A 144179-nucleotide genomic window follows, 5' to 3' on the forward strand; every position below is an offset into this window, starting at 1 on the left:
TTAGACTATGGGCACTTTTATGTACTTTGGTCATATTTTTAAAAATACATACAATTTTGGACAAAATCCTCTTTCTTTTTCAAACTAACAATAAAACCTCCTTAAAAACTTTTTACTACCTTTCTATTATAATTTTTTCATACTTTTCAACCTCCTTATAGGTGTCAAAATCACTGTTTTCTCCTTGTCGCACACCCAGACTTTTTAACTTCAACAATGAAAATACAGTTTAAAAGTATGACTTATCTGGTAACTATTAATATACCTAAATTAAGCACTAAAATACATTATAGTATTTAATGTGAGACCACCATCAATATTACTTTTTATACAAAATATAGCTGTCGCACAGTATTGGTGTCATTTCCACCACAACACTGTAATGTCCCTTTAAAAAGTTTGTGTGAAAGATTGTTTAGGTGGTTTCTATGGAAATGTTCAGAGACATCAGAGCACATGTTGGACATGGAGGCAATTTTAAATTTTCATCAAGAACAAAATAAGAAAAATCAAGGTAAATATTGCTTGATCAGTTAATATATTTCTTCTACGTCATTTCCAAACATGCTGTACCTTCAAGGGTGTTTTTAAAAAGTAAAAATTTTTTTTTTAAGTTAAATAAGAGTATTTTACATACATGAAATGCTAAGTATAAATTCAAAGGTAATCAGTGAAGCTATCTTCCATTTTTTCACAAAAAAACACAGAAATGTCATTTCCACCACAGTCATTTCCACCACACTGCCCTCTGTGGTGGAAATGACAGCATGTGGTGGAAACATGCTGTACCTTCAAGGGTGTTTTTAAAAAGTAAATTTTTTTAAGTTAAATAAGAGTATTTTGCATGCATGAAATGCTGAGTATTAATTCAAAGCTGATCAGTAAAGCTATCTTCCCTTTTTTCACAAAAAACTACAGAAATGTCATTTCCACCACACTGCCCTCTGTGGTGGAAATGACAGCATGTGGTGGAAATGACATTTATGATTACAAAGTACAATTGATATGGATTGCAAGAGTAGATTGACGTTGTGAATTGAGTTTACTGAGTGTGATGAGTTTAAGAGTTTTTCAAATAAATATTTCTCTAAATATTACTGTTTCTCTACATTCACGTTAATTCATTGTCATTTCCACCACCACCGTCATTTCCATCACCACACACATTTTTTAAAAACATTTAAAAAGTTCTCATCATACATTAAAAATGTATCCACAATTTACGAGATCATGCTCTACTTAATATAAAAATTCAAGTTATTTATTTTCTAATAAGCTCTTGCCCTAACCAATATTAAATTTCAGAGTGTGACAGGTGTTCAGTTCACCATTTGGTCCTTAGGGCAGTTAATTTATCTCATTGACAAATGTATAATTTTTGTACATTGTGGAAAAAACTGATAAAACTAGTTACAAAAATGATCTTAGACAATTCTTGAGTGGCATAAGTTATTTTGTTTTTAAATAACAGCTGTATATAGAGATGTGGTGGAAATGACATTTGTTCATTGCAGGTCGGAAAAAATGTAAAATATTAACAATTTCTCTTGTAATCTAAGTTTGTCCTCTTACAAACCTTAAAACTAGACAAATTATTTAAACTTATGAGACTGTGTTACGTGACTTTTGAACAAGTTTTTTTTATTCAACTTCACAAGCCTAAAAGTGCCCCTAGTTGAAGAAATGCCCATATATTGCTTTTTAGGTAGCCTATATAGAGCAGATTTAAAGTGTGAAAATATAAAAGGCTGCACTCGTGTGTGTAGTCTAAGGCATATGCAAGTATGCCATATGCTCACCTTCTCTGTAATTTTGATGTGTAGGTGGACATACATAAAAATCCAACAGAAATCACCTCTTTATGAATCTCATACTAGAATTTGAATGGTTACAGCTTAAATTCTTATGCTATTACATTGTCACATATTTTGATACATTTAGAAGTCAAGGAAAGAATAGAGACGTTTTACACATTTTCTTTTTAATGAGAAAATAATTATATATGTGTGTAAGAGCGAGACTTACAATTACTATAAAACAATATAAGCAGAATATTAACATACAATAAGTGGTTAACATGTCAAAAGAGGGCTTTTGAAAGCATGATTGCATTATCACACCATATCAATATTCCCTTGGTTTCTCCCGAAGGGAACTAGAACACTCATTTAACCTTTTAAGAAAGCAATTGCAAATGGTTTGTAATAATAACTAACTATTTAAACAACAAGAGCAAACATATTTTTGGTGTTACTTCAAAGGTAAAAGTAAAAAACACTGTTTACTTGGTTCAAACTGTGGAAAAAAAGCAATACTTGTGATTTCATTGAAGGCAAGTTTTTTTTTTTTTTTTTTTTAAAGAACAGACTGTGTTTTGTGAAACTCACAATGAAACTAAAAATCTATTGCAACAGACGCAGTAATTATCATGCACATGGACACTGGCAAACGCTTGACTAGAAGTCTAAAGAAGGCATATATTTGTAGTTGAACACATTTGCGGTCACATTAGCGATAAAAAAAAAAAAAAAAAGGAAAAAAAGAAAATTAACTTTCACGAGCTAAACGGTCTATCGTCAATAGTGAGGCAATGCACAAAGCACCCGCTCAAACAGAAGTCAGTTTCTGTTGCATAACTGAATTTGCATAACGTAAAAGCGAATAAAATCTGCATGTGGAAATGTTTCGTCCTAATGCAAAGCTCCCTATAGGCTACTATGGAAGCTTATTTGCCACACAATAAAAATAAAATCGTAATTGCGGTAATACCATTTTATCTTACAATATATAGGCTATAAATAAAAATAATTACTCACAATTTCGCAATTCAGATTTTTTTTCTACTCAGAATTGCGAGTTTATAGGCTATCTGATATTTCGCACTTTATAACTCGCAAATGCGGGTTTATATCTCACAATTCGTAGAAACAAATCTGAACTGTGAGATATAAAGTTACAATTCTGAGAAATAAAGTCGCAATTCTGAGAAAAAGTCAATTCTGGAATTTTTCCCCTCACAATTGTTTTTCCCCTCACAAATTTATATCGAAAAAAGCTCACAATTCTGACATTTTTCTGGCAATAGCGAGTCATTTTCACAATTCTGAGAATAAAAAGTTGTGAGATATAAACATGCAACTTTATTAGCCTATTCCGTAACTGAAACAAGCTTCCATACAATCTATTCCTATTCGAAAGGCTGTAGGCTATATCAGACATGACACAATTTCACAAATTCATAACTATTTTACGTAATTGGTGGCTAATTCATACGAATTCATACGATATTTAGGCCTAAACGCCAATGGCGGTTAAGTTTCGGGGCGGGTTAGGGGTGGTCCTTCATAATGAGTTTCCTTTAAAAATGCAAAATTTTTGTTGATTCAAAACGTACGAATTCATACGAAATCACCACCCCGTGAAATAGTAATGTTTTCCTGTAAGATCCGGTAGGAAATTTCGCTGAACAACGGTAAAGGTGTGACTAAAATCTGTGGATTAAATCCAGTCATTTCAACAAGAATTTACACAATCGATAATTTGCAACGGGTTCAAACTGGTCACGAATTCACCGCATTTACCAACAGAAATCTGCTTGGTTTGAAAGTGACTTCTGTATCACTACACTATTGACAATAAACAATTTTGTCAAAATTTCGCTAGTATGATCGCAATGCTTTCCCCAGATGTCCTCAAAGGCTGATGCTTTACACATCAACAACTGCAACATTGCTCAATTCCTAATGGTTCCTTTTTCCTCTGGTATTGTACATTGAAAGCAATTTTGGCCACCATCCTATGCCGTAGGAATCCTGTTATATTACAGATTTGAACATTGGCTTGTTTCTTATAACTTAACTTCATGAGGTAAAACAACCATTTTTGTCCATTTCCCATACATTATAGTACAAAAGCATGCCGTCTTTAGTGAACTAAAGCTGGCTTTACATTTCATTTGAATGCTGCACATTTCGTGATGCAAAACCTGTCAGCATCACGGTCAATACTTTAACTACTCTGTGCTAGAAATGTCACCTATAGCACCTAAACAAACTAATGAAAACCTCTGAAAATGCATATAATATCATATGGCGTACTTGGCCCTCAAATACACACAACACAGTATATATGAATAAATGTGCAGTAATAGTACTAAACACCAGTCTTTTTTTTTTCAAAACTATTTTCCATTTATAGGAACACTGCATATATCTCACTGCTCAAATAAAAATATTTCCCCCTTATAAAATTCAAATTATTTGTTCACCAACAATAATCATCTCATATCAAAGAATCCAAGTAAAAATCCAACATCCTGCTCTGAGTAAAACTGATGGTCTTCACACAATCTCACATTAAGCATCAAAACAAATGGATACCTAAGAAAGTCAGTATCCAGAGAACCTTCTGCAGAAACATTTATAATTCTGAATAGGTGTAACTTTATATGACACCCACACATTATAATAATGCATAACTGTTATAGTTTCTAGTTTGTCTTTTTTTGCCTGCAATTTGAGAAACTATGCAATATATACCACTCTTAACCAGAGACTACAAATACTTCATGTACTCATTAAAGGACAGCAGTCCATTAAATACTTTTTTCTTTGTAATACTATATATATTATATGTGGAGTATACAAAACATCAAAGCCACGTTGTTGAATGATGCTTGTGGGATTGTCTTCATTTATGGCTTGATAAATGCATCAGGCCGAAGGAAAAAATGAGAAGTCAAAGATTAAATCTAGAAGAGTAAGTGTTCATGTTTTAGTCCTCTTTGTTTCCTTCACGCTGCATGTCCATCACTGATGTCAGTGACCTGTAGGCCTATAGATGCTTGTTCTTGCACCTAACATCCTTTATATTGCCAAAAAACAATTAATGAAAAAAGAAAAGAAAAAAGAATCCATTCCAACATTTCAGACATTAATTGTACATTTGTAGCAATATTTTTTTTAACCGTGTTAAATAATGGTATTGTGTTTACAATTCCTGCTGGTAATGGCTTTAAAAATGCCAAAAAGAGAAATTATGATTAATTTAAAAATCAACTAAGCAATTAAGCACAGTGAAGTCTTGCATATTTAAGCGATCTTTATCATTCATATCATTGTTCTTTTCTTCATTTTTGCATTAAAGTGCCCCTGCTATGCTTTTTTCAGATATTACCTTTCATGTAGTGTGTAATATCACTGTTTGTGAATGTAAAAGGTCTGCAAAGTTTCAAAGATCAAAGTGCCGATAAATCAAGTTATTGTCTCCCAAATGAAATGATTCTGAACTGCCTAAAACGAGTTGTCAGTAATTCCAGTCTTACTTACTCAAAACTATGTAGGGTTGTAACATATTTGCATAATGCCAGGCTATGCTCTTCATTGGCTGAACTTGAACAACATCTACTTTGACCCTCAAACACTATAGTTCAGATATGATAATGAATGTTTGGCTGTAAGCTGTCCACCAATCACAACAGACTGGGTCATCTGACCAATCAGAGCAGAGTAGACCAATCACAACAGACTGGCCCATTTGACCAATCAGAGCAGAGTAAACCAATCACAACAGACTGGGTCATCTGACCAATCAGAGAAGAGTAGAGTCTCAGAAAGAGGGGTTTAGAGAGTCTGAATCCTTTATCAAACCATTGCAGACATTGTGAGAAAAGAGCAGGTACTGAAATGTATATTATGACAAAATTAAAGATTAATGTTTTTTGACCTTTGATGCAAGTAAACCTGTTGTAGGAGACGTCCAAAACAAGATTAGGAACCTTTAAAATAACACAACAGGGGCACTTTAAAGGCACTGCTTTTGCTGTTCTGCCCTACACATAACACAACACAACATAAACATTCCCCAAAAAATCTACATCATCCATTAAATGTTCTGCACCACACTATGTCTGATGCTATTACTTCAAGCCAAACACAGGTGCCTTCAACTGCAAACAGCATTAACATCCCAAAGCTTCCTTCACATACATTTCCTGTGTTTTGTCAATGGAGAATTCACCCGCTGCCTATAAAAAGCCATGACCACCTCTACAAGTTATTACCACCTCTGCTTCGATGTATTGTTATGTTGGTCTGGGTGAAGAGTTTGCTCTTACAGATCTCAAGTCTTTCAAGGTTATATGTCTGTGCCCTACTTTCATTTGTCCACCTCATTAAAGTTTCTCTCTGAACAATATGGCAATATTAGGAGAATGATTTGAGTTCCTATCTCTATAGGCTGCAATCGAGATCATGTGAAAATGTAATTAACAGGAAACCAAAAAGCAGTATTTTGCCCTTTCGGACACTGCAAGACACAATGTGTAAAGTTGTCAATAATGTCAATAATCTAGCATGAAATCAGATTCATCCAATCTCCTTCAGCTAATAACAAAATATTATCCAATTTTCATTCTTTTCCCATGTCCTTAGCTGCACGGTAACATCTTTATGTTTGGGAAGTATAAATGCAATGTGGTCTTCACACTAATCTGATTTGCTAAGTTGCAACATTAATGCCAAAAATCCCAAAGTCTCAAAAAATGTGATACTTGTCTTTGCACATTCCACTTTCTTAAAACGTATCAGCACAAAAGAAAAAGCTATATCTTGGTAGTGGAAATGTAAAGTGTTATAGTATCTCTGGTCTTCACTGTCGAGAGAAAGTTATGTCCCGTTTGTTCTCCAGAAACAGAAAGAACAAATCTTCAGAGAGGGGTGAATTCCCAATAAATACTTGTGTTTGTCCTGTTGCACATTTTCCCTCTGTTTTCTCTCTTTCTCGTTTTTTCTTTTTTTTTCGGTATAGAAAGAAGGTTTAGTTTACTCTTCCTCCTCCTCCTCCTCCTCCTCCTCCTCATCTTCCTCAGCCTCATCCTGGTTGGCGTAGATTCCTGCTTCCCACCGGAGGGCCATGTTACTTTTTCTGCGAGTGACACGCGTTGCCTCCAGAACCTGAAGATAAACATAAAAATGGCTGTTATTCAAAGTTGTTTCAAATGTTATAATGATATATTCACCACAGTGATAATAGAAAACATGTTAAGAAGAAGTTTCCCGGTAACATGGTCCACTTTAGACACATTCTACTAACTATAAGTAGCTTTGCAACTACATGTCAACTAAGACCCTGTTTACTCCTGGTATTAAGATGCGTTTGGTCGATCGGATCACAAGTGGACGTGGGAGACACATTCCTGTTTACACCTGGTGTTTTAATCCATCTCTTTTGTCCACTTTCAACCGCTTCTGTCCTGATTTCTTCGAGGGGAGGGTCTATGGGCGGGTAAATGAATGGGCTTTTTCAGATCTTTTGATCTAATGGACAAAATAAGCTTGAGCAACTTACAAATTAACGCAACCGGAGATGAGAGAGAAACACATGGAGAGCATCAGCTTTAGTTTCTGCTCTGACAGCCGAAGACCAGCCGAACACAGTGAGTGTGTGTTAGAAATCAGGAATGCTGAGAGAACATTGTGCTTGGTTTGTTTTTCATCATCAAACCAAACTTGGGTCTTCAGCCGAAGTTTAAGTCCCATCTGGCTAGAGCGTTTCCCATATTGTTACATTAGGTCAGTAGACGGAGAGAAGACGGTCTTTAGTGGCTGTTTGAACACATTCGATCACATGAGCGTTTACACTACGAAAGCAATCTGGACGAATGTGTTTTCAACTACCTCTGGAAGTGGTCGTAAGTGGACAAGCTCAAAACGATTTAGACCCCATTTACACCCGTATTAGCGTCATCCACTTGTGATCCGATCGACCAGACGCATCTTAATACCAGCTGTAAACAGGGCCTGACTCTCATTAGAGTATTAGTAGACTGTCTGCTTAATATCTGCCAACTCTTTATTGTGATGCTCCTCAACAGACATTATACTGACTATAAGTAACTTTGCAACCTCATGTCAGCTTATTCTAACCCTAACCAAACAGTCTACTAATACTCTGAGAGCTAGTTGACATGTAGTTGCAAAGTTACTTATAGTTAGTAGAATGTCTAACATGGACCATCGAAATAGTGTAACCGAATTTCCCTTGTTTCATCAACATTAACTTGTGTTAACTTATAATGTTGTTTTATCAGTCCCACTTTATATTGAGTGTCTTTAACTACTATGTACCTACATTTAATTTAATAATTTGATACAATGCTCTGGTATACATACACGATTTCACACTGTACTTATATTTAAAAATACCTTCATGCACTTACATCTATAATTACACCGTTGACCTTCCCTTACACCTTAACCCACACCCCCAAACCTATCCTTAATCTTACACCTATCCCAACTCAATAGCAGCAAAAGTGGTTTGCAATACATGTTTTGCAACACAATAAGTACAATGCACCAAAAACATAGATTTTTTTTTTCCGATGTAAGTACATTGTAGTTAATGACACCTTATATAAAGTGTGACAGTTTTACATTATAACTTGAATCATGATTTTTCTTAGAAAATATGTGATCTGAGCTCTAAAATGTTTAGTATGTTGTAGAAGGGCAGGGAGATATGAGATTTTACTTTACCATACTATACCGTGTTAGATAAGCAGACTACATTATTTACACTGAGAACAAAAAAAAGGAGTAAAGCCAATATCAATGGTTTAGTTAAGATCTTTAACAAAATATATCAATACGCATGTGCAAACATACACATCAGATGGACCGTTTTAGACCCCACCTGTTCCAAACAGTTTCATGCTGGGTTTGGGTCTGACTGTCCAAAACAGCTTTAGATATAAACACCACAACACACAATACAAGTGCAAACACAGCATGAAAGCAGAAACAATAAAGCAGAAAAGAGAACAGTCATGCAGTTTCAAAAGTAAAAACTGGTGCCAAGTGTTACACCCCAGTTGTGTCTTATTCCAACGAACCTAAATGTCCAATCCAAAGTTCTCAAATAACTTGAATATTATGTAAAATATACAATACAAAGAGCTGAAATATTAGGACTCTGAATGGAGGTGGTAAAATGCTCAAATGAAGACTGGACATTGTAAATTCGTAGTTCTTTGACACGAGATTCATGTGAATTGATAGTGGCACTGCACTGATCATGTAGGTGCAAATACTTTGACTAGTTCAAAATGTGAATCCGTATGTAATGAATGATGCAATGATTCGACACAAAAGACAATTATTTCTTGGAAACACATCATATGTGTCAAAGTATTCGGCACTGCTACAACTCCCCCACATTAAAACATGCAACAACACAAATGAAGGCACAATGAACTTTGAAGCAAGCATTGTACAAGTACCTCAGTTGTAACTGAGCGGACATACTGACAAGAGGGAAAGAGGAAGAATTAGTCAATGTGCAAACACTTGCTATTGTGTAGAGAACAGCTTGTGAAAGTAGATCAACTTCCATATGAATACTGGTCATTTTCATATATTTTACTTTTTATATACTATATACAGATCATATTGGCTCAATACTGTGTGCTAATTGCTGATTGCACTTGAAATAACTGGTATTTTTCAAAGAGCATGAACTATATATATGTATTTCATTTATTGACCATTACAGGCATTTGTTTCCTGAGTTTAGAGTTTACTACAATTGACACATGTATTCCTATATTTAGATTTGTGGTTAACCAATTTTAACATTTTGATTTTGATTTTATTTTTGTCAATGGCGCATTCTGAAGCTTAATATATTTGGTCCACCCCTACCTCAAATATTTGGTTACACCCTTCCCTAAGCTAAAATAAGCATGAATTTGTATTGTGTTATATGTAATTTGTAAGGCCTTGAGGAAATATCCAATTTATAAATATTTGGCTATTTTACTTGGCAAACTTACAAGTGCACCATTGTCATAGATTTATTTCACAATGGTCAGAGACCAATATTGTTACCACTACTGTGGTTCCAAAGCCATTGTTTTTTACTTAGTCTGCATTATAATAATAGAATGTGATACTGTCAGTGCAGCCAAGCTGCAAAAGACCCGCAGACTAAGACCCGCGAGTTGTTTGTTCTCCAAATAATAGCTTTTAGAGGAAATGTGTTGTTGATATCTGAGAAAGCAAAAGGGGAAAGACTGTGGTTGATATGAAACAGCGAGTCCTCAATAGGCATTTGATGGCGGTTTGTCATGTGGCACACATCTTCATGAATTCAGTTTCTAACTGAGCTGGAAAGTCCCTTTTCTCACTTTCTTAGCATGAGATGAAAAAGACAAACTATGTTTCTGATGCAAGTCATAGCTATGGTATTTTAGCAGTTAGGAATCACTAATTCCAAACAGACCATTAAAGTGAAATTCAACGTTTTGATTGTAAATGGTATGCGGATGGATGTCTGAGAGATCTAGAGCAAGAAGAGTCCACAGACAATTCATTAGGCCATAAAATATCACATTCTAAGCTGACCATAAGAGACTTACACTGCTGTCCTCAGCTTTCTCTCTGCGCTTGACTTTGTGAGTCTCGAAGTCCTCCATCAGAGTCTGCATGAAGTTCTTGGTCCGCTGTCCTCCTCCAGAGTCGTCGCTGCCCAGATCAGACAGAGGCGAGGGCAGAGCTCCTTCTGAAGAGCAGGGCGATACTGGAGGAACCGGACGGACCTTCTCAATCTTACCTGCAGACAGACCAATACATAACACACTTATACACACCATAATAAATCATTGCTCTACCACAGTAAAAGACCTGGGTGTTATATTTGACAGCAACTTGTCTTTTGAAAATCATATTTCATGTCTTCCTCCTCAGAAACGTTGCTAAGCTCCGGAACATGTGATCTGTTTCTGATGCAGAAAAGTTAGTTCATGCATTCATGACCTCGAGACTAGATTACTGTAATGCATTACTAGCTGGTTGTCCGGCATCTTCAATAAACAATCTACAATTAGTCCAAACTGTTCTTACCAGGTCAAGAAAATATGATCATATAACACCAATTTTATCATCTCTACACTGGTTACCTATTAAGTTCTGTATCAATTATAAAGTATTGCCACTGACCTATAAGGCCCTAAACCAGGGATAGGCAACTCCGGTCCTGGAGGGCCACTGTCCTGCAGAGTTTAGCTTTAGCCCTGATAAAAACTCACCTGCCTGTATCTATCTAGTAATCCTGAAAAGACTGATTGCCTTGTTCAGGTGTGTTTAATTAGGGTTGGAGCTAAACTCTGCAGGACAGTGGCCCTCCAGGACCGGAGTTGCCTATCCCTGCCCTAAACGGTTCAGCTCCTGTGTATTTAACCGATCTTCTATCGCCCTACAATCCATCACGCTCTTTAAGATCACAAAACTAGGGGCTTCTGGTAGTACCTAGGATATCTAAATCCACTAAAGGAGCATTTTTCACATTTGGCTCCTAAACTCTGGAATAGCCTTCCTGATAATGTTCGGAGCTTGGACTCACTCTCCCAGTTTAAATCTAGATTAAAGATGCATCTCTTTAGCCAAGCATTCACATAATGGATCTCATAACCTTGTACTCCAGTTATATCAGGTCAAATGCACATGGTTATCTTTGCTTAATGTTATGAACAGCAGCTAGGCTAGTTACTTTCCATTTGCTTTTCTGTTTTATCTCGAGATGCCCATCCTAATGTAACTAGAGTACGTCAGCTCCAGTTTGGATCCAGCATCTTATGAAGACTTCAGATGCCCCAACACCAGTGAAGAGATGCTTTGAGTCTCCAACTCCTGTGAGGACTTCAGATGATGCACACTCTGAATCAACATGCACCAATGCTACATTTTCTATTTATTGTAATCATTATGTTCACAGCTTGTAATAATTACTTCAATGAGCTCATTGTTTCTGCCTTAAATTAATACATTGTTAGCTAACTGAGCGATGAATCCCACCTTAGAGATAATTGTTAATGTACACCCTGGTATGAGTGGTGTGTCAAACTTTTACAAATTTACTCCTAGAAAAGGTGGATAACAACACATGAAAAATAAAACAGGACTGGGAAGAGGAAATTGGTTTTAATATTCATGAAAACATGTGGGATGAGTGCTTGAGAGATGTACATACATGTTCTGTGAATGCTAGACACAATTTGATTCAGTTCAAGGTAATTCACAGGCTTCATTATTCTAAATCAAAACTTTCTCCAAAAAAACTTTCTCCACTCTGTGATAAGTGTAAAATTTCAGAATTTAAATTTCTTTCTGAAGCACATTCTATTGATCTGGAGCTTGAGCCTTGCATTGTAGTAAGTATCAAACACAGGCCATTTCACTCTGTATGATGCTTGTAAAAATACTTATTTTACAGATGTGGAAATTGTCCCTATTTTTAAGATGTGGGCTATAAGGAACTGGTAAATATGTTGTAGTTTGTCACGTATTTGATAAATAGTGTGTTGATTTTCTCAGAAACTGAAAGCACTCTTATTTTTTCTGCTGACGTTGGCAACTCGAGTCTTTTTGCAAAACTTTAAATGAAAATTTGCTGTAGAAAATCTGTGCCTCTTTTACAGGAAGTCTATATTTGTCCTCTCAGAACTACTGTCATTAATGAGAGGTCAATCACTGATAATGATCGCACAATATAAATTCCAATACTATGGGATTTAGCATAATAGCTAAAAGCAATCTAAAAGAAAGGACTCATGCATTCCCTATGACACCACTAGAGGGCAGACATAAACTTCTCAAGTACAGACATCATCATGAATAAGACATTGTTGTCAAAAGGAAAAGCACACACTGCCATTAAATACTGTGCCATTGTCACAGTATCTGGTGAGTGTTACAGTCACAGTATTTTGGTGAGTGTTACATCACCAAAACCAAACATATGTAAACAGAACATTTAAAGTACGTACAGCTACGTTATAATAATTTTTAACATCAAACCAACATAATTTGAAACTGTTGGTGGTCGCTAGAACTGAGAGCTAGAGCTTTTACATATATTATATTACCCATATAGCATTATCTAGTCAATTGTTCAGAGTAGTCATCAAGCTCATACAGTGAAAAACAAATCAGGCACTATGCTGCAGTTTTCTTAAAACCCTCTTCAAAAAGCACAGCTTGCAAAAGTGACTCAGGCTGAACAGTGGATGCAGACCCAAAGGACACAGCGTGCAAGGAATGTAAACTAAAGTAGCTCAATGAAGAGAACCTCCAGGATCCCAGTGATATGACTGACAATCACCAGGTAATTAACATCAAATCTCAAGTTACAGAGACAGATATATATCAGCCTTCAGTTTTAGCTGATGGTTTGCATTAGTAGACAGACATTTCTTGAAATGTTTCATTAACAAAGTTTGGGAGGACCAGGTTCAAATGATCTATCCAATCAACATGTCATCAGCAATTATCACGTCTAATCCTATCAGCATGAGAGGAAGCCTATACACACACAATCGTCTCACTTACGTTCCTCGACAGTTTTCAGCATCCCAGCTCCACCCTGACTCCTCACTCTTGGCTTGTTCCTACAACAGCCATTTATTCTATCTGACTTATTTGTAAGTGTGAACTTGTGAAACAGGCGTCAACACATTGACCATCAAACTGAGTAATTGAAGTACGAAAATAATTAAGTTCTAGTGTAATCCATGAAAAACTGCACAAAGAGCAGCTTAAATATGATTATGAGTACTAATAAGCATCTTGTATGGTTTATACTACAGGGCTATTAATTGTGGGATAAGTTACCCGTCAAATAAAAGTCCTCCTCAAATAAAGTTCTGGACCTATTCCCTACAGTAAGTGTTCAATTACTGCTGCCATGATTGCACACATTGGCTGGATATACTCATACCTGGTGCTGTCTTCCCAGTAAGGACCAGCTTGTTTGGCTGGTTGCTGGCCTTCTGCGTACGGGGCGGGTGCAATGTTTGTCTCGCTTGTCGTTGTCTCTTCAACTCTTCCTCGCGCTCCTGGGCTGCCCGGATCTCCTCTTCGATCATGGACAGGGTTCTCTGTTTGCGTGAGCGCAGCTTGAACGGCCCTGAGGTGACTTCTGTGTCCTGAGGACGAGTGACAGCCGCTGTGCTCCTGAGCTCTGCTGCCTCAGAGTACTTACTGAAATAGCTGAATTCTGGTTTCTCCGCTGGTGGTGGAGAGGGACTGGGGGGTTTGTAAGTGTTGACTGGGATAACTGGGGCGGCTTGAACTACAGTTATTTGAGGAGCAATTGTTCTCCTCTCCTCCGGTGGGGATGGCACTTTGGGAAGTGGTGTGACAGTAGATCTCTCCACTAGGGGTTGGGGTTGAATGCTTTCCACATGTCTCTCGGGGATAGGGGACGAATGTTGTGTGGCCTGAAGAGGCTCCCATTTGTCATTCTGCTGAGCAATGGCTTGCTGGATAGCATTTTGGACAAGAATACCAGCATGGTATTCCAGCTCTTCTTCCGTCAAGCCTTCTCCGTGATAAGACCCACTCTGTTCACCTGGAGATTTGATACCACTTTCATGTTTCCCATTGATTGGTGTAGTGGCCATTGGAGTTGAGGGAAAAGAGTACTCCCCAAGAGAGTTTTCCAAATAGACACTCATGGTCTCATTTGATGCACCACTGTCACTTATGTTGTCCATACTGAAGTCATTGGAGAGCGTCTCGAGTACAGTGGTGTCCTGAGACCGCAGGGATAGGTCATCTAACCCGGAGTCAATTTCTTCTGTATGGTAGGAGCTGTTCAAAGATTGTTGACACAAATCAGAATCCTCTTCCTTCACAATGGTCATCACTGCCCGGGCACAAGTAAAATCATCATCTTTAAACTCGTTCTGAGCTAAACCATCTTTGGGTGCTATGACAGATTCTCCGGAGCTGCAGTAAATCTTTTCAGCTTTGACTGTAGTAACTTCACTTCCGTCATAGAATGTGACCCCTTCTTGATTGGCAACTGTGACAGAACCGCATGGCCTCTCTACATGCGTGACCTCGGGAGTCCTGAAGAAAGGTTTGGCAGAGTAAAGCTGCGGTGCCACGTTCCTCTTAGGGGCTGTGGGCTGCTTGCTATGATCCATCTGCAGAAATTGCTTGCGTGCTGCAGAAAAGTCAATCTCTTCCATGACAACGTCCTCCTTGTTTCCTGTTTCAGGTTGGATGAAGGAGATTGTCTGTCTGGGTGCAGCTTGTGGCATACGGTTGGTTTCTGGCCTCCTCTGCTTCCTCTCCTCATATCTTCGAAGAGACTCCAGCTGCTCTGGCTCCAGCTCCTCTTCCAGTGCCTTTTCCTGAGGTGGATTCCACCATTTCGCTGCAATTCCAGGATTTTTCTTGACTGCCTGACCCCGAATGAGTTCCAGCCTTTCCCTCTCCAGCTCTGCAATCTCCTCCGTGGGTCTGACTTTCTTCACCCGGACTTCTTTCTCAGTTGGGTTGTCAAATAGTTTTGATGGTTTCTTCTCTTCATGAAATGGTCGGAGCTCAAAACGTGCCTCTTTCTTGATTGCTGTCCTAGGGGACTCAGGTGACCTTGTACAGTCATTTCCTATCATCGCTGCATGACCATTGGGTTTAGTGTTAAAGTTATCATCAACAAAAGTGGTCTGTTTTTTCCCTTCTAAAACAACTTCATGGTTGTGCAAGGGTGATGTGTCACTGGTATGCACAGATGGTCCAGTTCCATGAACTCTAATTGAGTTAATCTCTGGGGAACTTGTCCCATTTGAAGTCATTTCGGCCCTGGGGTCACAACAGTTGTCCTCAAGGACCTGATCCAGGTACAGGATTTCCTTGGCAACTTCGCTGTCCAGTCCTTCTCCCCCGTGTCTCACGCTGTTTTGCCCACTGCTCACATAACTTTGCTGGGTCTTAGTCTGAACTTCAAGCTCCATACTGCTCTCACCAGTGGATATCACACTCACTGAATCGAAAAAACTTACAGTCTTCAGGCTTCTCTCTCTTTTCAGCTCACTGTCATCCTCTGAGAGTACAGGGGACTTCTAGGGAAATAAAGACAGAGATCGGATTAGTTCAAACATGCATTCATGCAATTCTTCTTCTTCACAATATACACTGCATTAGGGATGAGCATTAAGGTCGCTCATGAAAATACATAATTGCATGACATGACTTTTTTCTAACTTTCAGACCTTTCACACCTTTGAAATTCAGCAACTATACAGTAACACATTTAGTGCACAACTGGGTTTGTTTGATGACCTGAACACAATTTCTGAACTTGGGTGCACACATGTAAATCGCACTTGAGTCTACTCAAGAAGGTGTTCTGTGGTGCAGTTTCTGTGAACTCTTGCTGCTGATATAAGATAAATTGCAGAAGTGAACCGCTCTTGATTATGTAGAATTTGTGTCTTTGCATGCAAAAATGCAACGTTGAAAATGAAAACAAATGAAAACAAAACTAAGGGAACCCCAATTATATTGGTTGCTATACCACCAACTGTGTGAACATCAGAGACCAAAGCAACATCCCAAAGGAAATATTGCATGTGACCATCATGCATAATATAGGTGGACTGTGATAAGATGTGGAAGATAATGGGTTTGTTGAACTCTGACCTCTGCTATCTGATCCTGAGTTTTAATAATTTAAGGTCTCTTCTCTAGGTCTACTCAGTGGTATAATGGAGTTGCACAAGTCTCAAGTGAGAGGAAAACATGGAACTTTCACCTTAGTATCCCCATTAACACACCCACATCAAATGATAGGAATTCATGCTTTTTGGAAAATACCACTGACCTGCAATGGAACATAAAGTAAATATATTTTCTGTTTCAATTTCTTCTGTTTGCTTGAAGGATTTTCATTTATGCATTTGGCAGAGCATTCATCCAAAGCAACTTGCATCTGTTTCCCTGCATATCAAACCCTTGACCTTTCATAAGCTACAGGAACATCATAAGATAAGCGAGGTTGTAATGATTTATGCTCAGCTCAACTCATGAGAAACAAACCAAACACAGGCTAATTTGAAGAAAACACTAAAGAAAAACATAAAAGGAAAGGTTTTGCATGCCCTAGTTTTCTATATGCCAATCCATCTCTATGTCTAATGGGTGTGAGTGGGTAATAGATCCTAGTTATTTACCAAAAGAAAACACCGATGTCTAGACTATGTAGACACTCTTTATTTTCAGAGGAATAATTGCAGGGGGTTTTCTATTGCATGGATCTGGTACTGATACCTATCAGTGGTCTAGTAACCCTGTGGGAGATTGTTGAGATGCATTTGGAGAATGAAGCACAGTAAAGTCTCCTCAGGGGAAAATACCACTTATTACACTGAGCTTTGCTTTCATTGCTACTCATTCACCAGATGGGACAGCCCTTTTTAAATGAAAAATCTGACGGAGATTTTTTTTTTTTTTTTTTTTTTTTGTCTTAGGGCATTTTCAAATATTTTTTTAGGAATGACAAGCTTGCTAAAATATGTTCTACAGTTTTCTTTAATGTTATTAGTATGCAAATTTCTATTTAATGCTTTCTTGTTTAACATTGGCTACAAATTTGGTATGCTGTTCCAACTGAAATTCTTCTGCTGATATTGGTTCCAAGTTTGGAAACCACAGGATGCCACAAACCATAGCAAGTAAACAGTACCCAAGCAAACTTTAGCAAACCTTAAACAACATACAAAACCACTGCATCCATACAAGATACTAAAACATGAAAGTGTTATTGCTAGTAAGTCCTGTCTAGAGTGCAGTTTTACTGAGCCAAACCGTTATAGTGCTGTATTCTCTGGTAAACAGAGGCCATTGCAGGAATTCTGTTTCTTTGCTCAGCATTTATGTTTTAGAGGCGAGTGTGCATGCCTGAGCAATTTCAGTTGTTTGCTGTTGTTTGAAAGTTGGTGTTCCTGAAAAGGCTAGTCAGAGACCTGTAAAGAAAATAACGGTAATATAACCTGCCATAAATGGAAAAGCATAATAAACTAGTGGGAGAGCAGCATAGAGGTGTTATTTTTACAGCCTAGAAAAGAGGAATTTGTTTTGAAATAACTTTATTTTCAGCTCAAAGTCATGTGCTATTTCAGGTGATGGTGTGTCCATGGCCACACAAAGTAAACCTATTCCTGTTTTAACACTGGGTGGAACAAAATCTATATTACATCATTAGAACTGGGATTCTAATACACTTTTAACCAAAATTTCTTTATGAGCAAATAAATATCCCTGAGCAAATCCTTTAATGGGAACAATATTATAAAACAATTTAAATTTACACTCCATTTTAGAAGAACCATTTTTTGGCTACCCAAAGAAGCTTTCAATGTATAGTTATTAAAAGAACCATTTTTTTTTCTTAGTGTGAATTAACTTCTAATAAACCACTTTAAAGAACCTTTTGTTCAATGGAAAAATTCCATGGATGTTAAAGGTTCTTCATGTAACCACTGATTGAAGTGTATCATTATTACATTTATTGAACATTCATATTTTAATAATAACAACAATATGATAAAATATATGAATCTAAAAATATGATCCAGCATTTTATAAAAGCAATAATCCAATCAAAGGCAGTGTTTGTATTAATTTGTAAATGTGCCAAATTAACATACATAACTAATATTACCAGATTTTTCCAAAGTATGTAAGAGGGCTTGATCTAAAAAAGCTGTTTAAGTCAATCTGCAGATTTAATTCAGATCAAACAGTGTTAATAACTTCCTTCTTATCTCAAGCTGTTCTGGGTCTGAGTAGCAGGCAGTGTCACATGTGTCTTTAATGTGGCATGAGCTCAATAAGACCCCTTTCTTCAGTCACACAGACCACCCTTCCCTTCAGGGTGTTCACTCTCCAGCCCAGCCCACACTCCAGCCCAAACTCTCACCAAATAATGACACAAGGAAGTCATGTGAATTTCCCTCAAGCCAACAGCCTAGGACAGATTTACATACAGAGTGTTGAGTTGAGCACTACAAAACACTTAATCAACTCATCGGTTCTGAAACAAAGCCATGATAAAATATTAATCTAGTCTGCATGAGGCCACTCCTTCCCTCATGCCAAAACGAGTGATGATCTAGTGGTTGGAAATTGTTTGACATCACCGTGTGAGAATTGTCAAATCTGACTGGGATGTGTTGATAAAAGGTTTCATGAGAAGCGCCATGTGTTTTTACCACAGTCTCATGTGTCCTGTTCAGCACTTCCCACAGCGGGCGAACATCCAATCAAGCATTAAAAGCACAACACATGCGTTTCCCTCTCTTCCTTCCAAACAACTCTCACACATAAGAAGAAATCACAAATGCAATCTCTTTAATATTTCAATTAGTCCTCAGCAATGAGTTCTAATAAGAGATCAAACACTCCTGCTTGTCTTAAGTCTTCTCAAAAGAGATCTCAACAGTATCTCAAATTGTGCTCAGATTTCTCAAGTAATATGACTGTAATTTTTATATGAACTTAATAATTTCTCATCAAATTCTTCCAAGATCAAGTAAAAAACAACAGTGACCATGCAAGTATCTTCAGTAAAGAGTTTGACATGAATCACAACCTGTGATTCTCAACTAAAGTATTCGAAAGTTGTAGAAAAAGACAAAGACTTAGGGCCAGATTTACTAACGGGAAAAATGCAAATATGTGAATACAGTGACGTCATGCACATATGTGTATTACCTATTCAGTCTATAGTGTTTCTTTACAAAGTAATATCGCCAACTACTGGCCTGGCATGAATAATACAGTGTTTTTTTGTCGTTTTCGTGGATCCATGTAAACGGGGATCGTTTTGACAAAGTTGTCGCCAGTATGCGGAAAACGCAAAGGAAAAACTTGTCTGTTTTTAGTACATCATTGTCGTGTAAACGTGCCCTGATATTATTATTTTTTTAGCAAGGCCAAGCTGATTCGTTAAAGAAACATAACTAAGAAATCCATGAAGTCACTTGAACAGTGAAAGAGCAACCTCTAGCAATCCTCATTTTTTCTTTTCAATAACCATAAGCCATCCTCAGCTGTCTTTGCATTAAATCTGTATTCCCCGGAGTCAGTGGCCATGAGCAGTCAGAAGTGAAGGGACATCAGTGTGTCCTCTGAGGAACAGACGCTCTCCACGGATGTTCCTCTAAACCCCCTCTGACATTCCCGGCATAGTTCAGCTGTCTTCCAGGCTCCGGCGGTCTAATAGAAGTGATGAAGGATACACAGCCCTGCCTCACGTCATTAAACTGTGTGTGTGTGTGTGTAGGGGTATCTGCATGGTCTTGAATGTGTATATAAACCTACAAAAGGCCAAGATGGATGGTGATAAACTCCTTGTATATTTATACAACTTGTAAGTTAATGTGTTCATGGGCACAGTGCCTCACATTAGTCTTCTTACTCTGAAACGGGTTTATTGGTGCCTCTGTTTACGTTGCGCTCTGCATGTTGTTGCCCTCACAGCATCTGGAAGTGTTTAGTCAGACAGACACCATTTGGGCCCTACTTTCTCTTTCAATAGAGTGGCCCCAAAAAGTATTTGGGCACTTAAGCCATGTTTAGGAATGTATGAATGTTTCTGAGCCATTTTTACATTGACTTGTAAGTGTTCTCCAGGCAATATTTAATGGAGGTACAGACAGGTGTAGATCATTATATCAAATATGTTCTACCAATGTTTGACAATCAGAAATAGTTCATTTAGTCATTTAAAACCTAAAAAAAAATCCTTCTATTAAACAAAAGCCACTTGGTTTGATATTTTGATTACTCTTAAAAATGCTGGGTTGTTTCAACCCATGTTTGGGCCAAATATAGACAAACCCAACCATTGGGTTAAATTTTAATGTAAAATTGGGTTGGGTTTGTCCATATTTGACCCAAACATGGGTTGAAACAACCCAGCATTTTTTTAGATTATAATGAAAGGAAATTTCCAGTGTGGTTTAAGTGTTCAAAATATGTTTTCGGGCCTCCGATTAAGTCAAAGAACAGAAAAATTCTTCAGTTTTAACGGTTACGCAAGATGCCTGTGTCTAGCATGACTTTCACCGCTGATGAAAGACTCCTGAAATAGGATTATCAACTTTACCAGCGCAGACAGAGAACGCAGGACTTCAAAACATGAAACAATCCCAATAATTTCTCAACTGGATCCAGTGGATAGCAAACGGAGACTTTTGCTTAAGGCAAGTGCTTCTTGGAGTTTAAGAAGAGATACCAAAGTCTGCTGTCAAATATCAGAGATCTCATTATGGACAAAAAAAAAAGTGTCAGGTCATACTTTATATTAGGTGGCCTTAACTACTATTAACATTAAATACCCACAAAAATATATATTTACTTTATGTTGTTCTGAATAATGCATTTATTGCTGATGAGTTTGAGGTGTGGTTGGGTTTAGGAGTAAAGGTAGGGTCAGGGGTTTTGTGGTTACTGTTATGGGTGAGTTAATAGTATAAGTACAGTTTGTTAAGTAATAATGTAAGTTAATAATGTTAATTAAAAGCAAGTACTTTAAATGTACTTACAATGCACCGACATGTACATTAATAAGTAAACTGTATTGAATGATTAAGTACATACAGTAGTAGATAAGATCAACTATAATATGAAGTCTGACCAAATCCCAAAATCAAATTACTCAACAATCATCATTTTTACTTTGCCTTATGGATTTTATGAGAAACATCTCACACAAAGCTGATATGTCAATGAAACGAAACTAAAGACCTCAAATAAATCTCCTGAGCTATGAACGTGTAACTTCTTAACCATTACTTCTCTCAGACTCAAAATGAAAATATGAAACTATAGGCCTCCTATATTTAGCCCAAAACCGAATTCCAAAGAGTGATTTGCTTCCTACCTTTTTCATACTTTTCCAATTTTCTTAACAGACTTCTGCCATGAAATTAGCTCCTTTAAATGAAAAACGAAAACCCAGCATATACTAGAAGTCCTGAATGTCCTGTTGTCAAATCTGTAATGTAAGAAAGAGTCTTCCTCACACTATAAGGCTTTGAGCAGCCCCAGTGAAACCCGTCCCGGGACGACTTCTTCCAACTTCTTCCCACTTCTTCCCACCCCCGCCCCTCTTCCTCATGTGTGCTTCACTCACCCCGCAACACTCGTTTCCGTCCGCTCTCCTACAATGCCTCTCTCTCTTCTGTCTGTCCTGCAGTCAGGACTCTTGTGATGTCATGCAGAGGGGGTCTGGTTTAAAAGTGAGGGGTGTGGTCTCCTCCTGTCCTCACACAAAGAAGCACTCTGTCAGAGCCGACCCGGGCCGAGGGAGTAACTCCTCTAGAGACACCTTACAAGGAAAGGCGCAGGGCGTCTGGGTGAGCAACACTATTCACCACTGACTCAAAACATGCGGTCTGGATTCTCTTACTCACACTGAATACGTTCACACAATCACACAAGTTTCAGAAGCTGATACAAGTGAAATTTCACCACAGCACAATACAATTATGGGAAACACTTTATAATAATTATATTATAGTAGTAACAAACAAATTTATAATTATATAGGCTAGTAACAAATAACTGTGGACATGGGCTATGTAAGCAATAAGGTACGAGAGGCTGTGCTGTATCGTGAATAAGTCACAGCTGAAGGGCGTGGTTAATATTAGATACAGCACTAGCCTCGAGCACCTTATTGCTTTTATAAAACGGTTACCACAGAATACTAATATTAAAGCCAAAAAAAAAAAAAAGTAAAATAAGTAAAATCACTAAAAGCCTTCCTTCCGCTGGAAAAAATAGTCCCTGACCGTAAACAGCAACAAGTTATATTATTTCGCCGTTAGATGGTGGCAAAGACTGTCTTTATGAGTGAGTGAGTCAGTAAAGAAGACTTCTATATTGAAAGGACTGAAAGTTGTGAACACGGAGAAGACACAACCTGGACGCAACTGACAAATGACTAGCGTGTCAGGGCACGGGAAAACCCATTAACTGTTAAAAGGACAAGATATTGCAGCGGACATTCAAATGGATATTTTAAGTAAGGGATAATGTAGAGCGAGGCGGTTGTTATAGCGAATACAACCCCGACAGGCTGATCAGGACCCCGACGCGAAGTGGAGCTTGAATCAGCCTGAAGGGGTTGTATTCGCTATAACAACGCCTCGCTCTACATTATCCCGCTTATTACATGGCTACCTACCAAATAAATCAATAATTTGACTCAAAATATTGATTTAAAAAGGAGTTTCTTGATTTAAAAACGATTGTATTGCTTCCGCTAAAGAAAATAGTCCGTTCCGTCTCTACGGTTAGAATCCTGCGTCCATAGCAACACTCTGTTTTTCATGGCAACGGTGTGTTATACTTAGCAGCGTCTGTTATCAAGAAATAACAGACTGCATTCTACATTAGAATTCAACCAAGCCATGTAATAATATGAATATAGGACAGACCTGAAGGAAAATGCTATATCTACTGTAAATGCAGGTACACTCGCTTACTCACTCTCTCACAATAATCTACTCTATGAGCTTCAATGAACAATATCAATGAGAACATTATGTTTGCGTTGCTAAGAGTGGTTGCTAAGGGTGTTGTGTAGTGACACATAGAACCGTTTGGTGAAGTGGTCATAGTCGTGTTTTATTGTGAATAAAACACAGCTATTGACCAATCAGAATCAAGGACTGGAACTAACTGTTTTATAAATAGTGGTTACAGCATTGCTCTATACTACCAATTATGATAATACTGATACTATCAGCTAACCCATTCACAGTAACCAACCCGTCCCATAAACAGTTTGAATTACTACAATGTGATTTGTGTTCATCTAATCAGGCTCTAATCAGTACTCTTTTCAGGAATTTCCTCACAAAAGCTATGGTGTAATATTTGTATCCCATCCCATATTTGAACCCCATCTTATCAGGTCATGAAGTACACATTGTGAAATTGGTTAGATGATTAAATAGATGTCTAGATATTGTTTTCATTGAAACCTCAAAATAGAAGTTGGTACAGTACGTCCCTGATGAGATTTCGCTGTGGTAAGACCATAATGTCCTTGCGACAACAAGTATCTTTTTTAAATGGGACCACAATAGAATTACAGATAAGAGCAGAAGAGATCCAGGCAAGATCGCTGTGAGAACTGAAAGCCACTCAGTCATACAAGGCTGTTAAAGAGTCTTTGTGCTAATAATAACACCACACTCGCGTCTTTACTGAGATACACAAAGACCGCAGTATAACCTTCATGTCAACCAACACTTCACATGATAGACTGACTGAGACTGCTTATTAAAAGAGTGTTTCTACTGCTGTTTCAATAGTGTGTCCTCAATATCCTTCACATATCCTCCAAACACTATGAAAAAGGTTTAAAAATGTTGTTGGTGCCCAAATGAGTGAAGTTGTGGGTTGTTGGAAACTTCTCCTTCTCTGGAGTTTGAAGGCAGTGTGTTTTAATGGAGGATGTTGACAGCAGTGGGATGGGGTGTGTCATCCTCTGCTAGAGAGATCCTTCCGCCCACAATCTGTGTGTCACTGTGCATCAGGAATAATAATAAAGCAGTGCTGGGGAGGCTACTGTCAGACTGTGCTTTATTATCTTACAGGCGTCTGATAATGTTTCTTGGTGTATTTTAGCTGTTGTCAAGTTCTCTTTTCGAGAAAGTGCTTTACATGTGGAATCCCATAAAAAGTCATAATGATTACATAAAAAGATGAAATGTGAATATGTCATAAAAGGTTGAAATTATGAAATTAAGTCATAATGATGTCATATTTGTCATTTACATAAAAATCAAATATGAGATACTAAAATCATATTTATCAGATTAAAATGTGAAATTATGACACAAAAGGTCAAAATTGACAAAAGTCAAAAAGTCTAAATTATGCAATAATAAATTATGTGATAAAACAGATCATTATGACAGTTGAAATTAGGATATACTGTCAAATTTATGAAATGGACGATGAAATTTATATAAAAAAGTTGAAATTGTGACTAAATTGAACTAAATTGAAATTATGATATAAAAAATAGTCAGAATTCAAAATCTTTATATACTATATCATATTTATTAGATGAAAAGTTTAAATTATGACATAAAACCTCGGAATTATGATTTACTAAGTATACAAAGTCGACATTGACAAACGTTGAAATAATGAGATACTAAATTATGAGATAAAACAGATATTATGACATAAAAGTTGAAATTATGATATACTAAGTCACTTTTATTAGATGCAAACTTGAATTTTCGAAATTATGAGATAAAACATAATTATCACAAAATTTTAAATTATTATATACTAAGTCAGAATTTTTCTTTTAATTTATGAAATTGAAATTGACATAAAAAGTTGAAATTGTGAAATACTAAATTGAAATTATGATATAAAACATAATTCTGATATAGAAAGTTGAAATTTCTGATGTTATAATTATGTATATTTATGTTTTATTTATGTTGTATTTATGTTTATATTTATGCATTTATGTTCATTTTGATTGACCAAATCATATTTTTTCTCATGTGGTGGAAATGGGCTTCCTTATTATTTAGGAAGAACTAAAACTCAAAAACCCCAATTTAAATATCAGAATAAAAGTATCAGATATATAATTAAAACAGGATGCTGTCATTTCATTTAACACTGTGACAAAATTAAGCAATGTAGTCTTTTGTCACACTATAAAAGCTAATTGTTAAATACAGCTTGTTACTGGAAAAACTAGAAGATATTGAAAAATCTGTTGTCACTCTACTATTAAATGAAATGCTTTTTATTACTTGCCAATACTGGCCATGCTTGAAAAATACCACGCATAACATAGTGCCAACTAGCAAAGATGGCCAAATGGAGGTCATGTGTTCCAGGTGTGCCAAGCAGCTGTCAGATGAAAGGCAGCTCTTCAGATATAACACACCTCCTTGAGTAAGCCTAATAAAGTACTATTAAATAAATATAATCATCCCAAACTCAAACCGAAGCAATTCAAACCACACACTAGGAATTATTACCTATTTATAGCTTGAAGACCAAGCAAGAAGATGTCATTTTAAATCATTCTTAAAAGGCAGTTTACACAGTGAGAGAGAAATACATTGTGGCTTTTAAAGGAAGAATAGGGGACTGTAGAAAAGAAGACAAATCAATCAATAAGTCCACTAAACACCTCACGGCGACTGAGACTGACAATAGAACCATAATAGAACTAGAAAGCTTCAGGGCCCTATTATACACCTGGTGCAATGCAGCGCCAGGCGCGACACAAGTGTGTTTTGCTTGTTTCAGCCCGACGAAGTTATCATTTTCACGTCCTGCGCCACGTTGTTTAAATAGCAAATGCATTTGCGCCCATTTGTGCGCCCATGGGCTGCTGGTCTGAAAATTAGGTGTGTTCAGGCGCATTGTTGGTGCGTTGCTATTTTGAGGCAACTGAAATAGACTGCTCGTGTGCAAGGTTAAAGCGCAAGCAGACCATCTACGGGACAAAGTGTGGACCCGCCTATAGGCGCACATTACTAACACGCTCTATAAATAAAAAAATAAATAATTGACTTTAGACCAGGTTTCAGTTGGTCAATGGCGCATATTTTTTTGTTATTTAAAGAGCGTTAGTAATGTGCGCCTATAGGTGGGTCCACACTTTGTCCCGTAGATGGTCTGCTTGCGCTTTAACCTTGCACACGAGCTGATCCATTTCCGCGCTAGAGAAGCGTTCAGTTTTTCCGCTTGCAAATTTTGCCATGTAAATAGTGAATCCACCATGGCGCGAGCGGGGAATGGGATATAAGACTCTGATTGTTTTTTTTGCACGCAACACACCCATTACTCATTAAGAGAATAGGGACGACCCTTTTAGACCATGCACCGGGAGCGCCGACCTTTTTTCCCGTTGTTAAACTAGCAAAAGTGGACACGCCCTAAGTGCACTTGCGCTGTGCGCTTTAGACCATGTGCTTAGATCCTTACAATAGGGCCCTGAGTGCCCAGATGCTTGAAAAAGAGCAACAAGCACAATCTTTAGAATTTCTCCTTTTGTGTTCCACGCACATATTTTCATGTTTGAAGAGAGACATACTTGCAGAACTCACAGAGAGAGAGAGAGAGAGAGAGAGAGGGAGAGAGAGAGAGAGAGAGAGAGAGAGAGAGAGAGAGAGAGAGAGAGAGAGAGAGAGAGAGAGAGAGAGAGAGAGAGAGAGAGGGAGGAAGCAGCTGAGGTTTATGAACACTTTATGCTTCGGCAAATACTGCCGACTGTCTTCAATTCTAAAATAATTAAAGTCGTGTTTGTGGAAGAACATGCTAATACAACAAAAACCTCTTTGAGAAAGAAAGAAATTAAGTCAGCTTTTAGAAGAGATGGTTTGAAAAACAAAGACAGCACATTTAGAGACAAGGAGGTGAAGAGGAGAATAAACGCAGGACATTGTGCTTAACACCCTGTCACCGCCCTGCCTAAAATATGACCTCTAATCTACGGGAAGACATGTAGAAGAGGCTCATCTGGATGTTGTCAACCGGGGAAAAATGGGAAACATCAACACCCTAAACACACGAAAACAAGGATGGCCTTGTCCCAGAAGCCCAATCAAAATATTGTTTTGTGAATGCGTTGCCTACTATAAAAGACTAAAAGTCATTCTAGAACTATTTCAATTAGCCTTAGTACTTACAACTTCTAGAGCTGTTTGGAACACAACCTGTTTCAACTTAACCTGGCTTAAGAGCCATTAAAAATGGCACCAACCCCAGTTAGTGAAAACTGAATTACAGTGGCTTAAAGGCTTATGTGCATTACTGAGGGGCTGTGAGTACACTGACACTTACACACCTCGAGACATCATGGTATAAAGGTCAAAGGAGCATAATTGACTTACAACCAGCCTAATAGTGACTGGGCAGAAATACTAACTGCTTTCTAAAATCTTCTAGACTTTAACAAACTTTGTTAATCCATTCAATGGCCATGATAACAACCCCGAGCAGCTCCTTTCTAAACATTTCAAGTATGAAATCTCTGACTGAATAACTGAAATCTCAAAAAAAACATTTAGTAAACGTTTGTTTCAAATCATGCTTAAATCATTTTCAGGATGGTTTGGCTAATGCACATTGGCTAATGGGTTTGAAGAATAAGGACCGTCAAAAAAAGACCAGCCAATGCCTTTATTTTTTCATAAAGCAGCCCTAATAGTGTAACACTTTATTTCGATGGTCCACTTTAGACATTCTACTAACTATAAGTAACTTTGCACCTACATGTCAACTAACTCTCATTAGAGTATAACAATGACTTGTTAAATGTTTACTTGAGTCATGATCATCATACTGCAATTGAGTCCTTACTCTGATTATTGGAAACAATCGCATTACTGTTGCACATGCAAACATAGTCAAAGTTGCTAAGTTCATCAATTAAGAAAATTTCTATTCAGCTGTAAAGCAGCTCTACAGAAGACAATAGTATCATTATCCAGCTCAATTCGGTTCAGTGTTGATTCAATTCAGTTCAATAACAGTGTCAATGATGTTATCAAATATTACTTTTCATACACAACTCAATAAAGCTCGTCTTAGAGAGAACCTCTAACATGGCTTTTCCAGCGTGGCCATCAAACTCTTGGTTAACCTGCTTTCCAAGTCCAGCGGGAGAAGAGAAATAGAGCACATCTTCTACTCTAAAATTAGCATCCAGGTTGCAGGCAGCGCTGTACTGTACTGTGGTAAACCCTGCTTTGTGTTAGGGAGAGGTTCTCCAGAAAAAGAAACAGCTAGGCTACACTTTCAACTTAATTATATGTCTAAATGTTTTTATGATGCCAACTAAAATAGACAAGAGTGACACTCAATGAACACCATGTCATGCTTGCTTTGTTGACCAAGCTTAGTTAACCAGCAAGAATACATCAAAAAACTGTGGTAACACTTTATTTCGATGGTCCACTTAGACATTCTACTAACTATTAGTAACTTTGCAACTACATGTCAACTAACTGTAATTCATTTAAAACTACAGCTCAATAAAAGTATATGTCAATAATAAGTTGACACTTGCAAAGTTACTTAAAGTCAGAAGTTCGTCTGTTGGGGGACCATTAAAATAAAGTATTAGCAGATTTTAAGTTAAGTTTAAATAACTATTAGCAGACAGTCTACTAATGGTTTAATTAGAGTTAGTTGACATGGGTTAGGGTCAGTTAGTAGAATGTCTAAAGTGGGAAAGGGAAATAAAGTGCTACCAAAAATTGTTATTGGCATTGCTGTACAGTTGACAAAAAGATACTAGACAGAAATGTCATTATAAGTTTATTATAATTTTTTCTTCTGCTGTAAAAGTATATAAACAGTGTTTCTTGCTCCTTATCATTATTTTTGTCCTTACATCTTACTTATTTGATGGAAAATAATTTGACTATCACTATACAGTTGCAATCCTTCTCAACAACAACCCTCAGCTGATTCTTGCACCTCAAAATAATCTTCAAAGAGCACAAAATCCTGGAAGGACAGCTCAAAATCCATGTTAAGCTCTGAAATAATAATGTCTTACCTTTTGGCTCTTTTCCAAAGTGAGGCAGAGAACCTGCCAAGGTGCCGTGTATTTCAGCATGGTCAACGATGTCTCGATTCACTAGACTACACAGTAAAACAGAAACCACTGGTCCAACATTCCTTCATTAGATGCTTACTCCCCCTTAATTATGGCCTGAGACCTCCTCAAAGTTCATTTGGGAAAAGAAAAAAAAAGAACGGAAGCCACCGCACAGGGAGTAACATTCCTCACTACTGCCGACTTCAGCAGCACATCCCAGCAAACTCATCTCATCCCGGAGGGCTTTTGATCTGAAAATGAGCTTAGCATCAGAACCAATTATATGGGTCTCCTGTCTGATAGGTGAGAGCAGTCAGCTTCTTCTATCCATTTGTTCATGAAGCTGTTGTGTAAGTGCACTCGATAACTCTGTCAAGAAATTGTGATGACACAGAATGAAAGTACATTATGCAAGTCAAAGTTCAGCAATGTTTGATCAGAACTGCAAAAAAACCACCAGAATCATTAACCTCATTCTTGACGCAGTTGAGCCCTATAGCACTGCCTACCTGAACAAAGCAAAACAAGGTTAAATTAAAGGGTTAGTTCACCCAAAAATGAAAATTCTGTCAGTAATTACTCACCTTCATGATGTTCCAACCGCGTAAGACCTTCGTTCATCTTCGGAACACAAATTAAGATATTTTTGATTAAATCTGAGCGTTGTCTCACTCCTCCATAGGCTGCTATGTGACCGAAACTTGCTGGCCCAGAAAAGTTATTAAAGAGATCGTTAATATAGTCCAAGTGACTCCAGTGGCTCAATCTTAAGTATATCAAGCGACGAGAATACTTTTTGTGCGCAAAAACAAACAAAAATAACGACTTTATTCCACTTTTCATTTCCCTCTCTCTGGGCCTCGTAGTGTTTTTGCGCTGCGCGTCTGTGTTGCACGTCATCACGCATCACACACATGACCGGCGTCGGCCAATAGTGAGCCTACGTGGTGACATGTAACACAGACGCGCTGCGCAAAAACACTACGCGAACCAACTAGAGGTCCAGAGAGAAGGAAATGAATAGTGGAATAAAGTTGTTATTTTTGTTTGTTTTTGCGCACAAAAAGTATTCTCGTCGCTTGATATACTTAAGATTGAGCCACTGTAGTCACTTGGACTATATTAACGATCTCTTTAATAACTTTTCTAGGCCAGCAAGTTTCGGTCACATAGCAGCCTACGGAGGAGTGAGACAGGGCTCAGTTTTCATCAAAAATATCTTAATTTGTGTTCCGAAGATGAACGAAGGTCTTACGCGGTTGGAACAACATGAGGGTGAGTAATTACTGACAGAATTTTCATTTTTGGGTGAACTAACCCTTTAAGTCAACATTAAATCTGTATTTATCACATTTACTTTATAATGCATGTTCCTGGCCGTACTGTTTAAAATTAATCAGTGCTCATTATTCATCATAATCACATAATGTAACAATGTATCAATATGTAATGTCCACTTTTAACAATGGAATCAACAGAATGCGACAGTCGGGTTCTGGAAGTAAAAATCCCATTCATTTTGACCAATCAGAGAATCATGACAAGCTAAATCACACCAAAACGCTTTAGCTCCGCCCACTTCCATGAAGCCAATGACGTAAATAACACCGTTTGCCTACATTCTCAAACTACTTAAAATCCTTTTACACACCATTACAGAAAAACTACAAATGTCCATGTGGTGTTTTTAATATGCTTTAAGACAAACCATGTGTAAATTCATAAGTCGACACCATTGCTGAGTTTGTATTTTCTCCTTAAAACTGCAGTGAACCAAAGACAGTCTCAAAAACACGCTTTGAAATCGCTGGTGTTTCTGACGTCACAAACTACCTTGTAACCAATCAGATCAACGTGTGATCGTCAACGAGTGGATCTCTGAGCTGAGTGAGTGAGTGGAGGCGGGGCTCATTTGCATATTCATAGAACCGCACATACTAAATGAGGCAAGGGTGTTAAGTTACATTCAAGTTATTTTAAGGCATGAAGAAATGTATTTTCATGGAAAAAACAGGGGGACTTTAAATATGTGTGTATATTTCATATTTTGCAATACATGTAACATATTTTGTTTCTAAATGTATAATCACCATCTTTAAATCAGTACTTTTATATTTCTCTATTGTTTTTAAGTTTATGATGTTATTTACAATGCTTTAAAGGATTATAGTTCTTTCCCAGATCGAAGCTGTTAAGTACACAGTCTTGGACCATTGTCTGATTTTAAAATACTTGCCTTTAATGATAAAAAAATAAAATAAATCTTTATGGGAACAAAGAATGGTAAAAAAAAAAGGACTCTCGTACTCGACTGGTTCTGTATGTAGTGCACCAGTCTGCTCGTCCTTGCCAAATGCGACCCAGATTCACACAGCGAAGCTGACACAGTTTCTGTCTTTTTCCAGGAATCTAAATGCAAAGAATCCTTTTAATTTCATCTAATTTTGGGCATCTCTCTCTGAAGCTATAGCTAGCTATCAACAGGGATAATTTCCCTTCAACAATCTACATTTTATATACAGTAAACACAGATTGGAAGACCTTGTGACAGTGTGATTCGATCAGAAGAAATTCCCTGCCATTCACACTCTTGGCAGGTGAAAGAAATATTGTGCAGTGCACAGTTATACCTCAAGCAATACTGAAACCAGCTGTCCTTTAACTGCTTTAAACGGATGACAAACTTCAACGGGAGGAAGCAGCTGATTTGTTTGTGCCTTCAGCACAATGTGAGAGGTCAAGCCAGACAGGAAAAACCCAAAACCATTCCAAGGACAAACCCCGAACAACTCAATCAAAGGCCAAAGGAAAAAGCGCCATATTCCCGCCATTACATTTACACTTCCAAATGCTTTGGCTTAGAGATAGCCTTGGAGTTAATGAGAGCGCTTTGGCTGCTTTTAAAGAAGAGGATTTGGATAATGTTCTTCTATACCCAGATGTTTGCTGCCGGGTCATTTTTGCTTTCCTTTATTAATATTTCTCTAAATGTTGCTGAGTGAGCACAACGTCACAACATGAGCTCATAGCAAAAACTCATATACCACAATAGAATAAAGATTTAAAAGCACCGTTTTTCAAAGGACACTGGAGTAACCATTATTAACAGGGGACGTTTGCCATTTAATTTACAGATTCGAAAAGGTCATATGTAGTTATTGCTAAAGTGATGTCTATGGATGTTGGGATTACCACAGGTCATGTGCTCAGGATGAGGGCATCACTAAACTCACCAAGACATACGCTCGGGAACTTCCCCTCTTGGATTTTGAAGTGCGTTCAACTTTGTCAAGTGGGCGAGGGAAGTTTATTTCGACAGACCCTCAACCCCTCGATTTTGACAGAGGGAGCGAGTCTACTCAACATGTACACTAGCAGATCGCGCTCAATTTACCCCCACCCAACACAACTCTAGTGTATGATATTACCGTTATTTTGACATTTATCCGCATTTCATACTTGGAAGGACATTAAAAACTTAAAAACACACCCCTAGTCTTCTTTCATAGAGATTTTCCCAGAAGACTTAAGTAAGAGCGTTAATTTGCTCCATAAGTTCATCTGTGAAACATTTACCTAATTTACCTGAACAAGTTACCCTACCTACATAGGGAAAACTTTTTAATTTAATTTAATTTAATTTAATTTAATTTAATTTAATTTAATTTAATTTAATTAATTTAATTTAATTTAATTTAATTTAATTTAATTTAATTTAATTTAATTAATTCTTTTTTTTTTTTTTTTTATTATATATATTTTTTTTAATTTAATTTTTATTTTACTGTCCAAAATAAGTTATTAAAATGAATAAGTTATTGATTTTTAATGCTTAACGTGTAATAAAAAAATTATACTGACTGAATATACTGACTATACATAGAAGTTGGAGTTCATGTTCTTCACAAACACCCATTTTGGGAAACCCTGCTGAAACTAATGCATACATTTATTCTGCAGTATCTGTAATTGTTCAGAAATAAAAAAAGAAAAGCAGACAAAAGATTATACTAGTCTCATTTCACTGTAAAAAAAAAAGTTTCTTTTAAATTTTTAAGTACAATCAACTTGAATGTTTAAGTCACTTCAACTTAAATTGCATTAAACTAACTTAAAAAAATGAGTTAACCTAACCCTAACCTTAAAAAAAGTTGAAAATTGCAAAAATTCTGATGAGTTAAAGCAATGTAAGAACATATGTTGTACAAAAACCTAAATTTCCTTAAATAGTAGACTTTCTAAATAAAACAAATAATCTAAAACTAACTAATTAAATCAAGAGCATAAAACAAGCATCTTAAAAGAACCAAAGTTTAATTGTAGATGTGTATAAAAAGTGTAAATGAGCATTTAAAAAAATAATTCACCTACCAAAAAGGCAGAAAATATCATCCAAAATGAAACCATGCCGGCAGTATTTCTTGTTGATCTGTTGATTTAACTGGGAAACACACTAAGATGGACTCTACGTTGGCAACAGTCATGGCAACATGGGTCTCGCTCGCTCGCTCTCTCTCTTTATAAACAGGCAGCTCAACAAAAGGCTGAATGCTGGGGAGACATGAAAAGAAAGACTCTGTGCATGAGATTCTAGACGCATTCCGGCTCAGAATCATTTGCATCCGCTTATGGACATCACTCACAATGCAATGAATCGTGATCCTGCAAGTTAAGTCTATATAAAGCAAATCTTTCCACAAATGTGCAATACAATACAAACAGAAATCACACATATGTTCCACTATGCACACAGGGACACTGAACACTACTTCACTGAGAAAACTGAGCAAAATGAGCACACGAGGAGGAAGGTTTCTTGTTAGTGCGCATTCAGGGCTTTTGGTCTGTCTTATGTGCTGTGGTCAGCATGGCACACTCCCAGCAAAACAAACAACCTTAGAATCAAGGTGAAATGCTGTTTGCAACCTGTTTTACTTCAGAAATCAGATTTATAGCCAAGTAAAAGCATATTCTAAAAAAAAGTAGGACGAAACTTGATTGGATCATGAAAAGTGTGAATAAAAAATTTATTCGCTCAATTGAGGCGGATACATTATTCTGCCTCAAGCTACGATGGAAACACATTTACTGAATGAATCCCTCGATGCACAACAAAAAACTTGCAGGATGTTGCCTCAACAGAGGATGTGATTGGATAACTGGATTAACCAGCGGACCAATCGCATCACAGCATCTCAAATGTTGGTTTGGATGTTCTGAAACACCTGAGTCGAAGTCTGTCATCAGAATGATTTGGTTTAATTCCCTCCCAGAAGCGTCTCACACGATTGCGTTCCCAAACACCAGCGTCCGAACGCAAGAGAACGTGACAGCAGTTATTGTGTTTCGTCTGAGACGCAACTCATTTACGATGGAGGGAAAAAGAGCCACAGTTTCTTCCTCGTTTGCAGAAACCTCCAATTTCCCAGGAAGTGATGATGGAAATGGCGCTTTATTCCCAAATGTTTTATGCAATGAATTTTGTGCATAAGTTAAATTCGCAACTTTGATTTGAAACATAGCTAATGTTACGCTGGGACTCAAATCGTGAAGTACAAACAAACTGATTCACTAAAAAGAACGGACATTTCAAATCTGTTCTCATGATGCTTGCCATGTAACATTGACACTGAGAACAGAAGGCTTAATTCTGATGCTGATGAATGGAGATGCCTGGTTTCCCACAGTGCACTGCACCTCTCCCCTCTTCCTCATCATATGGCACACGTCTGTCGCCATGGTTTTGATCGGAGCCCTGATAACAGCTGATAATGAGTTTCACTCTGATCTGGACAACAGATGTGAATGAAAGCTTCCCGATGAGAGACACTGTGAATGTCCACCACAATTTCAATCAGAGGTTCTTTCCCTCATTCAGAGAGCACAGGTGTATTCATGTAACACATGCAACCCACAATCTGGTGTGACACTCACCCTTTTCCAGAAACTAGTGAGCTGTCATGCTGTCGATGGATTACATCAAGAGCTGCTGTCTAATTCTACGTTCCAAACTTGTAAATAACCACTGGAAGTTGGACATCTTCAACTTTCAACTCCTGTAATTCTATATCAGTTGGAACATGGGATAAGCCAGCAAATAAGTGACTGATTTGTATCCATGAAATACTGACTTTATGGAATCATCAGCAAATAATCCTAAACGAATGAGACCATTACCTGTAGTGCCACTGAAATCCCTGTGAGACGACCTTAGACATGACCTGGTCAAAACAGTCGCACATATAGATTAATCCCATTTGCGTGATCGTCACTCTTGCCTATTGACTCCTGAGCGCAACTCCTAGCCGTGACCCGGCTTTCATCGGCATCAGCAGCCAATGACAGCATTGCAAACTCGATTAGCGTCTGTCTGTCTGTCTGTCTGTCTGCAGGGCTGCCTTCAGCAACACCCTGTAGATGCATACACTGCAAAGCTGTGTGGAAATAAATAGTGCCACTGGTTCTTGTGAGAGCGTACCATGCGACAGACAGATAATCACCACATCCCACAATCCTATTTCCAGCTCCTGATTACCCTGCTTTATTTAGACGGTGTGAATAAGCCCTGGGCCTTCATTGCCTCCACTGCCAATCCATTCTCTCAGTCTCTCCATTTGGAATCGATATTCAACATGGTCAGACACTGTAGATAGTTTGGCTTTTTACTTATTAATGTTTTATTTTGTGTGTCATAAAACAGCTATGTACCCAAATTAAAAGTTGAGCTAACATGACCTGAGCTAACATGAACTAACAATGACTAACATCAACTACTGGGACCTTATTGTAAAGTGTCACCAAATTTTCTAGCAGCTCTTTTCCATAGAACTAATGTAAAGTCTTTTAAAATGTGTCTATGCTGTTTTTGCGCTATTTATTCCCACTTTTCTCGAGCCACAAAAGACAGAATTTGAATTATTATTCACCGAAAATCTTCCCCTGCTGTAGCTCTCATATACAATATGGCGCTAGAAGGACATTTGCTCATGAGACACATGACAACCAATGAAGTTTGATGTCACTGACGTTAAACTTGACATATTGTGATCAATGAGTAAAATAAATATAGCTATTTGATTTGGGAGCTGCAGTTGAGTGCAATACTTGAGTGAGTGAATAACATTATAAAAACCCCTTATGAAAACCCTAGTTATAACAGAAAGTGTATTTTAGTAACCGGCGGTTGGAATATGGTGCATATATTGCATTGACTACTTTGTATGAGACTTTATATCGCTTGGTATTACAGCTGGCTAGTTGGGAGGGGAAGTTTCAACACAAAAAGTGAAGTCAAAAGCTATTTTCAGGCACTCTGCATCACCATTTGGTTCTACTTTAAGCTCTCCGACCACACCTACAACAATCCAGTATTTAGTTTCTCATCTTCATGGAATTTTGTCACATGGTAGAATTTGATAGACAATGCTAAATTCCTTAATAATTGATAACAATTCCACGGATAAATCAACAGGGCTACAGGGAATGTTCCGGGAGCAAAACAGGTTAACCTCGTGAATTCTTGGTTTTGTGTTTCATGTGTGGGTGGATTTATCTATATGTACAATACTTGTGTGGATAGTTTCATCATGTCCCTTATAAATATCACACAAACGTTATTGGGTTTACCATCTTTGACAGGTGTTAGAAGATTGAATGTAACTTTACACAGGCAAGGTTAACAATCAAGTCTCATGTTAGCACATATAATGTTGTTATACAGTGTGGACTTCCATTACAAAGTTCAAAGTCTTCCATTGTAAGGGTATTACTGTAAAGTTTCTAAACTAAATGACATTGTGTCACAAATGCCATTGACAGAGTTGAACTTGTATTGAACATTCCCTCACAGATTCAGTCCCATAAGGCATGGCTAGAAAGATCAATGATTTTCCACCATTTCTGTTGGCTAAATTTAACAAATGATGACAAAGGCCTTTAGTATTGTTGATTATTTTGTATGTGTCCTTGTGTGTATTCTCACTTCTCAGCAGAATAGCTTTCTAACAAATTATTTTAAACAATAAAAACATGTTAAAGTACCCCTATTATGCTGTTTAAAGGTTCCTGAAACCCATGTTGTGATTGGTCAACTCTGCTCTGATTGGTCAGATGATCCAGTCTGTTGTGATTGGTCTACTCTGCTCTGAATGGCCAGATGACCCAGTCTGTTGTGATTGGTCTACTCTGCTCTGATTGGTCTACTCTGCTCTGATTGGTCAGACGACCTGGTCTGTTGTGATTGGTCTATTCTGCTCTGATTGGTCAGTTGACCCAGTCTGTTGTGATTGGTCTATTCTGCTCTGATTGGTCAGTTGACCTAGTCTGTTGTGATTGGTCTACTCTGCTCTGATTGGTCCGACGACCTGGTCTGTTGTGATTGGTCTACTCTGCTCTGATTGGTCAGATGACCTGGTCTGTTGTGATTGGTCTATTCTGCTCTGATTGGTCAGTTGACCCAGTCTGTTGTGATTGGTCTACTCTGCTCTGATTGGTCAGACGACCTGGTCTGTTGTGATTGGTCTACTCTGCTCTGATTGGTCAGACGACCTGGTCTGTTGTGATTGGTCTATTCTGCTCTGATTGGTCAGTTGACCCAGTCTGTTGTGATTGGTCTACTCTGCTCTGATTGGTCAGATGACCTGGTCTGTTGTGATTGGTCTATTCTGCTCTGATTGGTCAGTTGACCCAGTCTGTTGTGATTGGTCTACTCTGCTCTGATTGGTCAGACGACCTGGTCTGTTGTGATTGGTCTAACGTTTACAGCGCGCGTTGGAAACCAAATGCCCTTTATCATATCTGAATTTTAGTAAGACTGGTCAGTAAGACTTTCCAGTAAGACTGGTATTACTGTCGATTCGTTTCAGGCAGTTCAGAATCACTCTTCCATTTAGAAGACAATAACTTTATTTATCGGCACTTTGATCTTTGAAACTTTGCAGACCTTTTACACACAGAAACAGCTATATTACACACTACATGAAAGATAATATCCGAAAAAACATAATAGTGGCACTTTAAAATAGAATTATCCTGGAATGATTGAATGATGGGCTGAAAGTGTGCTGTGATTAGACGACAAGTGGAATTGACTTTGTTTGGGGAAACAATCGCAGAGATAAAGAATAGAATTCTTATCACTGAGAGAGTATTTACTCTGAAAATAAGAGGGTGGATACTTTTCTAGGACAGATATTGTGTTGTTGCTTAACTGCAAAAGACAATGAGCAACAAGAAGACAAGAAATATTAGTGTTGTGCAACCTTTTTTCCTGGAAATTGAGTTGCAGGTGAGAGGAAAATAAAGCAGCAAACACAGCTGACCATCAGCTGGCACCTCTAGGGCTCTGGGTAAAAGCTACATAAACAATGTAATTCAGTTCCATAGACTTCAGTGGACAACAGGACAACTAAGTGGAATATACCCCATGGGTTCAACTGTCCTGGTTTCTAACCACAGCGTAAATGATACCCCTCGGCTCACATCTATCCGACAATGCTTCCATTACACAGCAGGGAAATCGCCAAGCCGCTAACATGCTTTCTACAGTACTTACCATTAAGATATAATGTCAGAACACAACACCACTTCACCTGTTGATGATTATGTGCAGATAGCTGAATTCTTGTTTCATTTACAAGCAACAGGATATGGATGGATAATTTATAGCAAATACAGTTGTGAATGGTAGTTAATGTAAGTGTAAAAATCTAAGGCCAAAACCATGAGGGAGATGATGCAGTGTCTCGGGAATTAAATAGTTCTCTTTTGAAAACTTAGTCTAAGACAGGTGTATGATAGATACTCTTTATTTGTTCACAAATGCAATATGATTTCCTGGAATCACAGTTTGAAGAGATCCAAGGATAGATACTGTTTAACTGGTGCTAACAGAATTTCACAATTTCAAAGAACTAGTTTTTCTTGGAATCTTTGCTCGTTTTCCTGGATGCAATTCACGCCACCCACAACTTTCATATTTTCATAAATGTTTAGATGGAATTTAACAAGCATTGGGTCAGTGTCCAATGTTGGCTTTCCTTTTAACATTTGGATCCACATTTCAGGATATGGTTTTTCAGAAGTCATATTTGTCTAACCCTAATTTCGAAGAAGAGGTTAAGGGAGTGTAAGGGAGCGTTGTTTCCTCTATTCTCATTCAGTAATTAGCAAGTGAGTTGACCTGTTGTAAGTGTTGAAACTAAAGGCCACTTTCAATCAGTACGATTCTGCATTGAGAGGAAAATAGCTGTCATGAAGTGATAGTAGTTCTCTGGTAGAGAGAATATACTCTTTTCACACTACTCATGAACATTCATCCCCAGTTTCAGCAGTTTCTAATGTTAGTTACGTGGCAGAATCGTTCATAATTCTGTCTAATGAAAATTACACACAAAAATTGTAAGTCTTGGTGTAACTATATTATTACATAGTTACTACACAATTTCCAGAAGTTAAGGTGCAGCATCTTGATTTCATGAGGAAACGTATTTTACAACGTTGTAATTTTGTATGATGTGATTAATAGAAAAGCTCATGATTTGTAATTCAAAAAGTAAGCATAAAGTGCCAGCTGTGACCCTTAGTGGGTTATGCGCACGCCATACGAAAACGTATGAATTTGTCACCAGTTTGCCAAATTTGTCCTGAAACTGTTGGATGTGCATTTTTAGAGGAAGAATTAAGTGCTAATAAATTTTGTGCCATCAAATCTCAGAGAGATATTGTGTGTGTTATGCTGTGTTTGTTGTTTCCCTGGTGTTTCTGGTTTTGACCACATTCCGAGTTCTGGATGTGAGCTTTGGATGATTGAACTGTTTCTACATTTGGATTCTTGCCTGCACTCTTAACTTTTGTTCTCTAAATGAATCTGCATCTTAAATATCTGTCAGCATTGTTACAAATAGTATGTTCTTGATTACATTTGGACTCAAGGCTTTAAATGTTTTCTACTAAATGTGTGCCTACAGATAAACCAGAGTCTACAGTTTACAAACCATCCAAAGCAAATTGCATGCAGAAATGCCATGATTATGAAGTCTGCTATTGTAATCTGTGTATTCTGCACAGCCTGTTGTAGATGGACCAGCTGCATCATTATCTGAATACCATATGTATTACTAAGTTCTTGGCCAGGAAAAGCTGAGTTTTCAGCTGAGTGAGCTTCATATGATTTAACTCTCTGATTAACTACCATAGTATGATGCATAGCTGGAGAAACTAACCATCGAGTCACAACTGTTTCCCAAAACTACTGTAACATGGTCACACCTCTGTCGTTTGAACCACATTGGTCCAACAATATGGGACTGTCATTAATGGCTTCACGTGCATGTAGTTGAGTAATAACTATTCAAGATCTCCGAGATGCTGCTGTAGTGAACATGGCACCTAATGACTACTTCACTGTTTTTGATTCATGTCATTTCGCTCTATTTGATGTTTGGGTTACACTTTGTTTTGATGGTCCCCTTTAGAGATTCCGTTGACTATAATTAACGTTGCTCCTACATGTCAACTAACTCTCATTAGAGAATTAGTTACAATATATAGATAAAAATGTATATATAAATAGAATGAAAGACTAAGAACATACTGAATGTTAGCTTGCTTATTGTGCCCAAAAACATGATTAGTTTAAATCCACATGCCATTTAACTCTTTCCCCGCCATTGACGGATTTTTACGGTTTTCTGTGTTTTCACTGTTATACGGTAGGGGGCGCTATAACACATCTTCTGATAGAAGGATGAATCAAAACACAGACTAAGAAGAAGCAGAAACAAACGTATGTAAGCAGGTGCATATGTTAAATTATGCGATCATCAATATTTAAATCAAAACTGCCTAAAGTCACTGAATGAAATGTCGACCCAGGACGAGCTACGGGACTGTGAAGCTTTGGGGGTGTTGATGGACTCGATCTACTCCAACTGTGTTTTCATCATCGTTCTGAATCTGATCTGGATGTAGTCTTTGACAAATCACGATTCTCTCAGCTAAATATTGCTTTTTTCATTAAAACTTAACCACATTCAAGTGTTGATAAAAAGGAATGCATTAAGCTAAAATAAAACAGTTTTTCTGTTTGAAAGTCTGTTCTTTCTTTTGATGTAGCCTATTGAATGTTCGGATATTCACACAACAAAATATTCTGGGGGCCATGAAACTTTTGTGAAAATGATTAAAAATACCGGCGGGGAAAGAGTTATGTTTCTAAGCACAGCTGGAGAGCTGTAGCTCACACCATGTAAGTTTGCGATGCTGTTTGCGAATGTTCCTTGGAACTATGGTTTCGGGAAATCATTGAACTATGTTGATTGCAACAGAATTTGTGGCCATAGTTGGCACAGTACGATGCTTTCGGGGAACTAATCCCTGCTTGGTAATGTCTGTCATTCGTTGATCTTTCTATCAGTTTCTTCACCCAGTGAGTCTGAATCACATCTGTGCTAGACTGTGGTGCACTGTAAGCTTCGCTCATGGATCACAGTGTCTCAGGAATGCTGACCATATGAGAATTTGCAAACAACCTGCTTCTCCTTTATAGGCTATTCCATGTACAAACTGAGCAGATTAATATATTATATTAAAATACAGCTATTTAGAGGCCCTTCCAGAAAACAAACAAACAAACAAACAAAAAGAACTATTACTGATTAGATAACAGACATGCCTTTCTGAGAATCCTTCAAATGACATCTCAGTGCCACTATAATCAATAAACTCCCATCAGAGTGCATCGGATCTCAAACGCATGCGTCCATCAGGCAGTGTATCTAATGCTAACTGAACTGCTAAAGTAAACAGCCAATATGAATTAGGCCAGTTGCTATAGAATTACAGCATGCATCATAGTTCACATGCAGGCACAAATCTGTGTGTTCTTTGAACAGATATGCATGTTTAATTATCTCGCGAATAATATGCAAATGTGTCTGTTTCACATGCACTTTATTGCACAAGACACAGTGACCGATATTCACCTCTATAACAGGTGCAATCTTGTGTGCGATAAAAAAAGAGGTCACCTGGACTGGGACAAGGGATATCAGGACCACTGCAGCTGCCAAAGATTTTGATTTAAGCTACACTCTTATTAATATTTATTGACAAAAGACACATACAGTACATGAACAACCAGGTCTGTAACGTGTAGCAATTGATGCCAGGTCTCTTGCCAGTATCATATGTTGTTATTGACATGTTTGTAATGATATAGAAAGCAAGGTTACCTCTCACCAGTGGACAGCATGAAGTGTGTATCAGTTCCTCAGCTGTAGGTTGTAAGATGAAACCGTCACTGTGCGAATATTGTGATACGGAGGAGTCAGTGCGTCAGTGCATCACCTCTCTCAGATGCACGCGCTGCTGCAGCAACTTTGACATTGAGCGCTTGCTGCTTTAACGCACTCGCGCGGAGCGTTATGACATCTCTCTCTCTCTCTCTCTCTCTCTCTCTCTCTCGCGCGCGCGCGCACACACACACACACACACACACACTCTCGCGCTAGTCTCTCTCTCTCTCTCTCTCTCTCTCTCTCTCTCGCACGCGCGCGCGCGCTGAGCACGCGCCCGCTGAATAATGAATGATTAAAGCAGCACTGGAGCCGCGTGGACGTTTCTCTCTCGTTCTAGTGCAATCAGGAACTGATCACAATGAGTCGAGCGCTTTGCTCGGGTTACAGCTCTCCTATTCAGTCTGGCCCTCATCCTGCCTTTGTTTCCACTCCAGCAAACAAAAAACGCAGGGGGTCAACAGTGAAATAATGAAAGCCGAGGGCATTTTTGTGTGTGTGTGTGGACATTCTCTAGAACAATTAAGTTGCGCAACTATGTCCCGCTGCGGACTCGTTAGGGGAAAAGTTACAAGCCTTCAAAGAATCTGAAGAATGTCTTCATCACGCATGTCTGGAACTTGTAATCAGAACATTCCTCCTCAGCGATTTATCACAGACGGTTTGAAATGACTTTAATTAATGCGTTATTTGCAAAAAAAAATAAAAAAATAAAGTTAAATAAATAATATTAATGAATGCATTACAGTAGTGAGAATATATAAGTAGAATAAACTTTTAGAATAAAATAATGAGGAAATTGTCATGAAAATAATGTCACAATGCAAACAATATGTATGTCTTACTCATATGCTTGAATTCACGCAAAATAGCCTATAATTTATTATTTTCTTATGTTTGATTATGAGGTGAAATATGAACTAGACATGTTTTCGTGAGATCCAGCCATGATGCATGACAAAAATACAGTACCGGTAATATAACTTCAAATACAAATGATCATGCATTCATATTTGAACTATACTTATATGTAATTTTATATATTTAATATAATGTAGGATATATATAGCCTATATATATATATAGGTGAAGTGCACTAATTTCCTGTAGAGGCGCACAATGCTGCTATTCCAGGAGGAAACAGATTGTCCAGTTTACCAGTTTACCAGTATACCCAGCGTCAGGAATACAGTCCAGATGCAAACAAACCCATTCGCATCCTACTACGTAAGGTTCAATGCATGTGAAAGATGCATCAAAATAACATCCTGAATGTATATTACAGGTGGCCCTGTGAATGTGATCAGCATAGACTCACCAGAGGGTCTGGAGATCTTGCAGTGGCTGCAGGATACAGTCCATTCTCTGCCGTCAGCAACACTGATCGCGCCTTTTCACCGCCTGCAACAAAACATCACACAATCACTCATTTATGAAGCGCATTATCATAACTCAAAACAACCATCCATCCATCTTTCTCCTGTCCTGTGCAGGTTTGCGGGGATTCCGGATTAAAACATCTTAATCCATTTACTGTAGGCTACTCCTACTGGAATCATGCCGAGATATAAAACAAGTTATTGAGTTTTTACTTTTTTTGAGTTATTATCAGTGTTGGGGAAAGTTACTTTTAAAAGTAATGCTTTACAATATTGCGTTACTCTCTAAAAAAGTAACTGGTTACTTAGTTAATTTTGTAACACTTTATTTTACATTGTTTCATTGTTAGAAATGTTACATGTAGTTACTATAATAATAACTATATACAGTATGCATAATTACATGCAAACTAACCCTAAACCAAACCAAACCCTAATCCTAACCCTATGGTATGATGAACTAAGTAAGTTAATTAATATTACCCAGTACTTACATGTATAATTACAGTGTAACAAAGACACCTTAACATAAAAGGTAACCGTTACTTTTTATGGAAAGTAATGAGTCATGTTACTTTTGCATTACTTTTTCTTACCTGGGCTGGGCTTGCTTGCTTGTTTTATAATAATAATAATAATAATAATAAAATAAAAAAAAGTTATATTTTTGGCAAATGTATTGAATATGAATGAGCCTCGGGCTGAAAGAAGTGCAGATTTACACCGGTACAGTAGATCACACCCGTACAGTAGTCATTCTGTGTTGCAGAAGAGTAGGATGCAGGAGAATAAAGTTCAACACTGTCCAGCAATAAAAACAAATAAATGAAACACAAATGTGATGTTTATCTACAGTCATTTTGTGTATTTGTAAGGTTGAATTGGATCATTGAAGGTCAGCAGCAAAAATATTGGTTAGTAAAGTGAGATTAAATGCATAAAGTATATTTTATACTTGCATAAAGTATAGAGTTATTTGCGTTTCCCCTGATTATTTGTGTGCAATAGAAGTAAATTGATGCTATGGTAACACTTCATTTTAATGTCCGTTATTACATGTAATTACTATAGTGATAACATAAAATTTTGCATAATTACATTCAACTAACCCTAAACCAAACTCTAACACTAATTATATGGTAAGTACATGTTGTTAATTAATATTACTCAGTACTAATTTGTATAATTACACTGTAACAACAGCACTAAAGTGTAACCAAAGTATTTAGAGAGGAGGATGTAAGGTCACAGCACATGTGTTTATTATAGCAGCCCACACACAGGCTTAGGGTCAAAGGTCAAGATAATGTGGTGGGTTTGAAATGCTAAATATGCACACACACACACACACACACACACACACACACACACACACACACACACACACACACACACACACACACACACACACACACACACACATCATACCAATCCCACATCATCCCATTCTTCAAAACCAAACCCAAATTAAGATATCAAGGTCTAAAAGGGTTTTGGAGGTGTTGAATCCATAGGATATGATTGCTTTATACAATGAAGAGATTTAATTCAGGCTTTTATGAACAGAAGACTTATGGGTTTGGAATGAATAAATGATGACTGAGTTAACTAACCCTTTATTCCTACATGAGCATGTTTGTTCAACACACACTCTCTATAATGGAGGAGCTTTGATAAGTTAGATAGATTTAATCAGCATCTTCTCTAAATGTGTGTTCTAGTATATTCTCTCAAAGCCTGTTTGCAATCAAGTCAGAGAGTTTAGTTCAGACATAACTGATAATAAATACTAATTATTATTATTTTTAGTACTGGCCATGATGACGATATTGACCCCAATATTCTGTTTTCCTCTCGTATCTTTAACTGGTCACGAGTGCCTGTTTGTCTTGAGCAGTGAAGCTGTTTTAGAAAAGTCCTCCAGGTCCTGCAAACTCTTCCACTCATGTTTCCGCTCCACACATGGGAATATTTCCTACAGTTCTTGATATCAAGATCCAGCTTCGCCACTCAGGACAGCGGAGGGACTCTTGATAATGTTTAAAAATGCTAAACATAATACAGATTTCACAGGGGGTGTTAGGTTATATCTCATATTTTATACACTTGTCAGAAAAAATAAAATGGTAGGTCAGTGGCCTTAAAAGGACAACTTTGTGTCTTATTAACCCCTATAAGGTGCATTTTAGTACTTTAAAGTAGTAATATGTACCCTTAATGTATACCAGGGTTCACCAATCTCGGTCCTGGAGGGCCGCTGTCCTGCAGAGTTTAGCTCCAACCCCAATTAAACACACCTGAACCAGCTAATCAAGGTCTCACTAGGCATACTAGAAACTTTCAAACAGGTGTGTTGGAGCTGGTTGGAGCTAAACTCTGCAGGCCCCTCCAGGACCGAGATTGGTGAACCCTGATGTATACTACCATTACGTTTTTTTGGGTAAATAAGCTACATCTGTCCCAGTGACAAGCAGTTGTACCCCTAGATGTATCATTTTTGAGATATCTTTATTGCTCTGTCCATAAGTGTTTCAACTACTGCAAGTCCTTTTTTGAAAAAAAAGAAAAAGGAAAGAAGAAGAAGAATCGTGTAAATAAACCGTTTGTCACTGGAATGGTTTATGTAAATGAGGGAGGATTGCAGCTGTGCTGTTGTTATTCTTGGAAGCCAATCTGACTAATGACATTATATTGAACGTCTTGAATGATGCTCTCAAATTGTAATTACAAGTTGTGACTCAAGTGATTTTGAATAAAAATGGATGTGGATGTGTTAGGCGATTTGATATTTTTTTTGCAATATATATTAATATTTATCTGAGATTCACTACCTGACAAACACAGGAAGATTTGCACTAATGCAACATAATATAAAGAAAATCTATAGTTTTTACACTGTATACAAAGTGGTAACCTGCAATCTAATGCATAAAAAAAAATTGTTGGCATAAATTAATGTATGTTGATTCAGTGATATATATTTATTTATTTATTTTTTATGTGAATGAAGTGAGTTACTTTTGATTTTACATTTTATAAATGTGCTAATTGTTAAAGTATCTGGAGGGAAGGCAGCTGAAGACGTCTGCTCAACTGATGAATTACTCAAGTAGACACAAACTATCATCTTTTGGTGGAAGGGCTTTTTTGATTTCTATGTTTATATACCACTATCTATTATGTTATCCATCTCAATGTATTTGCATTGTTTCATGTCATGTTTCTATGTCATGTTTATTTGTACTTTATTGTAAAGCGACCTTGAGTTTCCTGAAAGGCGCTATATAAAATATATGTATTATTATTATTATTCATTATTATAAGTAACTTACAGTACGTAACTTGGAGTTATCGGTGAGCACAAATAGTGGATCATCCCAAAGTTTGAACCTACAACCTTTCAGTTACCAGCCCAGCTCTTTAACAACTCAGTTACAACACCCATAGTATTCAATATGTTATAGCAAACATGAAGCGGAGGGTATTAATGCACATTAGTAAGTTTTTTAGTAATCATAAATTTTGTGTATTCGTTAAACAACTAGTAATATCTGCTAACAGATAGGGTGTTTAGGCGTTATGAGGGAAGACTGTCAGTACTTTGTATATTATGAAATACAGTTCTTCAAAGTATCAATCATCCGTTCAGGCAAACCATGTTGATCATCTAATATAAAGATTATTAGCACTGGTCAATTAACCATGTATAGTTTTGTCCCAGTGTTTTGTACCAGTTGTGTCAGCTCCAAAATCTAGTTACAGTAAATATTGTGCAAAATGCTTATTTTAGATTCAATTGAATTATATATTGACATTACATTGGCCACCCTGCTCTCTACAATGCAATATGCTAAGCGAATAATTGAAACTGAAGATGGAGAATCAGGCTATAATGAAGTGAAATGCTGATTATAAACACATAATATGTACATAGTTAAAGGCTAGAGTGTGTGTGATGCCCTTTGGTGCTTATTACAGTATTAAGTCATTAGATTAGCTAAATGAGAATGTCAGTTTTCCACTAAAAACATCCTTGAAACAAGAAAGATTTACTGGTTAAGCAAGACTGTATCAGCTTATTTTTAGATTATATTATATACACTACCGTGCAAACGTTTTGTTTTCAACACTGATAATAATCATAAATGTTTCTTGAGCATCAAATCATCATATTAGAATGATTTCTGAAGGATCATGTGACACTGAAGACTGGAGTAATGATGCTGAAAATTCAGCTTTGATCACAGGAATAAATTACATTTTAACACATATTCACATAAAAAAACAGCTATTTTGAATTATAATAATTCACAATATTTCCATTTTTACTGTATTTTTGATCAAATAAATGCAGCCTTGGTGAGCAGAAGAGACGATCTTGTTGTAAGGATGTTTTTACTGAAAAACAAACACAAATATACTTAATATTTACATATTTCAAATATGACGCTCCTTCTGTTGTCAGAGTCCAGGGTTTTCTAATCCTACTGATATGATGACTCTTACAAACCTGCAGTGAATTCACAACTCCTCAGCTTTAACTGTGAGCGAGGGAACAGATCTGGTGAGGGTTAAACTTGCTGTTCATGCAATCTGTGAAGCGGGACAGACACATCAGCATCTCATTCACATCTGGAGAGAGTAGCTCAAGACTGTAGTTAGTGCTGCCCAGAAACATGTGTGAGGAGGGATGATGAGGTTATGGATAGAGGGAAGTGGTAGTAATGTCCCGATGATGGGAAATTAGTTAGAGAAAGAACCATAGCACAGACACAGGAGGGTAGGCACATTGGAAAAAATGCTGTTTATTGGACTAAGTATACCATACAAAGGAAAAAATAAATAAATTAAAGCCAATGTTACAGCATCGGTGCTGGCAGTCCGTACTGGAGAGAGTGTGTGTGAGAGAGAGAGAGGAAAAGGATGATATGATACAGAAAGAGAATGTTATAATCATTAAAAAAGATAAGCAAAGTGGAACAATTAAAAATTACACTTCAAGATTACAAAAATACAGCAGAATCTCAATTAAGAAGCACAGCAGTAATTTCATGGCAGATCGGAGTCCAAAACTGAATTGACTGTTCGGCAGTTTGAGGCTGAAAGATCCTGATAGACAACATGGACACTTCTGGGATCATAAATGTTTTAAGTAGCTTGTTCATAACTACATTGTGTAAACAGACTCAAACGTGAAATGCTCAGCCAGTCTTAAAGACCCCATGAATTAAAAAAAGTCCAAGTTAGTTCGCTTCGAGACCATCTGTGTGTGCTCATAAAGTTTGAAAACATTAACATTTAACAGATACATGCATTTAAAAATGTGCTGAACAAGAATATTGATGACTTATCTTGTTCACAGGGGCCTGGACAACAAAAAAATAAAATCCAGTGTTAAATAGTATGTATTTAATATACTTGGAGAGAGCTAAATGCTACCATTCACCTCGGTTGACGCATGTTCGGAAGTACAGTATGCAACCCGGGAAGTCAGTTTCGTACAGTTTCGTTTTTTTTAGCCAGTCACATCTGCTATACATTTTCAATAACTAATTACTCTACAGCTGCAGGAAAATTCAACACACTCTTATGGCAGTTCATAAATATTTTGGTGCTGAATAGCAAATCTGTTTACGCCTCACTGACGGTTCGTTTGAGCTGAATGCTTATTCTAAAAAAAATCATGTTTTCATAAGAATCAATTCATACAAAATCACCAAGTCATAACATTCAAGTATTCTCATGAGATCGGGTTGGAGGTGCAGTTATAGCATCGACCAGCAGGGGATAATTGCCAAAACTATCCAGTCAGACCCTGAATCCTTGGTTTTGGTGGGCTGTGACTAGCTAGTTAGCTGTTAGCTAACTTCTGGCCCAACTTCCTGTTTCAACAGGAAATGTCAACTCATGAAAGCAATTTCATGGGGTCTTTAAGCCTAAAAAGGTGAACTGTGATTTTGTTTTGGCACTGATTACAGAATCATTTCAGCTACGGCCTCAATACACGGCACTTTAAACAAGTTATCTATAGCATGTCATTGTATAATGAATTTCATCGGCCATTGTACATGAATTGATTCTGCATATTTAACTTATTTAGGCAATTATTGATTAATCTTGTTTCTGGGAAATCAATGAATCAAAGATTAACATCAGATCTTAAAGACAAAAAAAAAAAAAAAGCCTAATTCAGCACTCAAAAATTAATTTACCCACACTAATGTAGATTTATCTTCATTTTAGACTGGGTGAAACATATTTCAGGTACTGTGAGTTATGGAAGACGGGCAAAAAGGGCAGCGTTTTACCAATATCTTGACCATATTTCATACATTTGTTCACTGTGAATATGAGCAGTGACAGTAAGCTGGCTTTTCATTTCCCCATCTGAGTATCATTTGTACAAAAACATGATGTTTTATGGCACTAAAACAAGTTCTTCAGTAATGTGGCAAGACTTAGAAAAATGAATACAGAAAACAGCAAGGCAGCTGGTATTAGTGAAAGAAGAAGAATTTACTTAGAAATAAATAAAATATGTCCTTTATGACCATACTGAGAAGTCTTGGCATCTAAGTGTGAATATGCAAACAATGTGCATAATTAAATAAACTTTCAGGTTTCAATATAAATAAGTGTGGATTAAACACTCATTTTGAGTGGGATATATATATATACAATCTTTATCTACAGGCATATTAGATATATGCAGCCGTAATTATTCGAAACTATTCATGTACAATAGTTCAGACCATAGTAATGTTTCTTATATATTTCTCTCACTGCTTAACCTGTCACTTTACATCAAAAAGGATTAATGCCTCGGTTGATGCATGCTTTGAATTTGAGTGTCGAAGTTGAGAGCAAATGGACCTAAATATATTTAGCACCTTGTTTACTTCCATAGTGCATGTAATCGAGAGTCTGTCTGTGTCACAGCAGAGCTTTTATTCTCTGAGAGGTTTTATCAATGCACACATTGGCAGTGCTGAGCTTGATATTGTTCTGTGTTCTGTCTGAACGCTGTTTGAACGATTCAGCTGATCTGAGAGCAGTCGAATCTGAAACCTTTTTTAGAGTAAGTCTGTTTAATATTCAGTGCCTTTTTTGGAGCTGAAAACATTAAAATCCCATCAAATACGAGGATACGGAGGCACAGAAAGGCAAACGTCTTTCAGTGAGATCAGTTGAATGCGAGCATATGTACATTGTCTCTATTTGTTGGGAAAAATAAATCTGGATCTGTAAACAAAAATATCTTTGATAAACAATGCTTCTGATAATTGTTAAGTAATTTGAAGGCTTCGTAAGGCTACTGGACAACATAATAATAGTCAAACATGCTTATGTATGGATCTACCTTTGTGTTTCCATAATGTGAATGATCAAATGGGATGGACATTTATGGACAATATTTTTGTAAAATCAGTGCTACACCATTGTATGAAGTTCTATGAAATTATCCAACCTTATATATTGGACTTCTAGGTTGAAGTCTTCTACATTGACATACTATTTTTTGGCTTTTTCATCTATATCTCAAACGATAATTACAAGAAAGAATAATAAAACGTTTTTTTTTTTTTTAATGGGGCAAAAGCTTCACGTACACTCCTAAAAATTAAGGTTCCAAACAGGGTTTTTCCCCCCGATGTGATGCCATAGAAGAATTTTTGTTTCCCCAAAGAACCTTTTAATTAACAATTCTTAAAATAACCGTTTTTTTTTTTCTAAGTGTGAAGAACATTAAAAAATCTAAATAACCTTTTTCCACTATAAAGAATGTTTTGTGTATTAGAAAGATTCCATGGATGTTTAAGGTTCTTCATGGAAGTATCAATGCCAATAAAGAACTTTATTTTTAAGAGTGTGTGATACGCTATCGGCCAATGCCTTGTCTTCAAAATGTTGTGCAACCTTACACCAAGAGAACCAGACGATCTGTGGAAAAGAAAGAGTGAGAAGCGTACTTCCCTCACGTCACAGAGGTGGAGGTGCTGTTAGTAACAGGGTGAGATTTGTTTTTTAAAGGAAGGCAGAGCCTTGGTGAATGTGCTCCAGGAAAAGAGAAGTTGCGGGAGAAAGGTCACATGACAGCACAGCACTGGCAGCGTTTTTTCTTTTCAGTACCTGTGGGTGGCAGTTCCTTGGTCGAGCTTTCGTCTTTGCCTTCTGAGGACAGTTCAGAGGTGTCGGACAGAGGCCGACCCGACACGAGGTCTGCGGCGTTGCCGTCGACGGTGGACATATCGGTGACGGTCTTCTCCCGAAGAGATTTCTCGTCGTCCTCGTCGATGAGGACGATCTCGGCCTTGATGGTGCCGTCGAAGCCGAGCAGCTTCTTGGATTCCTCCTCGTCCTCAATGCTGTGGTAGCCCATGAAGATCATGGTCACCGGTTTGTCGGCCGAGGCCTTTGGCGTCTCCATGACCTCGCCTTCGTAGCCTTTGCTAGGGGTTTGTTTTGTGTCTTGCTTGGCCTCTCTGGTGCTCAACTGTCCTCCCTTTGGCTGTGGCTCAGCAGGAGTGACAGTGACTCGGCCGACGTCGTCTCGTTGTTGGGTTTGGCCGACTTGCTGCATCAGTTGGTCCACCTGTCCGGGACTCCAGGGGTGCGTGCCGTTCTCCAGTGTGGTAGATCCCCCAGAACGCACCTCATAGATCACCTTGCGGCCGTCGTCGTAGACTTTGATGCCCCTCTGGTGAGCGTCCCGTGGACTGACTGCTGAGGTCGAGAGGATCTTGGTGGCACCCGTTTTCCGGTCCTTTTCGACATTGATCTCCATGGCGTATAATGCTTGGGGAAGAGTGCAGACGGTTGTGGGTTAATGTCTACTCAGGGTGGTCTATCATGCATTACTGAAATGTGGCATGCTTATTATTAATGGGTTCTTCAGTGATGGTACTATGCCCATGCAATACTCATACAGTCTCATAAATTTGCATTAAAAACAGAGGCAGAAAACAAATTCAACCTACCCTTTGCACTGTTATTACGCTGTTGCCAGTAACCGCTGTATGCTGACGTAAGCTTAGTTGATGACACAATCTTTGGAGTTATTGGTAACACTTTATTTTGATGGTCCCTTTTGAAAACTCTGTTGACTATAAGTAACTTTGTCAACTAACTCTCATTAGAGTATTAGTAGATTGTCTGCTTAATATCTGTTAACACTTTATTGTGACACTCCTCAACAGACATTATACTGACTATAAGTAACTTTGAAACTACATGTCAACTTAATCTAACCCTAACCCTACCAGTCTACTAATACTCTACTAACACTCTAATGAGAGTTAGTAGACTTGTAGGTGCAATGTTACTTATAGACAACAGAATGTGTTCCCCCCCTTAAAACCAGTGGTTCTAAACTGGAGGCTTGCAACTAAAAATAAGCCGCAGGAAAGAAAAAAGAAATTGCTAAATGCAAATTATAAAATGCAACTAGCCATGTAATTGTGCATAGTTAGGGCAGCTAAAAAATATCCTTGTGAAAAAGAAGTGAGCATTACTGTACTGTAGTGCACTTGCAGTGTCCTTCAAATCTTAAAAGTATATATATTTTTAAAAATTCACTTGCAGGTAATATAATTTTAACTAAATAAAAAAACATTCATATATTTTAAATGTACTAAAGTGCAACTTCATCATTGCAAATGTGTAATTGCAAATATATCTAAATACATGACATACAAGTTTAATAGAAATTACATTAAAGTATATTTTAGTTTTCCATAAATGTTTGTCAGTTCATTCTGCAGCAACTTTAAAACTTTAACTTTTTTTTAGCAACTTTGCATTTAATATAAATTTAAACTACAATACATTTTCATGCATTGCAATTAACATGCATTTAAATGTCCAATAACTTTTCCTGCACATTCATCTGCCGATTGGTTGTACTGTATGGCAAGTACTAATTTGGTCCAGTGTTTGTTGATAAATCACACTTCTGCTGTTGTTTATGCATTATGCATTTTCCTATTTAGCCAATGTCATGCTAATAACATTTGCATATTGATGGACCTATGCAGTTCAGTGAACTGCGTTCACAGCAATACTTATGAAGTTCTTCATATTTTCTTTGACATTTTAAACGATGATTAATTGTGGTACTTTCACAACTTGGTGTCCAATGTAAAGTCTACAACCATTTGAGAACCACTGATCTAAACCTTATATGTAAAGAAATGAAGTACTTGAATGAATGAAGAAGTATACCTGAAGAATTTCAGCTGATGCCTTGATTTTATTCAAAGCTGTTCTGGAACAGATTTCCCCCCTGTACATTCATACCATTTCTCTGCAACTGATGGAGTGAGACATGAACTAGACATGCAATAAATGGTTACGGCAATGGACTTTTCCACTCATCTCCATCACAGGCCTATTGTAAGCTGAGCTTCTCTGAACTGGTCATTAGCACATGCCCAACAAAAGCAGTTTAAGCCCTTGATATGTGTTTGAAACTGGTGACCGGTTACCCTACTGTACATAGATTATGGAATATGCCATCCTCGCATGGCGAGTAACTGCGCCATCTGTAATCTACATTACCATACCCACTTTTGGCCTTGGCCCAAACCCGTGACCAACCCCAGCCCCTCCCACAAGCCCAACAAGCACCTACCAGATTTTCTTGGCGGTTGTTGATCGCCTGAAGCTGAGACGGGAGTTTGGGAGTTCAGTTCTGGGAGGTCCGGGATCTGGGAGCAGTTGTAATTCACCGCATCTGTCCGGTGGAGAGCAGAAGAGACACTAAAACTAGATTCCTGTGTTCAAAAGCCCACAGAGTTTGCTCCCTCCCCTTCCAATACCCCATACTAAACTGAGTGCCCCTCTCTCTCTCTCTATCGCCCCTTTTTTTCCCGTAAAACAGCCCATTGCTTAGACAGCAAAAGCAGCGCAAGTGAATTACAGCAAAACAATGGTGGCTCTGGGATACAGGGATTCCCTGTGAATAGGTGGATCAAGGTAAACAAAGTGCAGAGTCATTGCCATATGTGTGGAGTTCAATAGTCCAGCTGAGGCAAGAGGGAAATGGTCCAATGTTGGAAACCTCTGTCCCACAAAAGGATGCAAGAGAAGAGCACGTTTTGAGTGACTGTCTACCATCACACTGGTACCTTGGAAGTAACATCCATGACCGAGATGCCCATGAACTAGGCCTGAAATGTCTATGTTGTATTGAAACCGATTTTGGCACTACAGGACCAAAAAACCCACACATCTAGTACAAAACAGATGCAAATGACTTCCATACCTCCATCTTGATTCTGAAGACTCTGTAGAAAAAAAGAAGAAAAGATGATGCTTAACATACTTGTGCTTTGTTACATTTTTACCCAGTGTTTCTTAAATAGCTGCATTCCTCTAAATTACTGCATTACTGTTACATTATTTAGACTTTTAGAGACAAAGTGTGTAATTTCTGCACGACTATTGTGACCAAAGCATATGGTTACACTTTATTTTGATGGCCCACTTTAGACATTCTACTAACTATAAGTACATTTCCAGCTACATGTCAACTAACTCTCATTAGAGGATTAGTAGATTGTCTGCTTAATATCTGATAACACTTTATTGTGATGCTCCTCAACAGACATTATACTGACTATAAGTAACTTTGTAACTACATGTCAACTTATTCTACTAACCCTAAAACCTAACCATAATGTAACAGTCTACTGATACCCTTATGGTTGATAGTTGACATATAGTTGCAAAGTTACTTATAGTCAGTAAAATGGAAAAAAATGGAAAAATGATGACTGTTTCAAACAGGTTTCCAGAATTATTCCTCATCTGCTATTGGAAGGGGTAAAAACAAAAACAAAAAACAGATAGTCCAAAAAAAATTACATACTTCTACATACCACATTTAAAAAATGTCTGCATGCCATAATGTTAGATAACAAAATATCAATCTGTAGAAGTGGTTAGCATGAACAAATGAGAACTACTTTGGACTGAGCTATTTTTGTAATTACTGGATTCAAGGTGATTTTTAGTGGATGTATGAATATGTGTTCAAGTCATGTGATTTCTGAGTTTCCGTGTCCGTGAGAAATCATTGTGGATATTAATAGAGCTGACGTATTTATTTATAGGCCAACCCCGAAGACTCTGGTTCACCCTGGTTCCCTCGACAGAAACCCAGTAGCATTTTTCATTGGCTTTTGGATTATTGCAGAAAATAAGCTCTGTGACCAGCAACAGTTTATGGTTCTCGCACAAGTTTGAATAGTTAGAAAAGAGCGCGAGTATAAATGCAATGAGGCTGTAAAAGCAGACAAGTAGAACATGTAACGATTTAGTTTCATAAATTGATTAAAAACATAAAAAAGCAAGAACACACTTGATGTGTTGTTGATTCTGGGATTCTTTGTTCGTTATTTTGTAGAAGTAGAGTTTAAAAATTCTTGCTGTATTTTTTGTAGTTAATTAAGAGAAGATTCATCAGCACTGTGATCTGAATCCAATCTGATGCTGTAATTATGACTCATAAATGTGAACTTTCCCTGAGGACTCGAACACACCATTAGTAACCCTCAAGTTCAAGAGTAACCACAGTTGTAGTCCATCAGTTTAAACTGGTATTTGTCCTGTCTTCTAGTAAAATAAATGATACTTGCTTTGATATTTTGCAAGGATATTCAGACATTTTATCTGTGTCTGAGGTCAGTTTTCGAGGCCTCTCTCTCTGTGTTCGAGGATCACTTGCCTTCTGTAGATCTTCAATAGATCTCTCCGTTTCACGCAGTCGCTCTCTGAGAACCTGCTCTTTAGCCGAGATCTGGGATTCTTCGTTCTCCAGAAGACAGATTTCTGATTCCAATCTACGAAAACACAAGAAACCATAACAATTCTCTTGTTTTTGAATTCAATACATAAACTTACTGTAATTAATTATTCATAACATGCTATATAAATTCTTCAGAAAAGCAGAGACCGTTTTCCAGACAGCAATATAGTGTCGGCCCAGATCCGGGCCACATCTGGTACATGTGGACTCAACGTGTGCTGGATGTGGGCCGGAACTGGGCCGACACTATGTTGCTGTCTGGGTTCACATGGAGATCAAGTGCATCAATGATGCAACTAGAGATGTGAAGAGGTTGCATTTTAACCTCTGAAGTACACTATCATATAACAATTTGGGGTTGGTAAGATTTTTTAAAGTCAGCAGTATAGTGAAATATTATTACAATTTAAAATAACCCCTAATAACCCCATTCACTTGCAAAACGTTTGTGTTCTTTGCAAGGGAGTTTTTTTGGAACCATGTTGTATGGAAAAAGGCGGTCTAGACATTCTAAAAGTAGTTTTGCACCCCATGAAAGAAACAAAATCAGGCATGACAGTGCTCTTTATTTCCTGAAGAAAAATCAGAAACATAAAAATTGTTGACTGTATCAGCGCTTTGAACTTTTTCAAAGCATGCACACGTGTTGCCCGCTGAATGAAATCATGCATTGGAATGCACAGATGTGTGCACACATTCTGGAAATGAATGAGACACATATCCCTTTAGTGTCAATTAAGCCACGCATATTCCACTTTTCCCAGCGGACTCCATTCTCACTCATTGTGAATGCTGGCAGCCAATGAGGAAGCCGCGCTGCCTCCGCCCAGGAGAATTTCCTGCTATTGTTTGGATCACTGAGGTTACTGGTCTGCAATAACAAAAAAGAAGGAGCCTTCCCACGATTCCTTACAAAAATCCCTTCTACATAAAGACATGTGCTATCTATGTGTACAAACATAATGGATGGCCATGAATGCATCAACATGAGGCACTGTCTGAACTTTTCATTTGATTTGTACACAACAAGTCAAGATCAAATCCAATTAAAGGAAGCCGTTTGGTTGTATATAGTCTGTGGAAGTCGGAAAAGAGATGTTAGACGGCATGACCCTGCTCCCCCGGACCCTAAAACACCACAAAAAAGCATCACAAGAGTAACCCATACAATTTGTGTGGTATATATATATTTTTTTCTTCTTCATTTTATGGAAAAGTACGGAGCAGAAAAATAGAAAGAGGGAAATACATGTATGATATATATATATATATGTATGTATGTATATGTGTGTGTAAAATATTTATATTTTATAAATGTATATATATATATATATATATATATATATATATAAAAAAGTAATTCATTTTAAGGAGCATTCCCAGACACCAACATAAGGCTGGATCTGGGCCGGATTATGTTGCTGTCTGGGTTTTGAAAGAACTATTGCTTTAACCTTTAAATAAATAAATAAATAAATAAATAAAAGGGAAACATAATATAAAAATAATTATAAAGTAGATAGGAAACGTAGATATGAATAGAAAAGTAAAAAGAACTGGATCATCAAATTAATCTAAAGAGTCTTACTTTAATTTATGGGAATGTCAAAAGTTGCTAAAATTTGTACGTTGACAATTTTAACTGCAATGTCTATAGAAGATTATTTTGTAAATAGTGTCAATAAAAAAAAATGAAACTAAAATATTAGAACGACTAAATATGCAACTTGCTTTCTTGCAAAACTGGAGACTCAGGAAGAGCAGGAGTGGACCTGTCATGGCAAGATATGAGATAAAGTCAAAGAGCCAGCGCTTCAAGGCCATCTAGTGGTGGAATCATGCCAAAGCATCTTTCAAGACTGTATACTGGATATTCTTAACTCATATATAGCATTATCAGTAATCATACATTAGCTTTTTGTGATTCATATAGGGCGACTGGATTAGTTCAGTTTTTTTTATTTGACTGAATATTTCATAGGGTAAGTTCATTTTTGAAATGTGATTTCTGTTATGGCACATTGAAGTCCTTTATTTAAGCTATTAAAACTTTACATGATTATTGACCAGGAAAAAAAGAGATTTATGACATAAGTTCATAGGGTAAACTTATACATTCATTGACACAATGCAATCTCTAGCCACTTACCCTAACCTTACCCATTACAACTAAGTGCCTAACCCGAACCCTGACCCTAAACCGACCCTTAACCTCATTATAACCTTATCCCTAAAACCAAGTCTTGACCCTCAAACAGGCCTTTAAAGGCTCTCAGAAAGTGAGGACTGGCCAAAATATCCTCACTTTACTCTCTTTGTCCTCACTCCAATGGTCTAAAACTCAAACTGGTCCTCACAGAGATAGTTGTACAAGTACACACACACACACACACACACACACACACACACACACACACACACACACACACACACACACACACACACACACACACACACACACACACACACACACACACACACACACACACACACACACACACACACACAGAAAAAAGCCACAAAGACTTGGAAAATGAGGAACAGGAAATCTGCATCAACATCCGTAACTATGACTGGAGCGTGTCTGTGAGGTGTGATTGTATATACACTAGGCCCTTTCACTTGCTATGTTTTCATTAATAACTGCTAATGCAGCACCTCCATGTGTAAATAACTAAAATAAGCATGAAAACCTTGACTTGAACCACATTATTATCTAGTGGATTTATCGGTTACTCAATATATCAATGTTATTTTTTCAGTCATAGAGAACTGGATCATAACGATCCTTGAGTCACCCTGCCTGTAAGCTCCAGCACGATGGGTGTCGACCACATGACTCATTCAGAAAGCAGAATTTTTGTGTCTCCCTTTTTTCCCTTGTTCCGAAGCGTAGTCAGAGGTCAAGAGTGCATCTTCTGGTGTCTGATGAGCTCATCCAGGCCTCACACTCACACACACATCACTTCCTGCAGGATTCCTCACGCCGCATCACTCTCTCCGGTGGGATCTGAGTGTAAGAAGCGATTCCCACTATTCTATAGTCATTCTTATTAGATTACTTTACTGCATTACAGTAAAAATGATGTAATATAAATTATTTAATGATTTTATTAATAAATTAAATTACAGTACATAAAACCATTAAGCTTCAGTCACATTTACTGTTGTTTGGTGAATTTTTGTGAAAAACCCAGTCATTTCAGTTCAAGTTCATTTCAGATCCAGCCATAAGTTCAAGTTGGTCATGTGAATTTGCCATGCTGACCAACAGAAAGCTGATTGGTTAGAAAGTGACTTCTTCATACATCTTTACCAATTTTGGGGAAAGTTACTTTTAAAAGTAATTCATATTGCGTTACTCCCTAAAAAAAAAAAAAAAAAAAAAAAATTCTGGAAGAATGAACTACTTTTTATGGAAAGTAATGTTACGTTACTTTAGCGTTACATTTTACAACCCGGGCTTGTTTTTTTGTTTTTTAATCATAAGGGCCTTTTACACCAAAAGTGAAATAAAAAAGCATCAGGCTGAAGGAAATGCAAATTCACGCCTGTAAAGTAGAGGGTGTTCAACACTCTTAAATAAAAATAATTTTATTGAACTGAATTATTTTCATTTGAACTGACCTGAATCAACACTGAACTGACCTCAGCTGAATAATGACAATATTGTCTTTTTAGAGCTGCTTTACAGCAGAATTTGATCTCTGTTTGGAAGAGTTTGCATATGACAACTTCGAAGTAAATTACATTCAACCAACAAACTACATTGAGTTAAAGGGACTTAACAATTTGTAGCAAGTCGCTACAACTACTTGAGTTGTAGACCAGGAACTAATTAATCTTATCTATTTCAGTTCAAATCCACAGCTATCATAGCACATGCTTAAAATAACTTATTTAACATGTATATTTAATGAACAAGTGAGATCCGGCATTAACACAGTCATTGCTAGATGACTTCATTACTCTTCAGCACAGTGCAAAAAAACTTCAACATTACAGAAACTCTTTTAATGTCAAACATAACTGCAATAAACACTAACAGGCCTTTCCCATCACTAAAAAAAAATAAAAATAAAATAACAACATTTATTCAACATTTATTCTCCTTATCCAGTCCTATGCAAAGCATGCTGGGAACTAGAAATCCACAAGTTCCTACAACTTAAATTCTTGAAACAGTCAATTAACTCAGAAATTTGAGTTTAAATTACACACAATATGAAGTTAATGTCATGATCAGCATTATTATGTCAAAAGAACTAAACAAAATAATGTATGCAACTTAAAATGTTTAATTAAAACAATAAATCAGCATTTCTGACTTGCAACCATGCATTTATTTCAGTTACAAGTACCCTATATTACTTTTGAAAGTGTTGATCATTATTTTCCTGTTTATCACTGAAGCTGCTTTGAAACATTATGTATTTTATAAATTGCTATTGTATATAAATAAAAGTTACTTAATTTGAATTGACATCGTTATAATAATAATAATAATGAAACAAATTTTGCATTACCGTTACAACAATTCAAAATAATGTCCTAAAATAGGCTGAGTTTTGATTAATTCTGATTTTGGGTTGAAATGTGATCAGGGCCTGTTGTTTGTGAGATTCACCCATTTGCAATCATTACAAAATCTCTGCTGAGCATCTTCACTGTAACCTCTGGCGTGAGCTCATCATCATTGTCCAGCGATGTCCCTGCACTCAGACAGAGTTCATCAGCCCCCCGCTCCTGTTCCCACGATAACACATGACGGAGCGCTTCCTGTCCAGTTTACCAGATGCCAAATCTAAAGGACCCTGAGGCAGATCTCTGGGACTTCTGCAGTGTTCACATTGTGTGTTTGTCCTTACCATAATCATGAAACAACAACATTTGATTCTTCTCTGAGGTGTTTGCAGACGCAGAAACCTCTCGTTTCTAGGGCAACGCTCATTACGGCACAATGAGTCCATGTGTGACTTTGTGGAACAAAATACTGCATAAATTTAACTCAATATTCTCCTGCTAATTATTGAAGAAAATGAAAGTGCTCCAGGTAACTGGCTAAAATAGCACTGATCTAAAACATCCAAAACATTTTAATTGTTAATATTATTTTTTCTGAAGCAGGGCTATTATAGTTAACTAAAATGTTTTTTATTAAAATATAAACTATAATGGTATCTCAATGGTACAATAACACTGTTCTTGAGCTGGCACAAAAACTTCCATGCTGATTGACTCAGAAGAAATTCAGTAGCTCCTGATACTGTACATTAAGAGGTCTTACTATAGTAATAACAGGCAGTCTTATCTGAAAGCCTGATGTAATGTTTATTTTTCTGTCTGTCTTTACTCCAGTGCAGGACGAGAGACCTTACACTTTCTTTTCACCATATTAGGAGCTCATTTTGCTCAGTTGTATAAACAGTTTGTGTGCAGATGTGTCGGGGAGGGAGCTTTATGACTGAGTTAGTATCATGTCAACGCCACATTTTTCCTGGAAAGCCTGGTAGTTAGAGCTTCACTTTAGACTCAGTGGCTGGGCTGTCTTCTGTAGTGATACGTTTTTAGGAGAAGTCTGCCCTCGCAAGAGACACATTGCTGTTCAGCCGAGGCTATAGTTAAAACCACCAGAACCACAGCCAAAACAAGTTACACTAATGTTCTCGTTGCATGCTTTGACGTTATTTTTCTAATTTTCTTTATTTTTCTAACTTTCATTCTTTCTCTTTTTGTTTTAAACAGGCAGGCATAACCTCATGCTTTGCATTTTAGTGTGATAGAGTGATGTATTGGTTAGGCTGATAAATATTTGCCTATTTCAAAACTATAGCCATCTGTTGATAATGCGTGTTATCTGCTGACAGTCATTCTTTTACAAGTGTCTCAAACAGTCCCACTCATAATCCATCTTGTTTAGACTGCAAAACAACAGTCAACTGCATCTGTTACATGCTGTCAATTACCATAGTAGATCGTTTAAACTATAATACATTGATAATAGAAGTTCAAATTGTAGTCTTCCTGCTCTAACCGTTTGTAACAAATTTGCACAATGCCAACCTATGGTCTTTATTGCCTGCGGACTATGTCTACTTTGACCATAGTTGTAGCTGAGGCTAGAAGAGGTAAAGCCAAAGCCATCATTACTGTTCATACTGCTGTGTATACACGTGCTGAGAAAGACCTGGAGCTGAAATTCAGATATGATAATGAGTGTTTGGTTCCCAACACACACTGTAAGACTGGGTCATTTGAACAATCAGAGCAGAGTAGACCAATCACAACAGACTGGGTCATCTGACCAATCAGAGCAGAGTAGACCAATCACAACAGACTGAGTCATCTGACCAATTAGAGCAGAGTAGACCAATCACAGCAGACTGGGTCATCTGACCAATCAGAGCAGAGTAGACCAATCACAACAGACTGGACCATCTGACCAATCCGAGCAGAGTAGACCAATCACAACAGACTGAGTCATCTGACCAATTAGAGCAGAGTAGACCAATCACAACGGACTGAGTTATCTGACCAATCAGAGCAGAGCAGACCAATCACAACAGACTAGGTCATCTGACCAATCACAGCAGAGTAGACCAATCACAAAAGACTGGGTCATCTGGCCAATCAGAGCAGAGTAGACCAATCACAACAGACTGGGTCATCTGACCAATCAGAGCAGAGTAGACCAATCACAACAGACTAGGTCATCTGACCAATCACAGCAGAGTAGACCAATCACAAGAGACTGGGTCATCTGACCAATCAGAGCAGAGTAGACCAATCACAACAGACTGAGTTATCTGACCAATCAGAGCAGAGCAGACCAATCACAACAGACTAGGTCATCTGACCAATCAGAGCAGAGTAGACCAATCACAAGAGACTGGGTCATCTGACCAATCAGAGCAGAGTAGACCAATCACAACAGACTGGGCCATCTGACCAATCAGAGCAGAGTTTAGGCTCTCAGAAAGGAGATGTTTAGAGAAACCAAATCCTTTATCAATCCATTTCAGACACTGTGAGAAAAGAGCTGATGCTGCAATGTATATTATGAGAAAATGTAAGAGTTTTTTTAATCTTATCTTCTGCTTGTAAACCTTTTCTAGGGTCCTCCGGAACAAAATAAGGAACCTTTAAAATAGCATAATAGGGGCTCTTTAACATGTAACGTTTCTTTAACTATACAGCAAGTTTATTCTTCTTTATCAACTCTGGGAAAACAAGTCTTGAGTACCCATTTATTTAGGAGAATCTCCTCTGCAGGGCACAGAAATAGCCACCAGCCACTCCCTCAATCTCATACTTTCGCCACAGAGGCGGTTCTATTCCTTCTTTCCTGCCGCTGTCCTGACAGAGAGGTTTCTGTGCGAGTGCACCCTGCCCCGGCACCCACACCCACCAGACCAGGATATATCACCTTCCACCCACAACCAGTACAGCCACACAATCTTCTGAACATTCGCCCTTTCCATTTGACTAAATCGCCCTTTCAATGACAGATGGGAGCTTACAGCCCAAGGAAGTTGTATGCTTTTTTAAATGACCGTAAGTGAGAGTAAATGCAAATTGTGATGCTGTTTAATGATGTAAAATGTCAGTGACTAGGAGAGCAAAGGCCAACAGCATCAACTGTTAAGATCCCACCTTCCTACTTTGCGTGTGTCATAACTGATGCAAATTCATTTTAGACACTGTATGACACCACTGTGTTTACTTTACTTGAAAATTCAACATCCCAAACAGGCATTCTAAGGTGACATCCTGTGCAGAGAGGACGCCCGCCCCAGAGATTTAATCAAATCAAAACAATGGACTGGACGTTAACTTTCCATGCATGACATCACGGAAGGGCAAATCCGCAGTCAACTCGATGATGTACTTCATTACTGTCAAATAGAGCGTGAGAGCATCATCCACTTCAATCACAAACTAACTGATTACATAATCACCTCTGAGGACCAAAAGGTAGCACATAACTTATGTAATATGAGTTTTTCAAAATCCAAACATCTTCCAAACACTCCCACACAACTCACTTGAAATATCTGAATAACAATTGATTCCATCAAAACTAGAAAACCAGCAAGCCCTCAAATACCATTTCAAACTCTTGATATAATCTTTGGGTTAGACTTGCTCCTGCTGGTTTCATCAAACATTCAGAGGCCTTAGTTGAGACATTCAACTTCAGCCTTTTAACATATTATGAGAGAAATCAAAAGACCCTCCAGGCTGTCTTTAATGATAAAAAAAACACATGCTAATACAGTAAACCTCAATTAAGCCAACATAGTTTCCAAGAGCACCAATTTTCACAGCAGTTATGTTGGAATATTCAAATGTTCTAACATTTATTGTTCAATTATTTACTGTTCCAGAGCCTTAGCCATGGGAACTCCCGCACCAAGTGAATGGAAAAGAATGTGCATTTTATGAACAGTCATGGAAAGCTATTTTATTAGTATATGGTTATATGTGCATCTGTTTCTTGTTTTTGCATATCTTCTTATTAGATTGTAAATCAAATTCCAAATGCGTTCCAGTTTTGTTTGTGATTAGATTCAAGCATGTCATAATGATCAACCTATACACCACAGCCATGTAGTTTCACGTGCAACAGTCCTACCACAATTTAGGTGGTTTTCTAGTACGTCATGCAGTCATAACATCTTGTTTTCGAAGCAACAGCAATGAGTGATTTTTAAAAATAATACTGCTACAGAGCAATCAACTGAAATGCACATTGGTTTGGCAATGCGTCCCATATGAGGAACCTTAAATTGGCATCTGCAGAGCTTCAAATACATCTACCAGATGAGCTTAAAGAGAGCAGCTTTGAAGTTCTTATAATTAAAAGCAAAGCTGAGCAGAAATACACATCCCACTGAAGTCTGGAGGAAATGACTCCAGTGTTTGGGACAGTGGTTGCAGTCACAGGAAGTAAACATAAAACCCAAAGAAACATCACTTATTTATTAAGATTTGATTAGTGAAAAGTGTCCCGTAAATACTGAATAATCAGGAAAGCGTTATTGTACCTGTGAATGGTATGTTCTAGTGTTTTGACGTGAAGTTCATCTTGCTCAACCTGTTTCCTACGAACTTCCTCTTCATCTTGTGGCACCGCTGGTGAACCCTGCAGAAGCCATCTCTCCCTCATGGCTTTAGACTGAAAGGAAAAAACAGGTTCTGATCAGGTCATTGATCTAGATCAGTTGGGATCGCGCTTGGCCAGCTACAGAGAAACTGGTAACCAGGCAACAGGGAAGTGACCAATCCTGAACGGTGACAATACCAGCAAACCAAAACCAAGCTCAAGTGGATACTGTATATAACAGGAACCGTTCCTTACCGTTCTTAGAACCGTTCGGCCCGATGGTGGAAAAGCGGCTATAGTGACAATAGAGTTCTGCAGAAATGAGTCCAAACACCTGGAAACGAACATTTTTGGACTTCTGTTTCCATTGTCCCAAAGTCAGAAGTTTTTTTGGTTAAATGACTAAAACACAAGCTCAAGATATTTTCACATTTTATTTTGTTTGACATAATTCATCAGTACTACCCCACTCCTGATGTTTTAAAAGCTTTTACGTGTCTCTAAGTTAATAAGTAATTATTTTTTACAATAGAAATGAATCATTCAAAACTTACTACTTAACTACTTAAGCGAGACAATGGCATTCGTCTAGAGCTGCTGTACTGCCAAAACAATCTTTGTTGCATTAATTTCCTATTATCACTGTAAAGCTGCTTTGAAACAATCTGTATTGTACAGAGCGCTATATAAATGAAGTTGACTTGAATTGTCTTGACTGTACTAAAATGTGCATCAAAGATGGCAACATACCCAACACTAGAAGAGTAACATAATATAATTAATGAGTCCAAGTGAGGTGCAAGTTTATCCATCAATTCATAATTAACCAGTATTTTTGAACTGCCCTGCTGAAAAAGAAACAGCTTTGACAAAAAGCTGACAAAGGGGTTTGGATGGGCTTGGGAGACCTTCTGACCAAATGTTTGGTTGAAGCCTTTGGAGTAGACAGCAACACTCATTTATAGAATGTCAATCCGTACCACACCGTAAACCGTATTTAGCACTACAAACAGCACTGCTGCTGGGTGAAAGTAGCCTAAATATACCAGCTGAATCTAAAACAGGATTTTAGTTCATGCTTTAGTCAGCTCATTATTGTGTGGACTGTGGTTTACCAAAAGAAAACTCTTTTTATGTGCATTGTTTGACGTTTAAGTTCAGAATATAAATGTCCTGTGTTGCCTCATTCTTATGTAAACTTGAATACATTTAAAATCTGTCCAACATGCGCAGCTGTTAAGGAAGTAACCAGCTGTGGTTGAACTGACTCTGTGTGAGCGATGAGGTCTCTCAGGACCTCTTTCGCCTCGTCATCACCTCCAGGAAGGTCAACCGCAGGAACTCAGGAACGCTCAGGACTGTTTCACAAGCTGCTGAAGGCATGCGGTCTTAGATTTCAAGTCTACCCACATGTTCTGATTCAAAGACTCAAGGCAGCGCTTCTAAAGCAGTGTTCAAATCATTGTGCTTAAACACTAATTTTTTGATTTAAGATTTTCATAACTTGACAATCGCATTATATTCTTAAAGGTTTGCTTGTGGAAAGCTGTATTATGTTTTATTACATGGCTCTCTGGGATAATTGATTGTGATTGGCCAATTGTGGCATTCTGCCATCAAATATATAAAGAATATATAAACTGTATAATATGCATGTATGTAGGCTATATATAATAACTGTATAATAATTTATTTGGTAAGTTGTTTAATAAGCGTGATAATGTATGGTCAGCCGGTCATTACAAACCTTTTCTGGAAGAAACAAAGCCTGATCCTTCCTGACCAACCAAGTGGGAATTTTTTGGCTGGTAGAATGTGTACTATATTGTTGCTGTAGGGTGGAAAATCTAAATTTTAATTTATAGATAAGTTATAAATAATCTTAAAGTTCTTTATAGTGGCGTTGAGAGTATTAAGGTGAACGGTGGTTTATTTGATCCATTTAAAGCTCATAGAGATGTTAGGCAGTGGTCCTCTTTGGCAACAGAACCACTTTTACAACAAATAAGGGTGAAACTTCATGGTATACGCTTGCCAAACTGTAAAAATATAATCTTATATTGTCAGCTTATGCCGATAATGTTATAATCATGATTGGCAGGCAAAGTGATTGGCAGGCAAAGTGACATACAGGTTTTTGTTAAGTTTACTTAAAACTTTTAAAGGTTTATCTTCTGCGAGTGTAAACTGGAGTATATATTAGTATATATAGTAAATAGTCAGTTGTGATTTGCTTCCGCAGCACAAAAAACAGCATCTTCTCTACATGTCGAACAACAAGAACCAAACTCAGTCTCAGCTACAATTACAGTGTTTTTTGAAGGTCAAAGTAGCCGTCGTTTGCAGAACGCCAATGAAGACCACAGGCTGGCATTATGCAAATTTCCTACAAACCTAAATAGGTTAGAGCAGGAAGACTGGGATAACTGATGACTAGTTTCAGGCAGTTCAAAATCCATTCTTTTTTTGGGAGACAATAACTTTATTTGTTATGCACTTTAGCATAGTATGGGCATTTAAAAAAGTCTTCTGTAAAGAGCTATAAGCCAGGAACCAACCAGCTATGAGGTAAATCACATCAGCAAAAAAGTATTTGGACAAAAATGGTACAATGTCCTTAACAGAAAAGAACTACAATCCCATGAAAATTTGTGAACTAACCAAAAAAAAAAAGAAAAAAGAAATATAAAGCTATTTTAAAGACATTAAATTAAGATTTTATTTATACAGTATGAGGCCTGTTTTTAATCCATTACTCTATAATTAAAGGGATCTTTACTTCTGGAACCCGACTGCACACTATATTTAAAAAAAAAGAAGAAGTAAATACTTATATATATATTTAATGAATGTTTTGTTTAGTATCTGCACAGCATACATTCTTTTGTCTTTATGTTTAGAATTTCACATAGTATTTTAACCTTCTATGAGAAAATAAACTGAGAAACAAATCTTTTGGATGGCTCTCACAAAATCTCGACATTCATCACAGTCGTTGCAGCTGTACTTTCCGATGAGAACTTGCTTACACCCACTACTAAACAAACATCTCCCTTCCTGGATGTGCTTCTCTTTCTCAGTCAATTCTTCGCTTTGAATTCAGCTCTTTGAAAAAACATTCTCTTCCTTTTCATTTCATTTTCAAGATCACCCAGAATTTGCGCATATGATTAGCTAGCTAATTGTCAGGGCTTGTTAGCTGTTGTGTTCTTCATGTTCTTCATGAAACGTATTCACAATAAGCTATTACTGTTATCTTGTAGTCTCTCTGCGGTCTTTATAAAAGTCTCACAGTAGAGCATTATCAGATCTTTGTTTCTTTTCCCTCAGGCCCTTCTCTCCTGAGTCCTAGACAAAATCTCTTTCATGAGTGACTTTAAATTGAGGTTGATTTGTATAAACTAACCGCCATGAAATTCGGGTGATAACACTACAGAGCAATTCTCTGTAAATGAGGCAAACCTCTGGCTATCTGATAACACACTCAAATGTTATAGAGTCAGACATGTTGGCCTGACTCAGACTCCAGTAGAGAGAAAAAAAGAGAGAAATTACTTCTCTAAGATTTCAAACCCAAATTGAATTCCATATCCTGCCGTTATATCCTTTAAGGATCATCTCAACTCGCAGTTCTTGGAAAATCTGTGCATTTTGTTGATGTTTTACAAAACTATGTTTAAGAATGTTCTGACTTCATCGTCCATCCAAACATGCAGTACCCTTTGCTCTTGGACATTTTCTGATCACATGATCTGTTGAGGCAAGGTCACATGACTTTGTTTGCGCATCCAGGGATTTATTCAGTAAAAGTGTTTCCATCATCGTTTATGTGCTTGTCTTCTTGTCGGATAAAAAGCTGATTACTGATTGACATTTGCAATTGTCTGCTGCAAGAGACACAATTGTATTGTCTTATACTCTTATTCTGAGTCAAGCAGTTATGAGAAATGTGTTGTACTACCCAGAGATACAAAGATGCAAATGTTATGGCATCAGCAGAAGCTTCATTTATGCAAGATTCAAGCACACTCAAATTCAGAAAACCACTTCAAACAAGCACATGAACCAAAGCCTTGATGTCAAATGGACTCGAGTGGACAAATGGTCCACACTGAAATTAACGTATAAGACAACTTTTTGAGATAGCAATGCATTGATATGTAAACATGTAGGAAAAGATATTGAACGCTGACATTTCATTTATTAATTTGCTGTACTTAAACTTTTAGAGATGATAAAAAGAGTTTTTTTTACCTTGAAATGTTGAAGTTGTAGAACAAGTTCATCGAGTTGTCTTCTTTTGTCCTCTATCTCGGCTTGTCTTTTCCGTTTTTCCTGAAAATATAATAGAAATATTGTGTTAAACTACGGAGAGTAATGTAATTTAAAAGATTTTAAATCAGAAATAATTAATTTTGTGTGACTATAAGACTGATTTAGCAAGAGTTTCAATCCATTTTAATGCATTAAAGTCCCCCTGTAGCCTTAAATCTCATCTTTGATCACCAAAATGACATATTTTAAAAAAAATTCCATGAAAAAAAATTGTTCATGCCTTAAAATAGCTTGAATGTAACTCGACACCCTTGTCTCATTTAGTATACACGGTTCTATGAATATGCAAATGAGCCCTGCCTCCACTCACTCACTCAGCTCAGAGATCCACTCGTTGACGTTTATGACATCAGAAACACCAGAGATTTCAAACCGCATTTTTGAGACATTTTAAAGCATAGGCATATTAAAAACACCATAGACATATAAACAACATTAAAAGTTTGATTTTCACAACAGGGGGACTTTAATAGAAGTATTTATGCATCACATCAAGGTAATCCCATCTAAAAGCATCTTCAGGGTTTCTTTTAGAAATAAAGATGTTTGAGCTTTGTTTGTGATATTTGCTAAGGCAAGCATAGTTTTCAGCTATTCATAGCTAAATACTTCAGCAGCTGTTTCACTGTGAATGGCAAACGATTAAAACAGGAAGTCATTTTCCAATAGTGAGTTGCAAAGGGACCAAAATATTTGTTAAGGTTGTTTAACATGGCAAGCACCGTGAAAGTTTGGTTGAAAACATGACTTAACACATCATAACCTGAACTCCACAAGTTTTTTACATTCCTCTCTGCAGGTTATCTACTTCATATTCACTTTACATGAGGAAAGCCGAGCCACATATGTAGGTTATTCAGGTTCTTGAGCGAGTTCAAATATCTTGGCTGGCTTCGACACCATTTCATGAGCACATTCCAGCGCAGAGCACTGCTGCAGGAAGTATGCGCTCTCCACAGAGGGAAAACTGATATGTTATCCAGATGTGAACAAATGTGCCTCTAAAAACGGACCCTTACATATCCGTCAGTGAATGATGCCACTGGATTTTACACGAAAGCTACTGGAAATGGCTTACAAGGATTTTCATGTCCTCTTTTAAAAGCTGAGTCTGCTAACTGAAACATAATCCCTGATTTTGACATGTTGAGAAGGAAAAAAATAAGGGGAAAGACCTGATTACCTTCTACTGCAGAGTAATTGAATGGATTATGTGAAAGATTGCTAAAGTTTGCACTTATGTGACTTGCATTTACCTTTCTGCAAAATAACCCATCAAATGGGTGATTTCATTTGTAGTGGTTAGTATTCATGTACATATTGTGCACACACTATGACTTTTATGACTAAACTTCAAATCTTATATGAAAACAATTTTTTTAGAACAACATATGTAATGTTAATATATTTTTATAATGTCTGTGTATATATGCTTTGTAGGCAGTGTTGGGTGTAATGCATTACCACGTAATTAATTAATATAATTTAATTACGTTTCTCATTAAAAAGTAAACTAAGGGATTACTCTTAATTTTTCTGTAATTGAATTACTTCTAATGCAATTGCATTTAATACTGTAGACTACAGAACAATTTTATATAAAACAATAGTGGATATAACATCAAAATGTAATGTTAACATTTCTGTTTTTAATGTAACTTTCTCCCTATAAATACTTTGGTCAGTTAAAGAATCATTTATACAGTTTTGTTCAACTGGTCAAGGTTAATATGGGATTAACAACTAATGCAATACTTTTTAGTATAGTAATCTAATCACACTGTTGAAGATGTAATTAGTAGCTAGTAATGGTTGCACTTTATTTTACAGTCCAGTTCCCCATGTACATACTATGTACTTATTACAGTAATTATAACTCTGTAATAACTAGGTATTAACTCTGACCTTAACCTTAACCCATGTGGTTACCTTATTACCCAGTACTTTCTCAGGTAAATACATTGTAAGTACATGTAAGTAGAGTACCCTGCCCAACCCTGTTTGTAGGTTAGAGGGTTTGATTTCCAGGTAACACACAACTTAAAAAAATTATCAAATCAACACTCTTCAAAGTGTTGGCTAAATGAATACATTTAATGTGTAAATTATGTAGATACAAAACAGTGACAATAAACCACAAAACAGTTGGAAAATGCCAAGCTAATTTCTTGTTGATATTTCTATAACTTTTTAAATATTGTGGTTGCGTCCTTTATAAATGCAGATGATTATTTAATGTGCATCACAACAACTTAAACTCGGAATCTATGCAAGCAATTTCTCATGTGAGCGCAGGGCTGTAATTACACCGGCAGTGGGTTCGTCACCGGTTACATGCCCTACAGACTGGCACGACACCTTACGCCCCTCTCATCTGGAGAGAATACTGAAGCCAGATCTATTTCACACCAAGAATGCTGACACATACCAGAGCTCAGAGTAACATACAGAAATAGGCCAGCAGCAAGAGACGCTCCTCGGACACGTAATCTGTGACCCAATCATCCTGAAATATCACTCATGTGGAGGCTAATTTCCAGACAGACCGTAGCATCTGTAAAGAATTCGGTATGTGAGTTGAGTATGAAAACAGGTAATAAAAATGCTCAGTTGTGACGTTGAGCCTGTTGGGCTGGTGAGACCCAAACAATGAAGATTTGTTTCCCAGCTCAAATGGAAAACATCTGCATGGCATTACTGAAGCCACCCCCTCCATCCTGACGGATGGCATCAAGCCTCAAAGACCAAACACTCCAGGGCCTTTCTTGAGTTGATTAGCTTTTCTTTTGCTACAGACAAAATATAAGAGATTTCCAGAGACCCAAAGCTTAACAAAAACAACTGGAAATCACTATAGCTGAGTCCAAGTTCAGAGGGTGAAAATCTTGGCCATGTTCTCAAACACAGGCCACATTCCCATTTGATATATATAGCCCCCCCCTTGATTGTGTGCAACAAACTAGAGTTCAGTGACTGCGCCAGTGACTGGCATGAATAATACAGTGTTTTTAATCATTTTTGCTGATCCCTGTAAACAGGGATGATTTTGACAACGTGCTAGTGAGTTTGAGTTATGGTTTATTCAAAAGTTATCAGAATTTTTGGAAATTTCATTATAACTTTGACCTTAAGGTGGTGCTGCCCCGAAATGTTTTGAGTACTGTCAGGGCATGGTGCTGAAGACACATTCCAAGTTTTGTAACGATATGCCAGTGCGTTTGTAAAATATAGCATTTTTCAACAAAATTCAAGATGACCAATGCCTAAAATGGCCGATATGGGAAAATTGGGTATCGTATGACTCAGCATGTTGCACCAAATCTGGGCAAAGTGTTCAGAAGTTATAAGCAAAAATAGCCATTTTTCATATCTCCTGACCACTAGGTGGCACTTCGCCGAAACTGTGCAGACAGACTCAGGTCATGGTTGTCATAACACACACCAATTTGGTCAGAATATGCTAAAGCGTTGCAGAGATAAAGTTGCAGTTCTCTTATTCGAGAACTGTATGACAAATCGACTTGAATTCCATGACTTTTTATCAGCAAGGTCTTAAGATGATCTGGTTCAAATTTTGTTTCTAGCCCTTACTGTTCAAAAGTTATTAGCATAAACGGGAGTACAAATTTGGACAGTTGGTGGCGCTAGAGGGATTGAGTTGGAGACTCCAAATTTGCTCTGTTGACAGCTCAGACTGTCCTCTATCTGTGTGCCAAATTTCATAACATTCTCGCAAGCGATTCTATGGGCTGCCATAGACTTACAGAGGGGAAGAAGAAGAAGAAGAAATGAAAGAATAATAAGAACGCCAAATGATACAATTGGTGCCTACTCACCTTCGGCGCTTGGCCCCTAATTAAATGCAAGTACTTTAAATGTAATTACAATACACCAACATGTGCACTTTTAATGAGTAAAATGTATCAAATGGCTAAGTTATGATCACCTATAATATAAAGTGTGATCATGAAACATTTATTTGGAATCATTGGAATTAATATTAGGAATTTCACTGTTTTAGCTCTTTGAGAGAAACTTTACCATTGACTCGATGTAGAAAGTGTGTTATTTTTTAAGATGAATATAATAAATCACACTAAAATAAAGCATGTCTATGAGGTAAGATTCTCTTAATTTGTGAAACATGAAAGTGCAATAATTCTGAAGAAATGTAAAAATTTTCCATATGACAACGACAACAGTTCTGATCAGTGATTGCAAATATAATTTGGAACAAATTAATCATGATTAAAAGTTTAACCAGTATCTGTGCAGCATTACTAAAATATGTGACTAAAATATGATTAATGTTTTCATTGACAAAGTAAATTTGCCAAACTTTAAGTCAACTAAAACGAAAAATAGTATTCAAAAAAAAAGCAACAAAGAAAAAAAGAAAGAAAAAAAGATAAGGTTGATGAAAGCTTAAACTATTTGATTACCCAACGTGGTTAAACGACCAATTTGCGACAGTATGGTTTTCGGGAAACAGTCGTGACTAGCTAGTTGATTTCTTCAATGATGCATCGCACTACAGTAGTTAAGCAGCGAGTTACGTCGTTGTTCGGGAAACCCCAGAATAGCAAAAATTGTGACTTCTTTCAAAAACATTCCCAGAACACTTTGTATTTGGTTGGGCAAACAGACAGTACTGCACTAAACTTGCAAGTAAACTAATTACTGCTTTACTTGTAGTTGTTTCTGCATATTAAGCTGGGAAATATGATTTGAATGCATTTTAAAGATAATTTATTTTAGGGTAATGATTTTTACTAGATGCTTCCACTTGAAAATAAATTGTTATTTGCTAACATGTACTGTCATACAATTACGCCTACTTGCTCACTACCAGAGAAGTACACACTGGAGAAGTATGCCAGATGGGATGCTGTGAACTAGAAGCCGATGGACACGACTTGAAAACTTTCCCTGAGGTCAAGAAACGGTCCATTTCCTCTATTGTGTGTGACCAATGACCCGAGCCGCCACAGTGTGTGTCTCTGTTGACTCCTACAACTGACGCCTCCAATGCAGGCAATGCTGACATTTCTGATCGACATGCTCTATAACAAAGACAAACCAATTGTGTAAGCTATATCACATGTATTCTTTGTGTCGCTTTTCTACCAAAAATGTCTTTACTGATGATGGCTCTTTATCAAGAGTCAAGCGCTTGTCCCAGAGGACAGACAAAAATAGATTGGACATCATTTTCCCAGAAAGCACTTTGGGAAAGGAAGTCTTCAAGAAGTTCTTTGTGCTATTGGTTTCGGCAGTTATTATGAAACTCCTTTGAAGTGATGGAGTGATGACACTTTATAAGGAATACCACAATAATATTTGTAAGTTATGTTACCTTTTTTCCCTCAGTAATAGTAGGATTATGAAGATCTCAGGATTATGAAGATATTTTAGTATTCACCTTCAAACAGTGCATGTATCTTTCAACGCATTTCATGACAATTCTAAATTATTTTACAATTTGGAGAATTGGTTGCCAATTCATATGAATTATACAATCTCATCTCTTTATTTTTGAATGATCTGCTTCAATTCCATTAGGTTTAGAGGTGGACCTTTATGCTTATACTTTATTTATGAAAATCTCATGTTCTCTATGTTGTTATTTCCAGGGATGCACCTGAGCCAAGTTTTTGTACTTTTTATCAGCATCCAGATCAGTCAAAAGGCACTTCATACTAGTGTAGACATAATGTATATGCAACATCTTGAAATTATGATCTTAAAGAGTAAAGTTACGATTCATCTGTGACTCAAATTCATCATTAACTTTTAAGGCATTAGATAGATCATACAGTCTTAAAAAGTATAATACTGCAAATAACATTCTTTAACTGACCTTATTAACATGCTTTGCATCTCTTGCATGTCAATTAAACCACAAGTCACTGCATTTAATCAACATGTATTCCAAAACGAAATAATTTCAGCCAAACGCATGTGATGGATGCTTAAGGCAGTGGTGATTTCTTGAAAAATTCCCTGACATCAATATGAAGGTCTGCAGTCCATTATTTAAATTAGACAGAAATGTGTTTTTAATCGGGACAAACCTGATCTGCATTAATAAAGCATTCTGAGCACAAAATCTTACACAACACACTGGATGCCTCATATTAAGGATAACATTTGTGGTAAACATTAACTGATAGTGAAATATACAATAATGAAGTTCAAAGTGTTACAAAAAACAATATTGATCTATAACCAATACTAAAATGAGAAAAGTAAAATCACTCAACAACATCAATTATACAGTTTAAAGATGTGGTCACATTAGCAAAATATCAGTGAAATTTTGCAGGCAAAAAGGTCCATTTATTGTCTATTGTGTAGTGATGTATTGTCAGGTTTCGTACAAACGAAGCAGGCAAGATGGTAAGTTTGATATTTTAATAGCAGAATGGATCGGACACAGCGTGAAAGGTGAGTAAACAGGAAGTAGATAATTGGATGAAGCTTAACTGAATGATAACAAAGTCTCTTTCTCTTGCAGATGCAGATGATGAAAATTCCCTGAAGATGGGCTGAAGAGGATCGGGAACGGTAGGTATGCAGGTAGGTAATGAAGAGAGTCTGTGTGTCATGGAATGACGTGTATAGACGAGACCAGACAAAGAGTGAGTGACTGAGTGCTGAATATAAAGGTACTCTGGTGATGGGATCCAGGTGACGGTGATTACTACTTAGAAGAGAGTGCAGGTGTGCGCCAAGGAGGATTCTGGGGAGTGTAGTGCAGAGACAGATGAGGAAGACAGACGGTGGATGTGACAGTACTCCCCCCTCCCGGAAGGCGCGACCGCGCCGAAGGCAGCAGAACACGGGAGGGGGGGGGGGGTGGGCATCCTGGAGTCCGTGGGCATCCTGGAGTCCGTGATGGGGAGGTGGACCGGGTGTAGATGGACGGACTCCAGGATGGTCCAGACGGCCATGGCAGAGCAGACTGGTCAGGGGGCCATGGCGGAGTAGGCTGAGGGCCATGGCGGAGTAGGCTGAGGAGGTGGCCATGGCGGAGAGGACCCTTCGGGCGGCCGGTGTCGGTGAGGCCTCCACGGTCCCCCCCAGAGGACTTATAGCCCCCCCCCAAATTTTCTTGGGGAAATTATCAGGCTCTGGTTCAAGGCTGGATGAGACGGGGGGCGAAGGCGGCTCTGGGCTGGGCGGGACCAGCGGCGAAGAGGGCTCTGAGCTGGACGGGACCAGCGATGAAGAGGGCTTTGAGCTGGGCGGGACCAGCGGCGAAGAGGGCTCTGAGCTGGACGGGACCAGCAATGAAGAGGGCTTTGAGCTGGGCGGGACCAGCGGCGAAGAGGGCTCTGAGCTGGACAGGACCAGCAATGAAGAGGGCTTTGAAAACTCTGGCTCGGGGAGAACGACGCTCACAGACTCTGGTGGGCAGGCGACTGGCGGGCAGGCGGGCAGGCGACTGGCTCTGGCGGGCAGGCGGGCAGGCGACTGGCTCTGGCGGGCAGGCGGGCAGGCGACTGGCTCTGGCGGGCAGGCGGGCAGGCGGGCAGGCGACTGGCTCTGGCGGGCAGGCGGGCAGGCGACTGGCTCTGGCGGGCAGGCGGGCAGGCGACTGGCTCTGGCGGGCAGGCGGGCAGGCGACTGGCTCTGGCGGGCAGGCGGGCAGGCGACTGGCTCTGGCGGGCAGGCGGGCAGGCGACTGGCTCTGGCGGGCAGGCGGGCAGGCGACTGGCTCTGGCGGGCAGGCGGGCAGGCGACTGGCTCTGGCGGGCAGGCGACTGGCTCTGGCGGGCAGGCGACTGGCTCTGGCGGGCAGGCGACTGGCTCTGGCGGGCAGGCGACTGGCTCTGGCGGGCAGGCGACTGGCTCTGGCGGGCAGGCGACTGGCTCTGGCGGGCAGGCGACTGGCTCTGGCGGGCAGGCGACTGGCTCTGGCGGGCAGGCGACTGGCTCTGGCGGGCAGGCGACTGGCTCTGGCGGGCAGGCGACTGGCTCTGGCGGGCAGGCGACTGGCTCTGGCGGGCAGGCGACTGGCTCTGGCTCTGGCGGGCAGGCGACTGGCTCTGGCTCTGGCGGGCAGGCGACTGGCTCTGGCTCTGGCGGGCAGGCGACTGGCTCTGGCTCTGGCGGGCAGCTGACTGGCTCTGGCTGGCTCTGGCGGGCAGGCGACTGGCTCTGGCTCGTCAGGGCCGATGAGAGGAGGAAGATCGCTGAAGTCATCAACCTCGGACATAGGCTTGGCGGGCACGACGCTGTCAGTCACTCTGTGTCGCTCACAGTCTCAGGGGCGGCAGGCACGAAGCATACTGCCTTGGTCTCGGCAGCTCTGGCGTGAAGTGCAGGCTCGGCTGACTTCCGGATGATGATGGGTGGCGTGGTGAAGATGGCTGGAGATGGTGGCGTTCCAGACCCGAACTGGAATGCCGGCTCGGCAGGAACCAACCGGATGATGAATGGGGCTGCGTAGAATAATGAAAGCTGACTCATCCTCGAATCCGAAGGATTCTGCATCTTGGTCTGGTCTTCTGTCAGGTTTCGTACAAACGAAGCAGGCAAGATGGTAAGTTTGATATTTTAATAGCAGAATGGATCGGACACAGCGTGAAAGGTGAGTAAACAGGAAGTAGATAATTGGATGAAGCTTAACTGAATGATAACAAAGTCTCTCTTTCTCTTGCAGATACTGAAGATGGACTGAAGATGGACTGAAGATGGACTGAAGATGGACTGAAGATGGACTGAAGATGGACTGAAGATGGACTGAAGATGGACTGAAGATGGACTGAAGATGGACTGAAGATGGACTGAAGATGGACTGAAGATGGACTGAAGAGGATCGGGAACGGTAGGTATGCCGGTAGGTAATGAAGAGAGTCTGCGTGTCATGGAATGATGTGTATAGACGAGACCAGACAAAGAGTGAGTGACTGAGTGCTGAATATAAAGGTGAGCTGGTGATGGGATCCAGGTGACGGTGATTACTACTTAGAAGAGAGTGAGTGCAGGTGTGCGCCAAGGAGGATTCTGGGGAGTGTAGTGCAGAGACAGATGAGGAAGACAGACGGTGGATGTGACATGTATGAAGCACAGCTTCTGTTAGACAACACAGTGAATTTGCATGTCTACTAACTCTCATTATAGTGATAGTAGAGTATTAGTAGACTGGTAGGGTTTGGGTTAGTAGAATAAGTTAACATAGTTGCAAAAAATGTATGTTGAGGAGTTAGCAGATATTACAGTTTTTCTCAGTCGCTTTGGTGCATTTCTCACATCACTATTTACATTTGCACAACAGTTAGTTCAACCTCCACAACATTTAGTCATTTGTGCACATCACAGTAGCAGTTTCTCATTCCTTCCAACAAATTGCAAATGCTTTTGGACATGCATCAATTGCTTTCATACAACTCTCTGCTGTTTTATAACATTATCATTTGCTTATGTCATGTCAGTCAAAATTAACTATACTTGTGAATGCTGAATAGTCATTCCATATAAAACTACTAGTCCTCATTTCATTGCTTGAGTCATTACATACAAAAATGTTGAACTAGTTGTCAAAATCTGTCAAGCAAATTTTACACATTTTTTTAAATCCTTTTTTTTTCTGAAAATGTCTCCTAAATTGAACAGTTTCTCTCAGGTGAATCTCAGCTTTCACTGATGAGGAATGTCTGGATGTGCATGAATGATTACAGTACTATGTATGTTGTATGTTCAGTTCCAATATGTACTGCAATATTGTGTACAGTTGTGCACAGCTCTACCCAAAGGGAGTTTATGTTTGTTGTAAATAAGGGTGTATTTTTTCTTTTGCACAATGCTGTGAACAAATTAGAATTGCAAAGAGCATATGCAGTAAAAATGTGAAACATACAGTACATATTCGGTGTCTTGTACTCAGTTACCTCACTAAATACAGTAATGTGTAACTTTACTGTATTTTTCAAATGGCTGTGCAAATAGTATATAGTGCTGTCTTGAGCATTTTCAGGTAGTGTCACCAAGATCTGACTTTTTTGCATTGGAAAACATTTACAGAGTAAACTGTCATAATGAAAAAATGACAAAGCCATTTGATTATCTTGTTCATAAACAATGGTGTCAGGACTTTTCATCTTGATGACACTGACACTTTCATTGACATGAATACTTGCTTTTGAGGAATGAGCTATCCATTTTGAGCAAGTGACACGCTTTTGCAGGTTATCAACTAGGTTTTGCAGTTTGTACTAATTGTTTTGAGAACTGCATTAACTGTTGTGCAAATGTAAATAGTGATGTGAGAAATGCACCAAAGCGACTGAGAAAAACTGTAAGCAGACTGTCTACTAATACTCTAATAAGAGTTAGTTCACATGTAGTTGCAAAGTTACTTTAGTAGTTAGTAGAGTGTTCAAAAGGGTCCATCAAAATAAAGTGTTACTACTAATCTTAAAAATAAATAAATAAATAAATGCAATTGTAAAGATATAAGCAGTTCCACAATTCTGTCTAGTCTGAATCGATACTTTTGTTTTTATGACTTTGTGTATCTTTTTCAACAGGGCGTCGTGATTGGCTCAGATCAGTGAGTATTGGTGGCACTCAAACTTATGTCTGCCTCTTGTATCATAGTGAAATTTACATGTGTAACAGAAAATGACAGTTTCAAATTCAACTGTGTGGAAGAACTTCCAGCTTGTCGACAAAATAGCACAATTTAGTTGTGAATTACGTAAAAATGCAACAAGTGTGTGACTTTGTCACTCACGCCCCCATGCTGCAGATGAATAGCCTGTGGCTTCAGTTCAGGGGCACAACTTTCACAGCTCTCTCTCTCTTTCTCTCTTTCTCTCTCTCACTTTCTCCCACCCTCTCTTCATTTCTAGATTTTGTTTGGCAATGATGTAAATTGGAATAAACAGCAATTTTGAAGGTAGTTTTGAAGGTAATTTTTCTAAGAAAGAACAATTAAAATTCAGACAGAAATAGTGGTGCATAAATCTAAAAAAAGAATTTATGATTTTGAAGTCGAGAGTCTGACTTAAATTTAGAAACCTCAGAATCGCACACACCTAGGTTAAAGCTCCAACAATGTTTTTGACTAGGTCAAGAGAACATATAAAAAAATAAAAATAAGAGAAATTGATAGAGAAGAGATTTCTGGGACACCAAATATGAAGACAGTAATGTGAACAGAACAGAACAGATGGTTCGGAACAGTTAAAGTTCAGTGGCGATTTCTGCTCTTGCAAAAGGTCACACATAGCAGTAAACATGACTGCATAAATTACAGTAAACTTTGCAACATAACTCCCTTCTTTCTACGTTCCCCTCCTGTTTATCCCTGAAAACATCCTGTGAAAGTGAAAAAAATCATAAAACCATAATATAATTACATCATGTGTAGAAAGCTACACTCAAGTACTAGATGAGGAACATATGCCAAGGTGGCAAAGAACCAGATGAAACCAGGTTTCATTTCATTAGTGCAAACCACATACTGCAAATTGTCTAAAGTGAATTACGAATACAGTGTCCACATTATAAACATATTTAAAGAGAAACATACACTCTGATATGAGTGCATAGCTGTTCTCATGTGCTCACGAGCTATTTTAGATCTCTGTGTTTTCTCCAGTGTCTGCAGAGCTACGCCCTGCTGTTAGAACATCCAGTACGGACTACGTTATGATGGACTCTTTCACTTCTAAGTGAACTTTGTCATTTCTTGTCACAATAATTTGAACACTCTTCAAATATTATATGTGTGTGATTGTTTTTTGACATAGCAACATTGGCCCAAACAACAGCACAAGTTTGGTCTTTTTCTTCGCCCAATTGAAATAGGGGGTTTGTTTCAGAAAATTATTAGTTTTGCAATTACTTTTGATGATGCTTATGGCACAGAAATTTACAAACATCACCTTTAAACTTCATATCACAAACTCTGACTATTAATATTTAATGCATGTACTTGTCAATGGAGGGAAACTGAAGGGTGGTTACTTCAGCCTTGCTAATTGGATCATGTAACAGCAGCAGGTGATGACCGGTCACATTATTTTCATATTCTGGTCAAGCAAAAATGTTCAACATTTGTGATTCAATGTAAGTGGCATGACTTGCATTCCAAGGTTTGACCCCTACAGCTGCTAGCTGTTTTGAGAACAGTATAGGGTACTGGTTAAAAGATCTGTGGGGGCCACCAACAGTTTGGAGCTTCAGATCCCACATGGGGAGATCTGGTCACCACTGTGCCCTTGATCGACACACTTAACCTCAGGTTGTTACTTTTAACTAGTGTTACTGTAAGTTGCTTTGCTTCCGCTAAGTATTTATCAAGCTTGCTGTCATTAACAAAAACTATTACAGAGATGAAAATGCAGTGAGGAAGCTGATGACAAAACTTAATAATTTTACAGAGATTATTACTTCAGTGTTCGTATTTTTCAATCATTGTCGTATGGTCTGATTTAATAAAAAAGTAGCAATGAATCAGATAGAGCGACAGATCTTTTCTTTTGTATCGTGATGTACATCTGAGTATAACGAAAGCAAAAATGTAGGGTGGGCCTTTCTTTCTATGCTGTTGTTTGGATGCTGAGATGTGGACGTGGCGCACAAAAGTGGAGGCGGATGAACATGAGCTTGCAGGGGTGGAGTTTAAGCGGACTGAAGGATTGGAGAAGTCCTGCATACGTCACCAGGGAGAAGTCTGTCGTTTCACCGGAAGATCCAGTTATGACATTTCGATTAAACATTACAAAAAAGGTATTTTTTCCAAATGAACATGATGAATGGTTTACAGTAAGATCTATAACATGCATTTAGGGTATATTTTCATCTCATGCTATGCCAAAGTGTAGACTATATCGACTAACTAAAACTGAACAGAATTCCCAATGTAAACTAAAATAAAAGTGAAAACGGTGTTTTGGTGTAAGTGAACACTTTTTAAACATTTTAAAATAGTTGAGTGCTATTCATACTAAAAATCACAGAAATACAGAGATATGAAACATCTGAATTATCTGGCACTGATATCTGTACTAGTTAGCGAAAGGCTTTAGTTACAGCACAGTTAATTCCCAAAACTTGTTTCGGAAATGCAGCTGAGCCGCCACACCCGGGAGCTCTGGGGATCCAAACCCACCTGAGGATCACCCCACCTCCCTGAAATATGTGAACCCTGAGCCAAATCATCACAGACAGCTGCTGCTAAATTTAACCCACTAGTAATGGACGCCTGCACTATGCTAATGTCATGTAGCCAGACCTTTGACTAACAACATAAGGTCTGGGCTCTATAGCCACTGGAATTGGCCAAGGAGGAAGATGCCTTCTGACTGACATGTAAAGTGACCGATCACAGGTTTCTTTGTTCAGTGTCATGTTCAGGGGCGTGTAAATGTTGATGCAATTACAAACTATCTATACTTACAGATATTCCCTTCTCAGTAAAGTTCTTCACCTGATTTTCCATTATAGATGTGAGAGGACACACAATTAATAAAATGGGATCACTTGGGAATCCCAAGGGTTTGCCTAGCTCACAAAATAATACTTTTTCCCATTTCCCATTGGTAAACATGCGAAAACATCTCTTTAAAATTCATCTGAGTGCCTCAAACAAAATGCTTCATGTCTTGAAGTTTCTATGCCATGAACTTCACAAACCATTATTTTTAATCAAGCTTTTAATTACTCATCTGAAGCGTTCATTTGTGCAGTATCAGAACTTGTAAACACGGCTTAAGTTTCCTGGCGGACCATTAAAAATGTCCTGGAAAACCTGTAGGAGTCAGCCAATCAGATTAAAAGCCCATTCACACCAAGAACCATAACTATAAAGATACTGTAACGATAACTATATTAGCATCCACGCCAACACACAATATCGCTCTGTTTATTATAACCACGCGCTCCAGTTTTGTCGCCTGCCGCTTTAAATGCTCTAGTTCTTTAAAGCAGGATGGATTCTGATTGGCTGTCAATGTTTTCATTGTTCATCAGCTGCCATTATTGTTAAAGTTGTTGTCTGGACTCTGCTATTCGTTTATATTTAGAATGATTTTTAGAACTATATCTTTAGCATTATCTTTATAGTTATCGTCCATGGTGTGAACGGGCATTAAGACTTTTACCTAACTGAAAGAGTTTTAGGTCTAGATCTAAGGTCTAGACCTGAGCTTGACCAAATGAATCTGTGTAAACAAGTCACAACTGCTCAGGGAGGGTCATTTAAGTCAAGAGGGAAGTCTGTCCGCGTGCAATCTCCTCCGCCCAGTGTACCGCAATTAGCAAACCGCTAACCCATTTCTCATTTGAGCTAGCGACATTCCCTCACTTGTTGGACTGAAAAGAAAAGCCACAGATTTGGACCCAAAGACTGTCCTGTGCAGCAGCAGCAGCCTGTGGTTTGAGGCAATAGACCAGCAACATAGCAAGCTAGCAAACAGTCAGTATGGGAGTGATTCACTTACTGTACAAGGAATTGTCAGGCAAAATTACCCCAAAATCAGTTCTTCTACTGTATATCTTAATGGTAGCCTATGTTTATTGAAAAGTAAAGTGGTATTCAAGCGGTTTGTCAGTCATGCAGTCAGTTTGTGGTTAGCATTGTTGATGCAGGGAGTCTATATACACAACTCACAGAAACCGATATTTATAATGCACTCCCAGCAAAACAGCATGATAGAAAATTGTGATGAAGCTATAAATGTTCCGTGCAACAAGTTAGCATATGATTTGAATAAAACAACCATTAAACTCCACTACATTTCAGTAATCTACTTGAGGTATAGCATTTAGTTGAGCTCATTTCAAAAACACAACTGCTTGGCCAACATTGAGCAGCCCACAGACTTAAAATATGTGGTTGGGGTAACACAGATGTTGGATGAATATGGAGTGAAACTAGAAACCCTAAATTGAAAATTCCCGGGCATAGTCCTGTGGTGCTTTCCTTCTTGAGGGCAAGTCCAAATTAAAAGCTTTCTAACGAGAGCAGCCTACATAGAGTACTGACCATTAAAAGATCTTTGAACACCAAACTAGTTTCAGTCACAATACCAGACGTCTGTTTTGATAATAAAATTGCACGTACAATTCACATTTTCATTGCTTTTAAGGAAACTATCTAATAAAAAATATAATGGTTGAGGCAAACATTTTAAATGGATGTTAAATTTATATAACGCTTTTCTCCACACTCAAAGCGCTTCACATTTGGAAGAGGGAAATCTCCTCAACCACCACCAATGTGCAGCACCACCTGATGATGATGCGACGGCAGCCATACTGCGCCAGAACGCCCACCACACACCAGCTTATTGGTGGAGAGGAGACAGAGTGAAGCCAATCAATATATGGGGATGATTAGGAGGCCATGATGGACAGAGGCCAATGGGCAAATTTGGCCAGGATGCTGGGGTTACACCCCTACACTTTTTTTTTTTTTTTGAAGGACATCCTGGGATTTTTAATGACCACAGAGAGTCAGGACCTCAGTTTAATGTCTCATCCAAAGGACGGTGCTCTTTGACAGTATAGTGTCCCCATCACCATACTGGGGAGTTAGGACCCACACAGACCACAGGGTGAGCGCCCCCTGCTGGCCTCACTAACACCTCTTCCAGCAGCAACCTGGTTTTCTCAGGAGGTCTCCCATCCAGGTATTGACCAGGCTCAGCCCTGCTTAGCTTCAGTGGGCAACCAGTCTTGGGCTACAGGGTGATAGCTGCTCTTTGATAAATAACTTTGTTTGTAAACATTAAAAACTATGATCTATATACAGCATGTGTGTGCACTATGAATGTAATCCTGACATACTACATCAGCCATGTTGTCATTGTCATGTGACCTACTCCTGCCCTATGGCCTCATGGGGTAGTAAAGTGTCCACTGGATGCATATTTCATAATCTCTGTTATTCAAATACTATGCATTCTGGCACAATACTCTTTTGACATACTGCTTTTCACATACTATATAGTTGGAAAGTATGCATATTCAGACCAAATTCCAGAATGGTGTTGGAGAAACTGTTAAGATGGCTCTCCAGGAGCAGGATTTGACACTCCTGCCCTAATCCTGACTATTAGACTTAAGTGCATAATCAGTGCATAATTATAGAGGTTTTCTATTATTTTTTAAGTAATTGGATGATTGTCTTCATGGTGAAGACAATCTTATTGGCTCAAGCCAAATGTCATCGACAGAGCAATCGTGGCCTAACGGTTAAAGAATCAGACTGTTAACCCGAAGGTTGTGGATTTGATTCTCAATACCAGCAGGATATTACTGAAGTGCCCTTGAGCAAGGCTCCTAACCCCCAATCGCTCCCCGGGCGACACAGTGAATGGCTGCCCACTGCTCAGGGTGTGTGTGTCCACGGTTTGCAGTGTGTGTGTGTTCACTACTCACTACTCCTGATGTGTGTGCACTAACTTGGATGGACAAATTATGGGTTACCATGGTTTGGCCTTCACATGTAACTACTTTCAACATGAGCCAGTACACAACAACAGAAAACACCCTGAAAACTATCTAGTAACACTGTCAACCACCCTGAAGTCCCCATAGCAACATGAGAAACCCCTGAGAACACCTTAGCAATCTCATCACAATGTCTTGGCAATCACCCACTACATTCTAGCACTATGGCGTGACTTCCGCACTGGCAACCACCACTCGTTACATCTATTACAAATCTCACCAAATGAGAATAAACTGCTTAAAACACAGTGGTTCAAAGATGGCTGATTTGAACCATTTGACTTAAGTTGTTAATCTACCAGACAACAGTAATAGTACTGCGTGGGACTTTGAGGGCTTTCCATAGAGCTACCGTCAAAACAGACAGCGCAATAAAGTTTCACCACCTCATTAATGTCAGTCTTTTTCCCTAGTATTAAAAAAGGGGAAACCCACATGCTGTTTCAGCCTGTGCTGGTCAGATATCTGTCAAAGAGCTTCTGTAATTTTTTTTATGTATGAAATGCTTTGTCTGACTGACTGTTTGGGAATAGATTACTAGAAGGGAATTACTTGGTGTAACTTGATGCACTACCTGAATCAACTTAACTGTGAAATGTTACAACTGCAGACACAAAGCACACCAGATACCAGGTTTGTGAGAAGCAAAAGGTATTTGCCATGTGTGCTCAAGAGTTTGAATACATTTGCAGTTGCAGGCATGTGGCTGACATCGTAATAATGCTGCAAGACTGATTCACAACGCCATTACTACTATGTACATTAACACCAAAAACAGATGTCAAGAAATTGATGTGTATATTATGTTCACAACTATCAGATGCGATAAAAGCACTGAATTCTTGCTAAAATGCAGGAAAATTGTCACGTAATTACTTTAATTTGAGCTATTCAAGGGTAACAGCCATTCTGCCAAACAAACTCTCAATGCAAAAGCAATTAAGTAGACACTATTTAGATTATCTCCATTTGTATCGAGAACCAGTCATCCGTCAATGCTTGAGATGCAGCCAGACACTGTATAACTTTAATTATTTATATTTCTGAGCGAGGCAGCATTACCACAGGCCCTCTATCTCAACACTTCACCTTTCATTTAGCAAACCTCATCCAAAAGGCATTAGCCTGCTGCAGTTCTTGCTGCCAAGAATCAACTTTCATTGTTAGACTTGACAGACTTTTAATTAGTGGTGTTTCTTAAGGCAAGCATCATTATATTGCTAATAAAGGATAGTGATTTGAAAGAGGAGAGGTGTACTATTACTTTTACAAACCATCGGATTAACTCGGATTATAAAAACAGGCAAAATCTCCATAGACTTTTATTGAAGGAAGGCCATATCTAGAGACCATATCTAATCAACCACATTGAACACCTCAGCAACCACTCTGAATGGCCTAGCATTGTTGCAGTGAGTTTTGGATAAACTCAAAGAAAAACTTCTTCAGAAAAAAACTGTGTTTCTCATGAACTGAGTCCAATAACAGTTTATTAGGACAGTTCCAAGTGTATACTAACACATGCTGGTCCTACAGACTATTTTTGCAGTGTGTATTCTATGGAATCACAAAGATGTAAGCAATGTAGCCAAAATAGTTTTCCATCTGTTGCTCACTTCTAGTCTACGCAGAGGGGTTGACCCTGGTGCCAAATTTAGTCTCTATTTTAGCCACATTTCAAATTCTTGCCCTCTGGGTCATATGGGTGATTCGTCAATAGTAAATCTTCTCTTAATGAGAACAACTTGTGACAAACACACATTAACAATGGAAAAGTAACAGCACCAAAACCATCAGGTCTATGAGCTTCTGTAATGCGTTCGTTTGGGACTGATTTCAAAGAAACTAGTTCTCTAGTACTGAAATGCTTTTATGGCGAAGAGGAACACAGTTATGCGCATCAACAATGTATGTTAGTGTCAAAAAAGAAAAAAAAAGAAAAAAAAGAAGATTTTGGTGAGACTGTAAGAACAAAGCAACACAGAACTTACCGCCAGGGCTTGGAGCCTTTCCTTATGAAGTTCAGCTTCAGCCATCCTGGAAAAACAAAGGCAGAATTCTCAGTAACCGTGAGATTGGTAATCCCAAGTGTGTTTGTGTGTGTGGGGCGTGGGTGAGCAGGTTAACAGACACAGACACACACACACACACACACACACTCTCTGCCCTGGTCCTCTGAGCCAGTGAAAGACACAGTGTACTGAGGGAAAGATCTTCTCATTCACTGGCCATGTGTCTGCCAGACTGCCTCTCTCTCTCTCTCTCTCTCTCTCTCTCTCTCTCTCTCTCCTCCTACATCCCTCCCTCTCTGTCACTGGCCGGGTTATAGACAGATGACAGGGTCTTGAACCCGCCCTCTGCGTTTAGAAGAGAGCTACAGGCGAGCATGCAGAGAGATGTCACTGAGGGTTGGACAATACTGTCACACCTAACTGTGACTGCTGTGTGTGTGTGTGCGTGCGTGTGCGTGTGTGTGTGTGTGTGTGTGTGTGTGTGTGTGCCTGCCTGCTGGGATGGAAAATAAAGGTGTGCCTTACACTGGGGACATGAGAGGCTGCAAGCTTAGAGGAAATCTGCTCCATGTTTGAAATTCAAAAACATACATCTGCCAATTCTTTGCTATTGTTTAATAACATCTGATGAGTTAAAGGAATAGCTCACCCATAAAAGAAAATCTATCTATCTATCTATCTATCTATCTATCTATCTATCTATCTATCTATCTATCTATCTATCTATCTATCTATCTATCTATCTATCTATCTATCTATCTATCTATCTATCTATCTATCTATCTATCTATCTATCTATCTATCTATCTATCTATCTGTCTGTCTATCTGTCTGTCTATCTGTCTGTCTGTCTGTCTGTCTGTCCGTCTGTAAAATGATTCACCTTGCTCTTCAGACCATGACAAAATCTGAGCATAAAAACATCTGCAGAAGTTGCTGACTCTAATCATGTCTACTATCTCTGCAAAAGTCTGTACTAAACATCTTTAGTTCTAATTTATTTCTCCAGTGAAGCCAAAGTGTGCAGTAGGGAATGGGAACATGGGGGTCCAACTGCTTTCCCTCATCCAACCTCACATTGAGGATACAAAAACTCCTTATATGGAGAACAGGCCGAGCTAACAGAGTCTGGAGTGTTCTGCAAGAAGAAAACTCAAGGGAATTGTAAAAAATCTCAGTGAATGAAATTGTAACTAAATGCAATGACCCTTTAGTGTTTGTACAGTACAAGTACTGCTGCTATACAGTATATAAGACAAATCAGCTGTTATAAACAACTGTTTCCTGAGCTGAAGGAAATAAATGCAAATATGCAAGTACAAGCTGTACTGCAACAGTCACTGATGCAGACTGACCATAGAAATAAAACACATGTCTTATAATCCATTTAATGTTGTTTATCTCAGATGCCTTGTGAATTTTGTGCTAGTGGAATTAATAGCACTTCGCTCCAAATGTTATCAGTGCAATGCACAGAAAGACTTTGCAAACCGGTATCTGTATGTAAAGTATAATGTTGAGTTTTCTTATCTGTCAGGCAGTAAATAATAGTTATCTTCATAGGTGAATTTCAACATGATGTCTCAGTCATTCATACAGAATCAAAACCTACAGCAGCAGTGAACATCAGTAGATGGAGGAAATTCCTGGAAGTTCACGTAACTGCTGGAAATAGGCTTAAAGCCACAAAACACACGGCGCTCACAGACGGAAGACTTCAGAAGCGGTGCGACTCATCCAGCTCTAGAGGTTCAGGATAAATCGTTCAACAGAGGTCTGTGAAACATTCAGGCCAGTCTGTTTACTGTTGCACTCTGTGTTACAAGTCTACACTTCATTCTTTTAAACTAAGCATCTGACTGTCAGTTTAATTTAGACTTCAGTTCCAAACCACTTAATGTTGGCCTCTCTTTAACCTAAGAAGTTACTTTCCTGCACCTGGACTTTTCATTGTCGACGATGATACACTAGACAACATTTGAGAGAGAATTAATAGCAATCTCAAAAGTACTATACATTCTTCAGAGCACTAGTTCACAGACTTTCTCACCCCCGCCGCACGCTTTACTTTTCCATTTCCAACCAGCGGCTGCAACGTCATCATTCGGCATAACAGACAAAAGCAACATTGTTTCTCTGGCACAGTGACCTCATCCCATGAGCCAGCGAGGCACAGTAATGCCTTCCAGATGTGCGGCGGTCCAAACACTGGGAATCCAAGATTAGTAAACGCGCAGCAAAATTACTTTCAAATTACTTTTAAAGTGAAACACACTATTAGTGGGCTGCCTTGCTTTATTCAAGCACTTATTGATAACAAAAGCAATATTTAGACAGACAGACAAACAGACAGACAGACAGACAGACAGACAGACAGACAGACAGACAGACAGATAGATAGATAGATAGATAGATAGATAGATAGATAGATAGATAGATAGATAGATAGATAGATAGATAGATAGATAGATAGATAGATAGATAGATAGATAGATAGGACAGACAGAGACAGACAGACAGGCAGATAGATAGATAGATAGATAGGTAGATAGGTAGATGATAGATGATAGATGATAGATGATAGATAGATAGATAGATGATAGATGATAGATAGATAGATAGATAGATGATAGATGATAGATAGATAGATAGATAGATAGATAGATAGATAGATAGATAGATAGATAGATAGATAGATAGATAGATAGATAGATAGATAGATAGATAGATAGATAGATAGATAGATAGATAGATAGATAGGACAGACATACTGACAGACAGGCATACAGACAGATAGATAGATACAGTGCTATGCATAAGTTTAGACACCCATGCTAAAGTTGACTAAAAAGAGGAATAAAAAATCATCTTTTGGAAACTGAACTTAATGCCTTAATTAAAAAAAAAAAAGGAAAAATCCAACCTTTAAGGACACCAATTCATTTCTTTGTGAACGAATAATGTATCGTAAATAAATAAATGTTCTTCCTTAAAATACAGGGTGCATAAGTCTGGACACCCCTATGTTAAATTCCCATAGAGGCAGGCAGATTTTTATTTTTAAAGGCCAGTTACTTCATGGATCCAGGATACTATGCATCCTGATAAAGTTCCCTTGGCCTTTGGAATTAAAATAGCCCCACATCATCACATAGCCTTCACCATACCTAGAGATTGGCATGGTTTTATTTCAGTTAGCCTATAGCTGGTTTGATTTGCATTGAGAGATGATCTTATGGAAAGTTCTCCAAGCCAGTCTCTAGGTATGGTGAAGGCAGAATATTTGAATAAATTTTTGATGAGTAATGGCCCCACACTGACAGGGCATGAAGAAATGTATGAGACCTTTCTATTGTTCAAAAAGTAATTATAGGCATCTGAGCTGTAGAACTAGTAGTTTCTCCATATGCCTTCTAGTGGCACTCAAACATACTCAAACGAGCCTCTCAGAGAGCTCACTAACAGCACTTCATTAGTGCTGAGCTTGCATTGGCATTTGGCGCAAATTACCTTCTTGAGCCACAAGTAAGTGACAAATTGGTAACTGTCTCTCAAGGGCACTGATGTAAGTGTTGCCCAAATGCCAGTGTCCGATCCGGCTTTAGCAAAAGGGCCTTTGTTCTACATTAGGTTGAGCTAAAATTTAGACCGCAAATTTCCAAAGAAACTTGTGCATACAACCTTTGTTTCCTTAAAATGTTAAATTAGTTGATTGTACAGTGTGGCTGACAATGGTGTTTAACTAATTTTTAATTTCCCCGCCATTAACGAAAATTTCTGTCTTTCTTGTGTTTTCACTGTTATATGGTAGGGGGCGCTATTACGCATCTTCTGAAAAAGCACTGAATTTCCTGATCAAAACACATGCGAAGAAGATGCAGAAACAAGCCATGTTATATGTAAGCAGATGCACATCAAAACTGCCTAATGTTACTGAATGAAATGTCGACCCAGGACGAGCTATAGGACTGTGACGTTTTGGAGGTGTTGATGGACTCGATCTACTCCATCTGTGTTTTGATCATCGTTCTGAATCCGATCTGGATGTAGTCTTTGACAAAAACATGAAGGCAGAATAAAACTGTTCCTCATACAAAATTATAAGTAGACTAGCTAGCAATTATATAACTAGCTGACTCTACAGAGCATGTTTTACACTGAATATGAGAACCAGTTCACTTTTGTTGTATGGAAAAGAGCAGCCTGGACATTCTGCTTATGGGTTTGGAGTGACACGAATGTGAGTCTATTTGTTCATTTAAGAAATGTATTTACATTCATGTATTATTGCAATGGATCCACTGGAGTCAAGCTTATTGAGAACCCAAGTGCAGTTTATTACAAACAAGATCAAACATGAAACAAAAACATGGCATGAAAACTCAAAATGAGAACAGGAACAGGAACAGGAACATAGACTTACAACCAGAGATCTCCATGAAACAATACTTGACAAAGACACATGACAAACATGAGGGCTTAAATACACAGAATAATTACAAGACAAGGGACACCTGTGAACAATGATCAGACAATTAACCAATGACAAGACACATGGCAGGATCACATGACAAACAGGGAATCACATGACAAGACACAGAAACATGACAATGACATGAAACGTGACCAAGACGAGACCAAATCGTGACAATTATGTAAACTTAATTAACTCTGACAATATTTATTCATTTTTATTAATAGTTATATTACTTTTTAAACCTACAATCGTTTACTGTACTTGTAAAATGTATGTAATTTATTTGCAGTATATTGGTTTGGAAGTTGCATAGGACTGCAGTTGTCACTGATTTAGGGGTGATTATGATTACCATTCGTTAACAGTGATTGAAAACACAGTCATCATCCACAGTGATCACATATGATTCATGATTTGTTTAGTTTGTGGTTCAGTATGTAATTGTTTTTCTGTCATGAATCATAAATCAAGCCACTGCTTTTCCATGCGTATTCCAGAAAAATAAAACAAGTAAAAAAAAATTGGAATACAAGTGTGTGAGGCCCAAATATGTGTTTCAGATCTTTTAAGGAAATAGCTTTTCATTCTTTCTTTGTGTGTGTGTGTGTAAAGGTGTTTAATATAAGCAACAATCACAAGTGGCTGTTTTCCAAGAGGATGGTAAGCAAACAGTTTAGCTTTGTTGGAATGGTGTTAATGGGAGAGAGTAGTTTCTCCAAAACTTTAGCAAGCAACTCATACAACTCTGGTCTGTCTCCTGTAATGATAACGGTGGCCTGCTGTTTTCTGTGTTTATGGCTGCAGTTGTTCTGGAGATTGTCACATCTCTTGGTCTGGCTTCTTTTGAACAGTTTAAATAGTGTGCTGTCAGTTGGGATTATAATACTTAACTCTCAGTGAATTAACATTTTAACTTTATAATTTCATTGTATAGCAGATATTTTACCATTCCTTGATTTTTTTGGAGGTCTCAATTTATATTTTTCTAGTCTGCTGCTTTAGACTTGTGGTGCCATCAACCAGTCAGTGTTGTCATACTGTCATTTTCCAAAGTACCTCCCAAAGAGATCTATAATCAGACTGGTCTATATCTACAACTCATCTCAATGGAACACTGTGTACGATGGAAGTCAATGGAGAGAGATGCGTGTTGCGTGCAGTTACGTCATGATAATGTCATTTACGAGCCGGCTCAGGTGACTGGTTACAAAAGGTTGTATAATTGTATTATTTTCATTTCAAACAATACATGTGTTGTTTAATCATTTAAAACCTAATACATTTCTTGTAGACTACTGTGAACCACTTGAAAAGTGCGCTTTGCTGTTTTTCTTTAAAATAAATGCCACTTAAAGGTGCAGTAAGCGATTCATGAGAAACCCTGTTGACATCTGAAACAGACTCCTCCCTTCATTGCTCCGCCCAATGCACAATGCAAGAGTGGATGTCTCCTCATCACAGCTGAAGTGGAGAAAAATAATGCTTCATGAAAAATGAAGCGTAGATGATGAACGAATGACAAAGAAGAACAAAAAATGAACATTCAGTACAAAAGAGTTTATGCAAGCAAGTGTTCGGTATTAGTGGCTAGCAGCTCCATACAAACAATGACACTCAAAACCAATATTACTCGCGCATGGAGCAGAAACAACGCAACCTCCACATCCGTTTTCAGGCCTTCACGCTCAGGTCTCTCCAGCGCTGGAAAGTTTTTTAATTTTATCTCGGGTTCTAAAGCTCTTGCCTGATCATGACCATATTCCCCTGACCTTTTCTCTTTTGTAACGTCTCTCGGCCATCTCTCTTTCTACAGTCTCTCTTCACTCTCTCCTCCCCCATCATGAGTGGACACGCCCCCTACTGCTGATTGGCTCACTCTCTCTGCTCCCTCAGCATGAGTGAACACATCCCCTACTGCTGATTGGCTCACTCTCTCTGCTCCCTTCATATTTAGACACACCCCCTACTGCTGATTGGCTCACTCTCTCTCTGCCCCAATCATGTTTAGACACACCCCCTACTGCTGATTGGCTCACTCTCTCTCTGCCCCCCATCATGTTTAGACACACCTCCTACTGCTGATTGGCTCACTCTCTCTGCTCCCCCGGCATGAGTGAACACACCCCCTACTGCTGATTGGCTCACTCTCTCTGATCCCTCAGCATGAGTGAACACACCCCCTACTGCTGATTGGCTCAGTCACTCTCTGCCCCCATCATGTTTAGACACACCCCCTACTGCTGATTGGCTCACTCTCTCTCCGCCGCCATCATGTTTGGACACGCCCCCTACTGCTGATTGGCTACAAGTGTGTTGTGCTGCTCGGTCTGATCCACTTTCTCAGAAATTGCTTACTGCACCTTCAAGTTTAATCTAATAATGACATTCATTGAGCTGCTATATCAGGTAATATAACTTGAACACCAACTTGGAAACACAACTGCTATATATCACATATATCATTATAAATAAGATTAATGTGGTGTTTAGCTCTGAGGATTTGTCCGTGGTGTTTATCCTACAGGCCGCCAGTTGCTGTGCTGTGACCACTGCTAATTTTGCATGTGTCTGGAATGTGACAGCTGCAGTCACACAAGTGCTCAGTTCAAACTCAAAGGCATTCTTTGGTGAGATGGCTCCAGGCCTTCTTTATTATCAAGACAGCACTCTCGAATGAGACTGCAACACCGTCACACAGCCACGGAGAGATAAATTGCTAATTTTAGTGGTTTGTGCAAATTCCTGAATGGAAATTCAGACAGTTTAACGTGAATGACAGTTGTAAACTCGCCCATAGCCTAGTTTTAGCTTTTCTGTGACATTGCAGTTGTGACATTTTCAAGGGAACACATTGGCACTGATCTGGCATAATCAATAAGCAATTACTTACAAATGAGATCCAAAATGTCCATTACATTTTGAATATCATTTGTAAGTAATTGCTTATTACTAATATACAGTCTGCTGATCAATATCGCAAAATAACTCCCCAGAGCGACTACTGTAGTTCTCGTATCACCCTGAAGGAGTTTACTTTTTTTTTCACGATTGATGACTGGTTGTACTTTACCCATTAATTACATGGTTATTTACTGAATACAGCTACACATAGAAAATATTTAATTATTATTATGTTTTATTAGCTCAAAATGGCTAAAACAAAACTTGGGATGTATATGCAAAATTTTGGTGAAAAGGGTAAAAAAGGGTCCATTGTCTGTTGTCAATAGTGCACGTTTAATACTAAGCTTTCTGTTAGTCAACATGGTGAATCCACATGACCAAATTGAACCTGATGCAAAATTTCTTTTGTCTTCAAGTGAAATTCCTGATCACATGGATGACTGGATTTCACCAGCGGAAATTTGCTGAACAATGGACCTCACGAAATGGGTTCTCAGAAGCAGAAGTCGCCATAGTTGGCTTTTTATCGGTTTATGGACTAGAGTAAGTTTGCTGTTTAATACTTCTGTAACGCTCAAATCCACAGAAGATGAAGAGGAGAATATGGATGTGGTCATGGCTAGGGAAAATAGTCATAATATATTTAGCAAATGGAGCTTGAGAAAAAGTAGTTTAAAATTTTAGCGCCATGTCGTGTTGATCAATAAGCCATTTCATGTTGCAGTTTTATTGGTGAGTCAGTATAGGTCGTAGCAGCAAAACACACTGTGAGATGATCATGCTAAATTTATGACACTGTCAGAAAATTATCGCAGACTATCTTTGGTCGCAAGACCGTGACATCGGCTGTCTTTGAACCTCTCTAACTGTGCGACGTAGGACCACCGTTTAGGAGCCACGATTGGTCATCTGTCATCTGGGACAGCCCAAAATCGTATAATGTGTACCGGGCATAAAGCTGCAGTACTGTTCACAAATGTTTGTTGAAAGAATGGTTTGATGAAACACCGAATCGTTGAACTATGTTGCTAATGACAGGACTCGCGACCATAGTTGGCTAACAATGATTTCAGGAAACACAACACTGGTTGGAGCTTGCAATTTCAACCTCGTGACTTTAAGAATATTCCAGGTTGTCCCTATTATTTTACAAGTCTGACATTAATTGCCCATCCAGTTACTATTGAATAAGGGCCAACACCCCAAAAAATAAGATAGTAGAAAGTCTACATTATCTTAATTCAATCTCATCATACTGTATGTTCATTTATTCTTACAGTTCCATTGCCAATGACACTGTGACACAATACATGCATTTGCGCTGTTCAGGAGGAGTCTATGACTGCAGACAGCAGCTGCATCATCATCATCATCCTCCTGCTGCCCTGGCTGCCGTTGCCATGGCAACCCGTCCGTGATGTCCAACCCTACAGAGGGAGGGCGAGGAAAAATGGAAGAACTCACTCGTATACCGGGTCTTTCCTCCGGAGAGGTGTGCCCATCATGGTCGCGTCTTCTCCCTCTTCCTCCTCCTTTCCTCGTCTTCTCTCCGCTGCTGTTACCAGCTTCACCTTGGGAATGATGGATCTTCTCCAGCTTTTCCTGAGATTTCAGATGGATGCTGGATGCTTGCAGCTTGCTTCCGCTCTGTCTAGCCTGCAGGATGAGAGAGAACGAGAGAGAGAGAGACAGGAGGGAGGGTCACATTTGTTTAACGTCTGATTTTATTGGTAGAGAACAGGCTTCTCTTTGAACTTTAATTTGAGAATGTAATATTACAGCAGATCTGATTAGTGATATGTCATTAAATCTACAGTAAAGTCCTAAGCTGTGTAACAGATATATCACACTGAAAAAGTCAGATTTAATGATTCCATTTAATCCATTTCACTCTATACAGTAATATACAGTAAAAATACATGCTCACATTATACAGATTAAATTAACTGTTCACATTTAACTATAAACACTTCCATACTGCCGCTTTAAACCTCAGATTCATGGGAATTTGTATTTATTGTATGAGTTGGCAACTTGTATGAATCAGTACAAATCAGATTAGTATGCAAATGTATGATTTGTTGTGAACCATGTACATTCACCCCTAAACCTAAAGAGTGTGTTAAAAATCTTTCTGTCCACTTTCAAAAAAATTTTAACACCACAAGCGGTTTTCATTCTGAAAACAGTAAATTTTTTGATCACAATGACATTACAATTTTTATACCTATTTTTTACATAATATAATTGTTATTTTAAACATTTTTGATTGTCTGTCTGTGGAAATTGTGCTTTAATTTCATCAATTCAGGGGCACTTTTAGGACATATGTGTCTGAAAAATCCATTTCTTTTCACAAAATACAATAATCAAGGATGACTAAAATTGTCTGAATTTTAAATGACCCCCGTACATATTAATAACATATTTTTAAAAAAATCAAAGACTAATAAAAATGACAAAAACAACAAATTTACTAAAACTTTGATCAAATCAAATTTAATTAAATTGAGAACCGAAAATACAAAAATAAAAACTAATTTAATATATTTAAAAAGCTATACATTGTTAAAAAAATAAATTGTAATTGTAAAATACTGTAAAAATGCAAAACACTGTAATAGATTCAACCTTACATTTCGTGTAATTTACACTGCAAAACTGATATATAAGATTATTCTGATAATCTTAATTCAAATTGAAATAAAGAAGATTATTTTTCTTACCCCATTGGCAGATAATTTTGCTTTGCCCCGCTGACTTTCTGACTTTTCGGAGATGGTGAGAACTGATGGATTTGAAATGTTGTAAAAGCAATGCGGAGATGATGGGGTTTTTATTACTCAAGAGGTGAGTAAGGTATTTTATTGAACAGATAAATTGCCATATGAAGCTCTCTAACAGAGTTGATTGTAAAGCATTATCTATTGTGAAGATTATTTAATTATGGTTTTTGGAGTGCTGTGCTGGAATTTATTTTCAAGTAAGTACTGTATGGTACAGTAATGTCTTTATCTAGTCAGCTTAAGATCTTTCCATCTAAACTGGTTATATCTCGTAAGCCTTGTAGTGAATGTTTTATGAGCTGTAGGATAATCATATCCGCACAGTCACGCAGAGCCAAAGCACAACCAAAACAATGTTCTTCCGCAAAATGCATGCAGTTTAGTTCCCTTTCAGTTGCTCACTTTCGACGTATCATCTTCGAGCCCTATCATCTTCACCAATGAACGTTGGTGTGCGTGAATCGCGTTACGCGCCCCACCCCGCAGCGTGGGTATAAACAGGAAGCGGGCGCACGCACACATTGTCTTTCACTTCGGAGCCGACCTTCCTGTTCATCTCTGAACTCTACAGACTGCTATTGTGTGTTGAAGACTCTCTAAACGGTGTTGGTGTGACGGCGCGTGCAGCGAGTGGCCGCGAACATTTCTATGTTCTGCTGTTTTTACAGCAAGAGCTTGTGTCGGTTCGGTGGGTGTTTCCCTCAGTGTACATTCCCTGGGTGCCTCAGCACTGTGAGAGTTTGTGGAAAGAGTGTTTTTTCTTTTCTTTTTTCTTCACAAAAGAGCAACACAGACATGACACTGCGTCCTTTTCGGGATGTCATTCCGCCTGTGCGTTTCTGGATGCGGTCGTTCCCTGGTGCCAGCAGACGGCCACAATAGTTGCCTCTCGTGTTTGGGCACTGAGCACGCTGTGGTAGCTTTTGTGAACAGTTCATGTTCCCATTGCGGGAATATGACTATGGTTGCGTTAAGATCGAGACTCGCTTACCTCAAGGGAGGTGCAGTTCCCTCGCCTATGTCCCGATCTAGTGTCTATTCTGGACCTCAGAATAGGCCTACTTCAGCGCTTAGCCCGGGTGATGTGAGAATTACCGTGAGGGCTTTCCTGCCGAGGCAATCTCCATGGGCCCCTCTCGCCTCACAAATGCGGCCGCCACTGGAGCTTCCAAAAGAGTGTGCTGGTCCTTCTCATGAACGACCAGTCGTGTCTTTTGGGGCTCCTCCTGACGATCAGATGTCTGTCGCAGCATTGGAGGGGGAGCTTCAGACCTCTGGAGATTAGGATTTGGCTGCGTTACCCCCTTTGGGGAGTGTAGCGTTGCCCGAGTCCGATCCAGAATGGACGGCTATGCTTTCCCTGGCCGCCGAGAAGGTCGGGCTTGAGTGGAACCCTCCACCACGCCCCGAACCATCTCGGTTGGATGATTGGTTTCTCCTGGAGGTGCATGAGGAGCTCACTAGGTCGTGGTCGGCACCTCATCAGCAGCAACCACCTAGGTCTCAGCGTGGAGCAAGCTGCAGGAAGTCGACTCTGCCCGTCCAGGCAAGTCAAGTCATCTTCATTTATATAGTGCTTTTAACAATGTAGATTGTTCCATAGCGGCTTTACAGTGATAATAGGAAATTAAAGTAACAGAGATTGTTTTGGCTTTATAGCAGCTCTAGAATAAAGTCATTATCCAGCTAAATTTAGTTTTGATTGATTCACTTCCGTTGCAACGATCATTGGTTATTAACTTAGCGGCCGCTAACACGACACCGTTTTAACAGAAAACTCTTTAAGTTCTCTCTACGCAAACTTTAAAAAACGCGAACCTGTGAGAACACTGATGGTGTGCACATATGTATTACGAGTTCAGTCTATAGGTATGCACATTTGAATATATGTGCGCAGGCGTGTAGTCCTTCCCTACAAACCAGCACTCAACAAACTACTTGTCTGGCCTTAAAATGTACAATACAGAATTTGTATTTGTATACAATACACGTAAACCGGAAAGTTTAAACGTGCAAACGACCCTGAGACGGGCGACCCAGAGGTGGATCAGACTGCTCTTCAGGAGATGGCGAAGGCGCCGCTCCCTGCCCCGGTGGTGGGCCGGGCGGAGAATCTTTTGTTTCCTTTTGTTTCCCACAATTTCAAGAGAAGAGCAGTCTCTAAAACCTCTGGGTCCCAAGAGGGCGCGCTTGGTGGTCGATGACACTATGCCTTGTCACCCTCAAGCCCCTCTTCTATCGCCAGCGAGCAGCAGTGGCTGTGTTCTGGACGCAACTTTCCGCACACTCACTCTGTTCTTCAACAGAAGCAGGTATGTGTTGCACCACACACTCAGACCCCACTCCGGGCCGCTATGCCATCCGAGTCGGGTCCCTGCATTCCGCCACGCTGCCCCACCCCGGGCACGTCTGTGGTGCCGTTGGTCCCGCTTGCACGGTGTCTGGGAGCCTGGCTAGCGCTTCCCAGCCCGTCTCGCTGGCTCATCCATACTATTAGACTCGGCTATGCAATTCAGTTCGCCCGACGTCCCCCAGCCTTCAGGGACATTCTGTTCACCCATGTTCTGGCGGACAATGTCCCTGTGCTCAGGGCAGAGATTGCAGTTCTACTGACAAAGGACGCGATCGAGCCAGTCCCTCCAGCCGATATGAAGACCGGCTTCTACAGTCCGTACTTCTTTGTACCCAAGAAAGGCGGTGGGTTACAACCAATCTTGGACCTGCGTGTCCTGAACCGGTCCCTTCACAGGCTGCCGTTCAAGATGCTTACGCAGAAACGCATTTTCAAGTGCATCCGTCCCCAAGATTGGTTTGCAGCGATCGACCTGAAGGACGCGTACTTTCAATTCTCGATGCTCCCTCGACACAGACCATTTCTTTGCTTTCCATTCGAGGGGTGGGCATATCAGTACAAAGTCATACCCTTCGGGCTGGCCCTGTCGCCCCGTATCTTCACGAAAGTCGCGGAGGCGGCCATTGCTCCCATGTGCGAGCGTGGTGTTCGTATCCTCAACTACCTCGATGACTGACTTATCCTGGCCCAGTCGAGAGACCAGTTGTGCGAACACAGGGACATGGTGCTCAGTCACCTCAGCCACCTAGGGATCTCTTTTCTCGGTATGGGGTTAGACTCGATCAACATCACTTCTCAGAGGCCCGTCAGAGTTGAACTGCATGAGCTTGCTCAGACGCAGAACAGCGGCACCACTGAAACTTTTTCAGAGGCTCCTGGGGCATTTGGCATCTGGCCCCCTCTACAAGGTGTGTCTATGCTTTGAAGTGGAACCTGTTTGTTGACTGGTGTTCTTCTCACGAGGAGAACCCCCGAACTTGCTCGATCAGAGCCTTGCTTTCCTTCCTGCAAGAAGGGTTGGAGCGAAGGCTGTCTCCCTCCACCCTTAAAGTGTATGTTGCCGCTATTGCTGCACATCACAATGCAGTTGAAGGTAAGTCATTGGGAAAGCACAACCTGATCGTCAGGTTCCTGAGGGGGCAGGAGACTAAATCCACCTTGCCCGCTCTCTATACCCTCTTGGGATTTGTCTCTGGTCCTTTTGGCACTTCAGAGACCACCCCTTGAGCCCTTGCAATCAGCTGAGTTAAAATTCTGTCCTGTAAGACACTAGTGTCGGCTTGCTGCGCCACTCCCCTCCACATGGAGCGGATACGTGCGCTTTTTTGCTCCAGTCGAGTTCCCCACTCAGTCGAACCCTGTGAGTTCCTCCGCACCCCTTTGGCGGTCGGATGTTTCGGAGCGTCCGACGCCTAGCCTAATGCTCATATGCTTGTGTAACTTGTGCTAGGCTGGGTTCCATATGTGGTGATCCCTGTGGCAATCCCATATGCGTATTCTTCCACGACCAGCTCCCTGCAGTGAGCCCGTGTCTTTCCCTTGGCAGAGTCCACTCTGGCGTCAATGTCTGGTGTTGCCTCCCCCTTCTTAGGCTGGAGCCACCCCAGTGACATTCCATATGTTGCACTGCCCCTCCGTCCAGTCCATATGTGTATTCTCCACATTTTACCTCCTTTCAGGCAGGATGTGGCTTCCACAGCGTCCCTCTCCCCTGGAAAGGCACGCTTCCCAGTGTTATCCAAGAGTACCACTGTGTGGGGTATAACTGAACAACAGTTTGAACTCCCTCTATGCAGGCCTTCCGCCCCAGTCAGTTGGGGGTCTGAGAGTCTTGCGTAGGGTGCTGGATGTGGCAGAAACTGTGGCGTTTTCCATGGGATCCCAATTACTTCATCACATTAACGTTATGTCGAACGTGAGCGACTGAAAGGGAACGTCTTGGTTACTAATGTAACCCTGGTTCCCTGAAGGAGGGAACGGGAGATGTAATGTCCCATCGCCACCGCTGCTGATCATCGCTGTACCGCCGTCACTATCTCGGCTCCTCAGTGAAAAACAATGTGTGTGTGCGCCCGCTTCCTGTTTATACCCATGCTGCGGGGCGGGGCACGTGACGCGATTTACACGCGCCAACGTTTATTGGCTCGTTCTGTAGACACTCGAAGATGATAGGGCTCCCTGAAGTGATCCCAATTACGTTGTCACGTCGACGTTGCGTCTCCCGTTCCCTCCTTCAGGGAACAAGGGTTACATTAATTACCGAGACGTTTTTTAACTGCTAGAGAGCCAAAAGTTACATATTGTCCCTTTAAATGTAAATTTTAATTAATTAATTTATTTTGTTAAATTTACAGGATGTTATTATGTTTACATTTTCAGTTATTTTGGCAACCACATTTGTAATGTTTTTGTTTGTTGTAAAAACTGATTTAAAAAAAAAAAAATTATACATTTTTACAGTGGCTCAGTGATACTACAATACACTGTTCCCCGCCACCTGTCCTTGTTAATTTGAGGCACAAAAGAGTTTGACCAGATGTCTGGTTGAACAACTGTTGGCAGTAAGGAATAAGTGTATCGGCGTAGGTGTCGGTATAGAAACTGAAAGCACACTTTGTCTACAATTCACTTTGACTAGGAAGCATTTACCAAGACCAAATAACTTGTTTTGCATGTCAATTCAGTGTCATTTTAATTGGAATAAAGCTACAATATTCCCTCAGACAGTGTGATTGAGATGGGCTGCTCTTAAAAGACAAGACCAAGGTCACATTCAGCTGACGTGTTTAGACTTTCTGCAATCTGCATGCTTGAGTGTCACATACTTGGATGTCTGTGATTGTGTGAAGTTAGTACCTTGAGTTATCTATCTGTCTGGAATGTTTGTTGTAGACTTCAGTTGTTTGTACCATATTTGGCTGCCTTATTTACTAACTATATTTTTAGTGCATCTTGCTTACAAAACTATATATTTAAAGGGGTCCTATTATGCCCTTATGAAGTCTTGATTTTGTTTTTGGGGTGAACTAGAATAGTTCTTGTAGTTTTCACACATGATTGTTCAAAAAAACACATTATTCTTCACATATTTTACATTATTACATCACCTCTCTCCCCAGTCTGGCTCGAACATGCCGATTCCGATGAAGCCCCTCCTTCTGAAATACGCTGTGATTGGTTAGCTGGCCCAGTGTGTTATGATTGGTAGAGCTTAGTGCGTGTTCGGGAAATGTCCCACCCCTCCATAACTGCGAGTTCTTAACTAACTTCTCTAGTGTAAATATTGAGGATGGCGTCAATTTCAAACCAATTCGAGCTTGATTCAGACCCTGACAATGTTAACGAACAAGAGGATCGTGCAGAACGGATTTCATGCACAGACTTTGCAAGCATGGATTTCACAGGACGTTTCAGAGTGGTATGTTTTTTTGTAATTTTCTTATATATTACCGATACGATGATATTGTGATATTTGTCTGAAAACTAAGGTAATACAAACAGTACTAGATCACAAAACCATGGTTAACTTTCCTAAGGAGCGGTGAACCTTCTTACAAAAGCGAGAGCTTACAAAAGAAACAGAAAACAAGCTGTTCTCCATAAAATATTAAATGTTGGGGTTATAATGTTTGGGAACAGTTTTAAAATAATTGTTTTAACCACTCTAAGTTTGTCCGCTTTAAGACGGCCAAACAAAGGGGTTTTGGAACCGGTGTGGGAAAAAAAGCACCTCTTTGACATCGCAGCAACACTCTTCATGTTCTCTAGCGCAGGTCAACCAGGCCTCGTCCCCTTTTATGCGTATTCTGTGGGCGCGGATTATTTAAATGACTAGCATTGTGACTTCATAAGATCCTGAAAAATCGCATTGTAGTCTAAACGAGCTGTTCGTTGTATTTCTTGAAAAGGGAATTTTTGTCAGGAGTCAGGTTTGATTTCTCAGCTTGTTTTCCTTCTCACTTCTCACACAGCTGTCCACTATCTCAATCAGCATTCGTGTACTCGCTCACCATCTAACACCTGTTCCCACTTTGCCCTGATCTCCTTGCTATTTAGATCTTGTGTTCTCTCTTCTTTGTCGGTTTATTATTTGTTCATTGTTTGTTCTTAACCAGCTTTGGCTTTTTGGTCCTTTTTGCACTGTGATAATTCTGTTAAATAACATATCTCCCTTTGGAGTGGACTTTGAGCTTTGTAACCTTGCAGATCTTTTTTATGCTCAAGCAGCAACATTACACTTACATTATTAGTTACATTACTAACTAAAGTTGAAAAAGTGGAAAAGCATACCCTTTAAAAGATTTAAAGACTCTATGCGGCTTAAATCTGTAGCAGCAATCTGTGTGTGAATTGTCTTTATACTGTTCGTGAAAATGTATATATCTGTATATATCTTAAAGTAATTCTGTCATGACAACTCTCAGAGTCACTGGCATGGTAATGGGTATGACATGTTATAACAAGAATCTGAATGTTGAGCGAGCTCATTGGCTACTGATACAGCAGGAACCAATCAGCTGTGCCCTATAGAGAATGATGTGATTATGAACAGGTGAGTAAAAGGACCTGTTAGCCTGAGCCATCTAGAGTTTCATGCCAGAACTTTGTATTTCAGCACAGAGGCAATGTTTAAATTCATTGCACAGTAAAACAGTAAATAATACTGTAAATAAAACTGTAAAAAAAAAAAAAAAAAAAATCAGAACAAATGCCTGTCATTGTAGAACTATCTACAAACTGCACATGGGTAAGCATATAGACTATCATAAGTTGGTGAGTTGCCAAGTAACAGCTTGAGAACGATAAATTAAATGTAACAACAACAATAATTATAATGATACAAATTATAATAATACCAACAGAGTAGTTTGAGGCAATAAATAAATAGAGCAAATATAATAGAGTATAAATAATAGAGTATGGTACTCTAATGGTACTCTAAAAGGTACTCTAATTATTTTATGTTTTTTAAATGTTTATCTGGCAAAATATATGATAACGAAATATAGGATATAGGCTAATATGTCAAAATGTTAGTAAATTAACTTCCATAAACTTGTAGAGTGGTGGTCTGGTTCAAACATTCCGACACGCAAAATCAAGTATTCATGTTACTGGAAAGAAAGTGAGGCTTTGATTTTCATTGATCACGTGTTTCTCTGAAAATATTATGTCTCCGGCACGGAGCTTCGTGAGAAATTGCGTTGCAAACTTGATACACGCTTTAAAGCTTCAGTGTCATATGTAACATCAATAGCGCTCCCTTGAGGACCACACCAGTGAGTTTCTGGATCTAGCTTTCTATACCCATTACCCCGACAGCGCCCTGAATTCCTTTTACTGGACTGGATTGATTAGTCACATTAAACAACTTGTTCCCTTACCTGTTGATGGTCCTGGAGGGGAGTTATGAATTTTGAACTGGTTTTCTCAAAACGTATCTGTTTTCAATGAGCTCACTCACCCTGGACTCACAGCCCATTCAGCCTCCTGCCACATCCACGACTGACTCTAAGCCAGAGCCCACCACAGACCCAGCACACGAGCACGCGCTCACCACGAAGCCTGAGCCTGAGTACATGCCGGATGCTATATTCATCCTAGAGCCTGAGCTTATAGCTGAGTCTGACCAGGTATGAGAGCAATCTCTACAGCCTTGTGTCTTTTGTCACTGCTGGTTCCGCCCAAGTCTCCTTGTTTGCTGATGGTTCTGCCCATCTTCAAGTCTCCTGCTTTGGCTAGTTCCAAGTCTCCTTCGTTGCTGAGGGTCCCACTCAGCCTCCAACTCCCTCCTCCTTTATCAATTTTAGCCAGCTCCTCTGTCCTGTCTCCGCAGGCTCCCTCCAACCCTTCGCTGGCTCCACCCAGCTGCTCGGATCCGCCTTGGGCTTCCAGGTCTCCAGATCTGTCCTGGTGTGTTGATCCCCTGGCTCCGCCTCGGGCCTCTGAGCCCTGGACTCCACTTCGGCCTGTCTACCCTTCGGCTCCATCTTGGCTCCACGCTCCCTTGGCTCCACTGTGGTACGTTATCCCTCTGGCTACACCACGCTCCCTCATCCATCTGGCTCTATCTTGGTCAGTCATCACCCTAGTTCAGTCACAGACTTCCGGTCCTCCGCCTCGTCTACGCCTCGTCTCTCCATCCCTTTGGCCCACAGGGCTCTTCCTTCCCTCCGGCTCCACCGTTGTCCTCACTCCCACCAGCTCCACCTCGTTCTGCCGAGCTGCTGTTCAACCTTATCCATCCAGTCCATTGGTGTCGCCCTGGGCCTTCGTCTCTTCGGCTCTGCCTGGGTCTCTACCACTCTTGGCTCCACCTCAGTCGGTCGGGCTCCTGGCTTCACCATGGCTCTTCCCTTCATGGATTCCAGTGTGAGCCTACGTCCTTATGGCTCTACTTGGGCTCACTCCCTGCCTCCCCCCTTCTTCGTCTCCTCCCTCCTTGGTGTCTCCTCCTGCCAGCTCTGAGTCCTTCACCAGAGCCCCCTCCCTCCTCCGTTGGACTGTTACTGTGCAAGGATGCACCTTTTTTTGGAAGGGGGAATAATGTAACAAGCAGTCTAGTTTAAGTTTTTGTTTTCCTAGACATTTAGTAAGTATCTCTGTGTTTCCTGTGTGTGTCTTTTGTTTCCATGGTAATTCATTGTTTGATTGATTTGCCCCACCTGTCTCTTGTTTCCTCCCTTAGTTAACCAGTGTGTTTATAGCCCCCAGTGTGTTCTCAGTTCTCGTCTGTGTATAATGGTTGTGTTTCTCCTGCACATTATCTTGATCTCATGAGTGTTTATTTTTATTTATTATTTATTAAAGTTGACTGCTGCATTTAGATCCTGTCTCAATGTTACTTTGCTACAACACAGCTGTGACTAGTAAAATATTATTTGGAAATGGAAATATTTAGTTTCTGTTATGTTACTGTTTTTTTTACACTCACTATTAGGGCTGCACAATTAATCGCAATGAAGCCGCGATTTGACAAAGGCTGCGATTATTTTATGCGCAGCTTGTCAGTGCAGCACGGCTGATCTGAACACCAGAGGGCGCTCTCAGGCAGACAAGCCAAATATGCCCAGGCGCAGAAGTACAATAATGCACATCATTCCAGGAAATCCCTATGGGCATCATACTATTGCTGTAGCTGAATAAACAGAAGATTGAAATGCTTTGATTGATTAAACATAACTAATAAACACACAACTGCCTTATTCTGTGTGAGAAGCCACATCATCTCAGAAGGATTCTCAACTGTCGTTATGAAGTGAGTTTGGAGTAAAAGCATGTTATTAAATGTTGTCTTTTGTTGGACAAGAGGTTCATAAATGCTTCTCATGTTTGGAAAGATGTTTGACGCGTGTTGCTTTTTCAAATGCACGTTATAAGTGACTCAAACTCACAGTGCCAATGACAAATGACAAGCTGCGCATAAAAATTATTCGCAGCATTTGCGATTTCAAAATCGTGATGAGCCAACTCGATTTAAGTGTGATTTTATGTAAATTGCGATTAATCGTGCAGCCCTACTCACTATAGTACTTTTAAATGTATTATTTATCTGTTTATTTTAATAATTATGTATTTTATTTCTTTAGTACAATAGTTATTTTTTATTATTATATATATACCATTTTGTACCATTTTGTACACTTTTTGTCTTTAAGCTTTTCCACGGACCCTCTAGCATCCTGTTTGAAAACCCCAGCTCTACAAGACAAACTACAGATATCCCCCCCCCCCCAAAAAAAACAAACAAAACAAAATTCTGACATTTTTCCAGAAAAAAGAAGAAATACATGCATACAGGTTTGAAACATCATGAGAATGAGTAAAGGATAACAGAATCTTAATATTTGACTGAACTATTGACACTTAACATACATTTCAAAGTATGGTTGAATATAATTTTCTGAAAGACCGTGGCAGCAATATAACAAACCTCTGAACAATGAAACAAGATTATGTTCCAAGCCTTGATTAGATTTGTGTCTAATTCATTCTTCAAATAAAACAACACAAGCAAGTGAAGGATAACCAAACTGAGAAGAGCAAAGCTGGTGCTAATACTAATATACTCACTTCTTTCAGGTCTGCAGTAAGCCACTCTCCCCGAGCGCTGTAGTGTTACATGACCCTCTGCATTCCTAGGATGGCTGACAGTTTAAAGTGTCCGTCTCAGTTGTTTGCCCAGCGAGGAGGCACAGCAGTGGTCCCGACTCCCAAGGCCCGTCTCGGCTTACCAGGAGTATCAGGAGCGTGCGCTGTACATTTTGCTGTTAATTTGGTTGGATTAGTTTTTGGCAGACCTTGAGACCTTTTGACTGGACATGTTCCTCATGTTCACAACACATCACAGTACAAAAACACTCTCACAAAAGTGGCATAGATTCCTATACAGCATAAAAAAAAAAAAACTGTAAATGGGGGCGTAATGGACAAGGTCATTTATGCAAGCGACAGAGCCGCAGATATCACACGCTGATACAATGTTAGCTTTGTTGACTGCTCTTTCTGGAATGTTTCCGTTGTCGTTGCAGTGAAGGGGCCTTTCAGCAGTCACCGTTTGCACTGTCACTTCATCAGTAATCTATTTAAGGTCGTTCAGGATGACTCGCATCAGCACTAGAGGCCAGAAAGCTAGTTCACATCTTCTTTAATGTCCTGTTGATCACCACATTGTTATATACACCATTGAAAACTATAGGGTTTTTTTGGGGGAAAGAAATTAATACTTGTATAAAGCAAGGACACATTAAATTGGTCAATATTGACAGTAAAGACATTTATAATGTTACAAAAGATTTCTATTTCAAAATAAATGCTGTTCTTTTGAACTTTCTATTCATCACAAAATCATGAAATAAAATCTATCATGGTTTCACCAAAATCTGAAGCAGCACAACTGTTTTCAACATTGATAATAATCAGAAATGTTTCATCATATCACAATGATTTCTGAAGGATCATGTGACACCGAAGACTGGAGTAATGATGCTGAAAATTCAGCTTTGATCACAGAAATATATTACATTTTTACAATATATTCACATATAGAAAACAGCTATTTGAAATTGTAACAATATTTCACAACATATGCTTTACTGTATTTTTTATCAAATAAATGCAGCCTTGGTGAACAGAAGACTTCAGTCAAAAACATAAAAAATCTTACCGACGTCAACTTTTAAACTGTAGTGTAGACACTCTATTAATGATTAAACTTAAACACAAGAATAGCCACAAGCTGTGATTGTTGGGGTCCAATCTCAAACGGCTCATATTACGATATAGTTTATGACCATGTCTCTTTTCAAATATGATTCTTTTAGTGTCTCTGTATGAATGTACTACATTACAATACACAAATAATATTGTCTCTTCATTTTAATTGGACAGCAATACGTTCAGTCATGTCTGGCAAGATGACAAATATGTTTTCAGTATCATAAGGATATGTAAAAATAAAGGTAATTTGGAGATCACAGCTTTCTTTGCAAACTGATAAGATATAGATATTAGATATTAGACATTATAAAACAATACATTTCAGCGGAAATTGACAAATTAGTGCAAATGGGCATTGCCAGACCCATAAATTAACTTATGTCTTTGGAACACTTTGACAAATCAAAATCCTTTTGATACATTTTTGACATGAGGGTCCGGAGATGATGTCCAAGTTTTGTGCAAATTAGAGCAAGTTTAGAGCAAGGTTTAAGAAGGTTTTTTCTTTTAAATATTAGAATGGTGGTTAAAGTTGATAGATAAACATACCAATGAGACTTAATCTTGAATGGGACTAAAGCAAGGATTCAGATGAAACAACAATTTTGGTTGTTATTATAGCGCCACCTAGTGTCCAGCGGATGTGTTTCTGTGTGCCTGAGTAGTGGGTGTGATTTCTGATCATCCCACCTAGTTTGGTATGTCTATAACTTACAGTCTCTGACATCCAGATTTTATTGCAGAAAAAGATGATGATGAAGAAGACAATCCTTACAATCCAATAGGTTATTTAAGGATTAAAGATTATATGTGCAAAAGTTTAAAATTACAGTATAACATAACACATAAAAATCTACTGTACATGTTGGCTTTTAAATCCTTATTTGAAGGACTAATCTTGTACTAAACATGCTTAAACCCAGTTGTTTTAGGATATCTGACTATTTTGTAATTTACAGTCTCTTAAAACCCTCAATAAAACCTAGTTTAAGTTGTAATTGCTTTGGGGTTATAAATCAATAGTTCTTACTGTTAAAAGCTTAGAATGCATTAAATCTGCCACAGTAGGCAATTGCAAATCGACTTCGAGTGTAGTTTAAAGACCAACGAGAAGCGGTTAAACTCTTAAGAACATCAGGCAACTAATAATATCTGTTGGACTTGTGCCAAAGACAAAGGCTGTTTACACAGTACTCTAGTCTTAATAGAAGAGTGTTAAATTAAAGTGCTATATTACTTACAAAGCTGCAGAAAAAGAAAGCAATTCTTCACTTATAAAATATTAAACATTTCATTATTCAGACTGCTCACTAATTCATGGGACTGTGTAATATTAAGGCCTTGTGGGTAAATCTCACCAAAGCATTCATGGTTCGCCTAGTTTATTTTATGTATGTGTGTATGTATGTAAATATGTATTTAGTTAGTTAAGTAGTTAGTGAGTGTGACATTTGACATCCGTTCAATTTTTTTATATATTGTAATACATATATGTAATATATTAGAATATTGAATTAATTAATAATAATTGATAATTATAATAATTAATTATTTTTTAATATTTAAAAATAGTCACAATGCAGAACGTCTTTATGTCCTTAAATAGCTTAATTTTCTTTAAGCAAAATGTAAATTTGTATATTTTACCCTTTTTAATTCTTTTGATTTGGGATTCAGCCTTACATTTGGGATTCAGTTAAACCTTATATGTGAGGTATAGTAGCTTCTTGTCTTACGCTACTATATAGAGATCAAAACCCAGGTCTACAGAAATATCATTCATATCATTCCTGTTTTTTTTTTTTGTTTTTTTGTTTTTTTGTAATCTCAATGATACAACAGCAGAGGGCAGTATTTCTATACAAATTACAGGCACTGAACCGCAAACTTGAGTCTACAGTAATAGCATCCATTTGTTACTGGTGATAGTGGCTTCTCACATACAGTAGTTACTGCTTGATGCAAATTAACTTGAAATTTAACTCGATCTAAACCCAGCTAAATATATTATAATCACTATGTGTGTCACAACTAGTTGGTTGTAATTGCAATTGCTTGCATCCGCAGAGTTCAGATCCAACCCTGATCCAACACATCTGTCTTATTATCCAATGCTCCTGAAGATCTTAATCTACTGGTTCAGTTGTGTTTGATCAGGGTTAGAGCTGAAGTCTGCAGGAAGGTAGATCTCCAGGAACAGGGTTGGGCATCCTTGGGTTACATTCAAAGCTCAGTGTTATAAAGAAAATCATGTGCTTCACAGTAAAAAGCAATGTAAGACATTCAGTTTAATGAGTTATATGTTTGCGCATCTCAGGAGGTTTACAGCCTAAAACAGACAGTGTGTGTGATTTCGTAACGTGTGATGCATCATGGGCCAACTGTCGCATTCGTTTCTTTCCAGATTCACACACTCCAGCAGGCCAGATCAGTCAGTCATTCTGAGTGCATGCATGCACAGAAAAACAAGCGCTACGTGCAATCAATTTCTCATGCTGAATCATTTTCTTCACCCTCGCATTTTATTGTTTTGATTGCATTTGTGCACGTAAACAGAGCAATCTTTTCACCGGCATGGAACGAATGCCACCTTTAAAGCCCTTCATCTCAAATTTTTATTTCTTTTATTGGTGCGATTAAATATAAATGAATGCATAGCTGAATAATTCACAGCGTGTAATTCACTGACCTTTTGAGTCCAACTAATGTTTTACTGTTCATTATCACAGTTTATTGTGTTCAAAACAAGATACTAGACGTTCATACTTTCTTCAAACTATTGCTGTGGCTTTATTTGCATAAATAGTATAATACTAAATAGTATGCAAAATATGAACTACTGCATCCCACATTATAGGATGCTGAAAAAAAATGTTGGATCTACAAAGTGGGCAAGCTTTTTTCCTTATATAGTTTCTTAGGAAAGACCCCTTATCCTACTTTAAGCAACAACAACAGTTTGGCCATTGGAAAAAAATAGGTATATCACATGTTTTGGTGGGCTAACATACATTAGACAACTACAAATCACTTTAGAGATCAGGTTTGATATGCAGACTGATGCATGTGCTCAGGTATATGCATGTTCAAAGAGGCATTTGTCAATCACCATGTTTTAATAATTCAGCCAGTGTGATGTAAGACTTTGTTCACCACAAGGCCTTGTTAAGCTGTGTTACTTATAATTTAGTTGAGCAAAAGGTTTTGAGCAAACAGGCTTGCCTGATTTCGTTTGAAAGGACGTCACAACAGTTTGTTCCTCGATTCTGCTTGAAGTATATTTGGGACAAAGTGGTGTTCACTGCAGAGCAGAATGGTTGGAGCTTGACCCAGTTAGGTTGAGTAACTCCAGAGTGCAGTCTGCCTGGACGATTGGGGCGGGGCGACACATTAAGGCGGGGCGGCACCCAATTTAATTGGTTTATAATACAGCATTCTTATTGGCGTAGACGCTTGAGGCATGAGCAATGAGCATGCTCATTCCTTTATATACGAGTTAATGAATGATCTACTACGCTGTTTGGCCGTACTACAGAAATATTAAGTGATAACCATGGCGATTTCAGTAACGATCAATTGGATGTTTTGTTGAATTTAATATGAATCAAGTTAGATAAAATTCCTGTACAAGTTCCTTTTCCTGTCGCTTCAGGCAGAACGCTGTGTAGTACGTGTTGCTAAATCTGGGGAATGAATTCTTAATTTGTGTCCACGATAGATAGGCTGGATAGACCTACACTATATTGCCAAATGTTTTAGGACGTCTGCCCTTAAATGCACATGAACTTTAATGGCACCCCATTCCTGATCCATAGGGTTTAATATGGAGTTGGTCCACCTTTTTCTGGGAAGGCTTTCCACAAGGTTTAGGAGTGTGTTTATGGGAATTTTTGACCATTCTTCTAGAAGCGCATTTGTGAGGTCAGGCACTGATGTTGGACGAGAAGGCAGTCTCCACTCTAATTCATCCCAAAGGTGTTCTATCAGGTTGAGGTCAGGACTCTGTACAGGCCAGTCAAGTTCCTCCACACCAAACTCACTCATCCATGTCTTTATGGACCTTGCTTTGTGCACTGGTGTGCAGTCATGTTGGAACAGGAACATCGCCAAACTGTTCCCACAAAGTTGGGAGCATGAAATTGTCCAAAATGTCTTGGTATGCTAAAGCATTAAGAGTTCCTTTCACTGGAACTAACCGGCCAAGCCCAACCCCTGAAAAACAACCCCACACCATAATCCCCCCTCCACCACACTTTACACTTGGCACAATACAGTCAGGCAAGTACTGTTCTCCTGGCAATCGCCAAACCCAGACTCGTCCATCAGATTGCCAGACAGAGAAGCGTGATTCGTCACTCCAGAGGACACGTCTCCACTGCTCTAGAGTCCAGTGACATGTGCTTTACACCACTACATCCGACGCTTTGCATTGCACTTGGTGATGTAAGGCTTGGATGCAGCTGCTCGGCCATGGAAACCCATTCCATGAAGCTCTCTACACACTGTTCTTGAGCTAATCTGAAGGCCACACGAGGTTTGTAGGTCTGCAGCTATTGACTCTGCAGAAAGTTGGCGACTTCTGCGTACTGTGAGTCTCAGTATGCGCTGACCCCGCTGTGGGATTTTATGGGGCCTACCACTTCGTGGCTGAGTTGCTGTTGTTCCCAATTGCTTCCACTTTGTTATAATACCACTAACAGTTGACCATGGAATATTCAGTAGTGAGGACATTTTACAAATTGACTTATTGCACAGGGGGCAACCTATCACGGCACAACGCTTGAATTCACTGAGCTCCTGAGAGAGACCCGTTCTTTCACAAATATTTGTAGAAGCGTCTGCATGCCTAGGTGCTTGATTTTATTCAACTATGGCCATGGAAGTGATTGGAACAACTGAATTCAAAGATATGACTTTTGGCAATATAGTGTAGGTCTATTTCAAGTGAAGTCAAGTCAAATCAAATTTATCCGTATAGTATTCCAGTTGTTATGTCTGTTGTGGTGTTAAATAAAGCATTAAAAACTGAAGAGTATTTCAACATGTCAGTATGAAAGTTATGGACTCATGTATTATCCTCTAATGCAACATTTGACTGTACTTCTGCACGAGATGAGAACACATTTTTATAATTTCTTGGGTCAAGAAAGAGTCAGGCCTGCAGCTCTCAAAATAACCAAGCTAATATGCAGTACAATCTATATCCTTAATGGTATAGTTAATACGGTTTTGGTAAACTATTGTGATTAGCTAGTTAATATCTCTGGTAGATGAATGAATGAGCAATGAGTTATACACACATCCCAGTCAAACACAACAACATTGGCCCAACCAATGTCATGAGTTTGGGGCGAGGCTGATTGGCTGATCTGATTGGCTGACCAATGGCAGAAGGCGGAAGTGTTTGGGAAACGTATTTGAAAATGATTTTACATTTACATTTCCACTCTCCTTCATTATTTGCTATGTCATCACTTTTGAAGCTACTGACCCACTTCTTTAAGATTAGTTCTACATTATGATATACTTAAAGGTGCCTTGTGTAAAAATAAATAAATTCATACTCCACATTCCATACCAGATGGGGGCAGTATACCTCCAGAAAGTGAGTTGGTCTACTCTAGAGTATGAATATCTTCAAGCTACTCCCCTTCACCTTTACCAGTGAATATGTTCATATTCGTTTTGTTCATATTACATTTTTATTGTTAGTTTGAATTACATTAATTTGACAGACAGCATTCGCTGATGTTGACCAAGCTAGCGCCAACGTAACCAGAGCTTCCAACTCTCACGCATTAACCGTGAGACACACGCAAACACTTTTCACACGCTCTCACCCCACACATCAATTTTCTCACGCACAGAAAAATAGCGAAGCAAAGAGGACACGGAGACCGACAGACTAGACAGAGCAGGTTAGTTATGATATAAAAAAATCTCAGCTCTCAGATTCTGTCAATTAAATACCGTTTTGGCGCTTGTAAATGTTACACGACAGATCCCTAGCGCATGTGAACCGATCATCTCTACTAGCTAATAGTAAAAAAATCACGAACACTGAAAGATACAGTAACGTTAGGCTACAACTTACCAAAATGTATTCCTCATACATAATATCGACCAATCAGTGTTTTTTATCATCGTGAAGAGGTCAATAACACAGCTGGAGAACAATTATGTCAGATTTACCTCAGGAAAGCCATTTAATATACATAATATAGGTCACGTAGTTGGCAAGAAAAAAAGAGCAATAGAGATTGTGCTATGTGTACTATATTACAATACTGTATTTATGAACGTTATATACGTTTATCGAACAGCCTTCGATACATTTCTATGTTATAACTTCCCGAAAATCTACACAAACATATAAAACAAACTTATAACGAAATACTAACAGCATCTTACTTACCAATCCAAAAGAAATGTTGCAAGTTCGAAGTCAAACCTCATTTTTTTCATGTCCATTAGTTGTCTCCAGCGATGGAAAGCAGTGCCAATGTTTACTCTGGTCCTGTTCCTTTTTTATCATATTTTATTTGAATGTAGTAGTGGGCTGTAGGCTACTTTCCACACGATTGACATCAGGTTCAAGTACGCCCACAAGCCGTGCGAGTTATTCGTGTATTGCATGTTTGGCTGGTGGTTATGTTGCCGGCATACCGCCTCCCATGGCCGAAACTGGTATTACGACACCTGTCGGGCCGTGGCTATTAATGCTAATGCTAATTCAGGTTGATATCTCTGCAGCACTATAACTTGACATTTTTTTAATGACATCATCGCCCTTATTTCTTCTCATTCTTTTGATGCATGTAGCTCATTTTTTGGATATTTTTACCTCAATTTTTACATAAGGCACCTTTAATAGCTGTCCTGAAGGATTTTTTTTGTTGAGAAATTAGAGAGTTCAGCAAGATGGTTCAGAAGAAGAAGTCTACAACATGAAAAAGGATGACTGGTGCTTGATGGGAAAGAAATAACTTTATTATCAACGTAATACAGGAGATTATGTATTGATTTTCTATAATATGAAGACATTTGTGACAAACTGCAAAACAGATGTGTAAGAAGCAAGCATCATGGCCTTTCTGTTGCTTAAGATAATGTGATCGTTTTATCATATTCCTGATTTCCTTAATCTCATTTGCAGCGTAACCCCCTCAGTCTCCAAGATACCAGTGGGATCAGATCGTTTACGACAGAGAGCAATACATTCCGTCAGACTGACCGCGGGCTGATATTTGGAGGAGAGATTCTGTTTTGACCCTGTGTGTTAATTGCTTTGTTGAGGGATGAAACAGCTGTGTTGCATGTGAACTGGAGAACAAGGCCAGGCCCCTGGAGACGGGAATGTCAGCCCGCTAGATTCCGTTGCTATGGTGACAAAGATGGGAAAATGCAGTGGAGGAATTGCCATTAAATAAAGGAGTATGTGTGTGTGTTTGTGTGTGTGTGTGTGTGTGTGTGTGTGTGTGTGTGTGTGTGTGTGTGTGTGTGTGTGTGTGTGTGTTGAGCTTTGCTTCATGCTGCATGCCTTCAGACGCACAGACTGACTGCAAACACTCAAACAGCACCCTACTACAATTTCTGCAGGATATGTATATTGTGCACAGTGTGTGATTTTTCAATGCATGGAATACCCTTCTACATTTGCCAAAATATGCAGAGCACACTGCGTGGAATATTGTATCCCACAATGCAATGTGCTTGACCTTACCTTACATTTTCAGTGTAACAGATAAAACAAAAATAATATCAGCCAGGAATATCAACCTTTAATATCTCTTACTTGAGACTTTTTTTGAACAGACAGTGAAATATTATGACATTTTACACACAATTTGATTAAATATAAAATTGAGGTCATGTGACAACAATAGCCACATTTACATGGACAATTTTGTTTCAATCTAAATAAAATCATTCCGATTGATGAATCCTGTGTAAGAGTCTTTAAGTGTTTTGCAAGAATTCCCCATATCCATTTTAATGAATGTGATTAAATAATTATTAAACTGACTTAATTGCTTTGAACTTTGAACCTTGCAGTCCAATATGAATTATGCAAGATGCTTGTATCACGTCAATATCAAAATTCAGTGAACGTTAGTCAGGGTAGGTGACATATTAGATTTGACAAAAATGAAAATGAGGCTGTGGGGGATTGACTTACAGTCCATTCAATCGGATGTACAGTTGTCTACATTGGTGTTGATCGTTGAAGGTTGTGCCCGACTGTTGGCTACAATGGCTAGTCAATAATTTTATCAGAATGATGGTCAATAAAGATGTCAAAGCTTTCCCCTTTCTAAAAGAAACAACATAACATATGACGAATATCTGTAATTAATGTCTTTTGAGTTGGTCTTCCAGTATTGACTGAAAACAAATTAATGTTACAAAAATTATAGTTCCCTAACTTCCCTTACTATATACAGGGGAAAAATGTAATAGATCTAGATCTTGAAAAAGTCATCTAATAATTTACAGTGAAAAGCCATAAATTGACATTCCCAGAATTCCCTATGTGACACTTAACTTTGAATGTTTTTTTCATTGAAATAATTGTTTTGTTTTTTCTCCTTTATTTTTTTTTATGTACATGCAAGTTTTATGTTACATCTTATGTTGTTACATTTTTATTGCATTTTTTTGTGTCTTGTGTTACCATGATGGTGTATTGTATTGTGTGTATTTCACTGTGTGCACATTCTATTTATTAGTATTTATGACCAATCACAACAGACTGGGCCATCTGACCAATCAGAGCAGAGCAGACCAGTCACAACAGACTGAGCCATCTGACCAATCAGAGCAGAGCAGACCAATCACAACAGACTGGGCCATCTGACCAATCAGAGTAGAGCAGACCAATCACAACAGACTGGGCCATCTGACCAATCAGAGCAGAGCAGACCAGTCACAACAGACTGAGCCATCTGACCAATCAGAGCAGAGCAGACCAATCACAACAGACTGAGCCATCTGACCAATCAGAGCAGAGCAGACCAGTCACAACAGACTGGGCCATCTGACCAATCAGAGCAGAGTAGACCAATCACAACAGACTGGGCCATCTGACCAATCAGAGCAGAGTAGACCAATCACAACAGACTGGGCCATCTGACCAATCAGAGCAGAGTAGTGTCCCAGAAAGGCAGGGTTTAAGAGACTGGAATCATTTCAGACACTGTGAGAAAAGAAGTGATGCTGCAATGTATATTATGAGAAAATTAGATAAAAAATAAAATAAAATAAATGTTCACCTTGGTTGCATGTAGACACATTGTAGGAGACCTCCAAAATAAAATTAGGAACCTTCAAAATAGCATAATAGGGGCGCTTTAAGGTGGTTATCAGTATATTCTAAATCTAAAAAAACCCTATTATGTTCAGTATATTAACATAATATCAGTTTTCATGAAAATGTGTGTTTGCAAGGTTGCAGACAGACAGATGAAGATCAGGATAAAGTTTAAATGCAGAGTTTAATAATAATCCAACAGGCAATCAACATAAGGTAGTAGCAACATATTCACTAACTCAAACAAGTTTTGTTTTGGATTTGTGTCCATGGAAACTGATGAGTGGCGGGAAACTCAAACAAAGGAACACATGTGACTAATGAATACAAACTAAAAGTCTATGAAAACGAAACTAAGAACAAACACAACTTTTTTGCATAAGGTTGAAAGATTTGTACTGGAAGTGACTTCTGTGTGAGCTGTGCTACATTATTGATGATAGACAGAGATGGAAGGCCACCTTCTCCACAATCTACTGAGGCAAAAGAAGAGACCCATGATGGATGGGATCTAGGGAGGTGTCTGTTCTGACCCTGGTGCTGGTCCCACACAGTCCAATGCTCTAATAAGGCTTATTTTGAAATGTTCTTCCTTTCAAGCAATGTGACAAGAAATGAAGACTTATTTGGTGTACCAGTGGTCTTTTGTTGAAGTGCTGTATGGGGATGACACCTCTGACAGCTCTGCCAGTGTTGGGTGGTTCAGGGTGATGGGGTCACGCTCACTGTGGAGGGTTGAAATCCTGCCCACACAAGCTCCTTTCTGACTGCTCTGCAATACCCACTCGGATGATAAAGTTTCAGGCTACAAAGACATGTAATGTGTGTTTCTATCAAGGCCATTTATATCCTGACCTATGGTCTGAATGAGGACAGGCTATCTGGCATCCAGAAATTGATGGTTACAAGTCATCTTCAGATAAAGTGTTGGTCAGTGTCTCACTGGAAATGGAAAATGTCTGAATGTCAGTTTAGAAATTACAGCAGAAACACTTGAAACAATTGACATCTCAATGGAAATATATAGTTTGATTTAAATCAGATTTTTTGGGGGGGAAATCACTTCTTTAAAAAGTACATTTTTATCCATCATGACTCATTTAATTGATTTTCTGTTGTTGTTGTTAGCTTCAAATTTGACCGGAGAGGATGAACCATACAGTCGATTTAAAATTATAGTCTTGTTTTTGTGATTGCTGTTTATATTCATTGGGTGATTGCTGTTAATATCCTATCATTGGGTAGCGGATGTCTTTTTTTTTTTAAGCTGAAAGCAAAATATGTTTACTTCTTCCCCCACTATCACATGTCCCAAGACACAATGAGATAATTATCATTGATTTCTGTGCTACACTTGATCAATGTGATTAACTTCCCAAATGATCCACTGAGATTCTATTTCGTGTTTCTACCCATTTCCTTTACAGCTCTTCCTCTACCTAACAAATAAATCCTTTTCACATATTGTGTACATGGAGCAGCTCATCAAAGACAAGAGGCTTCTGCTGCTGAAGTTTCCCAGGCTTTGGCCTTCAGCTGTTTGAATGCCCTGGTTGTCTTGCCTTGAGGAGGAATTCACCTCCCCCTTCCTCGTTCTCACAGCTCAGAATAGATCTCTTGTCTAAGTACACTTCTTCAATCACATGCTGTCATGAATATTCATAAGATGTTTTTTATGATGTGACCTTGAGATTTAGAGGTATGGATCAAATGTAAAGTGTTTGAATAGCTATAAATGGCAACGTGAAATGGAAATGACAAAAATATTTAGCATATAGTTGATGTTGATTTATCCTGTTGTGGTTTAGGGCTTATTTTCAATTCAATGCTTATTTTGGCTAAGGCATTATTACTATTATATTTTTTATTTACCTTATGAAAAAGAAGTGTGCTTAATTGTATTGAATTTGCACTTGTAGTTGTCAGAGAGTCCGTCACATCCTCAGCATCAGACCTCTCCTCTCCAATCACAATCACTCAAATTCTGATCAGCAACACCTGCACCAACTCATCAAGGACTCACTATATTAACAGTCACTTCTCATTTCACCATTGTCTGGTCTTGTTGTTCCATATCAAACTACTCACCTGACTATCTACTAGTGTTGTCAAAAGTACCGACAAGTATACTTCCTGAAATTTTCTGTACACGGGAGCGTCTGAAAACAGGCGTCTATCAGTGGATATATTTGGGATTCGCTGATAGACGCCTGCTTTCAAACGCTCCCGTGTGTATCTATGTACGCGCTCAGTGAAGACAACATGTTTTTGAAATGATGATCATTGTAGCCAATCACATACATATATGTTGAGCGCGTGAACACAATGGCTATTCAGAGACATACTGTATATGTTGAGCCAATCAGAGGTGTTCGTTCGTAAGAATTCGTTCAACAGCGCTCAAAATGCTAGAGGGAAGAGCTGGTATTGTCACATTTTTTAAATTTTAGTACCGACTTGGTACCGAAGTCTGTAATTTTGACAACACTACTACATACCTGTGATACTTACCAGTACAATCCCATCTCAGTCCTCTTCAGTCATCTTCAGTCTCTAGCCATCCAGTATGCATCTGTCTGCACCTACAAAGATAAGAACTGTTATTCACTGCTCAGTGTTTGCTGCTTTTCATTTAACTCAGTCACTCTTACCTGCAACAAACAACCTTTGTGGAAGTTACCTTTGTGTTGCATTCTTATGTTTGCTGACAGAAGTGTACTTCAAAGTATATTACAAAATACTAGCAGATAATATTAAGGTAACAAAAGGCCAATTAAGTGTTCTTAAAGAGAGCACTACTTTCATGACTGTCTACGGATCCAGGCCCCACCCTAGTTCCCAACATTGAACTCTCTCCTTCTCCGCAATATACTGATGGTCCCACCCAGCTATATTGATGACACAGTCCCATCTGGAGTCCTTCCTTCCCATGTTGGTCCCGTTCCCTCCACTAGCTCTGTCTAGTTCCCTGGTTTCGCCTCCGCCTATGCCCTCGCTCCCTCTGGTATCACCCCTGTCTTCCAGGCCCTTGTCTTTTCCTCGGTCCCGCGAGCCAACAACTCAGCCTTGGACTTCCGGTCCTGTGATTGTTGCCCTGTGGTGTCACTCTCGGCTCCACCTGGGTCTCTACCTCTTTCGGCTCCACCTGGGTCTCTACCTCTTCCGGCTCCACCTGGGCCGTCCACCCTGGCTCCTCCATCAGCTCCTCCGTGGGGCCTTACTCTGCTGGCTCCACCAGGGTCTTCTCCATCGCCAGCTCGGCCACATCCACCTTCAAGACCCCCACCCTCCCTCCACTGTTGTACTGTAGTTCTGTTGTTTACGGTGTAATGTCAGGGTTATGTTCTGTTTCCATTTGTCCATTATTCTCCTCCTGTTTTTTCGGTTTCCTTTTTTACTGATTATGTCCTCGTTTCTATAGTTATTATTATTTTTATTATGCATTTTATTTATAGGTGCCTTTCTTGACACTCAAGGTCATCATAGATCATCAACAAGACAATAACAATATTTAAGTAAAAACAATGAAATACAATGCAATTAAAAAGGCAATGTTACCCATTAGTTTCACCTGTGTCTAGTTTAGATGTCTTTGTTCTACCTTTGTATTTATACCTGTGTTTCAGTTGTTCTTTCAGTTCTCATTTATGTAAATGTGGCTTGCGTTATTCTCAAAGTTGTCTGATCTCCTGAATGTTTTGTTTATTAACTCTTTCCCACCAAACATGGAATTTTCCGTTATTTATGAGAAAATGCTTCCCTGCCAAACACGGAATTTTCCGGGTATCCGTGTTTTAGGTGGTATATGGTAGGGGACACATCTTCTGAAAGAGAACTGAATCTCCTGATCAAAACACATGCAAAGAAGATGTGGAAACAAGTGATATCATATGTAAAAATAACGTGATCATCAACATTAAACAGCATATAAAAACTGCCTAATGTTACTGAATTAAATGTAAACCAGAGGGTCTGTTCTTTTTTTTTGTGTGATAAATTGCATGTTCAGATATTTATAAAATAAAATATTCTGGGGGCCATGACATTTTTGTGAAAATGGTCAAAAACGCTGGCAGTGCCTGGCAACTTTTTAAAGAAACGCTGGTGGGAAAATAATTAATAAAGATTTTTGGAGCTCCTGTGTCTTCATTGTGCATGTTTGCACCCACACATTACAACTTCTTATACAGAAGGGTTTTCAAAACCTCTAAACCTTGTTGTGTTATGAACATGAATAATGAAGAAAAAAAAAAAAAAAAAAAAAAACAAGCTACAGTAAAAACGCTTTAGATTGTGTCAGGGAAATTTTAATGTGCAAAACAACCCACTTTTTTCATGTAAAAGTAGTTTACTGATGTCTCACAGCTCCATATTAGTCATGTGCATGTGTGACTAAATGATTTTTCAGTATTAGATCACTGGGTTGATATCACCCTATCATATGCTCAAATAGATGGTTTATATTCTGCATTTATATTCTATTCTATTAAAAATAAGGCACTGACAATTGTAAACTTGTCTAGAGCTCTGAATAGTCAGTATCTCATCTAATCAATATGACTGGCTTTAAACAATGTGTGCACTCAGAGTGAAACTGTGTATGTGTAGAGGCCAACTTTGATTTATTTATTTATTGTTATTTATATTTTATTTATTTATTGGGTCCTCTTTGATTTTGTTCTGAAGGCCTCGATGTCCTTCTTGAAAATGCCTTAATTTCACAGACGGCTTTGAAAACTTTTATAGTGATGCTTTCATGAAAATGCTTTCATGCTTTCTTGCTTTGGGTCACATTGCAAACAGTGGATAAATAATAATATCCAATTTTCAAATCAAGTGAATGCCACTGAAGGCTAAACACACCAACATACATACATACATACATACATACATATATATATATATATATATATATATATATACACACACACACATATATATACAGTATATATATACAGTATATATATATATATATATATATATAGAGAGAGAGAGAGAGAGAGAGAGAGAGAGAGAGAGAGAGATGATCTAGTCAACACTCACAAGTCAGTGAGGATTATGATATCAATGGTCATAATATCAATGATGCCCTAAAATGTTAAAGGATTTTGATATTTTTTCCCCATTCAAATTATTAACTGATTTTTACATTTGTGTGACAAGCCCACATTTTGGGCCCAAAATAAGAAAGCTGTTTATTGTTCAAAAGGTAAAAAAAAAAAAAAAAAATGTCTTCAGAATTACATATCGTGTCTTGTTCACTATTAATTGCATGGATTATTCATACACACAGGAGAACTTCTCATGAAAAAGTCTAATTCACAAGACGTGCATTCACACATGAATTTGTTCTAAACTTTGCTTTAATAATAATGAATTTGGAATGTTCTAAATGAGCAACTGCATTGAGGTTATTTATTTACATAAAACATGCCCAAAACATCTCCAAATAAGGGCTTTCTGCACAACCTTTCCCTAAATAGCCATTTGTCACTCTCAGCTAACATGAACTTAAAACATAGTGCATGATTTGTCAAATAATACATTTGGACATTTGCATCATATAACCAGCTCTTTATGTTTAGCTTTTCTGACACAGTAAACTTGCTCAATAGCTCACCTGGCACAGCACTGCACTTGAGATGCGATCAGGTACAAGTCCTAATGAAAGAGCTCAAAGACTTGTAGAAGGAAGTTAAAATGACATGTTTGCTTCAGCAAATTTCAAATCTCACATTTACTTTTGTTAACACTACCAGTTATGTTTAGGGTCGGGTTTAGTGTAGATGGTATGTTATTTTCATACGCGATAGAGCACTCACTGGACATTTCACTTAGAATGTGTCACGAAACATGCAAGAAGCAACGTAATATCATTTTGCAGAAATGACGCCACAAGCATATTTTTTTCAATGAGCGTGGTCTGGTTTTTCATAAATGTATAATACATTTTAGTATGAAAGTTACTGATGGATCATGAATCATGATTCATTTGTGAAAATGTTCATATGCAGATTGCATGCTCAAATATGTGCACAGTTAGTGAATAAGACCCATTGAAATTACTGAGAAAATAATCACAATATGCTAAATAATTCTGTTTGGTTAATAATCTCTTGAATTTTATATGATTATAACGTTAGTTGCATTTTATTATATTAACATTTAGCATTGTTTTTTTTTTCCTGATGAGTGAAACTGTATAAATCACTGTATAAACGGTGCTTGATTTAACAAGATCATTGATGTTCACATGGATTTTTTCAGTTTGCATGGACTACAAAATGTTTACAATAGACAACATTGTCTTATTATGGTTCACTTACATTCTCACTCCATTTTTCTATCATCTTGTGCATCAACAGCATAAACCCAGCCGAGTTTGAAAGCAGCGATTCTTCATGGTGCTAGACAGCAATCCTGTGCTTGAATAACCATCCAGTGGTTCTGACCTCCTGGCCCTCTCATTCACATGACATTCATTTGAAGGACAGATGATAAGACGTGAATTACCTGGCCGCTCGCCACAGCTGGGGCCTTATTGAGTGTGGGGGGTTGGAGGGCCATACATTAGAAACGGTGGTGCCAGTTCTTTGCTATAGGCATACATTGCAAGCCTGTGGAATAATTAACTGTGTGTATTCTTCTCAAGATTTCTGAAGAAAAGGTTTTATTGTTGCAATTTGGAATAAGTTTGAAACAAGATATGTCATGTCATCCTTATTTAGGGCTAGCAGTGTCTGCAATATATATACACACACATACACATATATACACATATATATTGCAGACACTGCTAGGCCTAAATGAGGATGACATGTTCAATTCTGGGACAAAAGGTTATTATAAATCAATAATGGTTTTGATTCAAATGATCAAATGATGATGTTAGCAAGGTGACTGCAATGCAAAACATGTTGTACAAGAAGTCGCTCAGCTCAGCTATTTTTGTAAAAAAAAAAAAAAAAAAACTCTTAGTGCATTTTATCCAGAGAAGTGAAAAGCAATAAATTATAAACCCTTGAATGAATAAAAAATGATAGGACATAAAAGGATGTGAGCCTTGCAATAAAGACCAGATGAAATCTTAGTGGTGTCGTACATCATTTGTAATTTGGTTGACTGGCTCACATTCTCTCGGTTACTGCACGTACAATGTATCGTGTTTTGTGTTTATACTTTTTTTTTTTTTTTTTTTTTTTTTTGTGCAAAACAAGTGTTTTATTAATATTTTTATTTATTTATTTATTAATTTTGCAAAAATTGTTATGTATATGAAGCATGATGGTTTTTTTTTCTCTTGTGTATTTATCATATTAATTTGGAAGGTGTGGTTTTGCTTCATGTGAGCATTTTATCGTATTATGGAATCAGTAAAGAATCAGTGTTTAATGTGCAGTAATGAGATAACATGTCCATGATCTTTTTTAATCAACATCAATATTTTAGGATTTAAATTAGTCAAATTTGACTTCTTTTGTGTTCCGCAGAAGAAAGACTGTTATGCAGTTTTGGAATAAGTGTTGTAAATGTTTATGTGAACGATCCCTATAGAATGTGTTATCACAGTGTTTATCAGCTTTTTTCAACACTTTGAAAGCAGCTCATCCAGTACGAATTTTGAGTTTGATTTTGACATTTTGTTATCTTGCTCTGCTTTTTCATCATGTTTTCATATAATATAATGAGATGGATGACTGTATAATAGCCATGACAAAAATGATTAGGATATTGCAGTGTCCTGAAACACATCAAGCAACACACATGAAAGCTATTAATCAAGCTGACTTGAGCGTTATGAATACAAAGTCATTAGCTCGCAAAAAAATGTGCTTTTCCCACTCAAAAAAACCCTAATCTGAATAGCAAAATCATATTGATACTGTAGGTTTATGGTTTGTTACCATAGCTTGCACATGAATAACAGAGAGAGAGAGAGAGAGAGAGAGAGAGAGAGAGAGAGAGAGAGAGAGAGAGAGAGAGAGAGAGAGAGAGCATCCTCATTCATCTCAATAGCAGCTGTCGCACACAGAGCTGGGTAAGCGACCTGGAAGCTGCCATCTGTTCTTCATGGGCACTTCGTTTTTAAGAACCAATCATCTGAGCCATAAATACCAACACAACATCATTCGTAAGTTTTTACCAGCAAGGTTTTACTGAAGCATAACTGTCAGTAGAGATATAACCTGATTTCTCCATCAAGGTAAAATGTCTTAAGTTTGATATAATCTTTTTTTTAATTAAAAAAAAAAAATATATAGGCTATATGAAAGTCCTCTTCCATCTTAATGTAAATGAATTCATTACCCTCCCCTACTTAATTTAATTGAATAATTTTTTAACGCATAACATAATAAAACAGTTTAGTTGGGTCAACTAAATGAACTTAAGGAACCACTAAGTAATCAGGTGTCAGTACTGACATTAGCATTGAATATTGAGTTCCCACAGCCTAAGCACAAGCGCTACTCTTCAGCATAATGGTAACCACTAAACTACATAAATATTAACATAAACTACCAACATCTTTCCCTTTACTGAAAAACACATCAAATAACACTTAATCCCTAAATTTACCCTCCTAATGCAGTCCCTTGCAAAGCATGCTGGGAACTCCAGATACAATGCCCAGGGCTGCCTTTCCTAAAAGCATCATGAGCTAAGTTGATCGTACCATTGGTGGTAATGGCTCTACGTTCAACTTAGCTCATGATAAAGGCATAAAGATCACACCTGGATTCGGACAAACATTAGTTTTACCAATTTTGTCAACAATTTACTCAACTTCTATTAGTCAGCCTTCACACAGTCAGTCAGTCTTTCCACTCTGAAGGGCATATGCAGGTCAATGCTTTCTTGGTTTTGTATCTTAACTGGACAACGCTTCCAGCCAAGTCAGTCTCAAACCCTGTTCCCCCTTGGGGTACCACAGGGTTCAGTGCTTGGACCCTTCATTTTCTCCATCAACAACCTATTGCCTGAATTGATCATTAAATTGCACAGCTCTTTTTTAACTTGACAATGCTGACGACACTCAACTACATTTCATACCACTTTTTCTTACAAGATCTAAAATATCTAAGTGGTCTCTCATCAATGTTTTAAGATGACCACTCAATTTCATTTCTATCCTAAAAAAAAAAAAAAAAAAAAAAACACAGCCTATTTTAATTTAACTCTGTTTAAAAGGAGACTTTGAGGGATAGATTTACAGTTCATACAATGGCATGTAGTGTTTAAAGGACCTAATTCCAGTGGTAGCATTAAAGAAGTATTTTTACTTTGTTACTTTACTTAGTAAATTTCTCAAGTATCTTTACTTTATATTCGGTGAAACTCCCTCGAGGACCTATTTATTTACTCCTATATTTACTCCACGAACATGGATATTGTTGTTATCCGTGTTTGTGGAGTAAATATATATACGCTTTTAAAATGCCTGTTGCCAGTGTTTCACATGCGTTTGGCCAATCAACGTACACTTACGTCACTCGTAGATCCTATTGTGCTGGGTTAGACCTACTCTGAAGTAGGAGCTAATTTAGTTCCCCAAAAGGAGTTCCTAGAACTAAAATCGTTCCCAGTTCCTAAGGTGAGTTCCAAAAAGCGGGTACTTCCACCAATAGTTACAGGAACTATGAAAAGGTTCCTTCTGTAAAAAATCGAATTATCTAATTTAATGGAAGCTGCCACAATTCATATTAGTGTGCCCTTGCTCTAGATCTCATATACAATTCACAGAAGAAAATAATAATAATAATACAAGAACACAGTACACACAATTGCACCACTAATACCACTTGTATTTAGGGAGCCATCTTGGCTGAATATGAGTTCAGTGCTGTATATTGAGAAAAAAAATGATATATTTAAAATTTTTATGAATGCACCAGTTATTACTATGACAAAATCATTTAAGCATGGACAGTCAACTCTTACATTGTGCTAAATGTAATTACACCACCAATCCATCAAAGAAAGCCCTTGTTGCTCTTCATAACGACAGAGAAACATGACTCATCAGCAGCTGGCTAATGTGTCGTATATCATGACTGGTCTTTCACAGGGATTGTCTGCCTCATTGTAATTACAATGTGCACAGAAGCACAAAGCACTGAAGGAAAGGTCGAAGAAAATGGCACAAGAGACACATAACCAAATGAGAGCCGACAGGGAAGATTGTTTATGTGAAAGGGCTGTATCCAGGAAATAGGAAGAAGAGAGTTACCAAGTTACCTTGAGAGTTTTGTGGAAACACAAGGACAGTGGTGACTCTGACTCTGACTATATAGACTATAGACTATATATGATGCATCTAGACCAGGAGTGACCAAACCTGTTCATGAAGGGCTGACATCCTGCTGAATTTATCTACAGCTTGCCTCAATACCTCTACCTGGTTTTATCAACTGAACAGATTTATTGAAAATGATTTTATGTCTTATGTCCAACTTCTGGTTTTATTTTCAGGTTTGAATGGGAAACAATATATTCTCCTGTTATCCTGAGTGTTTATTTATTGATTTATTGTTAAAGAAAGTATACGGCCACTCATCATTTGCTGCAACAATAACAATAACGCTGACAATAACAGAATGTTTTGCTCTGATAATATGCTTTTAATTTAAAGCTCTATGGTGTGCTGTCAATTACCACAAACAATAGACCTACATTTGGACTCATAGTCATAGAGTGCAGTGAAAATAATTTCTGTGGTAACTGACAGCATACACTACAATTCAAAAATTTGGGGATGGTAATGTTTTTGAAAAAAACGTGTCTTATGCTGCATTTATTTGATCAAAAATGCAGTAATTAACAGTAATATAGTGAAAGATTATTACAATTTACAATAACTGTTTTCTATTATAATATATTTTAAACTGTAATGTATTCCTGTGATCAAAGCTGAATTTTCAGCATCATTACTCCAGTCTTCAGTGTCACATGGTCCTTCAGAAATCATTATAAAATGCTGATTTGTTGATCAAGAAACCATTGTGCTGCTTCATATTTTTGGGAAAATCATATTTCTTTCAGGATTCTTTGATGAAAGTTCAAAGAACAGCATTTATTTGAAATATAATTATTTTGTAACAATTAAAAAGTCTTTACTGCCACTAAATTTAAGACATCCTTGCTGGATTATTAATTTCTTAAATTATAAAATAAAACAACATAAAATCTTACTGGCCATATTTTTTTAACAGTATAGGACCACAAATGCTATCCATAGAGCTTATATTCAAAATATTTTTTAATACAAATGTAGGTGTACTCTTGTCAAAATCTACAGTATACATTTTTGTCATCAACATAGTTTTGTAAGAGAGTTGCACTTCTCTCCCTTCAGCATCCACTTGTATATGCAACTATTTTTACATGAGCAAATCATACAATTGCCATTTACAGTTTCTCACTTTAACGCCTCACCAGGTTTGATTATGATTACGTGAGACAACTCGAACACAATTTAATTCCAGCAGCTCTTATTGCCAAATGGCCAGTACACAAAAGCATTTTGAACTCAGGCAATTGCTACATATTTTTGCTCTCGTAAAATGACCAGCAGCCTCATAAATAAACCAAAACTATGAATTATGCATTCAAATTATGCATTGTTCTCTTGCTTATTGGCTCTGGAACATTGAAGTTGTGACATGTTTAACAAATCTCTCTAGATATGTGTGTTACAAAATGTGCTATTTTCATATTTTTAGACATTCAAAGCATGTCTATCATTAAGCTCTAGGACCTGTCTATAAAATGTTCCTCATTTGTTTTGGCTACACTTTATTTTAAGGTGTCATTGTTACAGTGTAATTATACATTTAAGTACTGAGTAACATTAATTAACTACATATACTTACTATAGGGTAAGGGTAGGATTAGGATTTGGTCGAGGGTTAGTTGCATGTAATTATGCATAATTTACTGTTATTACTACGGTAAGTACATGTAACATGTAACAAGGGCACTGTAAAATAAAGTGTTACCTTTGTTTTCTATTGCTCATAGAAAGGACAAATGCATAATGAAAAAAAGTCTTAAAAGTTTTAAAAGAGTATTCATGTTACAAATACTTTAAAATAATGTACTTATTTGTGAACTGAATGTGATGTTTTCAGACACTTAATTGCATGTTATTTACAATTAAATTCAAATGTAGTATAGCTTTAATGTACATTAAATGCAATTAGCTTAACTTTATTGTGCTTACATCTTTATATTTCATAATTATTTCTATTGTATTTGGTAATATGGTTAAAGTTATTGCTGAATGTACTGAAAAACATTAATGGTAAACTAAAATATACTTTAATGTCATTTCTATTGAAGCATGTATGCCATGTGTTTTACACACATTTGCAATAATTAAGTTGCAATTTAGGTCATTTAAAATAGATTAACTTTAATGTAATATCAAATAACTGTCACATATGCTCTCCATCTGCCCACCTTCACCAGTCCAGTCATCTAGTCAGAAACTACATTTCCCAGCATCCCTCCTGTCCCTCACCTGCACTCACCAGGGCTGTGTCCGAAATTGCCCTCTATACTCTTAAATAGGGCACTATTTGAGGGAATCAGCCATTTGTAGTGGTGTCCGAAACCATAGTGGACGTTATTGAGTGAACGCATTCAATCCCTCAATCCCACAATGCACCGCAATAACATGTGTACAAACCGAGAGAAACCGAGGCTATAGAGAATACCCATAATGCACTGTGACGGTTGCGGCAAATGAATTCCCGCGTCTGACCAGAAAGATAGCGCTCACAGCTAAATTATCTATCCATCCATTTTACAAACTGCTGGTCCAATGTGGGTAAGGAGTAATATCATACAGGTAAATAATTTCTTTTTACTTTTTTTATTAAATTGTTTAAGTAAAGTTTACACATGCTAGTTTCCAAGACAAGATAAGTTCAAGATGAGACAAGTTCAAGATAAATCTTTTCATTACTACTGTAGCTGCAGTTTGCCAAGTTTCAAATGATTATTAAACATGAAGCACAAACTATGCAAAGCGGTAGCCCTTCCAGCGCACTCAGGGCACTATTTTAACGATCTAAGCGCATGGTCTAAAGCGCAAGTGCACTTAGGGAGTGTCTGAATCCACTTTTGCTAGTTTAACGACGGGAAAAATGGTTGGCGCTCCCGGCGCATGGTCTAAAAGGGTTGTCCCTATTCTCTTAATGAGTAATGTGTCTGTTTTGGGCGTAATGTGCAATAAACCAATCAGAGTCTCATCTCCCATTCCCTTTAAAAGTCAGTTGCGCTCGCGCCATGGTGGATTAGCTATTTACATGGCGGAATTTGCAAGCGGAAAAACTGAACGCTTATCTAGTGAGGAAACGGATCTGCTCGTGCGCGAGGTTAAAGCAGACCATCTACGGGATAAAGTGTGCGTGCGTTGTGGACCCGCCTATAGGCGTACATGACCAACAAAACGAACAGAAACTTGTGACCGCCATTTTTTTAAATAGTAGCTAATAGCAGCTCGATTGTAATCTCCGTCAATGCAAGTTACGGTGAGCTGCACGAACGTGCTGGATTCGCCGTGTTTGGATGCTGATGTTCGCAAAGCCACGAGCATCAATAGTAACGAAACGACCGCCATTGTTGATGGAAGGCTTGTTCGAGATGCATCGGAGAGGCGCGGACCGATCGAAACAACATAGTTATTTCAACAAAAATACATCAAATGTGAAGTGTCACCCAGGGAATTGTGGGAATGTCAATTTACGGGTTTTCACTGTAAATTATACAATGACTTGTTCTTTTTCACTTCCTAAAACTAAATTTAACTGTATTTTACTGTAAAATTACATTAAATGTACGGTTAGATCTATCACAGTTATTCACCGTATATAGTACGGAAACTTTCTGTTAAAGGAACACTCCACTGTTTTTTGAAATAGGGCTTATTCACATTCTTTCATACATTTAGATAGGTGGGTAAATGCATTTTTGTCTCAGTGCATGCATTGTTTTAGTTTGACAGGGTCGGCGCTAGCTTAGCTTAGCACAATGAATGGAATCCTTTGTTGCCAGCTAGCATGTCCTGAGTAAAAGTGATCAAAAAACCCCCCCACGTAATTACTTCTTGTGGCCTGCGTATTCACAACGAGTACAAATAGCGATGCAGATTAACACTATGTGATTTCTTAGGCAGATATTGACTTGGGACTATATTATGGGGAAGCACAGGCGAAGCACGGCTACTTAGGCGAAGCACAGCTACTTGGGCGCAGACATATCACGCAACACATGAAATCCCACGACTTCCGTCAACATACCGGTGTGAATAGTAGCTGCTTGGCTATTTTCCCTACAGTACATGAATGGCGATGAACATGGCTGATTTTGTGTGAGCCAGAACCATACCTATATAACGTTACAAGAGTTTACAGAAAATGAGTGGAAATAGAACGACAGGCAGAGGTTGTGATCGCTCAACAGCCCGAGGACGTGAGGATGAGAGCCAACACGAACTGGTGGTGTGAATGTGGGGGAATATGCCGACTGAAATAGAGTGTCTGTGCTGTGGCGAGTGGGACAAATTACTGCCATCGATAACCAGGCTCAACGTGTCAGATCAAGATGAGCGTGCCCGCAGTTGTGTAACAGCTACCGCGGATTTCACGGCGTTGATTCATCCGGCAGTACTCGATTTTTTCTTCCGGTGTGATAAAGTGAACTGGAAAAAACGCCCCACGCCGAATGGACCAAATGGACAGCTGTCCACGGAGTAAGTGATTATTTTAAACATGACACATGTATAGTAAACTGCTTGTAGCCTTCTCCTCATAGTAGTTATACTAAAACTCCTGAGCCTAACTCGGTGAGAGAAATATAGCTAACTTAGCCCTCAGTCATTTCATTTTACAGGTAACGATAACAGCGATTTTTATTTTAGTTTGGTTGTTCATGCTAAACAGGTTGAATTCAACATGAGGTTATACTAGAGGAGGCTAACGTTATTTGAACCGTAGTCTATATACAGCTTCTCAGCATCTATCTTACAACCGAATAAAGACACAGATTAACATAAGGAAGAGTAATAAAAGACAACTTACATGTGCACTTTGTTCTACCTGTGCTTTGAAAATAGATGGGATGGGACAGCCGTATGTTTCAGACGTAGTAGGCTACCGTCTTTCGGGGCCCATATTCCATTTTTTCAAAGTAACTTAGTCCTCCGGTGCAAAATGCTCTTCGCAAACACGATACTGTTTGATTTTGTAAAGAGGCGTTGAAGTACAGATCTCCAGAGCAGCTAGCCATTTATTTCTCAGTTACACATTCGATGGAATTCTGTGAAACATTACATTCGTGTATGTCCTTTGCTTGTTCTCACAACCTTTTGCTACGCAGATAATTACCATGTTTGCTGTAACTGTAGCTGTAACTTCTCAAAAAAAAACAATCCAAAAGCGAAGACACTCGGTGCAGATCACGCTGTGTTTTGACTCCTTGCACACCGGTATGTTGACAGAAGTCGTGGGATTTCATGTGTTGCGTGATATGTCTGCGCCCAAGTAGCAGTGCTTCGCCTAAGTAGCCGTGCTTCGCCTGTGCTTCCCTATAATATAGTCCCAAGTCAATATCTGCCTAAGAAATCACCTAGTGTTAATCTGAATCGCTATTTGTACTCGTTGTGAATACGCAGGCCACAAGAAGTAATTACGTGGGTTTTTTTGTTTTTTTTGATCACTTTTACTCAGGACATGCTAGCTGGCAACAAAGGATTCCATTCATTGTGCTAAGCTAAGCTAGCGCCGACCCTGTCAAACTAAAACAGTGCATGCACTGAGACAAAAATGCATTTACCCACCTATCTAAATGTATGAAAGAATATGAATGAGCCCTATTTCAAAAAACGGTGGAGTGTTCCTTTAACCAGTTAACAATCTATTACCGTTAAAATCACGATAATTTTTTACAGTGTACACTAGTGGTGCACATTCAATACAATTATGCACACAAGTGCATCAATACAATTTTTTTAACAAGGGATGTTTGGTTGCTGACGTGACGGCCCATCAGTCGGATTGCTTAGAAAACCAATAGCACATCTGTCATGAACCTGATTTGAGGTATTATTTATGTCCCCAACACAGAAAATAAATGTCTTGCATTGCATTTTCCAGACTTTTCCTGTTCTCTTATAGAGGCACACACTAAACATAGATTAGTACCATCTTATAAATTGGCAAAGGTGTCTCCAAACAAGAAATTAGCTCTATTGATCTGGACAGATACACCAATGGCTCCTTAACTAAGTCACGATGCTGGCTGGCGCAGACTGCAGGGCACAGCCTGGCATGCAGTTTGTCAGTTGTCTGGGCTCCACAGTGGCCAGAAGTGCTTTTCTTCCGTTGAATGACCAGGCTTGTTTGCATTGATAGATTCAGGTTAAGCCCCCGGAGCGAACACTGCATTGTAAGGCCCTATTTTAAGAGCAACTCACCTCTGATTTCTGTTAAACTGTGACCAGAGCACCACAGATGCCAATGGCACATTGTTAGCTAAACAGTTCAAGTGTGCACATAAAATGTGTGAAATACAGGGTGATTCATATGTGATTACTGTGTAGAGAAATAGTTAATAAAGCAGAATGTTAGGAAATCTTCACATAATTTCTTGTTCTAACAAAGCCAAAAAACACTAACAAAGTAGTACAGTCTGCAAATAATAAACATTCAGATAAAACATTTTTTTAAGGCAGATATAAAAAAACAAAAACAAAAAACAAACAAACCTCAAGGCCATTTTATATGAATACAGTAATTTCTACTATGAAATGCATTTAATGTGTATTGAATAAAATATTAAACTTGTTACTTTTAATGACAGAAATCATATTGGTTAGATTCTTTTTTCTTTCTACAGGTCCCCACACATGACATGCAGAAAAAAAAAAGTGTATTGTGGCCATGAATTAACAATTTGTTCCCATGACATACTAATACGTCAGTACATGAACTAAGTTGTTTGCTTGTTTTAAGTAAATTGTGTGTACAATATAATTTTTAATTTTTTTATTTTTTTGTATAAATGTTTGTATGGTTACTATAGTTATTGGTTTGAGGTTCCCTCATTATGTTCACCTGTGTCATTTTTAAATGGAAGGAAAAACATGCTGTTTTCATGCATATACCTTTAAATGCAAATGAGCTGCTGCTCCCTGCTTTCCAGAAGAGGGCGGAGCCTGTACCATTCATGCCTCGGAAACTCTGCCAAAAACTAAAACATCTGTTTGGTTTTGATTATCATCTCTATCACGGTCATGCTCACACTCAAGCTCATGCGACATTGCAGTTCTTCATCATCATAAACGTTTTTTATCTGCATGTGTTTTAAAGTCATATCAGTCTAAACATGTTTTCTGAGCACACACATCTGAAGCACGCGCACAGAGAGCTGGATGTCAGACGGAGCGTCCCGTGAGTATTAAAGGTGCATTGTGCAATATTTAGGAGAATCTGTTGACAGAAATGCAATATCATATACATAACTATGTTTTCAGTGGTGTATATAGACCGTGCATAATGAACCGTTTTACGTTTTATGTCTCAGACGACGACATCTTTCCTGTCGGCAACTGTAACTTCTGTTTGTTGCAATTCGCAACCTCACCACTAGATGCTGCCAAAATGTACACACGGCACCTTTAAACTAAGTTCTCTTTCACGTCTTATTGCACTTAAACTGTCAAATACTGTGAATGTAAACATCAAGTAAAGAAATCGCATGTGTATATTAGATCTGTGTATTAAAGTGAATACAGTATCTGCTATATATGCTGTTAACATGAATCACTCACTCCTCTTGACTAAATAACTTTAGTAGCATTAATAAGAATACATTTCTTACTTGAATGCAGCTGTTAAATGCTCTGGCGAGGAGATAAACATGGACTGTGTTCAGCTCAGTGAGGGGAGGAGCTAAGCTAACAGGGCGGAGTCTGTCAGCAGTGGTGGGCGGGGCATAAGCATATGCGACATCACACAGAACGGCTTGTTCTGAGACACTGCTTATGATGTATGGGGATTAAAAAAAGAGGACTGGGTGGATTTTTACCATTATAGGGTGGTTGTGTACACACACTGCAGACACACATTTATGTTCAAACACCATGTAAAAATGAATTTTGCATAATAGGTCCACTTTAATAAATATTGACTGCTGAATTTGCATCCTCTCTTGCCTTCATCTGACCCTGTTGTGACAATTGGTTTGATGGAAGCATTTTTTTTTTGTATTTTTTTTTTGCCAGTGTATTTTTTTTCTGTTTCAAACCAAATATGTTGATAAGCTAAGGTCTTGTGGTGAGCAGAGAGGTGTACTATATTATGCTGACTGCATGTGCACATACACACAGAAAAATAATATCTGGTGACAAACATCTCTAGAGGCACAGGAGTAGATGGTAACATTACAAATGATATTATTCATAATATGCTGTGGAGGCAAAATTCCATTATTCATAACATTCTTTGACGCCCTTGACCAGGACTTTTATATATCTACAAATAATTACCAAGACAGCTGTGGCACTTTGTGTTTGGGGACTGTAAGAACTCTAAACTACAACCTTGGTGATTCTACCTAACCCTAAACTACAAAAACTACAACTATTTTGAATACATTATTTTATTCATTTATTTGAATGTGCTCTGTACTTATTGCTTAATGTTTGCCACTGGTTCAGAAAACAACACACTGGCTAAGAGACTACTAAGTCAGTGATCCTTTTGAACATGTATTGGCCTCCAACATACATATTTGTGCACTTGTAGTTTACCTCGTCTTACATGTATATTTAAAAAAACGTACTTTCAGATAATAGAATATTGATTTAAAGAGAGTACACTTTCATCTAATGTTTCTTAACAGATATTTTTAATAATGTAAAGTTTTACTTTAAAGTATATTTTAAATCATTATGTTTAATAATATTTTGTCGTGCTTTAAAGAAGTGCACTTATTTTGATGTGTTGACTGACATACTTAAGCACATGTAAAGTACTTGATTACAATTTCAACTGTAGTGTGTTATATATTACATTAAAAGTTAATTTGAAATGTACTAAATTGCAACTTCATTACAAATGTGTAATTAGAAATATATTTAAATACATGACATACAAGTTTCAAATGACATTAAAGTATTTTTTAGTTTTCCATAAATGTTTGTCAGTTCATTCAGCAGTAACTTTAACCATATTTCAAAGACAATAGAATTATGAAATTGTATAAAGATTTATTTAAGGTGGGTCAAAAAACACTCAAAAGTTTAGTTTACTGCATTTAATAAATTTAAACTATAAAACATTTTCATTTAATAGTTAATGACATGCAATTAAGAGAAAGCATTACATTCAGTTTGCACTTAAGTTTTCTCTTAAGGTGTATTATATCAACCATAATAAGTATGTTCAAATGTATTTCTTTTTCACAAGGGCAGTTCAATATCCAATACCATAGCTACACATAATTACAACAGCTGTGCTAATGCTCATGTTGAATACATTCATTAACTGTCTTGTTCTATTGCATGTTTTGAACACTGCGTCTTCTCTGAAATTGCGAGCTCTAGATTTCTCTTTATTCAGTTGTTATGGGGCTTTGTGAGTGTAGTTCATTCGTGCTGATGAGTCACAGGGCTGTTTATTCAGAGCTCTGTCAAAAGCGTGTCTTTTCTCCTTTGAATTTGCCCGTAATGAAGATTAATAGCGCAGCTCTCTTGCATTTCAATGGTGATTTTAATCAGATAAATTGGAGCGGGCTTCAGGCAGGAGTGTGAGCGCTTGCTGCAGTCATTGTTCATGGCTAGAAAGGTTCATCAGGTTCTGGGAAAGTGTCCTGAGGGCCAGCGCTCTCCTGGCTCACTCCCGGCTCACTCCCGGCTCACTCCCATCTATGTTTTGCTGTCTCTATCCTTTTCCACCCTTTCCTCAAACCTCTCTCTCTCTCTCACTGGTCCTCTTCATTTGCCCAAATATTTGGCTTCAGCATAATTATTTCCCCCAAGAATTACAGATGAGAAATGTATATAAGTACATAATGCATTTACATAAATGTAGGAGGCTTGAGTTGAGAACTCAGCACATTTGTTGTTGTTTAAAGGGATAGTTAGCCATTATTTTATCACTCTGATGTCAATCAATGTCAAACTGTCTTTATTCCATTGAGCTTAAAATGTTTATGAAGAATATCCTGACCAGATTTTTCAGTTTAATTAAAGCGAATGAGGATAATGGCTTTCAAACTCTAAAATGACAAAAAGCACCATTGAAGTACACTAGCTTTCAAAAGTTTAGGTGTCACGTTGTGTCTGTGATGAATTGCAAGACGCAGGAACAAAAACAGTCTTTAATAATAAATTTAAGAAGGGAACACGCAGGAGATTACCAGGAATAAATCATAAATGAAAGCTTTAGCGCAAGTTCTGCCAGGAAGACTCAATTGTTACGTCACTTATTACCGTCTCATCTATCCAATCGTGTTCTAAAGTCCCGCCAAGGGCCTTTATATCATAATACTTGCTGGCTGGGCTGTTAATAAATGCATACTTGTTACGCTATTTTGCCTCCCAAGTCTTTCTGGCAGAACTACCACATAATACAAAGACAAGACTGAACAAAGAACTGAAAAAATGCAGAGAATACTTTTTGTACATTTTCCTCTGTGTGGGCCTGAGTGAATTCACGTAGTGTAACAGCGCAGCGCTTCTGGGTTGTACGTCAGAACGTAGGCTCACTATTGGCCAGCATCACACGCATCACACATATGACCATCGGCCAATAGTGAGCCTACGTTCTGACGTACAACCCAGAAGCGCTGCGCTGTTACACTACGTGAACTCACTCAGAGGCCCACACAGAAGAAAATCAAGTTGAATGAAGTCGTTATTTTTGTTTACTTTGCGCACAAAAAGTATTCTCGTCGCTTGATAAACTTAAGGTTGAGCCACTGTAGTCACTTGGACTATTTTAACGATGTCTTTACTAACTTTTCTGGGATGGTAGATATCGATTACAGAGAAGCCTATGGAGGAGTGAGACAGCTCTCAGATTTAATCAAAAATACCTTAAAGCTGTAGTCTACGATGTTGAAAATCGGTCGAGAAAGCCTGAGACGGTTGGGAAGTTTTAAAAAACTCATCCCGCCCCTCCACACACACACCCCTCCCCTCTGTGCTACCTGATCCCTCCCACCGGGAAACGATCGGCTCGAACAGAAACCCGCTAGGCCTACTGAAATATATTCAAGCACTTCAAGAAATATAATTACTTTGACCCGTGATAGGCGATGCTAAACGGCTAACATTCCAATGCCGACCGGCAGCATGAGCATGTTGTCAGACTGATAAAAAGCTATTTATGTAACACCTCACACCATAAAAGTATAAATAAATGCTTACCTGCTCAACAAAAAGTCAGCCGTGTCAGCGTCGGTTTTCAGTCCCAAATCTCCACTGCTGAGCTGATGCTACTTTGCTAGCTACCATAGACTGTCAGCTGCTTGCCCGCGAAATTTCATGTCGCAGGAGGGGGGCGGGGTGGGGTGCGGTGGGGTGGAGACGCGAGCGCCACGTGGAGTTTCAAGTGGAGCGGGGGATTGGATGAGAGCAGTCCGGCCAGACAGCTTACATTGGTCAACTTCTCTGCAGCTGTACACCCAATAGAGTGAATGGATTTTTTTCATTCTTTTTTCGCTTCATATTGTTAGGATTGTACTGTAGAACCATAACCAGCATCTAAACGAGGTTATTAATAATGAACAATCTTTGAAATCGTAGACCATAGCTTTAATTTGTGTTCCGAAGATGAACGAAAGTCTTACGGGGTTGGAACAACATTAGGGTGAGTAATTACTGACAGAATTTTCATTTTTGGGTGAACTAACCCTTTAACTAGCGGGGACACAGGAGACTTTGAGCTGAGCAGGTCCAGCGGGAACGGGTGAATCAAGGAAATATCCAAATCATCATAAATATTTGCAGAGGCCAGCTACAGCTCACCCTCAACAGCGGCAATGTGGGGTGGATTTCCTCCATGCTCTCGTATGCCATACGTGCTCCCACTGCGATCCGTCAGGCTCTGGCTCTGGAGTGACCCTTGGCTCAGTCCTGACTGCTGGCGATGGGATCGTGGCAGGCTTCAGCGCTCCGTCTGCAATGGACTCTTGCATCGTTTTGTAAAACAGCTGTGCTGCTTCATATATTTTTATGTAAACTGAGATCATTTCAGGATTCTTTAATGAATAGAAATTCAAAAGAATAGCATTTATTTGTAATATAAATCTTTTGTAACATTATAGATGTCTTTACTCTCACTTTTTATTAATTTAATGTGCCCTTGCTGAAATATATTGATCATTTCTTTAATAAAAAAAGAATAAACTCTTTAAAAATCAACATGTATTGAATGGTAGTGCATCGCAAGCGATTATTTTCATGACACTTTTATGCTGATATGTTGTTTTGAAGCTTGAACCTTCATTATTCAAATGTTTTACTTTTGTTTTCCACAGATTGTATATTATCAACCATAGTAAGGGCTACTAACTTCTGCCATTGTGCTGACTTTAATAGGATAACTCTCGCCAAATTGCAACCTTGGCTATTTTTGTTAATCTACCTTAGTCAAACATTCGTGTAAAAGCATAATTAGAATGGAAACGCCACTTTTAAGATTGACCGTATTTTCGTTTTCGGTCAAAATACCTTTTGAATGGGACTACATTGTTTGTGTACACATAGTTTACTAAAAAGAAAGGTTTTGTACGACTCACTTTATCAGTTAGTGTTTCCGGTGGCTGGAATTTTGTCAGTCAAAAGTAGTCGATCTCCTAATGCAACGTAACATGAGGAGAGTAAAGATGGAAAGCTCAGTTCATTACGTTGCATTCGGAGATCGACTACTTTTCACTGACAAAATTCCAGCCACCGGAAACACTAACTGATAAAGTGAGTCGTACAAAACCTTTCTTTTTAGTAAACTCTGTGTACACAAACAATGTAGTCAATGCTCAAGTTCATGTGTAGAGCCCCTGGTGATACTTCAAGCACAGTTTCATGTTGTGTCGAGCCTTCTTAGTGTTTTAAAAATAGCGATTTTTGATGCTATCATAGTCGTGCCCCATTCACTCCCATTCAAAAGGCAATTTGACTGAAAACGAAAATACGGTCAATCTTAAAAGTGGCGTTTCCATTCTAATTATGGTTTTACACGAATGTTTGACTCGGGTAGATTAACAAAATTAGCCTAGGTTGCAATTTGGCGAGAGTTACACTTTAAGATCATGCCCCCTCTCCAAAATATTTCTTATAAATTCTGCATTCAGAGGATGCATTGCAAGTTAGGAAGGCAAAGGCTTGTCTGAATCCAATGTTAGCTTCACTTTCTGTCTCCTGAGACCTTCATCTTATCGATTTTTGAAGGCAGCCTTTGATATCCCACAATCCTGTGCTTTCCATTCTGTGATAGTTGAGCTAAAAAATAAAGATGCCGTCTGAAAGTTGTTTTTGTTGGTCAGTTTCTGTGTAAATGTATGTCTTTGACCAACGTTTTCCACTTCTGATGACATTTCTAGTGAGAAATTACTATTGTAGCAATTAAATATTAGCTTTGTTCTCGCCAAAGCTCACTCTATTTTGCCATAGATCATTAAACCGTTACTCTGCCTCAGAAGTCTGTCTGAAATCAGTTTCGTGAGTTGCCTTCTTCTGATACGCTGCCTACAAAGTCACTGCCTGTGACAACAAGTCAGCTGCCTATGTTTTCGGATGCAGCCCATAATGACTGAGAGACATTGGCTTAAAACACAGGCTCCCCTGACTGTTTTTGTGTTTACCGAGACCAGGGCTGTCACACAGACACAGAACACATATTTCTGTGACATCTGTCAGGTGGTAGGTACATTTTATGCATGCTATTCCACAAACATGCTAACGTTATAGCAATTATTGCAAAACAGTGTGATGAATTGTACATCTTTATAGTTAATTCCTATTCTATTGCCCCAAAACCCTGTAATGTAAGTGCATTAATGTAAACACATTTCAGTTACACTTTATCTTAAGGTGCCCATGTTACAGTGTAATTACACAAATAATTACTGAGTAATATTAATTCACAACATGTACTTACTATATAATTATTACGTTTAAAAGACGTCTAATAGCCGTCCAAACACAGCCCTGACGTCTAGGCTAAAACAAGGCAAAATTTGGGCTGTCAGTGAACATTTA

General features: G+C 38.5%; 1 protein-coding gene across 5 annotated transcripts; it reads right to left on the minus strand.

Moving 5' to 3' along the window:
• Positions 1-4175: 4175 nt before the first annotated feature.
• On the minus strand, positions 4176-109758 carry palm2akap2 (PALM2 and AKAP2 fusion). Of its 5 annotated transcripts, XM_084104574.1 has the most exons (13): positions 109456-109758; positions 97708-97899; positions 88842-88887; positions 70300-70380; positions 65987-66117; positions 56859-56973; positions 55395-55416; positions 54762-54863; positions 52262-52927; positions 44071-44153; positions 13774-15907; positions 10418-10611; positions 4176-6953 (listed from the first exon to the last, which is right to left on the minus strand). In XM_084104574.1, the coding sequence occupies exons 2-13, from the start codon at positions 97746-97748 to the stop codon at positions 6822-6824; spliced, it is 3747 nt and encodes a 1248-aa protein (XP_083960700.1). In that variant the 5' UTR covers positions 97749-97899; positions 109456-109758; the 3' UTR covers positions 4176-6821. The 5 variants fall into 5 exon arrangements, with proteins under 5 accessions (XP_083960700.1, XP_083960701.1, XP_083960703.1 ...); XM_084104575.1 differs by lacking the exon at positions 52262-52927; XM_084104577.1 differs by lacking the exons at positions 44071-44153; positions 52262-52927; positions 54762-54863; ... (5 more) ...; positions 97708-97899; positions 109456-109758 and adding an exon at positions 33829-34008.
• Between the last annotated feature and the right edge of the window lie 34421 nt (positions 109759-144179).

Source organism: Abramis brama, assembly GCF_963993115.1.
Source record: "Abramis brama genome assembly, chromosome: 25".
Classification (NCBI taxonomy): domain Eukaryota; kingdom Metazoa; phylum Chordata; class Actinopteri; order Cypriniformes; family Leuciscidae; genus Abramis; species Abramis brama.

Excerpts from the sequence above, each read along its gene's own strand:
- palm2akap2 (XM_084104574.1), bottom strand. The coding sequence starts at position 97,748 with ATGATGGGCACACCTCTCCGGAGGAAAGACCCGGTATACGA. Across the intron at positions 54,864-55,394 it reads TCTTCAGAATCAAGATGGAG|ATGCGGTGAATTACAACTGC; the intron begins GTATGGAAGTCA and ends TCCACCGGACAG. Across the intron at positions 6,954-10,417 it reads AGAAAGCTGAGGACAGCAGT|GTTCTGGAGGCAACGCGTGT; the intron begins GTAAGTCTCTTA and ends GTTTATCTTCAG.